This window comes from Haliotis cracherodii, unplaced genomic scaffold, assembly GCF_022045235.1.
Source record: "Haliotis cracherodii isolate W230 unplaced genomic scaffold, xgHalCrac1.p SCAF_6, whole genome shotgun sequence".
Taxonomy (NCBI): Eukaryota; Metazoa; Mollusca; class Gastropoda; order Lepetellida; family Haliotidae; genus Haliotis; species Haliotis cracherodii.
In genome coordinates this window covers 4,583,648-4,727,826 of record NW_027266319.1, presented here as the reverse complement: position 1 = coordinate 4,727,826, position 144,179 = coordinate 4,583,648, and the positions used below count along the sequence as shown (strand labels likewise).

The 144,179-nt window shown below is 41.1% G+C and overlaps 1 protein-coding gene across 3 annotated transcripts; it reads left to right on the top strand.

Annotated features, from left to right (window-relative positions):
- Positions 1 to 34,785: 34,785 nt before the first annotated feature.
- On the top strand, positions 34,786 to 138,543 carry LOC139445991 (cadherin-like and PC-esterase domain-containing protein 1). Of its 3 annotated transcripts, none has more exons than XM_071227255.1 (23): positions 34,786 to 34,844; positions 92,989 to 93,291; positions 116,208 to 116,352; positions 116,852 to 116,997; positions 118,256 to 118,328; positions 118,903 to 119,092; positions 120,079 to 120,253; positions 120,761 to 120,915; positions 121,361 to 121,433; positions 122,240 to 122,401; positions 122,869 to 122,973; positions 125,145 to 125,353; positions 125,570 to 125,625; positions 126,615 to 126,644; positions 127,330 to 127,519; positions 128,018 to 128,198; positions 131,187 to 131,313; positions 132,011 to 132,147; positions 132,833 to 133,053; positions 133,751 to 133,852; positions 134,638 to 134,725; positions 135,870 to 136,016; positions 137,760 to 138,543. In XM_071227255.1, exons 2-23 carry the CDS (start codon positions 93,004 to 93,006, stop codon positions 137,922 to 137,924), a joined length of 3,165 nt encoding a protein of 1,054 aa, XP_071083356.1. In that variant the 5' UTR covers positions 34,786 to 34,844; positions 92,989 to 93,003; the 3' UTR covers positions 137,925 to 138,543. The 3 variants fall into 3 exon arrangements, with proteins under 3 accessions (XP_071083356.1, XP_071083357.1, XP_071083354.1); XM_071227256.1 differs by lacking the exon at positions 34,786 to 34,844 and adding an exon at positions 73,498 to 73,653; XM_071227253.1 differs by lacking the exon at positions 34,786 to 34,844 and adding an exon at positions 73,498 to 73,808.
- The last annotated feature ends 5,636 nt before the right edge of the window (positions 138,544 to 144,179 follow it).

Below are 144,179 nucleotides of genomic sequence, written 5' to 3'. Positions count from 1 at the left end.
GCTGCGGCGTTGATGAATCGCCTTTTTGTCATAAAAATAACATTCAACATAGCGTTTGGACGATGTTTGGTCAGGTTTCATTAAAACTCAAAGTAGACAAACATCTTAACGTGACCAACTGGGGCGGCCACTCATGACCAGCGCTTTCGGTGGACCATACAATGGAAAGATGAGCGAAAGACGAATGGGTTGGCGACATATGTTAGACAAGGAATGATAACAAAATACAACCGGACACTATTGACATTCAAATTAATATCAAAACTGGATCTTTCACGCAATCAATAAATGATCGCCTTCATTAAAAACATTCACAGGACACACAATTATTGACTCGCACGATCATAGGAGGCATTTATCTTTTCATGACAATATTACAAGCCACAAGCGAGTTCTCACCCGTGAAGATCCGGGTTAGAATTGGTCTTCAGCAAGCCCTGCTTGTCTCAAGAGATGACAGACAGAATCGGGTGGTCAGGCTTGGTTGATGCATGGCAACTTATCCATGTTGCGTAAAACGATGTCCACGATGTCAATCACTGAATTGTTTGGTCCAGATTCGATTTTTTACAGAAAGCGCCATGAAGCTGGAAATATTGGGTGTGGCGTTAAACAACGGAAAAGCAATGCATTTCCCAGCCTTTGATCCTATTGTTTTTAACAGGTTTGTAAATAAACAGACTTTCTCAATAAATAGACTGGTCATCATTTGCACACTTATTGATAAATGATCACACAATACACCTGAACGCTCACACATATCCTATTATAAGCCTCTGTGCGTGTCTCAAAACCGTACAATACGCAGACTTCTAACATCCCCGCTTGAGGAAAGACGTGTGCAAAAGATTACCGGTTTGTTTATTGAAAGAACCTGGTGAAAACATTAGGATCTAAGGCTGGGAAATTGTCTATTTGGCTTAATATATGTAATGAATCGACCATGGTTATCCTAGCCTAATGGTATCACCGTGTGTTGATGTGGTCCCGATGCCCTCTGGGGTAAATCATGTGACTGGGTCTGACGGTGAGGATCTCACCCCTTGGGATACTCAGTACATACAAACATGTGTTCAGATGCATTGAATTACATTCATTGACACAAAACATAATTACATCACTGCAGCTATTGGAGTTTTTCGGTCATGTATCATCAGTTTTGCTAACGTTACATCTTGAATAAATAAACGTGTACGGACCACAAAAACCAGTGACTGATATTATGAGCAACGATCCAGGCCGTCCCCAAGCCTGACACCAGGTCTACTGAGTGCCCACTGACCATAAACAAAGGATTCTGTGACCTATTCTAACACGGAATTCCGCGGGGTTGAAGTTCGTTTGGTATTAAGAGGTGATTCAGGCCATGTAAGGTCAGGAGAGGTCAAATTAGGTGAGATCAGTTGAAAAGAGGTCAGGGTTTACAACTTTTTGTCTGTCGCAATTTCAAGAATTTATTACCTCAGTGGCATAGATTGGAGAATTGGAAGTCATCGCAACTATTAACTCTGCCTGCTGATAAACGGAAGTGAGTGTTTAGATAATCCAGTTGAAACGTTATAACATTTCCATCGTCACATTAGGAACTTCAGGGCTTTATTACAGAGTCACAAGATACGCCCTTGAGTTTAAAGACACGCAGCCAGAGACATCATCCTTTGCTTCATCCCACCCGCCACAGATGCGTGTTATTCCTGCCCATCAAACAGTAACCTGTCTTGTTGAGTTACGTCTGGAGACTAATTGGTAACTCTTGACTCCCATGGAGATCACTGCCCCTCGTAACTCCTATCATGTTTGTGAGGACGTCAAACCTAAGCTGCGCAATACGTATGTGTCAGTTGACATTCTTTTTAAACTTTCTGATAAGGATTAAATGTAATCGGATACCAAAAGTACTTCGATGCTTCGAGAGATGTGTTTTTCCGTCATGAGTTTTATTTCTACTTTTTGATTTTAAATTACGTTTTTAATTACGGGAAGTAAAATGAGGTAAATCAATCAAATCCATTTCTGCGTGATCAGTCAGATATTGATATTTCAACCATGTTACTGTGATTTTGAATTGACGCTACAGAAGGTTATTTAAGGCAAAAACTAGACACTTATCCAATGAGAAATTTGATCACGTGGTCATGTTATCGTGATACACGTTATATTGAAGTTTGTTTTCATGGGAACAAAACCGACATTCATTATTCATGATATATTTATCATTTCAGTATGTTATACTTTTTATAAACGCAAGATTACGTTCGTGAAACAGCTGTTGGTGTATTTGGGTTGATGAAAAACTACGGCGTGACGATCAAACGTTAATCTAATTCATTCGTGTTTATCATCGCTCTCATAAGTATGAGATATTGCAGATTTTATCTTTTCTCATTTCAGTTACGTCTAAATAGAGAAATAATAGCTTTCATTGGATACGAAAACGATAATATACACGTGTAGTGCAAAAATAAACACCGTCTGTTTTTCTGTGTCAATTCTATGTATTTTATTTCGATTCATATTTCAAGACGGGCGTACACAGACAGTCGCGAAAGGATGAAAAAACTAGTTCCTGTTTTTCCATGTTTAAATGAAACGTGTGGTTTTGTATGATAGGAAGGGTTTGATTGACACGCATTACTGAACTGTTTAGATATATTTTGTTTTGTATAAGATATGAGAGTCCCAGGTCAACTGCATTTCCTGTTTATGCAGGCGTTTGGAATTGCATGGGAAATGAAATACGTCTGATTATAGTGTGTGACTTAATGTGCCACTGCCCTGTGGCAAACAGTCCAAATAGTGTAAAACTATGGAAAATCTGTTTTAAAATATCCAGTTTGTATCTGCATTATTCATAAGTAAATTAGGTTTTATTAAAAAGACTTATTCTTTTAAAAAGGTATTTCGGTAAATACCATAGAGCAATTAAGTACGTCAGTGTTAGGCCACAACTAAAAACCATATTTTCGGAGTCCCTTCATCTTCATGTGTGAGTGAGGGAATGTTGGTCCACACCAGTATTCCATTTATATCAGGACGACCTGGCAAACACGTGGCTGTTGACATGAGCACCGACCCGTTCTTCGAGGTACGATTATACACTATCTGTACCGTTCCAGGGCCCGTTCCACAAAGTGATCTTAGCGCTAAGTCGATCGTAACTCCCATTATTTAACACTGACTTACGACAATCGTAGCGCTAAGATCGCTTTGTGGAACGGGGCCCTGAAGGCAATCTTAGATCTATGACTATGGTAAGCCTATCCTAAAGTATGGGAGTTACCATCATCTTAGCGCTAAGATCGCTTTGTGGAACGGGGCCATGGACCCACAATACATTTGTTATTGACGGATTTCGATGTGGCAGAGTAACAATGTATGTGGTATTCTCCCATGCACGCAACTTAATGGCTGAAATCCTACAGCCGTACGTTGTTCCCTTTATGAGCCATGTTTACGTCACCAATCAACAGGGAGCACGGGTGGCCAAATCGTCTAAGGCGCCGCGATTCTCTGTGCAGAATTGCTTCCCTTTGGCACGCCAGAAATGATTGTTGGTTCGAATCCAAGTTCGCTCAAATTATGTTTCTAGGTTTGTTCAGCACCATACCCGTGCTCGTTGGTTTTTAATCAAAGTTGAAAATGTCTTAGACCTGCTGCTTCACGTCGTGCTTTCCTCCCACATTTAGCTGACACGCCGTGATATAACTGAAATACTGTTAAAAGCGGCGTTAAACCCAACTCACTCACTCACATGTTCAGAGACAGCTGCAGCACAGATGGCCATGATGTTCTCAGTGGAGTTATACGCGGATCCATGGTCACTGCTAAGTGGCTGGCTGCCTTAGTGTCATATCGTACCCTGACTTCATGTATGGAACACACTGTCGACAGCTGGTTCAAGTCTGGTTACGCCTCACATTCAGTCTGAACATACCACATTCAGTTTTAATAAAACAACTAATACAAACTAATGATCAGACCATGTACTAATACATGTAGTAATACACAACTTCAATTTCATTCGGAGCTGGAATCAAATTACGCTAGAAAATAGCCGTAAGAGAGCGAAGGGCAGATCGAGCCTCCACGCACTTATTGCCTGAACATGATTCCATAGCTTCGTGCCTATATGAAGGAGAACCAGCTTCACTGTATAAGGCGCGATAGCCGATAGGGTAAAGGATCTGGCACGAGTAGATAGTGCCTGTGTTGAGAGATATACTATATATCCGTGTATATATCATGCCGTAGTGAAGCATGTTCAGCTAGAGATATACAACAGCACTTTCATCAGAGAAGTGCAGCGTCGCGATTTCTTTCGGGTCATGTTGAATCGCTAATTTCTTTTTCACGCAAATCAAGCTACTTTGTGCATATGTTCCCCGGGACATTTTCTAACCTTGAATCCCCAGGAGGGACGTCTATGTATATGACAAACGGGACATTGCCATGTACACTTGATACGCTACACCGACTATCGTTTTCGCTTGGCTGTACGTGTTGTCAGAAAATCAATCTTTATTTTGGTACGTGTCGAGATTTTGATCAGGGTAACAACATTTAAGACCACAGTAGGCTTTTAAAACGTTTTATGATAACAGTGACAAAAAGTATGTCCGATGCAATTCCCTAATTTAACTTGTACCGTATGTTTCTGTGATATTTTTTCGGTGAACTTTTGACTTGCCGTTGCATGTGTTTGTGACGAGTACCACCATTTCGCGACAACCCGGTATCATCGCTGTTTGATAGTGATTTGTGGACAAAAGCTCAGGATACATGGTCGGGATTGCACAATAGATTCTGACTTTGAAGGATATATCTTAAGGAAAGAGGTCACCGTATTCGACGTATTAAGCACCCCGCTATAATAAGCACCCACGTCAATGTGTGTGTGTGTGCAGGCGTGCGTGCGTGCGTGTGTGCGCGCGTGCGTGCGTGCGTGTGTGCATGCGTGTGTAGGTGTGTGTGTAAGTGTGCGTGCGTTTTTGCGTGCGTTTGTGCGTGTATGTGTGCGTGTGCGTGCGCGCGTGCGTGCGTGCGTGCGTGCGTGTCAAAGGAAGATGTTTCGGTCTGGGAGTTTGTATGTAGAGGAAAGTTATTTTTTAAGTTATCAGCTGTATACCAGATATTTACTATCAGCCTAAATACGTTCGTGGCTGACAATTTCTTTTGTTTTCAACAGTTGGCCACACAGTAATCTTAGGCATTAGCACTTACATTTACGTGAAGCATAAATACGATGTCACTAGATTCTAAATTAACATCTAAGCGCAGCAATGACAAAATGCTTAACCCAAACCTAACAATACAGAATAGTGACACCACGCATGAACGCAGAGCTCGATGTACGTTCATGTTCTGTGGGGAAACTATGCTGAGTAGGACTTTTACGGTGAGGGGTTTCGGTTGCCAAAACATTGTTTTTTAGTAACTGTTCATCTGCAAAGCCATGCCTCGACTACCTTTGACAAAAAAAAATCGTCGAGCGTTTTGAAGCAGTTGAATTGCAGTCGGCTGTCCCAGATCCCTAGACTTTAGTATCGGTACTAACAGCATGGGTCTGGCTGTTCCCGTGATGCAACGTTAACGGCTGCCCATCGCTGGTTCATACGGCTACGTCGTTTGAGTTAAATCTACAATAGCTACAACAGCATCAATTCCAAGACTGCGAAGGTTGTCTCACAAGACAGTGCGATACAGCATTCGTGATGCAATTGTCAGAGCCAGAAGAGAAACATCGCCAACTCCAACGACAGTGAAGTCAGGCAGCAGATCGTGGCCTAACCAGCGATGTTTGGTTCTTCGACGATTCGGGATTTAACTGATGAAAGATCCAAATTGACCAACGTCGTCATGAACGTGTCAACTACATTTGTTTTTGACATATTTCGATGTGGCAGAGTAACAATGTATGTGGTAATCTCCCACACTGTTACATCAAAACTGGTGCAAAATAATGCATGCAACTTAACGGCTGAAATCCTACAGCCGTACGTTGTTCCCTTTATGAGCCATGTTTACGTCATCAATCAACAGGGAGCACGGGTGGCCCAGTCGTCTAAGGCGCCGCGATTCGCTTTCCAGAGCTGTGTTCCTTGGGCACACCAGAAACCTATGATTGTGGGTTCGAATCCCGGTTCACCCCGATTATGTTTCTAGGTTTGTCAGCACCATACCCGTGCTCGTGGATTTCATCGAATTGGTAAACGTATAAGACCTGCATCCTCCCACATTGAGCTGACAGGTCGCGATATAACTGGAACACTGTTCAAAACGGCATTAAACCCAACTCACTCATCCATCAATCAACACGACAATGGAAGATCGCATACAACACGTGTACCAGCAGCATTCCCACAGAACCTCAATGAACAGGTCATTTCTAAGTCGCCAAATGTGAACCCGATAATTTCCTTATGAGGCGAGTTGGATCGCCGCGTACGGTAGCGACATCCTGAACCTCAAACACTGCAACAGCTTCACAATCCACAACTGGCCGAGTGGGCTAACATTCCCTAACGTGTAAACCGAACTCTCATTTCGTCCCTGGCCATGGACAAGAGATGTCAGGTAGCACTTGACGCTAATTGTTGACACACGATATATATGTTGTTATGAAGCTGACCTTTGTCATTTTTCATGTAATGTCTACATACTGGACACATGTTCATTGTTCTCCTGTTTGCAATATGTCATCGTTTATCAAGTGTTCAGACATGACGTAGGCGTGTGTTCCTTCCCACACCCCTTCCTAGTTCTGCGCTTCATTGTAGCGGAGTAACTATATATTTTGAAATAATTAACAGTTTATTTTATTGACAAATCAATGTGAAGTTGGTGTATTTGGGATATCGGTTTAATAATACCGATTGTCATGGATTTCTCTATTTTAAAATGTCGTAACGATCGATTGGTATGAATCATATTACCGGTTATATAAACGCTTGCATGCAATTACCAGTCTCATATATATATTTTTACTTCATTTCGTAAAGGGTTGTCATATAGTGTGACATTACTGATATGTGCATATTGAGACAAATTGTGTACATATTGAGACAAATTGTGTACACATTGAGACAAATTGTGTACATATTGAGACAAATTGTGTACATATTGAGATAAATTGTGTACATATTGAGATAAATTGTGTACATATTGAGATAAATTATGTACATATTGAGACAAATTGTGTACATATTGAGACAAATTGTGTACATATTGAAACAAATTGTTTACATATTGAGACAAATTGTGTACATATTGAAACAAATTGTTTACATATTGAGACAAATTGTGTACATATTGAAACAAATTGTTTACATATTGAGACAAATTGTTTACATATTGAGATAAATTATGTACATATTGAGACATATTGTGTACATATTGAGACAAATTGTGTACATATTGAGACAAATTGGGTACATATTGAGACAATTATAAATATACTGAGATTTATTATTATACTTAATCGTGAAAGACTGAGTTGTCCGAAGTTGAGAAAAGTAATATTTTCATTGCAGTGAACATAACGATTGATATTTCACTGCAGTGAACATAGCATTTTGACGGAACTATTGTTATGCAAGAGTGACCTCCCCTCAAATTGTCTCCCTTTATCGTAAGTGTCTGGCCCGTACACAAACTATGACTTCTGTTTTACGTTAGTTCCACACTGACAAGGCAAAATAATGACAGATGGTCATTAATGGAGTTATTATCGCTAAATGGCGTTTGCATGCCATCAATCCCAATTGCGTGGATCGATGCTCATGCTATTAATCACTGGATTGTCTGGTCCAGACTCGATTGTATACAGATCGCCCTCATATAGCTGGAATATTGCTGAGTGCGGCGTTAAACAACAAATTAAACCAGCCAAATCTATAACTTATGCATATACTGAAACACGAGGGCAACCATATTGTGTTTACTGTGGTTGTAAGTTATGAAGGCAAATAAACAGGAAGCAAGGCTAGTTTTTACCAGAAGCAATAAATGTTGACGACAAGTCATGTTGCCCCGCAGCTGCAGGTGTTGGTCTCAAGTTGCCACACGTTCCGGGAGCCTGAACATTGATACAGTGTAAACAGTGTATACAGTCAAACCGCGTTAGACGGACTGTTCGGTACCAGCATAACAAAGGCGCTTCAGGGTCTGAGGGGTAGCCTTGTAGATAACGTGCTCGCTCGTTACGCCAAAGACCCGAGGTTCGATTCCCCATGTGGGTACAAAGCTACAACACGAACACCCCTTTTCAATGTGTAGTTCCCCTCCATGATATTGCTCATTCGTCACCACTCGCCTCTTTCCGTAGACTGCAAGAAGACTAGTCCCCTTATCGATGAATGTTATGGTCAAAACTACGACAAACCAATCCGAATGCGCGTATGACTTAAAGTACTTCGGTCAAAGAATCCCTCAGGAATAATTTTTGAATTTACATGTGTCCTGCCTCTAAAAATGTACCCTAGATACAGTTAATTGTGTTCAATCATTCCGTATAAACAATGTAAGTCCCGATGTGTTTTGATAGCATCTTGAATATATATACATGGGGGAAATATACGCGAATCATTACGCAACGAGTTCACAATTCTTTTAACTATGCCCGTTTGCGCTAAGACGGAACCCGGTCGCAAAAATGGCCAGGAGAGGGGCACGAGTCGCTTTTCGGCTTGTCCCGGAATAACACGAGTTGGTCACGAATGGATATTGCTGGAACATTGCTAAAAGCGACGTAAAATTCACCCACTCTCTCGTATATATTCGACTGATATCCCGTCTTCTCCCATACCTCGTCAGAATGTTTTTTTGTTTTTTTATGATACCTGCCATACCATTCCATGAAGATGATGCCAGGTTACATTAATTGCGATTTCTCGACATGCAAACCATTCTATGGCATTAGCGTGCATGCTAGTTTTCATATAAATTATTTAAGCACAATTTCAGTTTATTTTCATGATCGATATTCTCAAGCGGCTTTAACACAGGACGAAATGTAATTCTTGTTTCTCGCATTGGTGAGTTCGGAAGAGAATGGTTGAAACAACGGCAAGCATATCGCTACATGTCCCTCGAGGTTTCCCGGAGCGTTATCGTGTGATTAGACATGTCAGTGAATAATCACTATACATGCTGAATCAGGTGGTAGCATTTCAGCCAACATGACCTTTACTTAACAGCCCGTTAATACGTGTTAACAGAACGCAGGCACCGCTGGCTTGGGGAATGTGATAGTCGTTGATGTCTGGTTTCAACACGGTCGAATTCAGGTACACAAGAGCTTTGATGTTAATCGATGGCATGCTCTGTGTGGATTGTTATTATGCTTACACACTAATTGACAGTTACATTGAGCCGTTAACCGAATGCAGCTTAAGAGGTAAAGGAGATGTCAACTTTTAGTGGTAAATGAAAATACAAATCTGTGTTTTGTCACTTAATATTCGGAAAGGTTTCTGAGGGACTGGCTATTTATTATAGGGTGTGGGGCTGGTGAGATTAAAGGGGAGTGGGTCATAACAAATGACATCGGAAGAAGGACGTCGCCAGAATTTACCAGCTCATCAAAGGGAGAAAGAGTCATGAAAAAATGCTATGTGTATTTGGGGGGAGCGCCTGGAAAACAGGGTGCATAAAATGGGGGCTGCAAAATATGACATAGCCCTTAGACCAATCTCTAAATGTGACAAAATCATTTTACGATTCCGACTATATAATAACTTGAGCATGTACTTATGAATCATTTTCAAATAGTACGGTAGCACCAGCCACAAATACATGTAATTAAGATAAGACACGTACTCTGAAAAAACACAAGAACATGTGGTACTCGTCAAAAAAGGAATTGCATCGGATATCATTCTTATCACTGATGGACCTGTGAAGATCCAGGTTAGAATAGTTCTTCAGCAACCCATGCTTGTCGTAAGAGGCGACTCAGGGGATCGGGTGGTCAGGCTCGATGAATTGGTTGATGCATGTCATCGTATTCAATTGCGTAGGTCGATGCTCATGATATCAATCACAGGATTGTCTGGTCAAGACTGGATTATTTACAGACCGCCGTCATATAGCTGGAATATTACTGGGTGGAGCGTTAAACAACAAACAAACAAATTTATCACTGATGCGTCAAGTCATTGTGAGAGAACTGGGAGGAGTTGCTATCATTTTGCGGAACAGGTTACCGTTTAATGCACCTTACTTACTGAGACTGAACATTGTACTTTCACCGCAGCAATAACATGGGTGTCGCGGGACGAAGGGTTTGTGGGGCGGTTTCACAAAGTGATGGTAGTATATACATATAAATATGGTCGTAGCGCCAAGGCTATGTGTAAGGCGGCCCAGTGTCACAAAGATGTTTTATAGTAACTCCGACACGAAGTGAGTATGGTGTTACGCCGCTTTTAGCAATAGTCCAATAATATCACGGTGGGTGACACCAGAAATAGGCTTCACACATTGTACCGATGTTAGGAATCGAACTTGGGTCCTCGCGTGTCGAGCGAATGCTTTAACCACAAGGATACCCCACCGCCCCCTGACACGAAGAAATTTGCTCAACGCTAAGACCGCTTTGTTAAGCCTGTGCCCTCGTTCAGTCGACATATCTCGGATATAAACAACCAATCGTGTATACCTTCAACATCCACACTACATTAATGTCTATACCAGTAGATGGCGCTGTTTTCACAAAACCACGTGTACATCTGAAAACAGTCTACTTGTCTTCTCCCTGATGCTGGAGCAAGTGGCAGCCATGTGTTACCACAGCACGTAGATATCTTCTCTCTGTTGTACAATCTGGCTGTCAGACCTATACATACTGTGTCAATTCTCTCCTCATTATAGCATAGCTAAAGGCTCTTATCCAACCAGGTACATCTACAGAGAATATTCGTTATTCCGAAAGTACCTGCCCATTACAATCAACCGGATTAACGAATTATTGGTAAACTGTAATTAACGTTTATCATTTAAAACTGGTTTCCACAAAAAATACCGTTTGGGTGATAAAGCGGTACTTCCTGCGACATATCGCTTCTATGATTTTTTTTATTTGTTGTTTTAACGCCGCACTCAGCACTATTCCAGCTATATGACGGCGGTCTGTAAATAATCGAGTCTGGACCAGGCAATCCAGTGATTGACATCATGAGCATCGATCCACGCAAATGGGATCGATGACATGCATCAACCAAGTCAGCGAGTCTGACCACACGATCCCGTGAGTCGCCTCTTACGACTAGCTACTCGCCTTTTACGGCAAGCATGGGTTGCTGAAGACCTATTCTACCCCGGATCTTCACAGGCCTCGGTTCTATGAAATGGCCCAGCAATGCTTTGCAAAGCAATGTGTCGTCATCGATTACCATGACGTCACAATCAAATGACATCACTAATCTCTCCGTCACTCAAGCTAGTCAGCTCTACCTTTTACACTCACACAATACAGTTTAGATAAATTCTTTTTCAATTTGTTCAAGACACTGGTTATTACAGTTTACTGAGAAAGTTGCAAATACAATTTTGGATGATAAATATAATCTCACCTTCGTTTTTGTTGAGCAACATTTGTCGATACGAAAAGATGAACTTTTTGTAGACTCGCGTTAATATGTTTGATATCAGTGAGTGAGTGAGTGAGTGAGTGAGTGAGTGAGTGTGGTTTTACGCCGCTTTTAGCAATATTCACGCAATATGAAGGACACGATAAATGGGCATTATACATTGTACCCATGTTTGGAATAGAAACAGGGCCTTCGGCGTGACGAGCAAACGCTTTAACCACTAGGCTACCGCCCCTGTTGTTTGATAGAAGTCACTGGGGTGTGGTTCTCTATGTATATATACTCAACCACAAAAGTTCCCGTGACACCAATATTTTAGTGTATTTTTCAAACAAGTAAAGTTTGGTATTCAATATTGTAGTACATGCATGGAATCAAGTCACAAAAACGCTAACTGCTACAGAAAAACATGCATTCCATGCAAAAGTTGACTTTTATGCAAGCCCCGTGCATGACACTACCCAAGAATGGGTATAAAAACGGGATTCCATATGCATTGTTTAGCATCGTGATGACAACAACCTCTCAGAGAAACAATAAAATTACGCAATTATTCAACATTACGAAATGCCAGGCCTGTCCGAAAATGAGCGTCAGCGAGCCATTGGTATGCTTGAAACAGGATCGAGTCAACGTGATGTTGCAAGACAATCTAACGTCCACTGAAACACAATTTGGTGTTTATGGCAACGTTGGAAACAGACGAATGCAGTCAGAGACCATCCTCGGAGTGGCAGGCCACGCATAACCAATAATCGACAAGACAACTGGATTCGAACAACATACCTACGAAATCGATTCCAGCCAGCAACAGTGACTGCAAGAAGCATCCCTGGCCTTCGACGAATATCTTCACAAACCGTACGTCGTCGCCTCAGATGTGCAGGGATCGTCGCCAGAAGACCCGCCAGACGTCCCATTTTGACAGGAAACCACCGTCAAGCACGTCTACATTGGTGCAGACAGTGTCTACGCTGGACGGTCATGCAGTAGGGACAAGTTCTATTCACTGACGAGTCTCGTTTTCACCTCAGCCACAGCGATGGACGGATTCTATGGAAGAAGATCGGTTCGGGGGCGGCAGCGTTATGGTATGGGATGGGATTACAGCAAGACAGGGGACCCGTTTGATAGTGGTAGAGTGAAATCTCAATGGACAGCGCTATATTTATATATCAGAATACCATGGACAACACATGGACCCACCTCACAAGCACTATTCTTTTTGGCAAATAACAATATTCATTCCTGTTAGGTTTTGCTTTAAATTCAGAATTGAAATTCAGAATCGTGAATAGATATATCGATCGGGCAATTAGTGAGTTGCGAGGTTTGCCTGCCTTTTTATAAAATCAAGGCCTCGTTCAAGAGCATTGAAATCCTGAAAGGTTGTAAGAGGTTGCAGCGAAGGAAGAAGTTGAACACACACTTTGCAAATTCTTTGTTATTTTATCAAGACGTTGCGGAGATATTCCATTTGCATCAAATAACAATTCACCTGATGAAGATTCGAGATGTCTGGATGAAGCTTACGTGTTGAAGAAGCAAGAAATAGCCCCGAGAGTGGTTTATAATATGAAGCATCCTTCAGTTTAAGATTGGTGTGTATGCATTTCTTAGAGAGACAAAAATATTATATTAAGTTGCTGTTAATTGGTAAAAAGCACAGTAAAAATAATTTTAAATCGTTAAAAAGTAGAGAAACCTGCCTAACGTGGAGGTATAATTGATCTTCAGCAACCTATATTTGTCGTGAGAGGCGACTAAGTGGTTCGAGCTCGCTGACTTGGCTGATGCATACTATCGTATACCAACTGCGTAGATCGATGCTAATGATGTCGTGTTTTTTGTTTGTTTGTTTGTTTGTTGTTAAACGCCACACTCATCAATATTGCAACTATATGACGGCGGTATGTAAATAATCGAGTCTGGGACAGACAATCCAGTGATCGACATCATGAGCATCGATCAACGCAATTGGGATACGATGACATGCATCAACCAAATCAGCGAGCCTGACCACGAACCCGGAAGTCGCCTCTTACGTCAAGCAAAGTCGAATTTTACGACAAGTATGGGTTGCTGAAGACCTATTCTACCCAGATCTTCACCGGTGGCTCATGATGTCAATCACTGGTTTATCGGGTCCTAATTCGGGACGAGGGGTCAGGGCGGTCAGCAAGCTTCTCTTCAATCCCGTGACACAAATGTGATGCTATTTCCCCGAAACCCAACAATAATGCATTTGTACCAAGAATGTTTCTACAGCTGCTGGTGACCTGGAAGGACGTGGTAACTTCATGTTCGGGTGTCCTCAACTTCCTACGAACCGCTTATAAACGTGAACTATTTGTAATATTTTCACAATAAGCGTGACCACGTGTAACGCCTAACGCTTGCACAATGGCCCCAGGCTGCGCCTGATTGGTCGGATCTGGCACGGCGCGACGCGGTAATGGCGACCACGTGTTCCTCTCGACTCAAGGAAATGATGTGTAAACAAGAGTGTATGTTGTTCAGGGGTTTACCAATATGCCAGGCACTGTAGTGTACAGGCTTATAGTGAAAAATAACGCCGATTTGTAAACTTGTCAAGTCTCAACTTTAAAGATGATCTTAATAAACATTCAGATCACCGAATGTCCGTACACGACTGTACTTAAATGTACTGTACTGCTTGACCTCTGTTTTCGTGCAGCATGTCGAATGATGATTCATTCAAATGTTTTTCCATAGCTGGGTTAAAATATTACCATCTGGCGTAAATGTGAAACCTATGACCCCCAACCCCAACCCCAATTATATTTTACATCAAAATATGAAATTAAAAGTTAAATACAGAATCATTTTTTTAATGTGAGTGTTTAAGAATCTATCTCGCACATTTCCGACCCATTTCATGCATTGCTGATGAGGACGGAGTCGCTGGATGTCTCGTATTCGTGCCTGGGTCCACTGATCACAGGTTCGAGTCCCAGATACGTCCCGCCCGTCAGTAAAATACCCCTGTTCGTGGATTTCCACAACGTGGCAACCGTCTACGACTTTCCTCACAGATAAAGTTGACATGTACTACTCAAAGGGGAGTGAAACCCATCTCTAGCACTCCCTTAAGGTATTTTTTAACTGAACGAAACAGTTCTAAAACGGGCAGGTGAAAGATCACTTTTTCGATTGTCATCAATGCTGAAATATTTCGATGAATGAAAGCGAAAAAACCATTTCCATAACTGTTAGAAATATTTGCTAAAAAAATAGCGTCCATTATACGATTCCGACTATATCATAAGTATGTGTTTATGAATCACTAAGAGATACCATAATACCAAGTGTTCTCGGAAAGGTGAAAGTACCCTGTCCTGCCGGTGGCACCCGTCACAAACACATGCAAAGGCAAGTCAAGCGTGTACCTAAAAAATCTCCGGAACATACGGTCCAAGTCAAAATAAAGAATTGTATCGGACATCATTTTGGTCACTGATGCGTCTGATCTGGAAATTTCAAACTCAACCTCAAACTCAATCTCTAGTGACCAGCCAACAAGACGGGTTTACCGTAGTCTCTTCTTCATATCACAGAAAAAGATTAAGACTCAGGACTAAGGATTAAAAATCCGTGAGCTGGAATGTCAAAACCTAATAGTTAACCAGTCCTGTTACAGTGCTCTTCACAATGTGGCGACAAATTAAGACAACCGTCGTTTGTAAAAAAATATAGAGTCCAGTTTCTACTCCCCTTCTCAGGTGTATTCCAGTACACTGAATTGTCCCTTGACCCCTGACCCTTGTCAGTTGACCTTCAGAGCGGGACTAATCGTTCCCACACTTTATAATCTGCCAGGTAGCCATTAACACAACCCCTCTCCACTGCCTAATTGGATGGTTTAAGTGGAAACTTGCTGTAGCGCTCGCTGCTCAAGGCCAGACTCTCAACAAAGCCATCAGCCAGAAATGAAGTATCATTAAGACATCGCATAATGATGACCACATGCTAATAAATCCTGTAAACAGAGTAAATGCTTTCCCCTCGCCAGTGCCGCCATGTTGCGTTGTTAGTTTGTATTTCAGAGCCTCGCCATATTGACTTAGTTGAGTGTCCTCCCTGCATGGCTGGATACCGCAGATGCCAGCTTGATGGCGACAGCCATTGCTTACAGATGAGAAAACAAACACGCCAGCCGTTTAGCTTGTCCGAAAGGTTAGGACAATCTGATTAGCGTCATGGGAAGAGGGTAGCCCTTTGCTCTACACCATGTTGGAAGGACTTTTGAAGAAATACCGAAACATAAGCAGCGTTTATCGTGTGTCACATACCGTACCATAGATAATTTGTAGGTTTGTAATAAAGCTGTTTCTGTCACTGGAAATTCGGTATAGTGATCTTGATGAAGCCAACTAACTAAAAGAACTAAAGCTTCAGTCTATTGATGCAAGGCTCAACATGTACAACATTAACAGTATTCCAGTTATATCACGGCGTGTCAGCTTAATGTGGGAGGAAAGCCCGAAGTGATGCGAGTTTACCACTTCGGTGAAACCCACGAGCACGGGTATGGTGCTGACAAAGCTAGAATCATAATCGAGGCGAACCGAGATTCGAACCCAGAATCATAGGTTTCTGGCATGCCCAAGGGACGCAACTCTGCACAGCGAATCGCGGCGCCTTAGACGACTGGGCCACCCGTGCCCCCCTTGATCATCGACTAAATAAAAAGATGTGAAAGTTTTTTGAACTGACACACTGTTCAACATGCATTGTCTAGTATGTCCAGTGTTCAAAACACGATACAAGAAGACATGAAAACGTTTGTGTTGATGTAACCTGAAACAAGCTTTCGTTAGTGAGTCTCGTTTTCTTGATTGTGTCAACTACATTAAGACACGCGTAAACGTTAGTGCTGACATGGCGTTCAGCATCCATCAGTAAGTAGCTCCAGTGTTCCGCACACATTCAACCAAACGTCATTCTAGTGATGTACCGTTTGACGTGCATAACTTGACCAGTTAACTATACACATAATATACATATCACCTTGCGACACAACCATCACCCTTAGACACAACCATCGCCCTCAGACACAAACATCACCCTCAAACACAACCATCAGCATAAGACACAACCATCATCCTCAGATACAACCATCCCCCTCAGACACAACCATCGCCCTCAGACACAACCATCACCCTCAGACACAACCATCACCCACAGACACAACCATCACCCACAGACACAACCATCACCCTCAGACACAACCATCACCCTCAGACACAACCATCACCCACAGACACAAACATCACCCTCAGACACAACCGTCACCCTCAGACACAACCATCACCCTCAGACAAAACCATCACCCTCAGACACAACCATCCTCCTCAGACAAAACCATCACCGTCGGACACAAACATCACCGTCGGACACAACCATCACCCTCGGACACATCCATCGCCCTCAGACACAACCATGATCCTCAGGCACAACCATCACCCTTAGACACAAACATCACCCTCAGACACAACCATCACCCTCAGACACAACCATCACCCTAAGACACAACCATCACCCTCAGACACAACCATCACCCTAAGAAAAAAAACATCACCCTTAGACACAACCATCACCCTCAGACACAACAATAACCCTCAGACACAACCACCACCCTCAGACACAACCATCATCCTACAACATAACCATCACCCTCAGACGCAACCATCACCCTGACACAAACATCACCCTCAGACACAAACATCACCCTCAGACACAAACATCACCCTCAGACACAAACATCACCCTCAGACACAAACATCACCCTCAGACACAACCATCACCCTCAGACACAACCATCCTCCTCAGACACAACCATCACCCTCAGACGCAACCATCACCCTGACACAACCATCCTCCTCAGACGCAACCATCACCCTGACACAAACATCACCCTCAGACACAAACATCACCCTCAGACACAAACATCACCCTCAGACACAAACATCACCCTCAGACACAAACATCACCCTCAGACACAACCATCACCCTCAGACACAACCATCACCCTCGGACACATCCATCGCCCTCAGACACAACCATCATCCTCAGACACAGCCATCACTCTTAGACACAACCATCACCCTCAGACACAACAATCACCCTCGGACACAACCATCACCCTCAGACACAGCCATCACCCACCCTCAGACACAACCATCACCCTCAGACACAACAATAACCCTCAGACACAACCACCACCCTCAGACACAACCATCATCCTACAACATAACCATCACCCTCAGACGCAACCATCACCCTCAGACACAAACATCACCCTCAGACACAAACATCACCCTCAGACACAAACATCACTCTCAGACACAACCATCACCCTCAGACACAACCATCACCCTCAGACACAACCATCACCCTCAGACGCAACCATCACCCTGACACAACCATCCTCCTCAGACGCAACCATCACCCTGACACAAACATCACCCTCAGACACAAACATCACCCTCAGACACAAACATCACCCTCAGACACAAACATCACCCTCAGACACAACCATCACCCTCAGACACAACCATCACCGTCGGACACAACCATCACCCTCGGACACATCCATCGCCCTCAGACACAACCATCATCCTCAGCACAGCCATCACTCTTAGACACAACCATCACCCTCAGACACAACAATCACCCTCGGACACAACCATCACCCTCAGACACAGCCATCACCCACCCTCAGACACAACCATCACCCTCAGACACAACCATCACCCACAGACACAACCATCACCCTGACACAAACATCAGCCTCAGACACAAACATCACCCTCAGACACAACCATCACCCTCAGACACAACCATCACCGTCGGACACAACCATCACCCTCAGACTCAAACATTACCCTCAAACACAACCATCACCCTCAGACACAACCATCACTCTTAGACACAACCATCATCCTCAGACACAGCCATCACCCACCCTCAGACACAACCATCACCCTCAGACACAACAATCACCCTCCGACACAACCATCACCCTCAGAGACAACCATCACCCTCAGACACACAATTGTCCGTCCTCTGCATCAGGTTTCTATCCCTATGATCTTCTCTGTAAGCTCCATGCCAGTATACGTAGTGCGGTGGCGACACCACCCTCGCACTGACTGTCGACCTGACTGGCCTTTCAAATAAACACCATTGATAAACATCAGTAAATAAACACCTGCATCAGTAAACAAACACCTGCATCAGTAAACAAACACCTGTATCAGTAAACAAACACAAAATCTGTGTGTGGCCGCAGTCAAACGTTCTTGAATAATGTATTGAAATAAATGTGTTTATTATACCTCGAAACTGTAGTAAAGGCACTGTCCACGTAACATGATAGGAATAGCTCCAGCGGCAGTTGAATGTTGATATGGTGAAGACTTTCTGTATGGCCAAGGCTTGGTTTACTCAAGAATGATCAATCTAAGACATAAAGTACCATCGATGAATGCATCAGATGTAACGTTTCGACTCTTCGAATGATACGATATAGAGTTCAAACGTTAAGAAATAATTAATGATTATTTCGTGAGATAACTTGAAGAAAGTATAAGGAAAATTTATCTTTACGTAACAAAGTCTTAATAGGCGATGAAATACTCGGGTCCCCCAACCTTCATGTTGGCTCCCGGTTTTTCACATTTATTCTCCATTAAACACACAATCACGGGACGAAAGTTGGTTATTATCTAATAATAATCGTTGACCTAACTAGAAATGCCTGTTTTGTAATATTTCATGTCCAAATACAAATATTTTCTACATTGTTGTCATGTCATTTTGGACCCGTGAAGATCCGAGATAGAATAGGTCTTCAGCAACCCATGCTTGTCGTAAAAGGCAACTAACCGGATCGGGTGGTCAGGCTCTCTGACTTGGTTGGTGCATGTCATCGATCCCAATTGCGTGCATCGATGCTCATGATATCAATCACTGGATTGTCTGGTCCAGACTCGATTGTTTTACAGACCGCCGTCATATAGCTGTAATATTGCTGAGTGCGGCGTTAAACAACAAACCAACCAACCGATCATGTAATTTTGTGACAGCTGATGCCTGGTGCATGCGTGGCCCAAGGTTACCTTACATCTCTGGTTGTACCAACAGTATCGGTATAGGCGAGATATGTTTTGTAACGTGGAGATATGTTGTCAAAGATAACGTGATATTATTCGTGAGGTATATTGTTTTGTAAACGTGAATAACTAAGAGAAACATCCTTTGAGATATGCTAGTTGCATGCAAAGAGAAACATTGCATGCAACTAGCATATCTCGAATGACTTTATTCTGAATTATCTCCCCTGATAGATTAAAACATGACGAACCCGAGGTTGGGTGGGGGGAGGCTGAGAGAGGGGGGGGGGGTTAGGCATCCCAAATCACAAGAAGAAAGTAAAGACAGTTTTTGACAAGCGGAAACTGAGAGATGGCATTCCACCTATCGTTATTGATTTAAATACTACGGTGACACAGCCGTTGAACACGAAGTTTCCGTCGAGTGCACATATTATGTAAAGGCCCTGTCACACTACGACGTATAGCAGTAACGTATGGCGACGTATGTGAATATTTGCCAAACCTCCGGCAACGCTGAAACACGCTATGGCTAAGTTAGGTGCAAGTTAAAAGGACGCTGGTATACGTTGTAGTATGCCTAGACTTAAAAAACATGTTTGTGCATGAACCAAATTTTTGGCGTATGGGAACGTATGAACGTATGAATTATACGTTATGCATACGTTAGAGGTACGCTTTACATACGTTTACATACGCGAGATATACGTTACCCATACGGCCCGTTTTAGGCACATTTCTCCTCCGCTGAGCGCGCTAGTCATACTCATACACTGGCCATACGTTGAACACGCCAGACACACTCTGGCAATACGCTTTTATACGCTGTCTTAAGTTATGTATACGTCAGTGATACGCTACTAATACGTTAGACATGCGTCACATATACGGTAAAATCTCGTTATGTATACGCTGTGGATACGCCCACATCATGATTTTTCGATGAAAGCTCGACGTATGACAGCGTACTTCCTGTCTTTTACACGGTAGCTGCAAGTTACTCTAAAACGTTGTAGTGTGACAGGGCCATAATCTCCTGACTTTCAGCTACTCGGAAAGGGTTTTAATCAACAATTCTGGTAGCATATTCAGGTTTCACATCTATCGGAAGATAGGTAGGAATGTTTTCTGATCAGCGAGCAGCTTTCTGATTGGGGACGTAGTTTTCTGATAAAGGCGCATCGCTGTTATTTGGGCATGTCCTCATGTTTGGATGTGCATCATTTTCATAGGGGGCACCGCTTTCTGATTTGTGGCGCATGTTTCTGACTAAGGGTGCGTCTCTCTGAAAGCATCTTCCCGAGGCAAGAGTTTTTATAAGTTAAGTTTCCACCCTTGCCGAACTAGGCTGGAATTCCTGGGCTCGATCGTAACGCCACCAGTAGCTATTACGAGTTATGTCCCTTCTACGCCTCTTCTATGGACCAATCAGATTCCAGCTCTCGTATCACTTGCATCTGCTTCAAAGAAAATGGCGGCACCCAGTCAAGACGATCTGATCGACAATCAAGATCTATATTGTGATAAAACGGGTCTCACATCTCGAAGTGCATCAAATCAAGTGAGCACCTTGATTAAAAACATGAAAAGATTTGGAAAATATCCGTTGACAACGAGTTGAGATGATTTGCAAATCCTGCAATCGACCGAACTCTGCATAACACTATTAACAGTTTACGAACCGGATTTCAGTTTCATTGCGCGGTCTATGCATAGACTCGTTAGTCCAGCCAAAATCTAACACCATAATACCAGCCTAGTTCTGCAAGGGTGGAAAATGGACTTTTATAGCCAGTTAACTAACTCTCTTGCCTCAGTAAGATGTCCGAGAGCCGCGATGGGGTCCTCAAGTCAAGACAGCAGGGTCATGTCTTAACTGTAGGACCCCATCGCGGCTCCCGGCTGGGGCTCAGCTCTCTGATTGGGGAAGTAAGTTTCTTATTGGCTGAAGGAGTAGTTTTTTTCGCTTGGTACGTTGGTTTCTGAGTGGGATCGCAGCTCTCTGCTTTGGGACGTAATTTTCTGATTGGGGTTGCACGAACTGTTTGGGGTCGGAACTTTCTAATTGGGGCAGTAGTTTTCTGATTAAAGACGTAACTTTCTCATAAGATGCGTAACTCATTGGGGGCGCCGCTCTCTGATTTGGGGCTCATCTGTCTGGTGTGGGGAGAAGCTGTGTGATTGGTGGCGTAATTTTCATATTGGGAGCACAACTATCTGATTAGGAAGCAGCTATCTGATTGGGATGCAGCTATATGATAGGGGATCAAACTTTCTGATTTTCGGCGCAGGTTCGTTACCCCTTTCGGTAACAACTGGCGCTGCCAGTTCCACGATATCACATGTTTAACGTAACGTAAGTCTATTCACCCTCTTTAAAGTATTCTATTACCACATGACATCCCCATGTGTGGCACACGATGCATGTGACGTCATTGACCATCCAACAAATCTCTATGCATATCTACATCACCAGTTATCTTTACTTACTACAGAGGCCATATAATAGATTATATGCTTACAGTAAAACACTTACAGGATAAAAAATCAGCAGTTTCCGCCCCTGTCCTACTGTTAAAACGGACATTTAGCTTGTCCTTACCCTCCGCCGTTAACATCATAGCTGTGTGTGTTCGTATGATACAACCTCTCTATCAATACTTCGACCACAGTTTCGCCCTCAGAGGTGAGAGGAGCACCGTACTATCCCTTTTTTAGGTCATTTTGAAACAAAATGAAAAGCAGAGGGGTTTTTATATTTTGCCGGCCAGAAATATGAAATATGTAACGTGTTCCAAACACACTATAAAACCTGCGGTAGTCCGCACGAAAATCGATGTTCAGCGCGCAGAGGACGGCATGTTGGATTGCCTTCAATTTATTTATATTGATAGACAGTGAATGAGTTGAGTTGGAAAAGTGTAAGCCAATAATCTAAAATGACGATTAAATGAAAGTATTCCGAATTAATTTGTTTTTAAATAGTAAAGGTTTACGTTTATGGTAGGTCATGGTACTTGTTGTTACCCTGCCTGGCGCTCGTCATTAATTAATGGGGTAAAACAAGGACTAGTCGGCTCGGAGTAAGTATACTGTGTCTGAGTAAGGTAGCCATGTTAAGCTGAGGCATGGTATCTATCTCAATGGGCGCGCACTATAAAACCGGCAGTAGTCCGCACGAAAATCGATGACAGCGTTTATAGCATAATGTAGTCGTACAGAAAATAAACACACCCCTCTATACATATAGACTCCATATGTATATATATTGAACAACAAAAGTTCCTGTGACATTGAATAAGATTTAATGCAAAGTTATGTTTTTTACCAAATCTGAAGCAATTTCGGTTTGCAACAGATAAAAGACTCCTGTAAGTGTTCAAATGGTTTAATTTGCCATACCGACTTCAGAAAATGCGTGATTTCATTAAAAAAAAAAATGAACATGCCAAAATGTCAATTTATAAATCAATAGCTAGATTAACTTTTAGTCTCTGAAATCTTATATTACACAATATCCTTCTTGACTCTAAAAATAAAAAAAATTCCAAATGCTGATTTCAGAATAGAGCTAGCTTGAGCTTGCTAGACCTGCTTTTGTATGCATTTCTAGATTATTATTTTTTCATAAAATAAATATATTCCACGGTCATGGTGCAGGACTAATCAATAGCGTGTGTGTCCACCTCTGGTTGCGATACAAGCAACACATCTTCGTCTTATGGAATGGACCAAGCGTCGCACAAAGTCCTGTGGGATATCTGTCCATATCTGCTGGAGCATGTTTCGAAGTTCCTGGAGTGTCTGTGGAACACGTAGTTGTGCTCGATTGGTGAGAGGGAATGACATTCACGTTGTTTTGTAGAAGAGAATCCTGAACAAGTCCAGCAATATGAGGCCGGGCGTTGTCATGTTGAAAGGTAATGCCTGGGCCATGACGACACAAAAACGGTAGAACAACAGGGCCGATGATCTCGTCGCGGCAGCGCTGTCCATTGAGATTTCCTCTTCCACTATCAAACGGGTCCTCTGTCTTGCTGTAATCCCATCCCATACCGTAACGCTGCCGTTCTCGAACCGATCTTCTTCCATGACACAATGATTGACGTAACGTTCACCTCGACGTCGGTACACTCGATGTCCGTCCATCGCTGTGGCTGAGGTGAAAACAAGACTCGTCAATGAATAGAACTTGTCCCCACTGCATGCCCATCCAGCGTAGACGTTGTCTGCAACACTGTAGACGTGCTTGACGGTGGTTTCCTGTCAAAATGGGACGTCTGGCGGGTCTTCTGGCGACGATCCCTGCACATCTGAGGCGACGACGTACGGTTTGTGAAGATATTCGTCGAAGGCCAGGGATGCTTCTTGCAGTCACTGCTGCTGGCTGGAATCGATTTCGTAGGTGTGTTGTTCGAATCCAGTTGTCTTGTCGATTATTGGTTACGCGTGTCCTTCCACTCCGAGGATGGTCTCTGACTGCATTCGTCTGTTGCCAACGTTGCCATAAACACCAAATGGTGTTTCTGAGAACGTTAAACTGTCTTGCAACATCACGTTGACTCGATCCTGCTTCAATCATACCAATGGTTCACAGACGCTCATTTTCGGACGGGCGTGGCATTTCGTAATGTTGAATAATTGAGTAATTTTGTTGTTTTCTGACTGGTTGTTGTCAGCACCATGCTAAACATTGCATATGGAATCCCGTTAACGCACATCTTTTTATACCCATTCTTGGGTAGTGACATGCATGGGGCTTGCATAAAAGTCAACTTTTGCATGGAATGCATGCTTGTCTGTAGCAGTTGGGTTTTTATGATTTGATTCCATACATGTACTACAATATTGAAAAACAAACTTTACTTGTTTGAAAAATACACTAAAATATTGGTGTCACAGGAACTTTTGTTGTTGAGTATATGTATATAGAGGGGTGTGATTCTTTTCTATGCACAAGCACACACATGCAAACAAATGCTCAGGCTGGTACGTGCACACACACATGCACGCACGTAAAAATACTTTCACAAAAAAATTGATTCAAAAATTAAAAACTGAACAAAAGAGTATTCTGAAATGTGTAAGATAGTCGAGAATATATAACAGTTCTTCCCACGGGCCACGCAAAGTCTCGTCTGTTTCAAATGTTAATAGCATTGAAGCGAGAGATAGACGATGATTCTGACGATCAGTCGTACAACCCGCAACTGTCGTTTGGAACACCCCGTGTTAACCTTTTCGAGGTTGCATGATCAGAAAACACATTCCAACTGTAACTTTCCTGATCTGGTAGGCGAAGGATGAAAGGTCGTTCTGACGTGACCCTAAATGGGATGTTCTCAGATCCTTGTTTGGCGGCATCTAGCACTAAGATCTGATTTTAATGAGCTTGGTGTTCTTTTAATGAGCTTGGTGTTGTTCTAATGCCTTTGTTGTTGCGGAGGTTCAGGTTTATGTCCATGTTGCACGAACTCCGTCCGAAGGAATCCTACGTCATGATATGACGTACGGCATCTTTCGATCATTGCTATCTCTGTGTTCAACGTCTGTATAGAATTCCCCATTATAAGCAGAATAGCTCTCCTTCCCCATTATAAGCAGAATAGCTCTCCTTCCCCATTATAAGCAGAATAGCTCTCCTTCGTCTCATGGTTTTCCTAGAACTATACCCCTGAAGATCCGGGTAGAGAATAGGTCTTCAGCAATCCATGCTTGCCGTAAAAGGCGACTTTGCTTGTCATATGAGGCGACTAACCGGATCGGGTGGTCAGGCTCGCTGACTTGGTTAATACATGTCATCGATCCCAATTGCGTGGATCGATGCTTATGATATCAATCACTGGATTGTCTGGCCTAGATTCGATTATTTACAGAGTCCAAGATTATTGCACTTATATAGCGACATGCATGCACACGTGTGTGCGTGCGTGCGTGCGTGCGTGCGTGCGTGCGTGCGTGCGTGTGTGTGCTTGTACAAGCCCGTACTGATGCCGATTTATAGTGCTAGCCCACTGAGATACCATGCCGCAGTTTAACATGAATACCCCACTCAGGCACAGTATACGGACTCCGAGCCAACCAGTCCTTGTTTTATCCCCTTAATGCCAGAAAGGGTAACAACAAGTACAAGCTTTTCACGTGTTTTGGAATGGCGCGGCCAGGGATCGAACGCCGGACCTTCCGCTCTCAAGGAGGACGCTCTGTCATTAGACCACGGAGACGGTCGTCTCATGTCAGGAATCGAACTGGGTTTTCTGCCCACTCTATTACCAACAGAACCCTAAAAGGCTGTAGTGAAGGATCTCAAAATCTTGTATACATGTTTACAATTAATACACCAGTATTATGGAAATATGTTTCATATTACAGGTCTATTTTCATACAACCGTCCTTTCGTATGAACTGTATGAAACTCTTAAACGGAATAGAGATCAAAGTAAGACTCAATCAGAGCCGTTTCTCTGAAGAACGTACGCTTAGAAACTGAATCCCCCCTCGGGATCATTAAAGACAAAATGTTTGGCAGCACTGCCATGATATGCATTGACCAAGAATACACACTGTTTGTGATGGGTCGGGGTTTTTTTGTGTTCAATCAATTTCATATTTTTTTTCTCAAATACCTAAAACCATTATCCTGACTAAGGATCTATTCATTTCACAAGAAACCATGGCTTTAAAACAAACGCGTCATACATCACAGAAGTCACATGTATTTAATGAACTTCACCAGTCACTTCAGTGGGTCTGATATAATCAGCTGTCAAATAAATACCAAGTAATAGGACCGAGTTACCGTAACTTAACGTCCCAAGTATTTCGGCGAGGTAGTTTTCGCGCGGTTGAACAAGTCGATGAAGGATAACTCACGTCCTTTGAAAGTTTTCTTTGGAGTAGATGGTCTCTAAGGAAACGAATAAACGGCAGGGTGGAATAAGTTTATCCTTACTACACAGCTGGTTCGGTTGTGAATGAGCCGTTGCCTAATCGAAGGAAATCGTATGGGGTTATAGAATGGAGTAAGGCTTGTGGGAGTCTGTTGATAGCCTTGAAGCCCGTTTGGGGAAATGAGCTCATTGGGGAAATAGTATGTCTTGTAGCAGATATGGAGGAAATTGCCTGTGAACACTGCATTCTTTGTACAATATTAATAATAACTTGCATCAATAGCACTGTATCCTTTAGATATGCCGGCGTTATGGCCGTTGTTATAATGTCATAGTATCAAGGATATGTGATGCGTGCGTATGTTTTGGGAGATCAATATCCAGTACATGTGGGCCTGAGTGAGTGTGTGAGTTGGGTTTAACGCCGCTTTTAACAGTATTACCGTTATATCACGGCGTGTAAGTTTAATGTGGGAGGAAAGCCCGATATGGTGCAGGTCTCAGACGTTTACCACTTCGGTGAAACACACGAGCACGGGTATGGTGCTGACAAACCCAGAAGCATAATCGGGGCGAACCGGGATTCGAACCCACAATCATAGGTTTCTGTCGTGCCCAAGGGACGCAACTCTGCACAGCGAATCGCAGCGCCTTAGACTACTGGGCCACCCGTGTCCCCTATGTGGCCCTGAATGGGTATTGGGACAATCTGGTTACTGATATTTGAGTGTTTGTGTATATAGTGCACCCGGGATACTTATATTGCGAAGTGCCCTGACGTCATTGAACTGTAATTTTGGGGCGACTGTTGTCAGTTCTATAAGAATATAGTAAGTATGTGTTAATATATGGTAAAATGGACAAAACTCGGGATTCAAAGGAAGGGTTTGAGAGACAATGATGAAACTGTCTAGACCAAACTGAAACTTAAAAAATATTTTAAGATGCAGAAGTATACACTTATCAATATTATTGCTATAGTGTGAACCTGTTTGACAGTCTGAAAGCATATGTGAGATAGTGAGACAATGAGTGAGATAGGATGAGTGCGTGTGAGTGCGTGTGTGTGTGTGTGTGAGAGAGAGAGAGAGAGAGAGAGAGAGAGAGAGAGAGATAAATATATACAGATAGGGGAGGGGTAGAGACAGACAGACAGAGAGAGACACAGAGAGAGAGAGAGAGAGAGAGAGATACAGATAGGGGAGGGGTAGAGACAGACAGAGAGAGAGAGAGAGAGACACACACACAGAGAGAGAGAGAGAGAGAGATAAATATATACAGATAGGGGAGGGGTAGAGACAGACAGAGAGAGACACAGAGAGAGACACAGAGAGAGAGAGATAAATATATACAGATAGGGGAGGGGTAGAGACAGACAGACAGAGAGAGACACACAGAGAGAGAGAGAGAGAGAGAGAGAGAGAGAGAGAGAGAGAGAGAGATAAATATATACAGATAGGGGAGGGGTAGAGACAGACAGACAGAGAGAGAGAGACACACACACACACACAGAGAGAGAGAGAGAGATAAATATATACAGATAGGGGAGGGGTAGAGACAGACAGACAGAGAGAGAGCGGTTGAAAGAGAGAAAGACACACACACAGAGAAACAGTAGGAGAGAGAAAGACAGAGAGACAGACAGAAATACACAGGCTGAGATAGAGGGGTAGAGACACACAGAGAGAGAGAGAGGCATGAACATAAACACAGAGAGAGGGGCATAAATATATACACAGAAAGAGGGGGGGACATAAATATATACACACAGAGAGAAGGGGGCATAACTATATACACAGGGGCATGGAGACACAGAGAGATAGAGAGGGGCATAAATGCATACACATAGATGCACACAGAGATAGATAGAGAGAGGGGGAATACATATATACACAGACACACAGAGAGGGGGTGTAGAGAGAGAGAGAGAGAGAGAGAGAGAGAGAGAGAGAGAGAGAGAGAGAGAGAGATGCTTTGTAAGGATATCCTACACAAACTACTCAGTAACAAGACATACCCCCATCCCCACAACGGATGCGGTCAGAGATGTGATAGAGAGATGGGGAGGGGAGGTGTAGGAAGAGAGAGAAAGGGGGAGGAAGGAAGAGAGAGAAAGGGGAGAAGAGGACAATGGAGTGAGAGAGAGAGAGAGAGAGAGAGAGAGAGAGAGAGAGAGAGAGAGAGGCTAAATATTTACAGAGATAGTCAGAGAGAGAGAGGGGTAGAGGCACAGAGAGAGAGAGAGAGAGAGAGATGGGGGGGGGGGGGGGGGGGGAGAGAGGTGTAAGTGTGTGACTGGTATGATTAGTGCGTGTTCTCAATAAACGAACCATTACCAAAAACAAGACCCATCAAGCAGACAACACAGTTTTTATTCTCTACTTTACGAGAGTGTTTATACATATATCAGATATCCTACACAAACATCTAGCAAGTGCATGCCCCAATATCAACACATCAAAGGGAACCTGCTACACACACCTAACCTGGCCAAGTGGACTGCTCGACCCGAGACCCGATTGCTTTACCATGTACGAGCGAACGCTGGCGAATGCAAAGGAAGTCCTCTTAATCCTATTACCATTCCCGATTTTACCTCAACCCCCCACGAGTCCGTCAGCTCGGTTGCGTGGGCCATAAAACTACAAATGAAACGAATCGAACTTCAACCAGTGTGTTTCAGGGTACCTAGCTCGTTTACGGCTAATAGCTATATCGGTAAACACTCACTGAAGTTCATTTACACAGACTTCGCTAGAACGAGGGGCGTAGTCCGAGGCGCCACTATTCCTTCAGTAGAGTTACGTCCCTTGGTTGTGGCAGGTTCACGTGGTCTTGGGTTCGACTTCCACATGTCTGCATCACTTTCGGATGTCCTCCAACATTTTGACGTGATAGGAATAGTGAAAGCGACGTTAAACTTAACTCCATCAATCCTGAAAAAAATACATACATTATTCGAAATTGGATGCTGGTTTTGAAAAATAATCCGTTCAATATCGCGAACGTTATTTTAAATATATTTTTATGAACAGAGTAAAACTTCCTCACGTTAAATTAAGTTAAATGTATACTTGATAAAGACTGCTATAAAAGATATTTTGTCTCTGTGTATAGTTGTGACTGATGGATGAAATTTAAAAATTGTTCATTGAATTTAATTTAAAATAATGTTTTCATTTGTATAGCTATTATCATAGAGCCCTGTGCTTAAACTGATGTTGTTTTTCGAATCAAAATATTAACCCAGCTTCCTCTGATGTGTTTGCGGAACAGAAGGTTTTATTGTTTGTGGAGTGTGTGTGCTAGCTGGAGTTTATCATTCAGCGTTAAACACTCCAGAAAACAACGTTTATTGCCGTGGTGTTTTGTTATTTCAAGTTTATTGTTCCCGATGGAAACCAAACATCATTGTCATTTCAGTCGTCCAAAGGTTCGCCGAGTCTTGAATGGGAGTTGTATTAAGTTTAACCTCCGCTCCAGTGGACACGGGTTTAATGCACTGCGTATTTTTTAATCATCTAATGAATTTTCTGACTTTATAGAGGAGTTAAAACATCGCAATTTAGAAAAAAGAAGTTCTCTGTATTTTATTACGTTGGGCATTCTGCTTTGATTTCGAGGGAAATAAATTCCAAGTCATGTAATTCTGGAAATGAAATCTGTTAGCTTGTAAACTTTTATGTTGTGCAATGACACAAATGTGTTGCCCAAGCCGTATTCTGCCTGTGTCCAACTCAACATAGTGGAACAATAACTGCCGGGATCCGCCGATCTTGAGTTCGAATTTATGATTCGGGTCTGATATGGCCTGATAACTGATTCTCTATCCTTTAACAACTGAAACTCGCTCATGCATTCACTAACTATCCTTTAACAACTGAAACTCGCTCACTCATTCACTCACTATCATTCAACAACTGAAACTCGCTCATTCATTCACTCACTATCCTTCAACAACTGAAACTCGCTCACTCATTCACCCACTACCCCTCAGAAACTGAAACTCCCTCACTCACTATCCTTCAACAACTGAAACTCGCTCACTCATTCACTCACTATCCTTCAGAAACTGAAACTCACTCACTCACTATCCTTCAGAAACTAAAACTCGCTCACTCATTCACTAACTATCTTTCAGAAACTGAACCTCTCTCACTCATTCACTCTATATCCTTCAGAATATGAAACTCCCTCACTCACTATCCTTCAACAACTGAAACTCGCTCACTCGTGATGCATATCATCGTATCCCAATTGCGTAGATTGATGTTCGTGATGTCAATGAGAGAACTGTCTGGTCCAGACTCGATTTCTTTTACAGACCGCCGTCATATAGCTAAAATATTGCTGAGTGCGGCGTAATACAACGAACAAAAACAAATCTAGCGCATGTCTCAAACGAATACACCACAATTCTCCACATCCCCTTTTTCGAGCTGTTTCCCCCTACTCATCTTCCCGAGGCAAGGGCGTTAACTGACTATAAAAGTCCAGTTTCCACCCTTGCGAACTGGGCTGGAATTTCCAGGTTCACTGTCCAGGGACTTTCACAGTCAGTTAAAGCCCTTGCCTCGGGAATATGCCCTACGTCCGCAAGTATCTGTTCAGCATTGCTTCCCTTAACTTTGCCGAAATACCATAATCCAGAATGTTCTTGTTCGGGCAGGACCATACCCGGGACATGTCGTTAGGTAACTGAAACACTGTTCAAAGCCACGTTAAACAAAAAAAACTCGCTCCCTCTCCGTCAAATAAACCTCGGCAATATTCAACAGAGAATGTCAAAATCGCTACCCTGAAGTAGGTATTTCAAAATAATAGATTCCGAAATACTTCAAATAGCAGACATAACATTTGGATCAGTCATAAATTATTATATGTCAAGCTATTACTTTTATTACATGTTAAAATATCCGGCAACAATTAAGCCAACAATCGCAAAGATACTTAAAATTTAGCGATTTTAATACACTAGAAAAAAAACAATGACAAAAACTAAAAATGCCTCAAATACATAAAAAAATAATAAATTGAAAACAGAGGCTGCCTCCAGTCTAGCATGGTACCAGCTGTTGCAGAATATTGAACCATACATCGTACCGTCAGTAAATCCAAACTGATTCGTTTTGTCCACAGTTAATAATCACCTTATGAACTGTTCTTACATATGGAAATCTATTTTGACAACTGTTTACCTGACAAAACAGTTTGTAGCAGATGTTGGTAACACTATTGTCCAAATAATACATATACATTTTAAAACACACGTCACACACTCCCTTTACTCTCTAACTAAAGAGAATTACTCAAGTGTACTGAATAAAAAGTCCATGGATGTGTAGTAATTCTATCCTCCTAATAGGCAAGTCTAGATAAGCGACAGTACATGGACCCCAGTCTCTTATAGGGACAACTTGTTTTTTATTGTTTACATAATTTAGAAAATATGATTGAATTTAAAACTTATTGCCTTAGAGACTTGTGCAAGTCTAGCTGGCGGTGCCTGACAGGGGTTCTCCGAGGAGGTCGTTTCTGTCCGTGCTTGTTTAGGCTGCGTTTAATACGATGAGAAACTCCCTTGATAAGACACGTGTGAAGTTGTCTAAAGGCGGAATAGCTACATTAATTGGTTTTATAAACTATTACGTGATGATGCTCTTGGTTAATTACATTGTAAATCCAGTGTAATATTGTAACATGCTATTCTAATGAAACTAAGTCTATGTTACAAGTGAATGTGTTTCACAGTGGGATGTGTTTGTACTACCTTCCATAACGTTACGGTTAGTCTGTCTTACAGACCCTGATACAAATATATCAAATACAGCCATTGCAAGTCTATAATGTTTGGCAAGTCTAGATTTCTGCAGTATCTGAAAATGAAGAGCGTCTCTGGGCTCGTTTTCATTAAATTTTTATTAAGATAATTAAACAACTATTTTCCTTCTGTACGATATGTTCATTTCACAGACTAGATGTCAGTCTACGTTACGGTCTCCGTTGAAAAAACACTATATTACTGGGATGTGATGATGTTTGTGTTTTTGTTATAGTATGAGTAAGTGAGTGAGTAGTGTTTTACGCCGCTTTTATCAATATTCCAGCAATATCACGGCGGTCTGTAAATAAACGAGTCTGGATCAGACAATCCAGTGATTGACGTCACAAGCATATCCTTATTGAATGCCTTTGATTTGTATTGATAGTGTGAATGTATATGTTTATTATCAACCTGAAAATTTAGGCAATACCCATTACCTATGCCTGCCCCGCGCCTTAGTATCTGACGATGTGACTTAGCTTAAGGGAATAAACTAGTGATTGTACCAACATCAGCTTGCCGTTAGAGGCGACTATGCTTGTCGTAAGAGGCGACTAATGGGATCGGGTGGTAAGGCTCGCTGACTTGGTTGATGCATGTCATCGATCCCAATTGCGTGGATCGATGCTCATGATGCCAATCACTGGATTGTCTGGCCCAGACTCGATTATTTACAGACCGCCATCATATAGCTGGTATATTGCTGAGTGCGGCGTTAAACAACAAACAAACAAACAAAACCAACATCGGCTACTATCGGTGGTATGATATATAGAGCCTGACCTAGTCTGCCATACAGACCCTGACACAAATATATCAAATACTGTCCATGCAAGTCTATAACGTTTGGCAAGTCTAGATTACTACATTATTAGGGGGAGAGGTGGTGGGTGCAATGAAAATTCCCGTCACACACACTTTCAATGGCATGCCAGTGATAGGTAACAGGAACCTTTACACGTGTCGTGAAATTTCAAGAAATACTAGCTCTGCAGATTTGTTTAGTCTCTGAAAATGAAGAGAGTCCCTGGGCTCCTTTTTTTATTATTTTTTTATTAAGATAACTGTTTTTTTTATCTGTAAGATAGGTTCATTTCAGAGACTAGATGTTAGTCTACGCCTGACGCCTCATCTCAAGTTTGGCAGGTAGCGTGTGTATGTTTGTTGTTTAACGCCGAACACGGCAATAGACCCTCAATTTTGGCAGGTAGCGTGTGTTTGTTTGTTTGTTGTTTAACGCCGAACACGGCAATAGACCAGCTACAGGACGGCGGCTTGTAACAATCGAGTCTGGACCAGACAATCCAGTGATTGACAGTGGGAACAACGATCTACGCCGTCGGGGTACCACGAAACACAATCAACCAAGACACTGAGCCTGACCATATGTTTATTTTGTCGCCTTTTGTTTTTTTGTTTGTTGTTTAACGCCGCACTCATCGATATTCAAGCCATATGACGGCGGTCTGTTAATATTCGAGTCTCGACCAGACAATCCAGTGATTGACACCATGAGCATCGATCCATGCATTTGGGATACGATGACATGCTTCAACCAAGTCAGCGAGCCTGACCTCCCGATCCCGTTAGTCGCCTCTTACGACAATTTTAACTTGGAATCCCCATGGGGGCTCTCATATGTAAGTAGTTCCAATATATACAGTGAAGTTCAGGATATAAAAATAACGAAGGGTGCTGAACGATTTTTCATGAGTATAAAAAGCACGTCCAGGAGAGTGTTCGGTTTTGTAGTTCCATTAGCTCAAAGAGTGAGTTAGTTGGGTTTACGCCGCTTTTAACAGTATTCCAGCCATATCGCGGCGTGTCAGCTTAATGTGGAAGGAAAGCCCGAAGTGATGCAGGTTTCAGACGTTTACCACTTCGGTGAAACCCACGAGCACGGGTATGGTGCTGACAAACCTTGAAACATAATCGGGGCGAACCGGGACTCGAACCCACAATCATAGGTTTCTGGCGTGCCAAGGGACGCAACTCTGCACAGCGAATCTACTGGCCATCCGTGCCCAAAGAAAGCTCAAAGAAAAGCGCAAACTACGTCAAAGGTCGCTTTACAGTACAAAACTACTCCAGAAAACTGAAACCGAAACTACACGAAAACAGGACGTCAGGCGGAGAAAGGTCAACGACTGTCCATCGGCGGCGTGGCTGTGACGTTAAACATGCAACAAAACTGTGAATAATTGTCGGCAGAGATCAAAGGGTTCAGGGCGTGGCTCTCAGCCAGCTGAGTGATTCCTCAGTCCGTCACGTGACTGCGGTGCCATATGGACTGTTCCTGGGATAACCACTTCACGTTGGATATCAAACTAATGCACGCGGAGTGTTGGGAATTATCCGGCGCTATCGGAACCAGTGGTTAAAGGACAGGAGTGCTGTAGGCGGGGTAAGGCGACATGTCGGATAACCCTTAGTCAGACTCGTAAATTCCAACGTCCTTCCATGGGAGGCTCCGTCGATATGTGATAAAGTTTGTTTCCTTTTTATCCCAACTGCAATTCTGACATTTCGAACTTGCGGTGTTGTTAATATCTGCAAGCAGGGAGAGTGAGTTGGGTGTTGCTGCAGAAAACAGTCTTGGTTTGTCCTGAGTAAGATTGCAGGTGTTCTGAACAGTAGGCTTGCTGTTAGAAAAGACCATAGTTCATCTCATACAGTCTTTAACAATGGGAGGTGACTGATGATATTCTGATTGCTTTTGATGTCAAATTGATATCAAGTGATGAGGATCTGTCAGTGTTTTAGATATATGTAGTTACTGTATATTTTGAATGAGCTCGGTTCACACTGTGTCAAACTGGCATGTATACAGTGTATCAGGTTAATGTAGCCCAGGTCTATATACTACTCAAGAACAACTGATTTCGTAATATAGATTATAGAATTGATATTTAATAAAATCAATTTCTAGACATTGTAAAGATTATGCAGTGCAAGTACAGCCAAGAACCAGTCTATAAGGCTTCCGTTTAGCATGTGACATTCATTACACGATTGGCAGATATTGAGATAGTGTCCTGAGGATATTTGGATATTCATGTATAGATTCAACAATGTCAGTGAAAGAGTGCAGGGTAACAAACTTAAGAAATTTTAAGCACTTCAACAATATTTCTTTATAAGAATATCTCATAAACACATTAGTAATAGATATATTTTACATAATATCAATACAATATTGTATCGGAAATTTGTATTCGATAAACTAATTATGTGAGCCCCATGCTGCGAATCCGAAACACAAACCATATTCAAACATCCCATCTGTATCCCAGGACAATATGCTAACCTGTCTCACATATTATTTCTCATGTGTTTTGGGGTAAATGTTTATGTAAGTAAAGTGAGACCTTTATGGGAGAGAGTATATCCTGCACTCAGCAGCACTGCTTCCATCAGCACCCTGCCTCCCGCCCCTGTGTGGAGTACATCATGATTGCAGTGTATACACTTTGTCATCAGCCTGCCACGCCCATCTGTGGGGTCAGCTGGTAGATGAAGATACATCACATATGTTGCAGTATATGTAGTCAGTATTGATTTGTAAGTTACTGCACAACTGAATATGATTGTATCTATGTCACACGCAAGGGAATATACATGTACTATTTCCCTTCAACTGATTTCGGTTGCTTTACCAGGTGTTTTATAGCGTCCCATGAATGTGTAGACTCCCTCTCATGTTTTTCTTTGTTGTTAGGAATATTCCAGATATGTGATGGTGGTCTGTAAATAATCAAGTCAGGACCTGACAATCCAGTGATTGACATCATGAACATCTGACCAACAGATCCTTAAGCTGCTATTACAACAACCTTGGCTTGCTGAAGACTAATTCTAACCTGGATCTTCATGGGGTCCTTCCATGTCTGACTAGGGGCACAAGTGTCTCGGCCCATGAGTGTGTAGGGTCCCTCTCATGTCCAAATAGGAGGGGCATGGGTGACCCAGGAAGATTCCGGGGTAGAATAGGTCTTCAGCAACCCATGCTTGCCGTAAAAGGTGACTATGCTTGTTTTAAAAGGCGAGTAACAGGATCGGGTGGTCAGGCTCGCTGACTTGGTTGATGCATGTCATCGTATCCCAATTGCGTGGATCAATGCTAATGATATTAATTACTGGATTGTCTGGTCCAGACTCGATTATTTACAGACCGCTGTCATATAGCTGGAATATTGCTGAGTGCGGCGTAAAACAACAAAGATTTATCAGGGGTAACAATCCTATTCCACCCTGATTATGTTTCTAGGTTTGTCAGCACCATACCCGTTCTCGTGTGTTTCACAAAAGTGGTAAACGTCTGAGACCAACCTTACATTGGGCTTTCCTCCCACATCAATCTGACACACTGTGATAAAACTTATATACCCCAACATCAAGTTGACAAAATATAGTGCTAGCTCACTGAGATACCATGCCGCAGTTTAACATGAATACCTCACTCAGACACAGCATACTGACTCCGAGCTGACCAGTCCTTGTTTTAGACCCTTATGCCGAGCGCCAGACAGGGTAACAACAAGTACCATCTTTGAACGTCTCTTGGTATGACGCGGTCGGGGATCGAACCCCGTACCTTCCGCTCTCCGGGTGGACGCTCTACCACTAGACCACAGAGGCGGTCTATCTGTATTAGGCTCAGTGCTGGTTTACCAACTTTGAAATGGACATGTAATATATTCTATGGGTTTCATATGATCTCTGAACCATGATAAGTTGTCGGAAAGTGTTAATGTCTTACTGTTGTCCAATGTTGATGTCCACACAAGACAATACAGTATGGAAGCCTTTTAGGGCCATTTGTTTTTTTAATATTTTTCTTTAAGCTCCTAACTTGAAATTTCAAGATACTGATATGAAATTTCACCTTATCATCTTGAAATTTTAACTTATAATCTTGAAATTTTAACTTATTATCTTGAAATTTTAACTTATTATCTTGAAATTTCAACTTATGTATCTTGAAATTTTAACATAGCATCTTGAAATTTCAACTTAGTATCTTGATAATATGTTGACATTTCAAGATACTATGTTGAAATTTTAAGTTATAATCTTAAATTTTCAAGATCATTATTTTCCAGAACACTTTTTTCGTATTTTTTTCTACTTCTGTGTCACAACCACACCAAGCTGAATTCACAATGGTACTAAATGAAATAAGGGTGATAAATGCAACTTTTAGATAATAACAGTATTAATCATGCCAAAAACTATATAAAACCTAAAGGGCCCAGTTTATGGGTTGGTCGGTAATGGAAAACATGAATATTTCTTCACATCTTGATGATGAAAGTTACGGAAGCCTCTTAGGGCCACTTGTTTTTCTTCTATTTTTTTTAAATTTCAAGATAGTAAGTTGCAATTTCAAGATGATATGTTGAAATTTATAGATACTAAGTTGAAATTTCAAGATACATACGTTGAAATTTTAAGTTAAAATGTTAAATGTTTTGTTTTTATCTTGAATTCAAGATCATTATCTTGAAATTCAACTTAGTATATCTTGAAATTTCAAGATAATGAGTTGAAAATTCAAGATAATGAGTTGAAATTTCAGGTTATAATCTTAAAATTTCAACTTATTGTCTTGAAATTTCAAGATCAATATCATGAAATCTCAACTTTGTTTCTTGAAATTTCAACATAGCATCTTGAAATTTCAACTTAGTATCTTAAAATTTCAAGAAGATCATGAATATAAATAATGACCCTAAGAAGCTTCCGTAGGATCCTCCTCCTCAAGCCAGTCTGTCTTCAGCAGTCAATATGTGTCCCAGATGACAGTCAAGTGTGGTGCTCTGTCTAGCAGGATTATTATGGAACAAATTAATCTTCCCGTACTGATCTATGGCTCTTCATCAGTCAGTCCAACAGTACCTATATCTGGATAATTATGGTCTTCTATAGTTTATTGTTAACATATTCTTACAAATACATTAACCTAGGTTCATCAAAACAGAACAAAATACATGTAGGTGGTTCTAGGTATGTATCTCTATTGTATTTGGCATAGAGGTAATAGAGGGGGAAGTGATGTTATATTAATTAAATGGCAGAGTGGTTACTGTTTATACAGTAACATGTAGATGTATTTCATTTTTCAGAGAAAGGTTTCTCTTCTTGATTAAATGTGGACAGGTGCTAGAGACAAAACTGTATTTTTATAGTATTTCAAAAAAGATACCTGTAACTTTTTTTAAAGACTTATGGACCTTTTCGTTTTTGCTAACCCATCACAAATATACAGGGAAATTTAAAAGAATAAATTTCAGTTATTGTTTTATATTTTCTGTTATGTTGGATGATTCTATGGAAACCTTTTAGAGCCATTTGTTTGATTTTACTTTTTTTCTTGAAATTTCAAGATACTCACTTGAAATTTCAAAATGTGATGTTGAAATTTCAAGATATTGATCTTGAAATTTTAAGATTTTAACTTGATTACAAGATCGTTTTCAAGATGCATACGATGAAATTTCAAGATAATAAGTTGAAATTTCAAGATAAAAAGTTAAGATAAATTTATATAAATATTAACTTGAAATTAGTATGTATCTTGAAACTTCAAGTTAGTATCTTGAAATTTCAACTTACTGTCTCGAAATTTCAAGAAAAGAATAAAAAACCGAATGGCCCTAAAAGGCTTGTGCATGATTCATAAACCAGAAAATTAATAACATGCTGACTTTGCTAACCTCAGGTGTAACACAATTCATCAGGCAGATCATTCCACTCTATTCTTGGTCTACATCTCATCATAAAGCCCCATCTGAAACCATCGAATATTACATCAGCATCATGTCGATATCATTCCACTCTATTCTTGGTCTACATCTCATCATAAAGCCCCATCTGAAACCATAGAATATTACATCAGCATCATGTCGATATCTGCCGTATTACCCAGCTGCAGATGTATATTTCATGTCATGCATGATATAGACAAGCTGGGCCTGTGATACATTGCAGGTGCCCCCCAGACTGGCCATGTAAACACACCGTGTATCTGATTGTACATTTCATACACGTGTGGTCAGCTGAGGCCTTCAGCTGTCTTGCTTTCCACACAGCAGGGCTTCATCAGCCCTTCTTTATCAAACTCAGGAATTTGGAAAATTCTGCGAACAAGACTTGTTTCAGTTTTGTTTTTATTTTGATTGTACATCCTCCAAGACTGCAGGTTAAGGGAATATTTTGCTTTGATTGTTGATATGAACTGGACATGTGGACCATTAGAATGTTGCTCTGTGTTTGATGTATTTGACAAAACAGATCAGTATTTAGCACAAGTCTCAAAGGGAATTATTATTAGTTTAAATCGTAATTCCTAGATTATATGAATAATAAGAACACACTGTCCCTACAAAAGACTAGCATCCTTGACATCTGCTTATCTAGATTTGCTGTTTATAAGAATGGAACTACTGTACCGGTATATATACGTACTTATCATTCAGTAAAGACTTGGAACAAGGCTAATCAATATTGTATACATATCCTCTTTGTTTTGATGTCAGATTCAAGCAATGGAATTTTGTAAACTCTGTTAAATCAGTGATTGTCTAACAAGTTAACTGATGTTTTTTGTTCAATTTTTATACATTTTATTTTTTTAACCCACAAAAATTAAATCAGCATTTAGGAACTGAATTGAACAATTTTATTTTTATGGTGTTTTTTAAATTCATTTCATCAATCCTTAAGTCAAAAACTATATGAAATGCTATATAGACTATTACAGGCTTTATTCAACTGACTTGGCAGTGTGAGTGAGTTATTTAGGGTTAAATACCGGTCAGAATATCACTTATGTCACATGCTATCAATGGAGGCAAGCCCTAATGTGATGTGCGGAGACCGTAGGGTGTTGACGAAGCAAAGATAAGATCAGAGGGATTTGAATCAACAATCATTAAGTCCAGGATCCGCTGCATTTCCCCTCTCACTCACGTTTCTTTAAGTGGGTGTATGGGCTGCCTCTGAGTCTAAGACACAGTGATATATGTGCAGAGTTGTGTCCCTTAGGTGTGCCAGAACCCTAAGATCATGAGTTTGAATCCCAAATCATGGTTCTAGTTTTGTCAGCATCATACCATCTTCCTGAGGCAAGGGAATTAACTGACTATACAACTCCCGTTTTCCACCCTGGAACTAGGCTAAAATTTTTGGGATCGATCATAGCTCCACCAGTGGCTATTTCGAGTTATGTACCTTCTAGGTCCCTCCTATTGACCAATCAGATTCCACCTCTCATATCACTTGCATTGGCTTGAAACAAAACGGCGGCACCCAGTCAAGGACATCTGATCGATAATCGAGATCTATATTGTGATAAGATGGGTCTTACTTCGCGTGTGCATCAAATCATGTGAGCACCTTGATTAAAAACACGAAAAGATTTGAAAAATATCTGTTGATGGAGACTTGGTGGTACACATGCTTTGTAAATCAACCGAAATCTGAGAGGCAGTTTACGAACCGGATGTCGATTTAGTTACGTGATTTTGATTGGATAGTGCATAGACTCGATAGTCCAGCCAAACTATAACTCCATAATTCAAGCCTAGTTTGGCAAGGATGGAAACTGGACTATAGTCAGTTAATGCCCTTGCCTCTGGAAGATGGCTAAATACCTGTGCTCGTGGGTTTCACCAAAGTGTAAATAACATGCTGTGATATGACTGAAGTACTGTTCAAAACAGTGCTAAAACTCACTCACTCACTCACAGCTTGCATATTGATCTTTGTCTCGGGGGCAAGGTGACATCAGAAGGAGGGCATCTATTTCCAATATCCTCTTTCTTACATTGTTTTGTTTCAGAGACAAAGATCAACATACAACGCTCATGTCAGTCAGCATGCCACTTTCATTTCTATGTTCTTTCTACACAGAGCTCAACCAAGAAGTTTTTCATGACATTTATGTGCCCTGGCTTCCTCTTTGGAAACGGTTATATTGTTGTTCAAATGATCTGAGGTTTCAAAAGATATATTTCAATTCCATGTATGGTTTTTATTTGTGGTGGTGTATCAGATTTAAACTGTAAGGAGAACTGCTATATTCAATGTTTTCCTGAGCTGCAATTTACAACAGAGTTATGTATTAAATATAAGAGTGAGTGAGTGAGTGAGTGAGTGAGTGAGTGAGTGAGTGAGTGAGTGAGTGTGTGAGTGAGTGAGTGAGTGAGTGAGTGAATGGGAGGGTGGGTGAATGAGTGAGTGAGTGACTGGCTGGCGGGGTTTGTTCGAGTGAGTGAGTGAGTGAATGGGTGGGCCGGCGGGCAAGCGAGAGGGTGGGTGATTGAGTGATTGAGTGATTGAGTGAGTGAGTGAGTGGGAGGGAGGGTGGGTGAATGAGTGAGTGAGTGACTGGCTGGCGGGGTTTGTTCGAGTGAGTGAGTGAGTGGGTGTTTCAGTGAGTGAGTCAGTGAGTGAACAGTATTTCAGCTGTATCACTGTTGCTTAAAGTAGACGGAAAGCCAAACGTGATGAAGGTCAAATACATTTAGTCAACCCGTTAAGCATGGGCATGGTCCTGACAACCAAGGATCATAATCACAATCAATAAATGATCATATAATCCTGGTAAGCCTAAGGGACACAACTCTGCATAGTGATGCTGAGAAGACACTGCCACTCATCGCTATTTGATGATTATAGAAACAAAATACATTTCTATTTTCAAATGACAAAATTGTAAGCTTTCAAAGACAAATGGATGTTGCTATATTTTGTCAGCACACTACATTATCACACAAGCCTATAAGACTGTCTCCATGGTCTCGTGGTAGAGCATCTGCTCGGGGGTTCGATCCCCGGCCGCGACATACCAAAAGACGTTAAAAGATAGTACTTGTTGTTACCCTGTCTGGCCCTCGGCATTAAGGAGCTAAAACAAGGACTGGTCGGCTCGGAGACAGTATACTGTGTCTAAGTGGGGCATTCATGTTAAACTGCAGGATGGTATCTCAGTGGGCTAGCACTATGAAATTGGATTTAGTCCTGTCTAGTATGTCCACAAGGCGTCTAAGGCGCCTCAATTCGCTGTGCAGAGTTGCGTCCCTTGGGCACCCCAGAAACCTATGATTGTGGGTTCGAATCCCGGTTCGCCCCAATTATGTTTCTAGGTTTGTTAGCACCATACCCGTGCTCGTGGGTTTCACCAAAGTCTGAGACAAGCATCACTTCGGGCTTTCATCACACATTTAGCTGACACGATGTGATATAACTGGAATACTGTTCAAAGTGGCATTAACCCTCACTCACTCACTCATAATCTCATAATTAGAAAGTTATGTTAAAATAGCTGCTGTTGATACAGTAAAGTACCAAATTGATATTCTCTATCATTTTTTCTATAAAAAACATGATTAGTTCATACACATAAACACAAAAAGATTCTACAAACTACAAACAAATATACTGTTTTCAAGACAACTATTTACAATAAGTATTTGCTGATACCACAAGCACAAATTGTACAACACTATGCAAAATAATATTCATGTTTTCATAGTTTTTGAGTGGTCTTCAAAATTTCAATATGGATGCCATTTGACAACATCATATGCAAAAGCAGTTAAAATGACAGCTATTTCCTCAGGTGCCTGTAAACTTCATCCCCCTGCATCCGATAAGTATCTTTACAGCCCGTCAATGTGCAAGTGTTTATTTCTACACTTTATCCCCGATTTTCCATATTTTTTTCTGAGGCATTTCCGGAGAAGTGGCATGTTTTATGCAGTGGCTGTTTGGATAAGTTGAAAGGATAATACTACATGTAGTGGCGGCGTTGCTGTATAAACAGTCTTGTGACACTATACTTTAATGTCATGTGACATGTGATGGGAATTTGATATGAGATGTTTTAATCACAAAGAAAATATTTCTCTTTTGTTTGTTGTAAAAATCTGTGGATGAAATCTTAGGACATATGTTTCATCAATCAAAATTGTTCCCATCCATGCTGAGAGCTTTTTCTGGCCTGCTCATTACGGGGTAATGAATGTGTGGTAATTTGAACAAACAGGAACTTAAAAGATTTATGTCAAGGTTAAATATTTAGCATCCTTAACAAACAAGTGGGAGTGAAACGCTGAGTTCTTCTAATATGATATTTAGATTCTGATATTTAGGTCGAAAGTGGACAGTTGATGTGATTGGCTGATGTGGGGTTGCCAGCAAGTAAGACTCTAAAATGAACTTTTTAAATAAGATTTAAAACAGAAATCAACAAAAGATTATTATCAAAAAGTATTTGACTGTTAAATTTATTGTTTAGGTATATTTGTTTTACTAAAAGCCAAGGCAAGTCTAGATCAAACCAACCAGGTCCTATGAAAACAGTAGAAGAGGAAAGGTTCTTTGGAAAAATTGTTTTTACTATTTTAAAGACATGTTTTCATTGACTAAGTGTGAGTCTAATGTACCGTAAGCACAAACAAATTTATTTGGGATTTGTTCACACTTTCAAAGTGAGGATGGATCTGTAATACCAAAACATTAATTCTTAGGTTTAAAAGCATATTAACATTTTTTTCACTTTTAGCAATGTTTAGCTATCTCATTCAAAAATGATAGAGTAAGACTAAAGTTTAGTCATCAATAGATACTTTTTACCTTCAGTAGGAAGGCTTTCTATTTAGTTTTGAAGCAGTAAAAGTTTTCAGTTCTGTTATTAAGATTATGCACAAGAAAATGAAATAGAGTTGCAGCAGTTTCTACAAATATATAACAGATCTGTTGTCACCATAGAGAGCAGAAAGCCATCCAGTGTCCACTCAGGAACCCCCAGTGATGTAACCATGTGACCCGACTACCCCAGGGGGCCTGTAATCCCCTCCCCTTTTAATCCTCATCCACCCTGAACAGCAGGGCGGCTGGGACAGAGGTTAAGAAAGTTCAGCAAGAAAGCTAAAATAATCCCCTTTCTTATGACTGAATCAACACAAGTCTTCACAATGAAGTTGGATTTCTTCAAACACATGTTTAACATATCATAATTATCCAGGATTTGAAGAGACATCTAATCTCAAATATTGGTAGTATGAAACAGATGCTAAGAGATTGATCCAACTGACAGTACATGCAAGTTTGATTTAAGCTGTTTTGAGCTTTTGATTTAATCAGTTAATGATTACCCAACTTATAAACCTGAGACCTAGACCTAGACCTAGACCTAGACCTAGATGGGCTCTAGGGCTGGGACGGGTAACTCGGGTACTCGGATCGGGTGGGTCCTGAGTTGGACGCGTGTACCACAGGACTACCCAGACCCGTGGTTAGTCACGTGATATATTGTTTAATGGGAAAAATTATCTAGAACTCTATGGTTACACTACAAGTCACTAATGTTCGCATTTCTTTCTGGCTATGCACCAATTCCTTCAGGCTTTTATGTTTGAATAAAGATAAAACTTCAGTCTACGTCAGTGTATGCATGACCAGATCATTTTATACTTGTATCTAAATACATTTGACAGGAATACGGTCAAACGTTTCCCAATCAGACATTTTGTACCTATCTCTTGAGACCTACAGAGGGTACCCGGGTAGGGTCGGGTAACAGGGAGATGGGTACCTGGGTATTAAATTTGGACTCGTCCAAGCCCTAATGGGCTCTGAACAATGGAGCATCGTTCTCTGAATCCCTGTTCAGTTTCATGTGGCAACAGACAAGGAGAAATATTTCAAACATTCTCCTGCTAATTGCAGTTTGTAACATAAGCCCAAATATGTTGTCATCCCAATGCAAGATACAAGGAGAAATTCAATATTTCAAACATTCTCCTGCTAAATGCAGTTTGTAACATAAGCCCAAATATGTTGTTATCTGAATGCATGTTCTCATTGCCATTTGTAAATCATCATGTCAAGTGAAGTTCTATCACAAATTTCACTTTTTCCAAGACCAAGATAGTTATTTCCGCAGAAGGTATATATTTTGTTTTGTAAGATGTGATGTGATGCTGAATGGATTTATGAAATTTTCATTTGGACACGACGCCATAAGTCTTCAAATAAAAACTTTCAGTACATACATACTTTTATGTCACAATATTCATTCAGCTGAAGCAATACAATGTAGTTCTTGACTCAAGGCATGAAATTTTTCACAAATCTTGTACCCAAGAAAGTGCATTATACTCAAGTGCACACTATACATAGTAGACACAATTTATGGATAACAACTTCTTTAATACCCTAAAGGCGACGTTTCGATATAGATCTATACCATAACATCGCCTTTAGAGTATTAAAGAAGTTTTTTTGCACAAATTGTGTCTACTTTGTCATGCCGTCAACTTCTGTCCACAAGAAACAATGCACACTGTCCACAAGAAAATGGGGTATCTGTAAAACTTGCCACCTGTCCTGTTTACTCAATATTTGACTTCAGTCTTTCATGGATGCCCTACAGACTGGCTGCCAGGTCCCCTCTGATCTCGGGACAAACCTGCAATCATGTTCCTGTCCCCGAGGAATAATTAACCTTCTGGACCTAGGCACGGGAAGAATAGCATGTGAGTGTGGAGTCATAGCCGTGAACGGCACCACTGTGTGGATATTGTGAGAAAAAACACAAGATTTTGCTTCTGATTTCCGGAGGAAATTTGATTCAAGTTGTTAACAGATCGGACAGTGCGTCTTCAAACCTGTGAGGCAGGTGTTACATGTGGTATGTTCTGAAGATCAGAATGATCAAATGAAATTTAGACTCTTGGTAGATACTTGTTTCTTCAAACCAGCTTATCAACAAAATTGTTTGTTTCAAATTTAATCCAATGATTAGGATTTGGGGGCAGCAAAGTTGCTGGAAAGCTGATGTTTTTCTCACTATAAGGATGCTGGAGGCGGAGTATTGGAGAGGGGGAGTGGTGGGGATGGGGGCAGAATACTGGTCCCAAGATGTTCATGATTGTCTCTCTGTAGAGATTCTGGGACAGAATATCTTCTCTGGGGCAGAATAGGTCCCTGTGGATCATGATTGTCTCTGTGTGGGGATTCTTGGGCAGAATAGGTCCCTGTGGATCATGATTGTCTCTGTGTGGGGATTCTGGGGCAGAATAGGTCCCTGTGGATCATGATTGTCTCTGTGTGTGGATTCTTGGACAGAATAGGTCCCTGTGGATCATGATTGTCTCTGTGTGTGGATTCTTGGACAGAATAGGTCCCTGTGGATCATAATTGTCTCTGTGTGGGGATTCTTGGGCAGAATAGGTCCCTGTGGATCATGATTGTCTCTGTGTGGGGATTCTGGGACAGAATAGGTCCCTGTTGATCATGATTGTCTCTGTGTGGGGATCCTTGGGCAGAATAGGTCCCTGTGGATCATGATTGTCTCTGTGTGGGGATTCTTGGACAGAATAGGTCCCTGTGGATCATGATTGTCTCTGTGTGTGGATTCTGGGGCAGAATAGGTCCCTGTGGATCATGATTGTCTCTGTGTGGGGATTCTTGAGCAGAATAGGTCCTTGTGGATCATGATTGTCTGTGTGGGGATTCTTGGGCAGAATAGGCCCATGTGGATCATGATTGTCTCTGTGTGGGGCTTCTGGGGCAGAATAGGTCCCTGTGGATCATGATTGTCTCTGTGTGGGGATTCTTGGGCAGAATAGGTCCCTGTGGATCATGATTGTCTCTGTGTGGGGATTCTTGGGCAGAATAGGTCCCTGTGGATCATGATTGTCTCTGTGTGGGGCTTCTGGGGCAGAATAGGTCCCTGTGGATCATGATTGTCTCTGTGTGGGGCTTCTGGGGCAGAATAGGTCCCTGTGGATCATTACTGTCTGTTATTGGATTCTGGGGAAGAATAGGTCCCTGTGGATCATAACTGTCTCTGTGTCGGGATTCTGGGGCAGAATAGGTCCCTGTGGATCATGATTGTCTCTGTGTGGGGATTCTGGGGCAGAATAGGCCCATGTGGATCATGATTGTCTCTGTGTGGGGATTCTGGGGCAGAATAGGTCCCTGTGGATCATGATTGTCTCTGTGTGGGGATTCATGGACAGAATAGGTCACTGTGGATCATGATTGTCTGTGTGAAGACGGACCGCCTCCGTGGTCTAGTGGTAGAGCGTCCGCCCGGAGAGCGGAAGGTCCAGGGTTCGATCCCCGACCGCGTCATACCAAAAGACGTTAAAAGATGGTACTTATTGTTACCCTATCTGGCGCTCGGCATTAAGGGGCTAAAACAAGGACTGGTCGGCTCGGGAGTCAGTATACTGTGTCTGAGTGGGGTATTCATGTTAAACTGCGGCATGGTATCTCAGTGAGCTAGCACTATAAATCGGCATCAGTCCGGACTAGTACAAGCAGCCACACAAACACACACACGTACATGCACGTCGCTATATAAGTGCAATAATCTTGGACGCGACGTTAAACTCCATTTCACCTCACCTGACCTGTGTGAAGACTCTGGGACAGAATGGTCCCTGTGGATCATGATTGTCTGTGTGGGGATTCTTGGGCAGAATAGGTCCCTGTGGATCATGATTGTCTCTGTGTGGGGATTCTTGGGCAGAATAGGTCCCTGTGGATCATGATTGTCTGTGTGGGGATTCTTGGACTGAATAGGTCCCTGTGGATCATGATTGTCTCTGTGTGGGGCTTCTGGGACTGAATAGGTCCCTGTGGATCATGATTGTCTCTGTGTGGGGATTCTGGGGCAGAATAGGTCCATGTGGATCATGATTGTCTTTGTGTGGGGATTCTGGGGCAGAATAGGTCCCTGTGGATCATGATTGTCTGTGTGAAGACTCTGGGACAGAATAGGTCCATGTGGATCATGATTGTCTCTGTGTGGGGATTCTGGGGCAGTATGGTCCATTTGGATCATGATTGTCTCTGTGTGGGGATTCTTGGGCAGAATAGGTCCCTGTGGACCATGATTGTCTCTGTGGGGGATTCTGGGACAGAATAGATCCCTGTGGATCATGATTGTCTGTGTGTGGGGATTCTGGGGCAGAATAGGTCCCTGTGGATCATGATTGTCTCTGTGTGGGGATTCTTGGGCAGTATGGTCTCTGTGGATCATGATTGTCTCTGTGTGGGGATTCTGGGGCAGTATGGTCCCTGTGGATCATGATTGTCTCTGTGTGGGGATTCTGGGGCAGAATAGGTCCCTGTTGATCATGATTGTCTCTGTGTGGGGATTCTGGGACTGAATAGGTCCCTGTGGATCATGATTGTCTGTGTGTGGGGATTCTTGGGCAGAATAGGTCTCTGTGGATCATGATTGGCTGTGTGTGGGGATTCTGGGGCAGTATGGTCCCTGTGGATCATGATTGTCTGTGTGTGGGGATTCTGGGACAGAATAGGTCCCTATGGATCATGATTGTCTGTGTGTGGGGATTCTTGGGCAGAATAGGTCCCTGTGGATCATGATTGTCTCTGTGTGGGGATTCTGGGGCAGAATAGGTCCATGTGGATCATGATTGTCTTTGTGTGGGGATTCTGGGGCAGAATAGGTCCCTGTGGATCATGATTGTCTGTGTGAAGACTCTGGGACAGAATAGGTCCATGTGGATCATGATTGTCTCTGTGTGGGGATTCTGGGGCAGTATGGTCCATTTGGATCATGATTGTCTCTGTGTGGGGATTCTTGGGCAGAATAGGTCCCTGTGGACCATGATTGTCTCTGTGGGGGATTCTGGGACAGAATAGATCCCTGTGGATCATGATTGTCTGTGTGTGGGGATTCTGGGGCAGAATAGGTCCCTGTGGATCATGATTGTCTCTGTGTGGGGATTCTTGGGCAGTATGGTCTCTGTGGATCATGATTGTCTCTGTGTGGGGATTCTGGGGCAGTATGGTCCCTGTGGATCATGATTGTCTCTGTGTGGGGATTCTGGGGCAGAATAGGTCCCTGTTGATCATGATTGTCTCTGTGTGGGGATTCTGGGACTGAATAGGTCCCTGTGGATCATGATTGTCTGTGTGTGGGGATTCTTGGGCAGAATAGGTCTCTGTGGATCATGATTGGCTGTGTGTGGGGATTCTGGGGCAGTATGGTCCCTGTGGATCATGATTGTCTGTGTGTGGGGATTCTGGGACAGAATAGGTCCCTATGGATCATGATTGTCTGTGTGTGGGGATTCTTGGGCAGAATAGGTCCCTGTGGATCATGATTGTCTGTGTGTGGGGATTCTTGGGCAAATAGCTCCCTGTGGATCATGATTATCTGTGTGTGGGGATTCTGGGACAGAATAGGTCCCTGTGGATCATGATTGTCTCTGTGTGGGGATTCTGGGACAGAATAGGTCCCAGTGGATCATGATTATCTGTGTGTGGGGATTCTTGGACAGAATAGGTCCCTGTGGATCATGATTTTCTGTGTGTGGGGATTCTGGGACAGAATAGGTCCTTGTGGATCATGAGTGTCTGTGTGCGGGGATTCTGGGACAGAATAGGTCCCTGTGGATCAAGATTGTCTGTGTGTGGGGATTCTGGGACAGAATAGGTCCTTGTGGATCATGAGTGTCTGTGTGTGGGGATTCTGGAACAGAATAGGTCCCTGTGGATCATGATTGTCTCTGTGTGGGGATTCTTGGGCAGAATAGGTCCCTGTGGATCATGATTGTCTCTGTGTGGGGATTCTTGGGCAGAATAGGTCCCTGTGGATCATGATTGTCTGTGTGGGGATTCTTGGACTGAATAGGTGCCTGTGGATCATGATTGTCTGTGTTGGGATTCTTGGGCAGAATAGGTCCTTGTGGATCATGATTATGTCACCTGATGCTTGTCTTTCCATGGATTCCAGAGCAGAATAGGTCACAGTAACCTTTTAATGAATGGTTTAAGATGCTCATGAGGTCAATCACTGCATTGTCTGGACCAGATCTGATTATTTACAGACCGCCATCATATATCTGGAATATTGCAGTGTGTGGTGCTAAACAAACAAACAAACAAACAAACATGCTGCCATGATATAATTGCAAAATATCCTTGACTGCAGCATTAAAAATTCATTCTCTCACTTTAAAACATCTAACTTTCAGAGACTGAAATAACTTTCATAAGAATCAAAAGAAAGTTGGAATTTCCACTATTTATAGATCGCCATTGCAATGCACAACCACACACCAGCCAAACAGCTTTGTATATTTCTGTCTAGCACTTACTGCAGTCACAGTTTATTTGACAGCGCAAACAAGCATGGCTGGTCCTGTCAAAAATAGCAGAGTTCTTAATTTCTTTTAAATCATGGTTCCCAAAATTAGAAAATGATCCCAAAAATATGCGGTGAGTCATCGCGACTCCCATTTTTACAAGCCTATTTAAAACCCTGAAAACAACATCAATTTGAGACATATCGATCGCTAATGCATGTTGCATGATTTATCACCTCTAACAAAATGTTTTAGCTATATTGAGGAAAAACATACACTCCTAAATGCATAAGCTGCATGACACTTTTTAATTATTTAAAAAAAATTGTGTTTATGTTTAAATTTTGTTGATGGAAACCACCATGACGCTAATTACATAGCTGTTGTCCAAGGTTTAACCACGTGATAACGATATGCCAAGAGGGATAGTCTGTTCAAGGTTTTGAGTTTTTTGTGACAATACTTTATAATCAAAGGACATTCATGTTAAATGTAACACTGCTTCCCTCCAGTCATTTAATCTGGCAGAGAATTTTTTCTTTTTTTCTCAAAGTGCAAAAATATGTGTTTATTCCTTTAAATGATTCTTGCTGAAAACATCAGTGAAGGAATAGGTCTGTGAAATGTTCTTCTCAGCCAGATTAATGTTTTTATTTCTGTTTGATATAATTATTTTTTTATGTGGATAGTAATTTGTTACAGGTAGTCAGCGATTACAGGGTCTGAGGAAAAGCCTGGTTTAGCTGTCCGTCAAACTGACTTGAAATGTTTAGGAGAAAACTCCATCTAATAGTATTGAGGATTCATGCAAGTTAAAATAATACAATCATTTGTTTATGAAGTGCTGTACCGACTTATTGTGTTGAACATTAGGCCAAACAAGTCTGTCTTATAGGGCTGGGACGGGTAACTCGGGTACTTGGGTACTCGGGTACTCGGGTCAGGTGGGTACTGAGGACCCGGGTACCCACAGGACTGGTTAGTCAGGTGATATATTGTTTAATGACAAAAATAATCTAGAAATTTATTGTTACACTACAAGTCACTAATGTTCGCATTTCTTTCTGACTATGCACCCATTCCTTTAGACTTTAATGTTTGAATAAAGATAAAACTTCAGTCAACTTCAGTGTATGCATGAACAGATTGTTTTATATGTGTATCTAAATACATTTTGTCCAGGGCTATGGTCAAACTATTCCCATTCGGACATTTTGTACCTACAGTAGATACCCGGGTAGGGTCAGGTAATTGGGAGGTGGGTAGTAAATTTGGACTCGTCCCATCCCTACTGTCCAGACATATAGTGCTATACAATATACAATATACAATATACAATATTCAATATAAAAAATATACAATATACAATATACAATATTCAGTATTCAATATAAAAATATACAATATACAATATTCAATATTCAATATACAATATTCAATATACAATATACAATATACAATATTCAATATTCAATATACAATATACAATATACAATATACAAAATCTTATTTCATTACAGATCAGCCAACCTAAAACACACAATCACTCTTGGTGTTACTTTTCAAAGCAAAACATTCTTGCTATAAAACACATAACACTGAAAAGCAGGTCAGCTATCCAGAGTGAAGTACACCCGTTGGTCCTATTATATTATTTCATGTGATTATCCTGTGATTATCCTGTTACGATTATTTCTAATTAAAAGTGTTCAGTGTATTTCTACCTTTTAGTTTCTAATCAATTTCATTGCCTGTTGTGTCCTTACTGACAAATATGAAGAATCCCTTTGTCTTCATGTTCATAATTGTATTAATCAAATGTTCATGTAGAAACTAATCTCTGATATCATTATCAAATGTCAAATTAGAAGTAGCGAATGATGACTCCCTGAATGCAATCTGACCTCAGTAATGTCGGACAACTCCATTTTATGTACTGGGGGCTTAAGTTTGGTGTTCTCAAAATTTTCACGTTGATTATCTGCAGCATTTCTACCAATACCAAATGTCATGTCTCTCCCACATTTGTGTGTGATCGTTCAGCCATTGCATTCATCTGCGCTGTCCATACCCATTTTGGGGGAACAACTCGGTAGACACTTCTCTGTAAAAAATAACGTCGTCCAATTTACGTCAAGTTGCAAGAGCATGTTCAAATCTCTTGAAATGACGTCATGACAGAACAATGTTTTACAGTGAAATAAACCATGCTTCGTTCTTCATTGTTCTTTGGGTTCGTCTCATAGCTATTTTATATAATGATATATACCATTGGCTACATTAGGTCTGTCTTGAGTCTGTGTTGAATAACAAAATGCTAAAAATAGCTGTCCAATCAAAATACTGTCATAAATGAGGGAAGTTCCAAATATAAGCTATGTTGGTCCCAGGGTATTTATCCTGACAGAATGCTGATGTGATACCCTAGATAAACGAAGATGCACTCTGACAGGTGGAGTGAGTTTCTGCTAAGTGGTCTTGTCCGTCAACTGACACCTTAATCCCCACAGTACATGACCACTGACCTGGGCGACAGGTATTGTCTGACCCCTTGATCCCATGTACCCCCCTCCTTTACCCCCACCCCCCAGCTAGCCCACTCAGGGTCAGTGATGGAGTTTCCCCTCTGGCTGGAGTTATGCCCACTGATCAAGGTGCTAACAAGACAGCAACAGGCTGGAAAAGAACAGTAAGTTATTTAAGAGGTGTATGGTTCAGATCTTGGAGGCTGTGAGATTGATGAGGCAGTGAACTGACCCAAAGCAGAATGCCAGGTGTAGCATTGAATATTAATACTAGCGGTCCATTATACGGAAGTATGGATGCCTTTTAGGGCCACTTTTTGGTGTGTTTTTTTCTTGAAATTTCAAGACAGTAAGTCGAAGTTTCAAGATACATACATTGACATTTCTGGTTAAAATCTTAAAATTTCAACTTATCTTGAAATTTCTACTTAGTATATATCTTGAAATTTCAACTCAGAATCTTGAATTTTCAAGTAAATATAAATTTCAACTGAGCATCTTGAAATTTCAAGAAAAAAAGAAAAAAACAAATGGCCCTAAAAGGCTTCCGTACCATTAGATGAAAGGCCACGTTATGATTGGCCATGCTATGTCTGTATCTATGTAAAACTGGTCTTAAAAATTTATACTATACATTACCTTCAATACGCCAGAATAGCATCCCAAACGACATGGACAGAACATTTTTTTTAATTTTAAAGAAAATATGAAGTCACTTAGTTGACATGCAGTCACTTAATCTTAATGGAGAAATTCCTCTCTTAATTGTCCCAGATAATATGTATATTGAGTCATCATGTATCGCATATATATCGTTTTGTTACATCGAAGGCTATTTATCGCAGTTTCAGGGTATCGTTAAACCCTCAATTCATATTGCAAATTAAGGCAATCAAACAATATCCTCCTATCTCACATTAATAGGTAGGGAGGAAAGAGTATATATTTATATCATATTTCTTTTACTAAATTTTACAGATCTATAAAAATAATCTTATTTTAATGTACAGTGTGACCTGTTTTGACCACGTCCCCTGTGGCTTGAAGTGAGGTGAGGTGAGGTGGGGTGGGGTGGGGTGAGGTGAGGAGAGGTGAAATGGGCTTTAACGTGGCATCCAAGATTATTGCACTTATATAGCGCCGTGCATGCACATGTGTGTGTGTGTGTGTGTGTGTGTGTGTGTGTGTGTGGCTGCTTGTACTAGTCCGGACTGATGCAAATTTATAGTGCTAGCTCACTGAGATACCATGCCGCAGTTTGACATGAATACCCCACTCAGACACAGTATACTGACTCCGAGCCAACCAGTCCTTGTTTTAACCCTTTAATGCCGAGCGCCAGACAGGGTAACAACAAGTACCATCTTTAAACCTCTTGTATGACGCGGCCGGAGATCAAACCCCAGACCTTTCACTCTCCGCGCTGATGCTCTACCACGAGACAATGGAGGCGGTCTCTCGCTCGAAGGAGGAAGAGATGGACGCCAGGTCATAGTGACCATGGCTAACTTCCACTTCCAATTTAAAAAAAGATTATTTTTTTTAAAAATCGAAATCTGTGAACAAACAAAATTTCAGTTGAAATCATCATTTCTTGACAGTATTTAGAATGTTTCCAATATAAGCTTCGGGGTAATGTTAGGCTGCACATATTTTAGTTTTCGTTTCATGGGCCCGCCACGTACCCCTACTGAAAACAGCTGAGAAAGAAATAAATTAAACATAAAAATAGTTATTTTTATTATGTCTCCTGCAAGTAATAGACCCTCTCCTACAATATGCAATGTTCTATATAAATTCCATGTCGACATCACTATCAATGATTCAAGAAGCCAGCTGCAGTTTTAACTCCACGTCAGAATGACTTTCATATGAATAAATAAATCATTGACATAGCTATATATTTTTAAAAAAAATTATTTATCGTGTGGAAAAACTGGAACAAATCTGTGAAACATGACATCAAAAAATGTTGGCTAAAGGAGCAGACGGATCATGAGGAAAAACAATTATGTTAAAAAGCCTGTAATAGGTAGTCAAGAAACTCTTGACCACATTTTTACATTGTATGGTGTTCTGATGTTTTACTAACTAAAAGTAGAGTAGGTAGAGCAGGGCATGTTGACACTTTTCACGAACACCTGGTGTCAACACTATTTTCAGTGATCCATTCATATAATTGTCACTACTATTTTGCCTTTTATACTCAATGGAATCTATTTCTGAAATAATCGAGACTGATTATTCTTGACGTTGTATATTTGCGATAATTGTTATACACTTGACAGTGATATCAGGGGCAGGTGGCACAAAGCGATCTCACTTTCAACTCACCTCAATAACAAACTCTGATTTGATGTCCGCATCGTCGCACAAACTAATATTTATCGGAATGTACTTCTGAATCATTGATTGCAGGCATGAAATGAACATATCGTACAGAAAAAAACCAGTTGTTCAGTTATCTTAATAAAAAATATAATAAAAAGGAGCATTCATTTTCAGAATCTAGACTTGCCAAACATTGTAGACTTGCATGGGCTGTATTTGATATATATTTGTATCAGGGTCTGTAAGACAGACTAGCAGGCATGTTGAAATCGTGTTATATACAATGGTAGGTTACAAAGTGTAGAACTGCAGTCCAACAATTTTCAAAGTATGTGTGGCAAACCGTTTGGTCATTAAAGATGACAGAAATCGACTGAGTGTGTATTTGAGAGACAGGTCCTGATTTATACGCTTCTCTATTTCTAAATGTGACGTCATAACGTTTGCCTAACAACAAATTGTGCGAACTCATTATGTTCTCCTCATCTCCTACCATGAAGTGGGGTGGGGATATTGGAACGAGGTTGTCCATCTGTGTTTCCGTCCATCCAATTATCGATGGGAGACAAATTTTCTCCAAAACAATTTAACATGTTCAAGTTAGAGAAATGAAATTTTACACACTCATGTAAGTGGTCATGATCTCAAATGAGTTCCAAAAGTGGTGTCTTAAGTTCACATTTTACAGAGTTAAGCCCCTTGCTCTTAGTGAATACTGCTTGAAATTAGCAGTTTCGCCCAAAAAAATGAAGTTACATGAATAAGACTTTGCAAGCTCAAAGAGGTACTTGTCATGATTGAGTGCAGTTGTATTTGTTTCCAGTTACATTGACATCCATATTATTCCCTACTATATCAACAAACCAAATTATTATATGCCCCAATGTGTCTTGTTGGCATAGAGGTTTCTCAATAATGTTTGCTTATGTTTGTTTGTTTGTTTGTTGTTTAACGCCGCACTCAGCAATATTCCAGCTATATGATGGCGGTCTGTAAATAATTGAGTCTGGACCAGACAATCCACTGATTGACATCCTGAGCATCAATCCACGCAGTTGGGATACGATGACAAGCATCAACCAAGTCAGCGAGCCTGACCACCCTATCCCATTAGTCCCCTCTTACGACAAGCATAGTCGCTTTTTACGGCAAGGATGGGTTGCTGAGGACCTATTCTACCCTGAATCTTCACGGGTCTGTTTGCTTATGAAGTGGATGTGCTCCTCAGAATGTACTCGGAACATTGGACTAATACCACTCCACTTACCCCTGGCTATACCATACCAAAAGATGGTACTTGTTGTTACCCTGCCTGGCAACAAGACAAGGACTGCTCAGCTTTGAGGTAGTTACTGTGTCGGAGAATGGTATCCATGTTAAACTGCTTGTACTGTAAAACTGGCATCCTTCTGCACTTGGGCAAACAGCAAACCACATGTTCATGAACATCCCTATAAACCCGAAATAATCTTGAATGCGACATTAAACCCCATTTCAGCTTGCTTGATACACAGAATTTGCCAAATTTTACAAACTTAATGGATTAATTTTCAAGCTCCTAGATCAAAGCTGATGTCATTTAGATACAAAAATTACCTCTAACGACTTCCTTTTGGAATTTTTTTTTTTTTATCGTAAGATTAAACTATTTGTGTCTTGAAAATTATTTGAATTTGAATTAATCTTACATCTTCAGAAGTCATGAGATTTACTGGAAAATGTCAACAGTGTAACGATATTGTCTCATTCTGATTATCTTGTGATATGTGATCTGCTGTATTTGCTGCCAAGAAGGGATCAGATATAATTTGTTTGTTATCTGAGACGTTTGCCCATTCCTTTGGCGTGAAAGCATAGTGATCATCACTTCAAAGTGCTCATTGTATAGGTTTTTCAGTTTATATTTGGCTGATAGTGGAATAAAGGAGTATGTTTACATACTCAGCAATGTCTGAGACATGGAAAGTAACTGGAAAGACTTGTAGCCAAGATAATCACATCCTTGAGTGAGTGAGTGAGTGGGTTAGGTGAGTGAGTGAGTGAATGAGTGAGTGAGTGAGTGAGTGGGTTAGGTGAGTGAGTGAGTGAGTGAGTGTGAGTGAGTGAGTGGGTTAGGTGAGTGAGTGAGCGAGTGAGTGAGTGAGTCCCCTTTGTGTTTTCAGGATTGACTGCTGAGGTTTGAATCTGATTCATTCTGTTTCTTGATCTGGAAGAACCATCCATTGCTTGTGGGTTTCACTAGATTTCTTTAGGTTTCACAAGGTTTCACTTGGTTTCACTAAACATCTACAACCCCGCCCCATCTTCCTCCCAAATGAAAGTGACATGAATGGATATTACTGACATGTGTGTTCACAAGGGCATATGCCAAACTCACTCACTCACCCATTCTCACAAGAAACACAGGGTAGACTTCATTATCAGAACAGATGTACGGAAGAATGGATGGATGAAGGGGTTGATGAATGGTTTGAAATGATGAGCAGTTGGAAATAATCAGTGTATGAGTGAGTGAGTGGATGTTATACATCCATTGATCATCCCTTCATCCAAAGACTGATTATTATCCTTGGATCATCCTTGCATCATTTTTGAGAAATCATGTCCGTACATGGAACTCATATAGCATCACCTTAAGCATGTGACTTTGTTCGTAATGTGCCATTGTTCACCAAGCAGTGAATGGGTACCCGGTAGGATGAGACGGTTGTGTGACTATGAACCTTCTAGCACTTCACATGAATCTTGGGTAGTATACTCCCCAGGGAGCTGAGAATGAATATCGAGTGCACACTGATCCACTGACTGGAGTAATAATGTTATCACTTTCAGCATGCACCTAGGGGATGTTGACTTGCACAAAGTACACACATTAATAATAATAATAATAATAATAATAATAATAGGATGGTGGTGATGGTGGTGGTTGTTGTTATTTTTAACAAATAGAAAACTTTGTTATTGTATTGTGGTCCTAAAATCTGTGTATGTTTTAACATGCAGCCATACCTTATTAATGTTTCATTATTAGTTTTAAACTGTGGTACACTTAGTTATTAAATATGAGGTCAAGTCAGATATGTCACCTAATGAATGAAAATCATTCACAAGCTGTTAGAATATTAAGTGTTAATCTATAAACACCACACTAATGTACAATATACTTCACATATGCTGCCATCATTAGTAACATCAGCCAAGATGTTATACCTGGACTAACATCGTCTAGAATCTCTGAACCCCTGAATGCGTTCGGCCTGTCCTATTATATCAGAGTTCTTTGTGCAGCTTAAGGCAATACAAAATACAGGACAGAGTTGGTGTGCTAAACAGACCTGAAATGCCTGGCTAAAAAGTGGTGGTTAGTTGAAGGTTTTGGGAGGTCACGCTGCATGAGGTCACGTAGAGACAGGTGGTCGGAGAGAGAGTAGCCGACGAAAAAGACGCGGGCCAAATACTTGGATAAGAATTAACCTGACTGTCGCCAAAGCTTATGAATAACAGTTACCCTGTGCAGGAGTATTCAGGAGTGTTTGAGGTGAGATTTTATAGCCGTGAGTGATGTACTGTCGATCATGCCATCAGTGTTTTGTGAGTTGTTTTTTTCTGTCATAATAAAACTGTTGAGCAATCCCTTATTTTATTTGGTTGCAGATATTGGATTTGATTAAAATGATTTTTTGTCTGTGTACGCTTTGTAACTCTAGGTCCTGATGATCGCCATGGCGATGGATTTATTTGAATTGACTTTGTGAGAAGAGCGTGTACACATTAGCTTTTGTTGTTAAAAAATAAATCTGATATCTATTTGAACAAATATTAATCTGGAACAGAAAAAATCAATCCGGTCAAAAATGAATAAACATTTTTAATTCTAAAAATAATTTTATTCCTCCATGAAGGATCAATAAATATGCAGCTTAGAGTTTTGAATAGGTTGACAGATGGTCGTCATTGTTGAATTTTCTTTTGTATATCATATAACACTTTCAGAATAGGAACATTATAGTCATGCTCAAATTAAATGGGTGGAGAAAGATACAAGATCCAAGAGCCTTTATTTAACAGCTGAGGTTATATTACAAAGAACATTGCTATAAAGCTATTTTATTCACAGTTTAAATCTGTACAAAACAGAAATAAAAACAAGAAATAGACAGTTTGTGAAATAGAAATAGAATTAATGACAAGATGGGAAAGGTGTCTGAGATAGAAAGAAGATAAAAATATGAAGTAAACACTAGTGGGTGAGTGAGTGAGTTGGTTTAATGCCGCTTTTAACAGTACTCTAGTTATATCATGGCGTGTCAGCTTAATGTGGGAGGAAAGCTCGAAGTGATGCAGGTCTCAAACATTTACCACTTCGGCACGGGTATGGTGCTGACAAACCTAGAAACATAAACAGGGTGAACCGAGATTCGAACCCACAATCATAGGTTTCTGGCGTGCCCAAGGGACGCAACTCTGCACTGTGAATCGCTGCGACTTAGACGACTGGGCCACCAGTGCCCCCAAGTAAACACTAGAATTGATGAGTGCACGTCCGAGTCATACAGAGCAATTAGTGCATGTATAGGACCATCAACGTTACAGACCAGTCTGCAAAACTCTCCACCTGATAAAGATGTTTTCAATAGTCTTTAATAAGTAAATGATCATAGTAGATTTAAAGAAATAATATAACAAATATGTAGCTTGCAACAATGTACCAGAAACATTAGACTAACATATAGTCTCTGAAATGAACATATCATACAGAAAATAAAAATCTAATAAAAAGGGAGCCCAGTGATTCTCTTCATTTGTACAGACCCTGATACTGCAGTAATCTAGACTTGCCAAACATTATAGACTTGCATGGGCTGTAGTTGATATAAATGTATCAGGGTCTGTAAGACAGACTACAGAAACATGACATCCTTAGTAGGGCATATAGTACTCTATGCACTTACTAAGCATTCACCTGATGAAGGAGCAAGACGTAGCTCTGAAACATTGTACAAAGAATAAAAGAGGTTGCTATCTATAAAAAAGGGTCATGTATTCATGTTCTCCCAACTTCTAAATGCCTGTGACAGACTTAGTGGGACATTTGTTAGGAAACAGCTCCATAATGAATCCAGGTCACTGTTAATGAAAGGCCACTGAGAGGTGTTGAAATCAGCCCTTATTTGCCCCTGTGTGTGTCACTGGGTGTGGACACAGAGTCTTAGACAATAAGATGGAGAAACAAGAAGCTCTGGGTAATTCCAGTGTAAGTATGACCTCTGAACAAGCCTATTACTTATCATTCCAAAGTTCTCTCTGTTTCTGAAAATATATTATGTTTGTGGTAGTTTATGCAAAAGAGACTGCCTTTGAAAAATTATAGCTACAGAACTTTCTTTGGGTAAAAAGAATATCTTTTTCCTTGGGTTACAGAAAATATGTTAATTCTGAACTGCCATGGTGTGTGTTCTTTCACATGCCTGTTGGTTGCATCAGTTGTATATAGTTGTATCTAGTTGTATATAGTTTCAGAGTATATGCTTACTCCTTCATCAGGTGAATGAAGGAGTAAGTATATACATGTACTCCGAAACGTGGTGTTCCCTCATAATAAAGAAGTTGATATCCATATTTTTTCTTCCTTATGTGTATCACTTCTAAATGCCTTTCAAAGACCTAGTTGTATCTAGTTGTATATAGTATTGTATGGTTGTGTATAGTTGTGTATAGTTGTCTGTTGAATATAGTTGTATCTAGTTGTATCTAGTATTGTATGGTTGTGTAAAGTTGTCTGTTGAATATGGTTGTTTATAGTTGTATATAGTATTGTATGGTTGTGTATAGTTGTGTATAGTTGTCTGTTGAATATAGTTGTATCTAGTTGTATCTAGTATTGTATGGTTGTATAAAGTTGTCTGTTGAATATGGTTGTATCTAGTTCTATATAGTATTGTATGGTTGTGTATAGTAGTGTATACTTGTCTGTTGAATATAGTTGTATCTAGTTGTATATAGTATTGTATGGTTGTGTATAGTAGTGTATAGTTGTCTGTTGAATATAGTTGTATCTAGTTGTATCTAGTTGTATATAGTATTGTATGGTTGTGTATAGTTGTCTGTTGAATATAGTTGTATCTAGTTGTATCTAGTTGTATATAGTATTGTATGGTTGTGTTTAGTTGTCTGTTGAATATATATTCTTGTCTGTTGTATATATGGTTGTCTGTTGTTGTTGTTGTTGTTGTCTATGTTGTATATAGCTGTATATGGTTTTGTATAGTTGCCTGTTGTTTCATATAGTCATTCACTGTTGTATCCAGTTGTGGTGTGTGAGTTGTTGTATATAGTTGTATAAGGTTGTTTAATGTTGTATGAGGTTGTGTAAGGTTGTATATGGTTGCATAGAGTTCATTATAATATGTGGTTGAATATGGTTGTATATAGTTCAATATGGTTGTATATAGTTGAATATTGTTGTATATATAGTTGAATATTGTTGTATATAGTTGAATATGCTTGTATATAGCTGCATATGATTATATATGGCTGAATATGCTTGTATTTATATGAATATGGTTGTACATAGTTGAATATGGTTGTATATAACTAAATATTATTCTATATGGTTGTACCATATATGACTGTAGTTAAACATATTAAGCCAAGGTATTATCTTGATCCTTGAAATCTGCATCAGAATGGTATGTCCTGTACATAAGTCGTACCACTACATGTTCTCGCAATTTTCACGTTTTCATTGACAAAGGTTGTTATCTCTTGTTAATTCACCTGAAGTGATACAATCAATCAATACACAGCAAATAATAGCAATTATACTTTCAAGTGCACTCAATGAAAAATAGAAATATAGTTTCATGAAAGTGTAACCTTTACATATGCCGACCCCTTTCTAAAGAGTCTATATTCTGGTTTTCATAATGTCATATACGGCATATGGTTGAATATAACTGATAGTTGTATAAATTGGTATTATCGTATTCGACATAATAAGCGCCCAGGGCACTCTCAAAATTAGAAATATGGGGGTTCTTATTAGAATATTACTTTGGTGGAAAAAACAGAGTTGAAAGATAAATTTCGTGGTATATGCTGACAGTCTGGACTTTATATACGACAGATACATTTTTCCAGAATTTAATTGCCCATAATTAAGGGTGCATACAACACAAGAGTACGTATTATACAGGAATAAATAAGTCTTGTGTACATTGATAAATTGGAAGGGGTGCTAATTAGGATTGTTCACTAGCCAATATGTTAGCATATACCGCCGTGGGGGCTTATTAGAGCGGGGCGCTTATTAGGTCGAATACGGTATTGGTTATCAAAAGCCACAACTTTTGTTGTTGTAGACGATGTTGCAGTCATGCATTCCAGGATGTTACTGTAGCTGCCACAAGTGACCTAGCCGACAGATGTATATGTAAAGCAATAAGCTAATAACGCACCTACTTGTGACGGCCGCATGGCCTAAGCCTGTATTGACACTTGAATGACAGCTATTGACGAGCGTATATGTCCTCTCTAAGCATTGGTTACACTGTATAAATACAGCTAGCCACATTGTAAATAGCCAGGCAGTAGATATATACAACCCCGTGATTGACTTGGAACAGGTTTGATGCCCACAAGGTGTTTCTTGGGATTAAACAGGAGGTACTTCAGAGATATGTATGGGGATTTATATCGGAGAAAGTAATAGTATGCCAGGCTTTCAATTTCAGCTTCCTCTATAATGGTGTGGTTTTCGAGTATGGCTTGCGTATGTAGTTGTGGGTTTTCTTGGATGGTTGAGTTGCTACAAGCTATGTAAGCTGACGTAATAATTTGTTGAGTCCGTGTTCTAGTGGATAGACCATCTGCCCAGAAAGATGAGGGTTGGTGGTTTTGATCCCAGCGGCGTCATACCAAAATACATGGTGCATATCGTCACCCATCTTCCTGAGGCAAGGGAGTTTACTGACTAAAAGTCCAGTTTCCACCCTTGCCAAACTAGGCTGGAATTATGGAGTTATGTTTTGGCTGGATTAACGAATCTATGCATAGTCCATTCAAAATCCTGTAACTATATCGACATCCAGTTTATAAACAACATGGCAACTGCTATGCCGAATTCGTTCAACTGCAGGATTTGCAGATCATGTGTACCGTCAAACCTGTTTTATTACAATAAAGGTCTTTATTATTGATAAGATTGTCTTGTAACAGCACAGCCATTTTGTTTGAAGCAAATGCAAGTGATATGAGAGATGGAATCTGATTGGTCAGTAGGAGGGACATAGAACTGACATAACTCGTAATTGCCTCTGGTGGCGCTACGATCAAGCCTGGAAATTCCAGCATAGTTTGGCAAGTGTGGAAACTGGACTTAACACCCTTCCCTTGAGAAGATGGTCGTCACCCTGCCTGGTGCTCAACATAAAGGGGATAAAACAAGGACTGGTCGGCTCGGAGTCCGTATACAGTGTCTGAGTGGGGTATCCATGTTCAACTGCAGTTTAGTATTTCAGAGGGCTAGCATACTGTAAAACCGGCGTTAGTCTTGACTAATACCCCAATACCCTTCCCACTGCCCCCACCGACACACACATACATGCACATTGCTGACTTACTATATTAGTGCAAAAATCTTAATGCAGCATTAAACCCCGTTTTACCATTTTGCCATAAAAGGCGACTATGCTTGTCGTATTAGGTGACTAACAAGGTCGGGTGGTCAGACTCGCTGACTTGATTATTGCATATCATCATATCCCAATTGCATAAATCGATGCTCATGATATTAATCACTGGAATGTCTGGTCCAGACTTGATTATTTACAGACCGCAATAATATGGCTGGAATATTGCTGCGTGCAGCATTAAACAATAAACAAACAAACATGAACCAACTTGCCCACCAGACCTTCACATCAGCCACAGCCCTATCTGCAGCCTTGCTCACCTCGTCTCACACCACGATACATAATATGCTTGTTGTCTTTGTATTTCTACGCTTCAACCAATCCTCTGTCATCCCCCATCCATTAACCCACATCTCCCCATCTCCATCACCTCCAGCCAGCCATCATGACAACAACACTTATCATGCTCTTCTAAGACAAATATCATGCTGTACATGGAATTAAACATTTATTGCACCAATTTCCAAATTCCTGAACATTCATTTGTTCATTTTATTCGATTTTGGGCCAGGAAAATATCCCGTCTTACATGCCATTTGCTCTCGGCAACTAGTTCTATTTTAGGCCAGATTGTTTTCAGATCACATGAAATCTAACTTTGTTTATGTCGCTGGAATTTCCAGAGGTAAAAGGAGAGTGTCTTTTTCTGGGTATAGCTCAATATGAAAAGCCTTGAAGGAGCCAGATCAGGAAAATTCTATGTGCATCTCAACAGCTATTAATTTTGTCTTGACACTGGCATTTGGCTAAACCTTGTTGCCTGTTTGTTTACATCTGTGTGTGGGAATTGCAGGTGAAAGATCAGTTTCACATCGAAAGTTGTTAACTCTGTTTATGTTTTATGATCTGATACAGACATATTTTGTCTACACGCCTCATATTGTTATCAAATTCAGATTCACCCGACCTTGCGTATAATAATATTTTGAATTCCCTGCTGTCCAAGAAGTCATTCAAGGTGTTACTTGATGCAATGGAGACCTTAGACTTGCACAAGTCTTTACGGCAATAATTATTAGTTTAATGAGTGAGTGAGTATGGTTTTACGCCGCTTTTAGCAATATTCCAGCAATATTACGGCGGGGGACACCAGAAATGGGCTTCACACAATTATTAGTTTAAATCATAAGTTCTAGATTATGTAAATAATAACAAGTTGTCACTATATAGAGACTGGAGTCTTTAGATGTACTGTCCACATATCTAGACTTGCCTATTAGGAGGATATTAGCCCATCCATGGACTTTTCTTTCAGTACAGCCTTATGATTCCCTATTATGATATAGTCTGATGAATATATTGAGGCTGTAAATCTTGTAATTAACGGGAGCGTAAATTAAAGGTGAAAAATGCGAGTGGTATTTGTTCATATTAATGAAACTTTGCATTTATGTCTCCAAATGACTGTGAACAATCTGCACACTTTGGATATCGGAAATTATGACCAACTTGAAACGTAAAAGGTTGCCGTAAAAGGTGACAACATCTATTGCTTTTTATGAAAGAGGGCAGTCTGGTAGTCTCGTGGTTAAGTGTTTGCTCATCATGACGAAGACTCTGCTGGAATATTGCTAAAAGCGACATAAACACTCACTCACTCACTCACACCCAACCTGCCAACTCACTCACTCACTCACCCACGTGATTATCTTGGCTACAAGTCATTCCAGCTATTTTTTCCGACATTGCTGAGTTTTTCCACTATCAGCCAAATATAAACTGAAGACCTAACTGTGCCTAAAGCAATGGGCTACACATCTCAGATAACAAACAAACTACATGTGTATCCGATATAGCAGTTCATATGTCACGAGATAATCAAAATGAGACAATATCATTACATCTCATGATGAGATTGACATTTCTTTCTCCCAAAGGGGTGTCATTGAAGGGAATCTTTTGAATTTAATGACATCAGCTTTGATCTAGGAGTTGACAATTAATCTATAAGTGTGCAAAATTTCAACAAATTCTGTGGATCAAGCAAGTTGAAATGGGGTTTAAAGTCGCATTCAGGATTATTTCAGGTTTATAGGGACTCACTCACCTAAACCAAAGTACCAGCGGTTCAGAAGCTCACCTTTATTAAGACCTATCAAACTTGAGTGGTAAAGTGCAAGGTCCTAAATCCGTATTCCGTTTCCATTGACATGATTCAAGTTTTTGTTGGGTTGTATATATTACACATTGTTGTGACCAGAGTCATGTAGAACATATTTGGGAGCGAGATATGATACGGTCAGTAGTTTTGAAAAAGCTTTTGAAGTTCAGTGCTAAATACGAGGGGCGTTCAATAAGTTTTGCAACTTCAATATAAGACCAAGTCGCAGAATAGCTTTTGCACTTTTATTTTTCAATATAATCTCCATTCACCTCAATACACTTATTCCATTTGTCCTTCAAGCTTTTAATACCACTTTTATAGAAATCCGCAGATTGGCCCTCTAACCATGCCTCTGTGGCAGCCTTTATGTCCTCGTCATCCGTTGGGCAGATTTCATTTGCCGGAACAGGAAATAGTCACTGGGGGCTAAGTCTAGGCTGGACAGTTAATGAATGGATGGACAGACGGACAAAAACAAATGACATGAGGGAACTCATATGAGAAAAAACATAATTTGTTTTTTAAAATCCTGATGACTTTGTTCTCCACACCATAGCCAGTGGAAATACAGCATAGCAGCTTAAGACCTTGATGAAACCGGCTTTCATATGAAACACAACTGACATGCCAACAGTTTCAGATAATGTTTTATTGAACAAAGAAAGTAATCTGAGCCACTTTTTTAATTCATTTGTTTACCCGACTACTGACAATTGTTTCTCTCAGTTTATTACAGTAACCTTTTAGTTTCAATCAAGAATTATGTTTCCTCTCAATTGTGTTTCACTGAGAATTCAGGTGCAGTAGAGTTGCGCATCCACTGTCTGTCCCGGTTGATGCATGTTCTATAAGTGTGTAATTTGAATAGTTCAAAAGCATGTGTACTGTAAAAACCTGATCTGTTATACAAAGGGTTCTGGAATTTTCATGCAACACTGACTGACTAACAAAAAGACCAATCAGCCCACGCACCCACTCAGTCTCAAACACATAACTAAGTAGATCAGCTTCGACATATCGACCATACAGATTTAGAGAACATACAGAACATACAGGTTATATAGAATATACAGAACATACAGATTATAGAGAACATACAGATTATAGAGAACATACAGATTATAGAGAACACAGAATATATAGAACATACAGAACATCCTGATTCTATAGAACATACACAACACATAGACCATACAGAACATACAAATTATATAGAACATACAGAAAATAGAGATTCTATAGAACATACAGAACATGTACCGGCAGGACATACAGATTTTATAGAACATACAGATTCTATAGAACATACAGAACATGCAGATTCTATAGACCATACATAACATGCAGATTCTATAGAACATACAGAATATGCAGATTATGTAGAACATACAGAACATATACCGGTAGAACATACAGAACATACAGATTCTATAGAACATACAGAACATGCAGATTATGTAGAACATACAGAACATATACCGGTAGAACATACAGAACATACAGATTCTATAGAACATACAGAACATGCAGATTATGTAGAACATATACCGGTAGAACATACAGATTCTATAGAACATACAGAACATACAGATTCTATATAACATACAGAACATGCAGATTCTATAGAACATACAGAACATGCAGATTCTTTAGAACATACAGAACATGCAGATTATGTAGAACATACAGAACATACAGATTCTATAGAACATACAGAACATATAACGGTAGAACATACAGAACATGCAGATTATGTAGAACATACAGAACATACAGATTCTATAGAACATACAGAACCTATAACGGGAGAACATACAGAACATACAGATTCTATAGAACATACAGAACCTATAACGGGAGAACATACAGAACATACAGATTCTATAGAACATACAGAACATAAAACGGCAGAACATACAGAACATACAGATTCTATAGAACATACATAACTTACCGATTATTAAGAACATACAGATTCTATTCAACATACAGAAGAGGTTGAGAAACATTTGGTAACATGTTTTCTTCACTTGGGGACCAGTTATTTATTGTAGGGTTGGGGTGGGTCAGAGGGTCTTGATGTGCTAATGTACTGAAAATAATGACCCTCCCCTCTAATGCTTGTCATAATTTTGGATGACCCTCCCACGTCCTTGCACAGTTTTTCCATGACCCTCCCAGAGAAGACAAAATGCAATGCAAAAGCACTGTACTTTTTATTTATTTCACACCTTATGTATTGTTTTGTTGTACCCTTACCCACATACTACCAGATTTAGTTTTGGTGCCTCTCCCCCATATTCCACACCCCTACCCCATCTTTTATGCCTTGTGGAGTCATCTTTTATGCCTACTGGGTTTATCTTTTATGCCTACTGGAATCATCTTTTATGCCTACTGGGTTTATCTTTTATGCCTAGTGGAATCATCTTTGATGCCTACTGGAATTATCTTTGATGCCTAGTGGAATCATCTTTGATGCCTACTGGAATCATCTTTGATGCCTACTGGAATCATCTTTGATGCCTACTGGAATCATCTTTGATGCCTAGTGGAATCATCTTTGATGCCTAGTGGAATCATCTTTTATGCCTACTGGAATTATCTTTTATGCCTACTGGAATCATCTTTGATGCCTAGTGGAATCATCTTTGATGCCTACTGGAATAATCTTTGATGCCTACTGGAATCATCTGTTATGCCTACTGGAATTATCTTTTATGCCTACTGGAATCATCTTTGATGCCTAGTGGAATCATCTTTGATGCCTAGTGGAATCATCTTTGATGCCTACTGGAATCATCTTTTATGCCTATTTGAATTATCTTTTATGCCTACTGGAATCATCTTTCATGCCTAGTGGAATCATCTTTGATGCCTAGTGGAATCATCTTTGATGCCTACTGGAATCATCTGTTATGCCTACTGGAATTATCTTTTATGCCTACTGGAATTATCTTTGATGCCTAGTGGAATCATCTTTGATGCCTACTGGAATCATCTTTTATGCCTAGTGGGATTATCTTTTATGCCTACTGGGATTATCTTTTATGCCTAGTGGGATTATCTTTTATGCCTACTGGGATTATCTTTGATGCCTAGTGGAATCATCTTTTATGCCTATTGGAATTATCTTTGATGCCTACTGAAATCATCTTTTATGCCTACTGGAATCATCTTATATGCATACTGGAATCGTCTTTTATGCCTACTGGAATCATCTTTGATGCCTACTGGAATTATCTTTGATGCCTAGTGGAATCATCTTTTATGCGTACTGGAATCATCTTTGATGCCTAGTGGAATCATCTTTTATGCCTATTGGAATTATCTTTTATGCCTACTGGAATCATCTTTGATGCCTACTGGAATCATCTTTGATGCCTAGTGGAATCATCTTTGATGCCTACTGGAATCATCTTTGATGCTTACTGGAATCATCTTTTATGTCCAGTGGAATCATCTTTTATGCATACTGGAATCATCTTTTATTCCTACTGGGATCATCTTTGATGCCTACTGGAATTATCTTTGATGCCTAGTGGAATCATCTTTTATGCCTACTGGAATTATCTTTGATGCCTAGTGAAATCATCTTTTATGCCTACTGGGATTATCTTTGATGCCTACTGGAATCATCTTTTATGCCTAGTGGAATTATCTTTATGCCTACTGGAATTATCTTTTATGCCTACTGGAATCATCTTTTATGCCTAGTGGAATCATCTTTTATGCCTACTGGGATTATCAGGGCTGGTTATTCTCTGGTGTTGACCTTTCAAAATGTTTTCAGAGAAATACCGATCCTCTTTATCAACAGCTGATGATAATTAACACAACATTACCATTTCCATCTATTTTCATTTACTTCCATAGGTCATCGTTCTTCAAGACATTTTGGGAACTTCGAAAGTTCGACAGATGATTATTAATTTAAATGACGGACATCATATGTCATCTTTGGAAGATGAAAGGAATACAACTGTGACAGATATAGCATGTCTAGATCTCTCTAATTTTGGACAAAATATTTCAAATATGTTAAAGTTGTCTCGACATATAGTAGTTGTCAGGGTGATAGTTTCTGACATTTGCTGAGATGAGATTTGGAAGGAAAGCCTTTTGTTATCAATATGTGTTGCATTATTTATCAAGATGAATCATCAATATGTGATTGAACAGATTAGTTTAACATGGAATCTTGAAGGTCATCAGGCTAGGTTCTAAGGTCGGAAGGCATTAAATCATCTGTCTCTGCCTCCTTGTCAATTGATAATCAGTAGGTATAATGTGACTGGAAACAGTTTTAAATATTTCATCCTTTTAGGGTTAAGAGATAAGCTATAGATGTTTGACTTTAGTTCTTACACATCAAGGCACTTCTGTTTCGAAAAGAAATGGGTGTATTCTATTTTTGTAATTTTTTATTTTCATGAAAATATTTATTTTGACCTACACTAAAAAAGTGTGTTGGCCCAATGGCCCAATTTAGAGTCTTGTATGTCTTTCACCTGTGGTAGGATCTGTTGTTTGTGTGTTAAAGTCTCACAGATGGCACAGTAGTGAGGTGACACAATTTGCTGTGCAGAGTTGTGTCCCTTACGTGTGCCAGAATCCTGTGATTGTTGGTTGAATCACCCTGATGATATTTCTAGGGAAGTTAACGTCATACATGTGCTTGTGGCTTTCATCACTTCTCACTTACTCACTCACTGAAATCTCAAATTCTCAGATTTCACAATCTTCCTGATTAGGACCATTGGTCTGTCGATCACCAGCAACGTGGTAACTGTCTTCAGTCTGCATGGCATTATGATATAACTGAAATATTGTTTATGGTGATGTTAAACTCAACTTCCTCAAAAAGAGAGGTGGCATGGATGCACAACTTGCTCCTCAGAAACTTGCTCTTCTTATGTAACAAATGTATTCAAAGAATATCACCATTAGTTGAGAAAGGTCTGTTCAGAACTACATCGGTAATTTAGTCACAATGACAGGGTGTCGTAATCAAGTACAAGATGTCAAAATGGCCGACACGATAAATGTGACGGGATTGATTTCGGGAGTTGCTAATGAAATTACTCCTTAACTTTTTGAGCACTAAATAATTTTTTTTGATGTTTTTACTCAAAAGGATCCTTCAGACATCACTCTTCCTAACCATGATTTTAAGGGATGACACAAAGATGCCTTATCATATAGATAGTGTTAAAACATTTGCCCGCACGCAAATGCACACATGACATCAAATGCACATTTGGCATCACACGCACATGACATCACACGCATATATGACATAACACGCAAATAAGATATCACACGCACACATGACATCACACGCTAATGACATCACACACACATATGACGTCACACACACATATGACATCACACACACATGATACAACACACACATGACATCACATGCACATATGACATCATATGCACATATGACATCACACGCACATATGACATCACATGCACATGTGACATCAAATGCACATATGACATCGAACGCACATGACATGACATGCACATGACATCACATGCACATATGACATCACACGCACATATGACATCACACGCACATGACACGACATGCACATGACATCACATGCACATATGACATCACACGCACATATGACATCACATGCACACATGACATCACACACACATAAGGCATCATATGCACATATGACTTCAAATGCACACATGACATCACATGCACACATGACATCAAATGCACATATGACATCACATGCACACATGACATCACACGCACATAAGGCATCATATGCACATATGACATCACACGCACATGTGACATCACATGCTACCGCGATGAGATCATCGGCCTTGTTGTTCTACCATTTTTGCGTCGCCATGGCCCAGGCATTACCTTTCAACATGACAACCCCTGGCATCAAATTGCTCGACTTGTTCAGGGGTCTCTTCAACAATACAACGTGAATGTCATCCCCTGGCCGGCTTGCTCCCTTGATCTCTCACCAATCGAGTACATGTGGGATGAGATGGATCGGCGCCTTCGACGTCAACCACATGTTCCACAGACACTCCAGGAACTTCGAAACATGCTCCAGTAGATATGGACAGATATCCCACAGGACTTTGTGCGATGCCTGGTCCATTCCATGAGACGAAGATGTGTTGCTTGCATCGCAACCAGAGGTGGATACACACGCTATTGATTTGTAAATTGACATTTTGACATGTTCATTATTTTTTTATGAAATCACACGTTTTCTGAAGTAATTATGGCAAATTAAACCATATGAACACTGACAGGAGTCTTTTATCTGTTGCAAACCGAAATTGTTTCAGATTTGGTAAAAAACATAACTTTGAATTAAATCTTAGTCAATGTCACAGGAACTTTTATTGTTCAGTATATATTCGTAACATTTGACTTTTCTCCTTTTATTTTAACTTAGTTATTTTTGTACCATAAGTATTGTATTTTTAACCATAAGTAAAAAAAGGATGATTAAAAGGTTTTAGTCATATAAAAATCCCTAGTTTTTTTTATTGTCAAAGTGATTTTTACATAAGGGAGTTTTAAATAAGGTTTTCAAAAGAACTGGCTGAGAGATTAAGGGTTAAAAATACTCATTATTTTCATCAACTTAAAGTCAATCACACATTTACAGCTAGCCTTTTCTATTAAATATCACCCCTTTCTGACACCCTTAATCCAAACTCCCAACATGTTCGCTGTTTATATACAAACACAAGTCAGTTTGTCCTTTGTTCACCATGTCGCTCAAACACTGCCTCAGTGAAATAACAAGCGTGATATCCTCTCATCAAACTCATACACCATTCAATACCATCTCCTCCAAACACAATCTCGGACACAAACACAATCTCAAACACAATCTCAGACACAAACACAATCTCCAACAATACAACACAGGGACTCGCTAGCCTCTTTTGTAGCCTTTCTGTTCACTTTGTTATCATCCAGAAAATAATCACCATTCAGAAAAAGTCCATTACAGATGTGCCCTATTAAACTGCCTCTATTCCAACACTCAATGCCCAGTCTATTATAACACTATAAAGTGGCCATGACCATTTCCACTTCAAGGTCTCCTAGAAGAAAGACCTTCAAATGACCATCTCCATCGCTCCTGCTTAACCAGCAGGCCCTTCCAGCCTACTGAACTAGCCTGAACGAACCAAGCATCACCATCCACACGCTCCCTCAGCATCAGTCAGCTGATCGCCACCGCAGCGAGCAGTTGGCGTTCCCTGCCCTGCCCACATCTTAGCAAACCAGTGATGTTTATATTATTGCTGGAGAATAATTCCACCAGATGACTGACAGAGCTGTAGACTAATCGGATTGGAAACTTGTGCTGGTCCTCAAGCTTGGACAACCCTGTGAGGAGCAGGATTAGAGGTATTTTAACACCAACCTGTACATGTTGATGTGAGGAGTATACACTTTCATTCACGCAGTTGCTGATAGAATTTACGATATTCTGGAAGGAGGTTATAAGCACCTGTTTGTGCTGAGGATTTACACTGATCCGATGGGGATACTTGATTAGGCAGGTGAGTTATCTGACTTTGTTGTGCTTCTTAACGCATCCCCAGCATTGTATGGATGAAGCTGTGAATGTGCTACTGTGGACAAGTATACATAGAGTGTGAATGGGTGGATCTAATAATGTAAGTCACACTCCAAACTTCAGATGAATCAGGCGTGTTCACAATAACAAGTGAGAGCCAGGCAGAAACCTGTACGCTCTAACACACCAGGAAATGGTCCAGAATGAAAAGTGTATATTTATTTTGGGATCCAGCTCATCTGGTACCTGTTAGCCTGAAGATGATTTTGATGGAAAACATTTGAAATGTGTGAACTAAAATGGTTCTGTACCGTATGAACTAACTCTTTGTCTTGTTAGGGAAAGAAAAATATTGTTTCAAATTAAACAAACATGCAGCTAGCATAGCCACTGTTTCATTTATCAGCTATACTCCTCGTCTGCTGAATCAATACGACGAAGCTAACAGAGCATAGCATCCAGGTGTATAATGGAAAAAAGCATCTTTTCATCGTCTGAAAACTATAGTGGTCTCAAAACAGAGTATTGATACATTTTGTACATATGACATCTTGTCACCATGACGAGCTGATTGTTAGATGAAGCTGCAGGTGTATAAATATGTCATGTAGAGTATACAAGGCTCTTCACTACTCAAAGCATCTCATTATTATGTCAACATTGGGTGGTTTTAGGTGTGTGAATTTCAAGACCAGGGTTGGTATGCAACTGACTTTTTTTACATGACTTTTTTTTTCTTTTTGTGCCACAATTTTACAACAGGACCAAGTGTTTTGACATGAATTTGGATACCTCATTTGCTTGTTTACTGAAACCTGTCAGTCGTTTCAGAATACCAATGCAAACTGATATACTTTTGAAAACCTGCTGGAATCCGGATGTTAACCCTCTGATATGTATAAAGTCATTCGTCAGTGTTATGGAATCCAGTGTTGGAAACATATTTAGGATGAAATTTTGTTTGCAATCTGTCAGTCTTGATGGAATAGCATTTGAAACATTAATATTTATGAAATATGCTGTTGGAAAGCTGTCAGTCGTGATGGAATATCATTTCATAGCTGTTGGAAAATGGTAACAATTTTTTCCGGAGGCCTGTTAATGTGGATTGAATAGTATTGGAAACCTGTGAATCTTTAAAGGTAATATGACTGTAATCTTGATCCTATTTTTCATCCGTTGTTGTAAATCTGTAATATTTGCTGAATATTTTTAGTGAGCAATCTGTCCAATTAGGTTTCAAATTTAAAACAATGAAGGGATTCAAGGTGACCACTTTTACCACTCTTGTACATTATCTGACCAACCGTGTGGCACTATCACCATGACAACGGTAAAATGTGTTTATGTGAAAACTGCCATGGTTAACAAGTTTGTTTGTTTGTTGTTTGTTGTTTAATGCCGCATTCAGCAATATTCCAGCTATATGACGGCGGTCTGTAAATAATTGAGTCAGGACCAGACAATCCAATGATTGACATCATGAGGATCGATCCACGCAATTGGGATATGATGACATGCTTCAACCAAGTCAGCGAGCCTGACCACCCAATCCCGTTAGTTGCCTCTTACGACAAGCATTGTCACCTTTTACAGCAAGCATGGGTTGCTGAAGACCTATTCTACCCCAGATCTTCGCGGGTTGGTTAACAAGTCCCCACCATAGACTCATCATTAGTCTGTCATACAGACCCTGAAACAAATATAGACAGCCCTTGCAAGTCTATAAAGTTTGGCAAGTCTAGATTACTGCAGTATCAGGGTCTGTACAAATCTGCTGAATTCCGAAAATGAAGAGAGTCTCTGGGCTCCTTTTTATTATATTTTTATTAAGATAATTTAACAACTTTCAGAGACTAAATGTTAGTCTAACTCATCATCAGCTAGGGTAAGACACAGATAGGGTCTGAATCCCATGTGTTGACTGTGTCCAACTGGTCTTGATTGTGTAGGAAAAGCGTCACTGTTAAGCTGCTTTGTGTCAGAACGCTGTACATCACAATGTGTGTGTGTCATTTATCCTTGCTGCAAGCCTGACGTTGAGTCCTCAGAGTGCTGGATGATGCTGGAGATGCCTCCGACAATTCAAACATTACTTGTATTTTAGACATTAACAGAAGAAGAGGATGTGACTTGATGTAAGAAGCTCTTAGTCAAGCTAAAAACAAAGTCTTGACTTTGAGGGAGTGAGTGAACGAGGGAGGTATATACATTGATATAGTTGATAAACAGCTTCGAGACTGAAGCAGTCATGTTGGAGAAAGAAGTTTTAAGATGCTGTTATTACTAAATCTCTGCAGATTGTATTGGGGATTGTGTTGCAGAGCGGAGTGTCCATTGCTTTGGCTTGACAGCACAGTGATCATGACAGTTAATAAGTTTTTCAGTTTATATCTGGCTGATAGTGGAATAAAAGGACTCGTAGCCAAGATAATCACATCCTTGAGTGAGTGAGTGGGTGACTCAGTGAGTGAGTGAGTGGGTGGGTGAGTTAGTGGGTGGGTTGGCGGGGCGAACGAGTGAGCGAGAGGGCGGGTGGGTGTTTGAGTGAGTGAGTGAGTGGGTGGGTGGGTGGGTGGGTGGGTGGGTGGGTGAGTGAGTGAGTGAGTGAGTGAGTGAGTGAGTGAGTGAGTGAGTGGGTGGTCGAGTGAGTGAGGGAATGAGTGAGTTTGGGTGGGTGGGTGGGTGGGTGGGTGAGTGAGTGAGTGAGTGAGTGGGTGGGTTGGTGGTGTTTGGGTGAGAGTGAGTGAGTGGGTGACTCAGTGAGTGAGTGAATGAGTGAGTGAGTGAGTGGGTGGTCTGAGTGAGTGAGTTTGGGTGGGTGGGTGAGTGAGTGAGTGAGTTGTTTTTGGTGGGGTTTTGGTGAGTGATAGAGTGAGTGAGTTAGTGAATGGGTAAGTGAGTGAGTGAGTGAAGATGAGTGGTAGTGAGTTTAGTAGTGGGTGAGTGAGTGAGTGAGTGGGTTAGTTAGTTAGAGAGTGAGTGAGTGCAGGCAGGTAGGCAGGCGAGTGGTCAGGTGGGTCTGTGATAGTGAGTGAATGAGTGAGTGGTGTAATGCTGCTATATTCAGACTCATCACAGCGTGTCAGTTTGATGCGGGAGGAAGCAAGGAGCCAAGCATATATGTTAGGTTTTTGTTAACCTAAAGAAATTTGGCTGTGGCCGCCAGTTGCCTACTGTTTCCTGATTGGCTGATAATAGGATGGGCGGGGCCTGTGAGCCGAAAGATGTGACTGGTATCCTTCCATCTACATTTTTGTAGATAAGAGAAGGAGAAATTTTTGTTGAGTTATTTATTTATGAGAGATGACTTGAATGTATTTGTAGGTATAAAAGTAAGAAGTGGTGTGTACACATAGTTTCGGTCATGTACACATTATGCATGTCAATATTTATATTTAAACCTCGATCCATCAACACAGAAAATATTAAAGTATTTAAGCCATATGTGGGTACCAAGTGGGATGAGGATCAAACAATGATAATGTCACATGAATTTGAAAAAAGGGGAGAAATGGGATTGGTTGGCTAATCTGAAATACAACATATAGCTTTCATACGACTTGGACTTGCAGACTTATTTTAAGTTTTAACTAAGTTGTGGAAGATTAAGAGCAGAAAATAGACAGTATTTCCATGCATCAGCTTGATGTCTGAGGAAAGCCCCAATTGATGAATATTAACTATTTTTGTGAAACTAACAAGCATGGAATACTGCTGACAGACGAAGGACCCTTATGTGGGGAAATCTGGGATTCAACACATGATCATTAAATCCTAACACAACTAAGGGATGTAACTCTACGCAGCAAAATGCAGAGATTTCAGTACAGCATTCATCCAGCATCCCTATCCCAAACAGCTTTCATGGAATAGCACTAGCTTGACTTTTTATTCATGTTCTAGAATTGTTTCGCTTTCATAAAAAGACCAACAAACCAACCAAACCAATCATAAAATACATATATTCCACAGTAATGATGCAGAAAGGGGGGCACGGGTGGCCCAGTCTCCTAAGGTGCCACGATTCGCTGTGCAGAGTTGCGTCCCTTGGGCACGCCAGAAACCTATGATTGTGGGTTCGAATCCTGGTTCGCCCCAATTATGTTTCTAGGTTTGTCAGCACCAACCCACCATGTTAGTGGGTTTCACCGAAGAGTAAACGTCTGAGACCTGCATCACTTCGGGCTTTCCTCCCACATTAGGCTGACACGCCGCGATATAACTGGAATACTGTTAAAAGCGGCGTTAAACCCAACTCACTCACTCACTCATGATGCAGAAAAAAGTCCCTGGTTGAGCGCCGTAATAGGTCATGTGTTCCACCAGACAGCTGACATTTGCTTCTGGTATGACTATGTCAGTGATTTACGGCTTTTAAGATAAAATTTAATAATTCATTGGAATTGTATCTTCATATTTTATGACACTGTGCCATTCTTTATTCTTGATTTGAATCTAAGAATACGGCTACAGATATAATTGCCATGATAATAGTTCACAGCTAGTTACATTTTCAAAGGGTAACAGAAATGTTATTGTTTTTAAAAAAATCGTTGTGAGTAGATGAGGAAAAATAAATAAAATATTTTAATAGTTTGGTGTCTTCAAGATTAATCTGAACATATCACCATGTGTGGCTTCTACCTGGAGATAGGGGCGGTCGGGTAGCCTAGTGGTTAAAGCGTTCGCTCGTCACGCCGAAGACCCGGGTTCGATTCCCGACATGGGTACAATGTGTGAAGCCCATTTCTGGTGTCCCCGCCGCGATATTGCTGGAATATTGCTAAAAGCGGTGTAAAACCATACTCACTCACTCACTCTCCCTGGAGATGGTCAGTCAGCCTTGCCATTAAGTAGACTACTGGGCAAAAAAGTATATATCATGTCAAGCTCATTTAAATCAGATCTTAGTTCTCCTCCCACTAAACATAGATCTGAGAACACCCCAAAACAGGTCACTAAAATTGAAACAAACAAGAAATTGTTATTTAATGGTGATCTATGTGATATTGATATCATTGTTGTGTTTTGGACCTTTGCATTGAGAGCTTGTCAGTTTAAGTCCTTATAATAACTGCTGACCGTGTGTCAGCGTCTCTTGCTCCTGCTGTCTCCACCCCTCTCTCTCTCTCTGTCTCTGTCTTTCTCTCTCTCTCTCTCTCTCCCTCTCTGTCTTTCTCTCTCTGACAGATCTCTCTCACTCTCACACCTATCTCACAGATCTCTCTCTCACACCTATCTCACAGATCTCTCTCTCTCTCTGTGTCTTTTTCTCTCTCTCTCTCTTTCTCTCTCTCTCTCTCTCTCTCTCTCTCTCTCTCTCTCTCTCCCACCCTCCATCACTCCATCCCCCATCCATCCACTCTCTCTATTTCTCTCTCTTTCTGTCAGGTGCCCCCCTTTCAGCAACACTTTCAACTCCCCTTTCAATTCCCCTTCCGTACCACTTCCAGCTTTCCTCACACATTAAGCTGACATACTGCGATACATTGAAATACTCTTCAGTGGCATTAGACCACTAGCTGACTCACAACTTCTGTCCAGCTTACTCAGAACTTGCAGACAACCTTATGCAACAGGGGGCACAGATGGCCTAGTCGTCTAAGGCCAGTCGTCTAAGGCGCCGAGATTCGCTGTGCAGAGTTGCGTCCCTTGGGCACGCCAGAAACTCACTCACTCCTTATGCAACTGAACTAAAATGAGTATAGATTTGTTCAACCTTATCAGGCATTGTGAGTGATATCTATCAGGGTGCCGGTGTATAAAACAACCTTACCGCTAGGATGATCGTAAGTCTACGTCAAAGTATGGAAGATACGATGACCTTAGCGCTAAGATGCCTTTGTACAACAGGACCCTGCTATACAGTGAAACATTCTCAAGTCAAATGGTCCAGGCAAGACTAACACTTTATCAATGAAAACATGTCTGTAACATTTCTGTTTTTTCTTTGAAAAATCTTTCCTCTTCTGCTGTTTTCATATCAAGAAAACTAGATTTGGTTAGTTTCATCTAGGCTTTTAGTTAAAAAAATACTTTAAAAAAATAAATTACAAAGTCATGGTGAAGTACTAGGTCCAGGCACGATATCAGTAATGTGGATGGCATTGGTACTCAAAGTCTCAAACAGAGAATGGGGTTTCACTATAGAGGTTAACCCCGTCAACAAGCTGACAAGGTAAAGATGTCATCTGGGGGATGACTCCTCGCCCTGCTACATAAGTAACATGATATATGTTGTATTAATGTGCTTACTTGAATTAATTTCATTATGTCAATTCAAACTGAACTGTTGGTATGGGTGGCCAAGTCGTCTTAGGCACCATAATTCACTGTGCAGAGTCGTGTCCCTTGGGCACACCAGGAACCTATGATTGTGAGTCAAACCTGCATCACTTTTGGGTTTCCTCCCATATGACGCTGACACGGCGTGATATAACTGGAATAGTGTTCAAAGTGGCATTAGCCCCATCTTCCTTGCTCACACAAACTGACCTAAAACAGAATGTAATTGGTTCCGCCTTGTTAGTCATCCAGGAGGTCTGAAGTGATGTAGAAAAGAGACATCATGTTTTATGACTGGAGTAAGTTTCAGTGTCAATGTAAGTATAATTGACAGGCTGGTGTCAAGAACGTCAGACATGAAATGTGAGTCTGTCAAAGGTCCGGAGACCCATTGGAGCAGATCTTCTTGATCTATGTCCATGGTACGCTAATTAGGTTATTGTTGGTACAAGCATTCATCTCCTCAACAACTGGCAAGCAGTACGAGTTGTATTGAAAAATGACCATTTTAACTCGTAATTGTTAATGACCCATGACATGGCAGCTGGGAGCCCCTTGTACTTACAGTGAAGAATGTGAGCTGGATATAGTGAGGCTGACCTCGGTGACCTTGTGTAACGAGGCGGTGATACAGTTGTCACAGCTGCTGTTGGTGTAACTAAACCATGGGGGAACTATAAGTAGACTATTACCTGTCAGAGAATGTCTGTGAGGAATGTTACCGTCAGAGATATATTTCATGGATCTGATTGATTGCTGAATTATATATAGGCAGGGATTGTTTAATTTTAAGATGTGTGTCTGTTACCTCATGCACTCACACAACTTATTGTCCCATCAACTGAGGCAGATCCTGGATTTTAAAAATGGGTACACACTAACCAATTCATCAAATGGTTGACACGTAAACCAAGTCTGAAAAAAGGGTCAGTGACCATCTTCTGTCCCACCCCAGGCTTGATACATGCATACCACACACATGCATACCACACACATGCATACCACACACATGCATACCACACGCAGGCATGCATGCACACACGCAAACGCACACCACAGACATGTCCACACCCACTCAGACACACCACACACAAACAATATCCATACACAAACACCAACCACACACACACTCATACCACACGCTCATACACACACACTCGTACACACATGCACCAAAGCATGCACCCATGCCAAAACACAACACCACACTAACACACACACCACACTAACACACACACCACCCCACAACACACCACACACCATACCGCACGCTACACCACCCAACACCACACCACACTAACACAAACACCACCCCACAACACACCACACACCATACCGCACGCCACACCACCCAACACCACACCACACCACACCACACTAACACACACACCCCACCACCCCACACCACACCACGCACCGTACTACACACCACACCACCCAACACCACACCAGACCACACTAACACACACAACACACCACAACACACCACGCACCGTACTGCCGACCATACCACCCAACACCACACTAACACACACACCACACCACACACCGTACCGCACGCCACACTACGCCATGCCACACCATACCATACTATATCATACCATATCACACCACGCCACGGGTAATACTGTTTTCTAGATGCAGATTCCTCAAAGCTGTGTTGCCAGTCCAAGTGAGTATGACAACAAATTGGATCCCTTCACACTCAAGTTGCTTCTTGACAGCATGTACGAGTGTTAATCATGTTTATGATGATTCTGTGTTAATGTGATTGCCAAGCTGGGGTTTTGCCTTCATTACGCTCCATTTCTTCAAGAGGTAATAGGTGTCATGCAATAAGCCGAAGCTCACCTGCACTGAAAATGTCGTGTCTGCATGTACCATTACAGAGGCGGATCCAGAAGTTTAAAAAAGGGGGTTCACATAATACCCAAGTCACAAAGGTGACTTGGCCGAGGGTGCAGTTAACAAGTCAGGGGCTGAATAAAAGGAGATAATGTGCATTAGGAAACTTGATATGAAGTAAACAGGTACCGTATTCGACGTAATAAGCGCCCCGCTCTAATAAGCGCCCATGGCGATATTTGCTAATATATTGGCTAGTGAACAATCCCAATTAGCACCCCTTCCGATTGATTAGTGTACACAAGACCTATTTATTCGTGTATAATACGCACTCATGTGTAATATGCACCCTCAATTAAATTCTGGAAAAATATATCTGTTGTATATAAACATTTCAGGCTGTCAGCATAAACCATGAAATTTATCTTTCAACTCTGTTTTTTTTCACCAAAATAATATTCTAATAAGAGCCCCCTATTTCTAATTTTGAGAGCGCCCTGGGCGCTTATTACGTCGAATACGGTAGTAGGTGAAAAGACATACCGTACATTTAGTGGCCGACTTTTTACCCTGCCCCAGTTTTTCACCTCCTTTGTAGCCACATACCCTTGTTTATCTAATTCTACAGTGTGTTTTACTCATCGGAAACCTATCTGTTATTGTCCCCCCCTATAAACTGGAAGGGGGATATAGGCAGGGGTCCGGAAAATTTAAAATCCCAATCGGACATTTGCATTTAGGCCATGCCCCCTTCAAATAGCGTATTTTAGTACGACTTTTCACGCACATTACAAGTTGTTACGTATTTATGATATGATGAATTATTTCAATCTAGATTGTTTAATTCACCGGACAATTAATAACAATTAATATCATTTTAGATATAGTCTACATGGAAAACATATTTTTGTTTCTGTTATAATAACGATCTGTTAACGTAGTGAACGGTCTAATTAATATTCATGAGTTATATCTGCTCAACTGAATGCGTTGTCACATTTGGATCGAGACTATTATCCTGTATTTGGTTATCACTTGACCTCACGGGTAAAAGTTTTTTTTAAACTATTATAAGATTATTAAAAAACAAGACAGATAATATAATCAACGGACAATACTTTTTAAAATGTCCGGACAGAAAAATTTAAATGTCCGGTACGAAACATTTTAAACCGGACATTTGAGATTCCCAATCGGACATGTCCGGCGCACATGACGGTTTCCGGACCCCTGGATATAGGAATGGGTGCTGTCCCTAGTCTGTCTGTCATGTTTCATTTCCGGAGCAGAACTCAGAAACCATGAAAGATATCTTAACCAATCTTGGCACATTGATAGGTCTAGTGGTGAACTGGAGCCTTTTGATGGTTTCGGTTTGTTGAAAAAAATATTTTGTGTGTTTCCATGGAAACGACTTTGACTTAGACTGAAAATGGCAGTAGTACTCATTTCCGGAGCAGATCTTGAAAACCGTACAATATTTCTTGCGTTGCACATAACCGGATATTGGCAGGGGATATTAATATTTCATGCTTGTTAAAAATTAATTTGGTGTCTCTAAAACTGCATGGCAGTCATTTTGAAAATGTCTTTTATGCCAATTAGTTGGTCATTTCTGTATTTGGATTCTCAATCAAGGATCTGACAACAGTGACAGAAGCCTCTGCAATACCACAACAATATTCGTCATGTTGGAGACCATCCATTCAGTATTTGGGGAATCACTGCTAGGTGCAACCCTGAGAAGGGGAGGCAAACAGATTTTGGTGGGACTTACAACACCTTAAAATTTCCCTGGTGGATCCAGAGGGGGGTGAACCCTCAGTCATTAAGTGCACCCTCAGTCATTAAGTGCACCCTCTGTCATTAAGTGCACCCTCTGTCATTAAGTGCACCCACAGTCATTAAGTGCACCCTCAGTCATTAAGTGCACCCTCCGTCATTAAGTGCACCCTCAGTCATTAAGTGCACCCTCAGTCATGAAGTGCACCCACAGTCATTAAGTGCACCCTCTGTCATTAAGTGCACCCTCTGTCATTAAGTGCACCCTCAGTCATTAAGTGCACCCTCAGTCATTAAGTGCACCCTCTGTCATTAAGTGCACCCTCAGCCAAGACCCTTTGCTGAAATTTTGGAAATCCGCATCTGTTTTTTAAGACATCCAATGAACCATCACTTTTTTATAACACCTCCACCATACCACCACCCCCCCACCCCCCCACCCCCCACCACCCTCTGGGGGAAATAGCGATCACTGAACTGAAGGTATCCAATGACAGTCAACCAAAAGTGTTGTGTAAGTAGCCAAATGCCATTTCTGAACTGCGCCAGACCTGGGGGATATGTCATCTCCTGATGACTTGTTTGGTAAAAAGCCAAGGCAAAATACTTCAGTATTGTTTATTATGCTATTATTTCTTCTAAACAATCCTCACCCCACTCCCCCAGACTATCAAATGGTGTTCCCATTGTGTCATGTGACAGAATTCATTACTGCATTGTGACAGGTGTAGTGGACAGTTTCAAGCAGGACCTGGTTATCGCTGACCACTGTCCCCATCCGGACACTTGCTGTGTCATTCTATCTCAGCCAACATGTTACCTTTGTGTCAACGCCAGCCAACATCTGAAACTCACATTCCCGGGATTCCTTGGATTGCTCAGACATCCCTCATGATTATTTAACTCACCTAGAATCAGTCGGTTTTATCATTGAGGTTTGTGGGGCTTCTGTTGCATTTTTGCCGCATTTAATGTTACGACTACTGGGGACTCACCCCTTGATGTTGTCATGTCTACTGGTGACACCCCCTCACTTCAATAAGGTTGTCATGTCTACTGGTGACACCCCTCACTTCAATAAGGTTGTCATGTCCACTGGTGACACCCCTCACTTCAATAAGGTTGTCATGTCTACTTGTGACATCCCCTCATTTCAATAAGGTTGTCATGTCTACTGGTGACACCCCTCACTTCAATAAGGTCGCTGTGACTACTGGTGACACCCCTCACTTCAATAAGGTTGCAATGTCTACTGGTAACACCCCTCACTTCAATAAGGTTGTCATGTCTACTGGTGACACCCCTCACTTCAATAAGGTTGCAATGTCTACTGGTGACATCCCTCACTTCAATAAGGTTGTCACATCTACTGGTGACACCCCCTCCCTTCAATAAAGTTGTCATGTTTATAACATATGAGTCCTGTGGTGACTTTATAACTGGTCACTTTGACATTAAATATATAATTGTACTTTTATCCAAATGAAATGAACTTTACTCCTAGAATATTTTGAATAATAAGCCATTTTTGTCTTTAAAATAGAAACTATCAAATATAATAGGAAATTATTTATTCAAAGATTCCTAAATGTTATTCTTTAATAAACGATGCCAATTCATGGAGATTTGTTCTGATAGTACATTCAAACTTATCTCTTCATTGGGTTTTTATAATAAATGTGATCCACCATGCGAGGAGGGACCTTATGGGTGAAAATCACGTTTTGACTTTTCATTATATTTTAAAATTATGACATCTTTGGGACACAAAAGTGCAGTTCACAAGCTTCAATTCATATTTATTACAGAGATACATGACATCACACATGGTGATCTTCACTGAAGTAAGTTGACGTCAAACGTCTTTATGACGTCATAGCACAACTGTATCCTAGCACCCATAAGGTCCCTTGTCTCCTGATTGGTCACATTGTTAAAGTAAGGGCACCAAGTACAAGTTATTTTTAAGTGACAGCAAAACTTATTTTAAAAGGCTTCAATCTTTGTCTTAATTACAAAATACTACTCTAAGATGTTATATTTCAAGGTCCCTTTCCACAAACCAATCTTAGCATGATGACTCATCACAATGTTAAAGTATTGGAGTTACAATCATCTTAGCGCTAAGATGACTTTAAGGGAACCTGCCTTGAAACTACCTGAAACTCATAAGGCCTTTTATTTTTTTATTATTTGGTTTGCAAACATTTGAAAAAAGGTTATCTTCCAGATAAGTACTGCTGCTAATGAATAAACAACAAACATGTTCTGATATGGCTTGACACCAAAAAATAATTGATAATATTTATGCATATTATATATATATTTGATAATATTTGTACATATTATTTATATATATTTGATAATATTTATACATATTATTCACCATTTCTTATGAACAGTGGTGAAAATATCTTTCTTTCTTTTTTCATCTAATTGTGAAACAAATTCATCACAATTATTTTTGTCAAAAGTCATTGTATATTCTTTTCTAATTTCAGCGTGATATTGTTAGTAGTTTTTGGTCATTCAATCATAACCCACCCACTTCAAAGATCTATAAGCCGGAAACAGCGATATTTTGCCCAACTGATTTTTTTGTAAGCTTTGTAAGTACTCCCAATTTCTTCACCTCAAATATTTCCAAATTAAATCTACAGGTAAGAGATTAACTTTCTGTGTGGTACTATTCATGGAGTAATTATGGTAGTTTGCCCCCTCAACAATATTGTTACACTGTAATCTGCATTCCCCCAAGGCTATGTTTGTATCTACTCCGAGATCAGAGAAACATCACTTGAAGGAGAGGCAGCCTCAATGAAGGTGACACTGCCGACGCTTACATGGCCACTTGGGACTCATGTTGACAGTTTTGAAGCAAGTTATTTCCCTCAAAGGCTATTTCTGTGAACACCTGACAGGTTAATTACAGGTGTGTGTACAGGAAAACAACAAGGCCTCATTGTAATGTTTTTGAACCTTATCTGATTTGGTTGTACAAAAACAAAGGTTTTAACATGAGAATGCTTTGTAGTTGGTCAGTATTTTTCAGTACGGAGGTGTTAGTACGGATTCTAGTTAGAATCAGACTCAGAATTAAAGGTAACATATATTGTTAACTTAAAGGCACATAATTATATTGACAAATTGCCCATTTTTTCAGAGGATTTTGTTGAAGTAAGTCGTTTGTTTGTTGTTTAACACCACACTCAGCAATATTACAGCTATATGATGGCGGTCTATAAACAATCGAGTCAGGACCAGAATATCCAGTGATTGAAAACATGAGCATCGATCGACACAATTGGGATACAATGACATGCATCAACCAAGTCAGCAAGCCTGACAACCCGATCCCGTTGGTCGCCTTTTACGACAAGCATAGTTGCCTCTTAAGGCAAGTATGGGTTGCTGCAGACCTATTCTACCCCAGAATCTTCAAGGGGGTCAAGCATGGGTTGCTGAAGACCTATTCTTCCCCGGAATCTTCAAGGGGGTCAAGCATGGGTTGCTGAAGACCTATTCTACCCCGGAATCTTCAAGGGGGTCAAGGATGGGTTGCTGAAGACCTATTCTACCCCGGAATCTTCAAGGGGGTCAAGCATGGGTTGCTGAAGACCTATTCTACCCCGGAATCTTCAAGGGGGTCAAGGATGGGTTGCTGAAGACCTATTCTACCCCGGAATCTTCAAGGGGGTCAAGCATGGGTTGCTGAAGACCTATGCTACCCCGGAATCTTCAAGGGGGTCAAGCATGGGTTGCTGAAGACCTATTCTTCCCCGGAATCTTCAAGGGGGTCAAGCATGGGTTGCTGCAGACCTATTCTACCCCGGAATCTTCAAGGGGGTCAAGGATGGGTTGCTGAAGACCTATTCTACCCCGGAATCTTCAAGGGGGTCAAGCATGGGTTGCTGAAGACCTATTCTACCCCGGAATCTTCAAGGGGGTCAAGGATGGGTTGCTGAAGACCTATTCTACCCCGGAATTTTCAAGGGGGTCAAGCATGGGTTGCTGAAGACCTATTCTACCCCGGAATCTTCAAGGGGGTCAAGGATGGGTTGCTGAAGACCTATTCTACCCCGGAATCTTCAAGGGGGTCAAGCATGGGTTGCTGCAGACCTATTCTACCCCGGAATCTTCAAGGGGGTCAAGCATGGGTTGCTGCAGACCTATTCTACCCCGGAATCTTCAAGGGGGTCAAGCATGGGTTGCTGAAGACCTATTCTACCCCGGAATCTTCAAGGGGGTCACGCATGGGTTGCTGCAGACCTATTCTACCCCGGAATCTTCATGAGTTGTTGAAGTAAGTCAATGGGGGGAACCAATAAGGTCTTTGATAGGCATTTAGAAGTTGGAAGAACATGAATACATGACACTTTTTATGGATAACAGCTTTTTTTATTCTTTGTAACAACATTTCAGAGCTACTTCTCGCCCCTTCATCAGGTGATTGAAAAATAGTTGTAAGTGCTGTACTTTTGTGCAGAGTTGTGTCCCTTAGTCAAGTCAGGATCTTCTGGTCTCCTTCACTTCCAAGTTTTTCTCCAATATTTATTGTTATGGAAATACCATGCATAGACCAGTACTGATTTCCCAAAAGTGGTAAATGTCTAAGCCTATCCCAGATTCCCCTTGATGAATGATCCAAGATTTCTCAGCACCTTATCCCTGCCCACAGGTTTCAGTGAAAATTGTCTATAACATCTGCATCAATGAGCGTTCTTTGCCGAAACAATTTTATAAATCTTAGCATGGTTTGTGCACTTGTCAATATCATAAATCTTAAATCTGACATGTGATGACAATACATCATTGGAAAAAAATCCTTTTCAGTCATACCAAAATCCCTTGGATCTCTACTGTCGGCGGTATGAAAAAATCATTCTTATTCTGATTTCATTATAGTTTGTTTTTATCAGTTTTTAAGGTTGGTGGATTCTTAAACAAAGCGAAGATATTGTTAGGTTGAACTTTATATCTGAGATCACCTTGAAAACAAATACCTAAATATAATGGCTATTCGTAAACTGTGTACCCGTGAATATCCGGGTTAGAGTGAGTGAGTTGGGTTTAACGCCGCTTTTAACAGTAATCCAGTTATATTGCGGCGTGTCAGCTTAATGTGGGAGGAAAGCCTGAAGGGATGCAGGTCTCAGACGTTTACCACTTCTGTGAAACCCACGAGCACAGGTATGGTGCTGACAAACCTAGAAACATAATCGGGGCGAACCGGGATTTGGATCCACAAACATAGGTTTCTGGCGTGCCCAAGGGACGCAACTCTGCACAGCAAATCTTGGTGCCTTAGACGACTGGGCCACCCGTGCCCCCTCCGGGTTAGAATTGATCTTCAGCCACCCTGGCCTGTCATAGAGAAGATTATTGATGCATTTCATCTTCTATCAATTGCGTTGATCGATGCTCATGATCCCAATCATTGAATTGTCTGGTCTAAACTTGATTATTTAGAGACAGCTGTCATACATCTTCCCGAGGCAAGAGAGTTAACTGACTTTAAAAGTCCAGTTTCCGCCCTTGCCGAACTAGGCTGGAATTACTGGGTTCGATCGTAGCATCACCAGTGGCTATTACGAGTTATGTCCTTTCTATGCCTCTCCTATTGACCAATCAGATTCAACCTCTCGTTTCACTTGCGTTTGCTTCAGACAAAACGGTGGCGCCCAGTCAAGACGATCTGATTGATAATCAAGATCTATATTGTGATAAAACGAGTCTTACATCGTGAAGTGCATCAAATCACGTGAGCACGTGATTAAAAGCATGAAAAGATTTAGAAAATATCTGTTGACAACGAGTTAGCGGTGCACATGCTTTGCAAATCCTGCAGTCGACCGAAATCTGCATGACACTTTACGAACCGGATTTCGATTTCAGTGCACGATTATGATTGGACTATGCATAGACTCGTTAGTCCAGCAAAAATGTACCTCCATAATACCAGCCTAGTTCGGCAAGGGTGGAAACTGGACTTTACAGTCAGTTAACTCACTTGCCTGGGAAGATGGCTGTCATAAAGCTCGAATATTGCTGAGAGTGGCGTTTAACAACAAACAAACAAACAAACCTACACTTTGTGAAAATACTGAATATGATAGCTATACCTAAACTGAGTACTCGTGAATATCCAAGTTAGAATTGATCTTCAGCAACCCATGCTTGCCTTAGGAGATGACTACGGTATGTTTGTCGTTAGAGGCGACAAACGGGATCAGGTGGTCAGGCTTGCTGACTTGGTTGCGTAGATTGATGCTCATGATGTCAATCACTGGATTGTCTGGACCAGGCTTGATTATTTACAGACAGCAGCTGGAATATTGCTGAGTGCAGCATTTACCAACAAACAAAACAAACCTTCACCATGTAAAAATACAGACTGTTAAACAAAAACCCACTGTTTGAGTGTCTAATATATTTTCCTGCTCATATTGGAGGATTTACAAGGAGTACTCTCAGTAAAGAGCACTTTTCGAAATGTGCTTCTGTTAGGACCTTAAGGAAACACAACTTATATAAAGGTAGGTGTGTTTAGCATTAAATAACAAATTGCTTTGTTGCTATTAAACAGGCCATAAAAATATATTTCTCAATTGAGTTTTTGAAGAAACTGACGGGACACCTAAAATAAAACTGATCTTGTACCTTTAAACATATGAAATGTTGTTAGGCAAGTACTCTTGGTAAAAATATAATGTGACATCAAACAGATCTTTCGTCTTGCTTTCAATTATAAAGCAATATTGTAATGTTGTTTCAGCAAAAACTTTAACAGTCAAATCATAGTAATTTCAAGCTATTCAATTGCCGAAGGTACTGTTGCACTTGATATAATGTACCAGACGATCTCAACGAATCAAATTACTCTGAGATACAGAGCATAATACAAAACAATCAGATGTGATGGAGGCCATTTTGTTCTCATTGTCACTGATTTCGCTTAATGTCAGCTGTAGGCTTAATGGTCAGCTGACGTGATTATTACTTATTTTCATCTGGTAACACAATTAATTCCCACGCTCTATGGATATATTATTCATTTATGCCTCCGTAAATGTCGTACCACATGGTTAACCTGACATATTAACTTCCACACCACTAGTTTTCTCTTTATCAAACTGTTCACGTCATTCTATTTAATTCCCCTAAAGCATGATAAAGAGATCATTTCTTGTTTTATTGTTTAATGGATCAGCTGGATCTAAATCTTTGAAGTAAAAATATTCTGAAAAAATAATTTGCTATGGACATTATCTTTACTTTAAAACTTGATAAGTTGTTTTGTTTAAATTTTAATTTGACGTATGTTTTTAAAGGGTAAAAATTACCTCATGCATCTTGGCATATTGATGTAAAACTTTGTAATCAAAGAAACAAATTGGGATGCTCAAAAGTAAAGAGGATTTCAACTAATCTCTGGTTTCAAGTATCAGCTTTTTAGCAGTTGTAAAACAATATTAATCACCTTGTTGTCAAAGCTGCACATTTTTTATGCTTGGTTTATGGGTTTGCAGACCTTAAAAAATGAAACTTAAGAAAACAATAAAATCAGAATAAAAAGTTTTGGTTTTTATTCCACCTTTGGTAAAGATCACTACTACAATTTAAAAAACAAAGGAATATTTATAAGACTAAAACGATAAATGTTCATAACAGATTTTAGATCTTAAATATTACTAAGTACCCAAACCAAGCCATGGTTTCTAAAACATATTTCCCCTACCTATTCAAACCAAATGTTAGTATGATTAGAACAATCAGGTACAAGTTTGATTTATTTTATACTTCCAAATAATATTCTCTATGAACAATCTGATCCTGTCATGCCAAAGGGAAGCAACTCCTGACAGTGTGGCTGCAGTGTGATGACTGATACTTGTTGACTGGTGCTTGAAGCACCATTTCGCCATTCATGTGATTCAGAGTTGCGTCCCTTGGGCACGCCAGAATATTATGATTGTGGGTTCGAATCCTGGTTCGCCCTGATTATGTTTTTAGGTTTGTCAGCCCCATACCCGTGCTCGTGGGTTTCACCAAAGTGGTAAACGTCTGAGACCTGCATCACTTCGGGCTTTCCTCTCACATTAAGCTGACATGCCTCAATATAACTGTAATACTGTTGACAGCGGCGTCAACCCCAACTCACTCACTCACTCACTCAGATGACAATGTGTTGGGGATCCACCATTTAAAAAAATAATTTGACAAATTATTATTTTTCAGTATTTTCTCACACATGCACACACAGACCAAATACCAAATGGTTTCTCCCTTAGCATGGTAACCCAACTTGTTTTTACGCCTTGATTCACAGATCAGTCAAATTTCTTTGAATGACCGGGCATGAGAAATTAGCACTATTTTTAACGCTTTAAGGAACACAGCTCTCTTGAACTTCAGTTTCAAACTGTGACAAGAAGAGAGAGATAGGAATTTAGTGTCTGAAGAAATACAATTGTGTTTGTTGCCAATATTTCTTTTCAAGTAAATAAAACATCATTGTATTTGTGAACAGCTGCTAGTGTGTTCATTTTATTAGTTTTTTAACATTACCTCACTGCAGAGCGGTTACTCCTGTGAATACGGAAAGCTTGGCTTGCTCTCTAAGTCTAAATACTCAACACACTGGATATAAACTCAGCTTGTTACTTCTCTGGATACCATCCCGTGGCCAAGTGGATAGGGCGTCTGCGCGAGAGCGGAAGGTCTGGGTTTGATCCCTGGCTGCATCATACCATTAAAAGATGTTACTTGTTTTTACCAACATTAATTGAAAAAACAAGGACTAGTCAGCTTGGTGTCAATATACATTGTCTGAGCTGGGTATCAATGTTGAACTGCAACATGGTATCTCAGTGGGCTAGCACTATAAAACTGGCATTAGTTCAGACTATAAGCAGCCGCACACACAAATGCATGCATGTTGCGAAATAAGTGCAATTATCTTGAACTTGATGTTAAACCTCATTTCACCTCACCTCACCTCACCTTAGCTCATTTCAACACCATCTCCAAACCCACTGAAGCCTATTGTAGGTCTCTGATTAAGGGGATGCTGGGGTAGCCTAGTGGTTAAAGTGTTCGCTCGTCACACCGAAGAGCCGGGTTCGATTTCCCACATGGGTACAATGTATGAAGCCCATTTCTCGTGTCCCCCGCTGTGATATTGCTGGAATATTGCTAAATGTGGTGTAAAACAATACTCACTCACCTAATGTAACGTCTCCTTTCAGTATCAGGGATGAAGTATGGGCCCCCGCCTCTGCAAGTTGAGCTTCCGCTCGCTGCGCGACCTCTTCCTCCTCCTCATCCTCATCGCGGTGCTTTCCTCCATGATGACCCTCCACATGAGCAGTTACCTCCCTTGGCTCCAGTCCCAACCTGAGCTTAAGGTCCACGTAGACGGGCACCTCAACATCTACCGAAGTCTTCAACTGAGTCAGAAGAGGGAGGATGGGTCGAGGAAGAGGCTGCTGTTCCATGGGAGGAAGAAGATGTCTGAAGAACACCGGGCTCTGGTAGCAAGGCTGTTGCAGGTAGGTGAACACAGGGTAGGAGGTGTCCACAAAAAACTTGCAGTGGACTAGCCAACAGCTGTCCACTGGCTGTCACATCCCTGGAGTATAGAGCTGAAACAACAAGTCTAGTACAAATAACATGTATTGACAATCTGACATGTTCAAAATGTGCTTAGTCAGCATAATCTGTAAAGGTTCTTTGTTTTGTTTGTTTAATGCCACACTCGGCAATATTCCAGGAATATCATGGCAATCTGTAAATAATCGATTCAGGACCAGACAATCCAGTGACATCATGACCATCAATCCTTACGGCTGGGATACGATGACATGCATCAACCAAGTCTGTGAGCCTGACCCCCTTATCCTGTTAGTCGTCGAGCATAGTCGTCTCTTACGACAAGCATGGGATGCTGAAGACCAATTCTCCCCCAGATCTTCATGGGTGATCAGTAGAAACAGGGGCGAGTCCAAATATACCATCTGGGTAGCCAACCCCCAATTACCTGACCCTACCCGGGTACCTGCTGTAGGTCTCAAGAGATATGTACAAAATGTCTGATTGAAATAGTTTGACTGTAGCCCTGGATAAAATGTATTTAGATACACATATAAAATGATCTGCTCATGCATACTGAAATTTTATCTTTATACAAACATTTTAAAGTCCGAAGGAATGGGTGCATAGTCAGAAAGAAATGCGAACATTAGTAACTTGTAGTGTAACCATAGAGTTCCAGATCATTTTTGTCATTGAACATTATATCACTGACTAACCATGGGTCTGGGTAGTCCTGTGGTAACCGAGTCCTTCTCAGTACCTAAGTTACCCATCTTAGGTCTAAAAGACTCTGTGGTGACACTTGACTGATTGTTAGTTTTGTCATTAATTGGTACACATTGGAAACATCTCTTCCTAATATATGTACTTCTCTATATGTTTCTATGTTCAGCATTCCTTTTGGCAGTAAGTGAGTGAGTATGGTTTTATGCCGCTTTTAGCAATATTCCATCAATATTAGGCAGGGGACACCAGAAATGGACTTATCACATTGTACCCATGTCGGGAATCGAACCTGGGTCCTCGGCGTGATGAGCAAACGCTTTAACCACTAGGCTACCCGACAGCCCCTCTTTTGGCAGTGAGTATATTACTGTGTCCAAAGGATCATAGCGTAACCCTCCCATTACATGACATTACATGACAATGCTGGGTAATCTAGGCCTGCATGACACCGGATTACGTCATGTTCTTTCTGCAGGGGATAAGACTCCATCCTCAGCACTACATATGTAGGTTGAGGCTGGCTAGAGCTGCTGACACAACCATCAGGTTATCTTTATATGATAGGGTTCTTCCTCAATCTTTCTAATACCATCAAGTAGTCTTCTGGGAAATGTCTGCTGTAGAATTATATCTTCTTGGATAAAGAAAATCCTCCTTGTTCACCTGGTATGTCCCACAGAGTGGCAAGGCTCTTAGCGCTAAGGTGCCACATGGTCTGTATTTTAGGGTGTACATTGCTAACTAATTACATGGATTTACCGGGTCATTTATGTAGGGGCCCAGGGGACTCTAGCTTTTAGTTGTAGCGATCAGAGATTAAAAATGGGGTTCCCAAGCTACTAAAAAGAGGGGCCAGGGTAATGGTAAAAATTGAATACAGAACTCTATCACAAGTAATTTTACTGGACTTTTAGATGTGGACTTCCCCAACTGAAACAAATCTGCAATACCATTGTGTATGGTATTGCTGACCATTGTGTACAGTATCGCTGACCATTGTATACAGTATCGCTGACCATTGTGTACACTACTGTTGACCATTGTGTAGACTCTACACTGTAGAGTATTGCTGACCATTGTGTAGAGTATTGCTGACCATAGTGTACAGTACTGCTGACCACTGTGTACAGTATTGCTGACCATTGTATACAGTACTGCTGACCATTGTGTACAGTATTGCTGACCATTGTGTACAGTATTGCTGACCATTGTGTACAGTACTGCTGACCATTGTGTACAGTACTGCTGACCATTGTGTACAGTATTGCTGACCATTGTGTACAGTATTGCTGACTATTGTGTACAGTACTGCTGACCATTGTGTAGAGTACTGCTGACCATTGTGTAGAGTACTGCTGACCATTGTGTAAGGTATTGCTGACCATTGTGTACAGTACTGCTGACCATTGTGTAGAGTATTGCTGACCATTGTGTACAGTACTGCTGACCATTGTGTACAGTACTGCTGACCATTGTGTACAGTATTGCTGACCATTGTGTACAGTATTGCTGACTATTGTGTACAGTACTGCTGACCATTGTGTACAGTACTGCTGACCATTGTGTACAGTATTGCTGACCATTGTGTACAGTATTGCTGACTATTGTGTACAGTACTGTTGACCATTGTGTACACTACTGTTGACCATTGTGTACACTACTGTTGACCATTGTGTAGACTCTACACTGTAGAGTATTGCTGACCATTGTGTACAGTATTGCTGACCATTGTGTACAGTACTGCTGACCATTGTGTACAGTACTGCTGACCATTGTGTACAGTACTGCTGACCATTGTGTACAGTACTGCTGACCATTGTGTACAGTATTGCTGACCATTGTGTACAGTACTGCTGACCATTGTGTACAGTACTGCTGACCATTGTGTACAGTACTGCTGACCATTGTGTACAGTATTGCTGACTATTGTGTACAGTACTGTTGACCATTGTGTACACTACTGTTGACCATTGTGTACAGTACTGCTGACCATTGTGTACAGTATTGCTGACCATTGTGTACAGTATTGCTGACTATTGTGTACAGTACTGTTGACCATTGTGTACACTACTGTTGACCATTGTGTACAGTACTGTTGACCATTGTGTACAGTACTGCTGACCATTGTGTACAGTATTGCTGACTATTGTGTACAGTACTGTTGACCATTGTGTACACTACTGTTGACCATTGTGTGCACCACTGTTGACCATTGTGTAGACTCTACACTGTAGAGTATTGCTGACCATTGTGTACAGTACTGCTGACCATAGTGTACAGTATTGCTGACCATTGTGTAGAGTATTGCTGACATTGGGTACAGTACTGGTGACCATAGTGTACAGTACTGCTGACCATAGTGTACAGTATTGCCAACCATTGTGTACAGTATTGCTGACCATAGTTTACAGTACTGCAGACCATTGGGTACAGTATTGCCAACCATTGTGTACAGTACTGCTGACCATTGTGTACAGTACTGCTGACCATAGTGTACAGTATTGCTGACCATAGTGTACAGTATTGCTGACCATAGTGTACAGTACTGCAGACCATTGTGTACACCACTGCTGACCATAGTGTACAGTACTGCTGACCATAGTATACAGTACTGCAGACCATTGTGTACACCACTGCTGACCATAGTGTACAGTACTCCTGACCATAGTGTACAGTATTGCTGACCATAGTGTACAGTACTGCTGACCATAGTGTACAGTACTGCTGACCATAGTGTACAGTACTGCTGACCATAGTGTACAGTACTGCAGACCATTGTGTACACCACTGCTGACCATTGTGTACAGTACTGCTGACCATTGTGTACAGTACTGCTGACCATAGTGTACAGTACTGCAGACCATTGTGTACACCACTGCTGACCATTGTATACAGTACTGCTGACCATTGTGTACAGTATTGCTGACCATTGTGTAAGGTATTGCTGACCATTGTGTACAGTACTGCTGACCATTGTGTACGGTATTGCTGACCATTGTGTACAGTACTGCTGACACTGTGTACAGTATTGCTGACCATTGTGTACATTATTGCTGATCATCAACTCAGACACCCACAAACCAGAATCAGTTTTAATGCCTACCATGTTTCACACTTTACTTTTGTCATGGAGTGGAAAAATAAAATGACAAGCATCCATCATCTTTTATCAAGTACTACCAACTTGTAGCAAGCGCCTACAGCTCCCACTTCTGCTGCTCTTTAAGCTAGGCTCCCTGTTGTTAGCAGATAAACTGTATACCATACACTAATGAGCCTTGAACACTCATGAGGATAGGTGTAAGTAATGGCCCATATGGCGTCAATGGAGGGGGGCAATGTTGGTGCTTCGGACACTCAACAAGGTGTTTCAGTCTCAAGGTCAACCTCAATCCAGTGATGTCAATGCACCACCTCAATCCAGTGATGTCAATGGCACCACCTCAATCCAGTGATATAAGTGGCGCCACCTCAATCCAGTGATGTCAATGGCACCACCTCAATCCAGTGATGTCAGTGGCAACACCTCAATCCAGTGATGTCATAGGCATCACCTCAATCTTTATCAGTATGTCATTGGCGCCACTTCAATCAAGTGATGTAAATGGTGTCATCTCAATCTGCACCAGTATAATGTCATTGGTGCCTCTCATTCTGTACCAATGATGTCGATGATGCCATCTGTCACTACCAGTATGTCATTGGTGCCTCTCATTCTGTACCAATGATGATTATGATGCCATCTCTCACTACCAGTATGTCATTGGCACAATTTCATTCTAAACCAATGATGTCAATGGCGCCATATCAGTCAGTACCAGTTCAATTTTGGTGAAATATATTCTTTAAAAACAAATAATGATATTTCCTTTGATTATCAGAAATGCAATCTGTCATTAATATGTAAGTATATGGACATTTAATGTTATACACCTATTTACGGCATGGAAGAAGTCGCCCTTGATTAACTGCATGTTCAGGCTGGGTAACACTGTGCAGGTGCTGTGCACTGTCTGCAGGAGACTTTATTCAAGTGTTCTGGGGATTGGATATCTGGGCTCTGGCCAAGGGAATATGGAACATTTATGGACCAGGTAGTCTGGACTTGGTTATAATGTGGATTTTCCCATTTTCCATATCAGTCTGCACATTTATGCCTGCCCCTGTGTCCTGTCCGTGGGTAATGACTGGGTTTTTTACGCCATCGTTTCTGTAGGCAAACACTGTTTATTACATGCACAGATCTGATGACATTTTTTTTTAAACATTGATTTTTTCTAAATTTTTATTAAGAATAAATTCTGCTGACACGACATCAAATAATGACTTTGCCTGAAGGTTGTGTATAACACTGTTTAACCTAAGGGTGGGCATAGGTGGCCCAGTCATCTCAGGAGCTGAAATTTGCTGTGCACAGCTGCGTCCATTGGGCACATGGGAAGCCTATGGTTCAGGTTCGAATCCCTGTTGCCCTGATTATGATTGGTAAATGTCTGAGACAGGCATCACTTCGGGCTTTCCTCCCACATCAAGCTGACACGCTGCGATATAACTGGAACTGTTAACAGCGGCGAGAAACCCAACTCTCACTGAGCCTTTAGGCTATGTATAACACTGTGTTAGCCTAACAGCTATGTATAAATCTGTAGCTTGTTTGTGAACTGAAGCTGCAGTTACACAGCCCCACCCCAACCCCAACCCCAACCCCAACCCCCACATCCACACCCACCCCTACACCCACCCCTAAACCCACACACACACCCACACACACACCTACACCCACACACACACACACACACACACACACACACACACACACACACACCTACAATATCTCAAGTCAAGTCAAGTTTGTTTATTTGTTTGTTGTTTATCGCAGCAAAAAACCAAGCTATATGATAGCGGTCTCTAAATAATTGAGTATGGGCCATACAATCCAGTGATTGGCGTCATGAGCATCAATCCTTGCAATTTGGATATAATAACATGCATCAACCAAATCAGTGAGCCTGACCACCCGAATCCTTTAGTTGCCTCTTACAACAATTGTGATTTGTAGCTCTGTAGTTAAGAAAGGATCAAAAGAAAACTCTGTAAGTTGGAAACAAGCCATGGTCTGTTACATTAATAGGTGAGTGAAAGACTTCACTGATTCCACAGCTTTTGAGTAGATAAGGTCTGGACTTCTGACGCTTATAATGGTGTGAATTAACTTCCGTATCTAATCTTCAGAAATAACATATCAGTTGATTGATTCACTGCTGCCATGAGAACAGTTTTTGTCCACTCACAGCAGTTAGAATTAGACTGGTGAAAAAGGTTTGAGTGAGCAAGTGGGGTTTAACAGTATTCCAGTTAATAATATATCATGGCGTGTCAGCTTAATGTGGGACGAAAGTCTGAAGTGATGCAGGTCTCAGACGTTTACCACTTCGGTGAAACCCACAAGTATGGGTATGGTGCCGACATACCTAGAAACATAATCAGGGCGAACCGGAATTCGAGCCCACAATCATAGGTTTCTGGCGTGCCTAAGAGAAGCAACTCTGCACAGCGATTCACAGCGCCTCAGATGACTGTGACACTCCTGCCCTTGAAAAATGTTTGATATTAAGGTGCAATTCAAACTTTGATGTAGGACACAAGTCTTAATTCTTCAGGATACTTTAACATACGTTAAGTCACTTGCCTAAGTCACTTGCCTAAGTCACCTGCCGACGTCACTTGCCTAAGTCACTTGCCTAAGTCATGTGCCTAAGTCACTTGCCTAAGTCACTTGCCTAAGTCACCTGCCGACGTCATTTGCCTAAGTCACTTGCCTAAGTCATGTGCCTAAGTCACCTGCCGACGTCACTCTCCTAAGTCACTTGCCTAAGTCACTTTCCTAGGTCACGTGCCTAAGTTACTTGCCTAAGTCACGTGCCTAAGTCACTTGCCTAAGTCACTCTCCTAAGTCACGTGCCTAAGTTACTTGCCTAAGTGATGTGCCTAAGTCACTTGCCTAAGTCACTCTCCTAAGTCACTTGCCTAAGTCACTTGCCTAAGTCACTCTCCTAAGTCACTTGCCAAAGTCACGTGCCTAAGTCACGTGCCTAAGTTACATGCCTAAGTCACTCTCCTAAGTCACTTGCTTAAGTCACTTGCTTAAGTCACTTGCCTTGTGTTACATTTGCTTCAGTATGGGGCATGGCCGAAGCCCTAGAAACTAGGAGTCAAAGTACTGAACACAGTCCCCACAACTCTCCCCCACCAATCTGGCGTGATGTGTGATGTCTGTACACAGACCATGTGCCACCACCACATTTCAACCCACGTTAGGAAACAAAAACTGCACAGCAGACTTGGAAAATTTGAAAGTTTGAATTTGTTTTTTAGAAATAATTACAAATAGTTTGATAACAACATATGTGCACACTCTTAAGACCTTCATGGAATTCTACACCTTTATAACTCCAGGACACTTTAATGTGTAAATAAACAAGGGGCATTTTAAGTTTATGTGCATATGAAAAAATAATCTGTGATTTGGTGGCAATTTAGTTTATGATTTATCCATTTTGGGTCACTGATCATGTTTAGGGAAAGACAACCATCTGATTACAGTTAAAATACAGGCTACATTTAACATGCCAAGCATGTGAATCTGGCAGGTTCAATTGGTCAGTGCTAGAAATTTGTTTTTGTGGCATGGTATGAGCATTCCTTGGTCAGCTGGTCAGTCCGGCGGCAGGTGTTCAGAAACAGATGGAAACAATTGTTAGTGTAACATGAAGCTCATATTCAGTTACCCAGGACCTCCAGTGTTACCCAGGACCTCCAGTGTTACCCAGGACCTTCAGTGTCATCAATCTGATAGTACTTCCTGAATGACGTTTTACGCAACTTTTAACAGTTTTCTAGTTGGGCTGGGATCAGTCCAAACTTACCTGACCCTACCCAGGTACCTGCTGCAAGTCTCAAAATTTGGGTGCAAAATGTCCAACTGAGAATTGTTTTACTGGATCCCTGGCAAAAACTATTTTGATGATGATGATGATGATGATGATGATGACGATGACGACGGTGATGACAACAGAGTCGATGATGATGATGATGATGATGATGATGGTGACGACAACGGAGTCGATGATGATGATGATGATGATGATGAAATTTGGTTTATTAAATTTTGGATTCAAATATTTTCAAAAGCCTTTTGCACAACATCTAGTGGAGGCGGTCAAGAGGATCGGCATGTATTTTCCGTCATAAATATGTATTTTCTAACATGTTAAGACTATCATCTGTGTGTATTGATGATAAAGACGATGAAAAAGTGTACTTGAATCCTTCCTCGCCAATGCTTCAAGCCTGTGTTATACAGTGAGCAAATGGAGACATCAATGTAGGCAAATATTTCTGTAGAGTTATCTACCTTGTTGACTTTAAGCGATAAAGGCTTGGGGCTAAGATCACTGTGTTGAACTATTCCCAGATGTTGGGTGATGAATGGATGTGTTGACTGGAAGACTGATGATGAATTTTTGCAGAGATAATATTCATTTCATAAAACACCTGGCATTTCTACTTCATGGAGCCCATGGGGATTCTGGGATTGAATAGAAATCCCACATTTCCCATACTTCTTTCTGGAGTGATCCAGTGATAGAATAGGTACCCTGTACCCATGCTTGTCTCCTTGTAGGGATCAGGAGATAGAATAGGTCGCCTGTACCCCATGCTTGTCTCCTTGTAGGGATCTGGGGATAGAATAGGTCCTCTGTACCCCATGCTTGTCTCCTTGTAGGGATCTGGGGATAGAATAGGTCCGCTGTACCCCATGCTTGTCTCCTTGTAGGGATCCGGGGATAGAATAGGTCCCCTGTACCCATGCTTATCTCCTTGTAGGGACCTGGTGATAGAATAGATCCCCTGTACCCATGCTTGTCTCCTTGTAGGGATCCAGTGATAGAATAGGTCCCCTGTATCCATGCTTGTCTCCTTGTAGGGATCCAGTGATAGAATAGGTCCCCTGTATCCATGCTTGTCTCCTTGTAGGGATCCAGGGATAGAATAGGTCCCCTGTACCCATGCTTGTCTCCTTGTAGGGATCCCGGGATAGAATAGGTCCTCTGTACCCATGCTTGTCTCCTTGTAGGGATCCGGGGATAGAATGGGTCCCCTGTACCCATGCATGTCTCCTTATAAGGATTCGGGGATAGAATAGGTCCCCTGTACCCCATGCTTGTCTCCTTGTAGGGATCTGGGGATAGAATAGATCCCCTGTACCCCATGCTTGTCTCCCTGTAGGGATCTGGGGATAGAATAGGTCCTCTGTACCCCATGCTTGTCTCCCTGTAGGGATCCGGGGATAGAATAGGTCCCCTGTACCCCATGCTTGTCTCCTTGTAGGGATCTGGGGATAGAATGGGTCCCCTGTACCCATGCATGTCTCCCTGTAGGGATCTGGGGATAGAATAGGTCCCCTGTACCCATGCATGTCTCCTTATAAGGATTCGGGGATAGAATAGGTCCCCTGTACCCCATGCTTGTCTCCTTGTAGGGATCTGGGGATAGAATAGGTCCCCTGTACCCATGCATGTCTCCTTATAAGGATTCGGGGATAGAATAGGTCCCCTGTACCCCATGCTTGTCTCCTTGTAGGGATCTGGGGATAGAATAGATCCCCTGTACCCCATGCTTGTCTCCCTGTAGGGATCTGGGGATAGAATAGGTCCTCTGTACCCCATGCTTGTCTCCTTGTAGGGATCTGGTGATAGAATAGGTCCTCTGTACCCATGCTTGTCTCCTTATAGGGATTCGGGGATAGAATGGGTCCCCTGTACCTCATGCTTGTCTCCTTGTAGGGATCCGGGGATAGAATAGGTCCCCTCTACCCCATGCTTGTCTCCTTGTAGGGACCTGGGGATAGAATAGATCCCCAGTACCCCATGCTTGTCTCCCTGTAGGGATCTGGGGATAGAATAGGTCCCCTGTACCCCATGCTTGTCTCCTTGTAGGGATCTGGTGATAGAATAGGTCCTCTGTACCCATGCTTGTCTCCTTATAGGGATTCGGGGATAGAATAGGTCCCCTGTAGCCCATGCTTGTCTCCTTGTAGGGATCTGGGGATAGAATAGGTCCCCTGTACCCCATGCTTGTCTCCTTGTAGGGATCTGGTGATAGAATAGGTCCTCTGTACCCCATGCTTGTCTCCTTATAGGGATTCGGGGATAGAATAGGTCCCCTGTAGCCCATGCTTGTCTCCTTGTAGGGATCTGGGGATAGAATAGGTCCCCTGTACCCATGCTTGTCTCCTTGTAGGGATTCGGGGATAGAATAGATCTCCACGAGCCCTTGTTATCTCGTGAGGCATAGGGGAATAAACACTCAGTCATTGAAATCAGTGATTCAATGTGCACTGGCTTTCCGTTCTCAGCTCCCTGAGGAGTATACAAACCATAATGCCTGTGAGGTGCTATAAGGTTAACAGTCACATTACAATCTCATCCTACCGGGTACCCATTCACTGCTGGATGAACAGAGGCACATTTCGAACAAAATCACCTACCCAAGGAGACGCCCCATGTGTTACACGTGCTTCAGTGTGGGGCAGGACCGAAGCCGTAGAGACTCTTAAGAGTTGCGCACCCGAACATGGTCACCAATCCAACTGCTCTCTGCGATCAACATAGCTTAATTTCAACTGATTTCTGATCTGTGTGCTGTATACAGGACCAGGTACAGCATGCTTATATATCTAGCCTCAGTCATTATTTAACATGTCTTGAAGCCATGATAATCTAGCACCTTGTTGACAAAGGGTTGAAATGCTGACTAAACAGTTTTGTCGTAGTTGGTTTCAGTGGACTCTCAACACATCCCTGATAAGATTAATCTCGGCTAATTGGGTTTGTGTATAGGGATTAATTGACCATATGGAGCTTGTGCGCACACTTGAAAGATTACACTTCTTATCTTTCACATCAACTATCTGTTAACAAGGATTTCATTAGTCAAAAGAAACTATGCATGTCAATTATTTTGCAAAACAAATTAATTTGCAGATATCTGATTTGAAAAGACTTCCCAAAACACTTTGCACCAAGTTACATAAAACAGATATTGATTTGGTTGAAAAAGGATATTTTCCCTGCCATGTTAAAAATGATTTGAGGAAAATGTATTGGTTTTTGAAACTAATGCTTCATCAAATTTGACAGGTTCTGGAAATTTGAATTAGTGGTGTTTTGATGAGGTGAGATAATGTTTTTGCTGACATCAAGATGAAGCTTGATGATGGCTCATACAGAGTCGTCTCCCTTGTGGAGCACCAGAGCAAGCTCCTTCCCAGCATGTGACACCTTCGTTACACTCTCGGTAACATCGCTGCCACCAGTGTGGGCGCGGCCATTACAAGAATCTTGAAATTTGCCCTCTAACCCCAAATGAAGTAACGTTCATACTTTTGTTTATGTCTTTGGGAATGCCATCATATTTCATTTTGAAAATGTTTACGACTGACCATGTTTTCCAGATGAATTTACTTTGTTGTTTGTGTAATCAGATTGGTTGGAGATTGCAGGAGAAAATCAACCAACGTCTCCCTTACATTCTTAATATATCAATTACATGATAGTTTTAATGAAATAGAAATTCAAATTGACAAGCAAAGAACAGTAATTTAGCAGCGATAAGTGTATTCGGCGTCACGACAGTCGTCACTTGTTTGTAAACATAACGGTCATTCGGGTGCGATTTCAACTCCAAGCATGGTTGGGGCCACCTATCACAGTGGGGAGTTTTGACTTGTGAGAGTGATAGCATAGAGAGCTCTGCGAACCGGCTTACACTCAGGAGCCTGGCACCAGAGTACCATAGGTGATTGGGGTTATCTGCCCCTACCTCCATCTGTTGTCTTGAGTTGATGATACATTAATATTTTCATAATTTGGGACATTTTCCAAAGAACTATAATATCAGGGATCTATGGGATTAGGAAAGTAAAATTTTTGTTTAATTACTTGCAGATATCATTGATACGTACATTTATGATCCTGCAACTATATTTTCATAGATATCTTTTCTTTGCATGTTTTTGTACGGTTAAGATTAAGTCAAACAGCTTTCTGGAAAAGGTGTATTTTGTGATGTGACAACTCATGTTCAGATCGCATCGAATAGCTGCAAAATTGCTAATGCGGCGTTAAGCACTATTCACTCACTCACTCACTCACTCGTGTTCAGAAATCAGGTAATTATTTTGAATATATTTCACCAAATGGGTTGTAATAGTATTGTATGTTTACTTCCACAAACAAGATCAACTGAATCAAAGTAAACATTTCAGAATGTATAGGGTTTAGGATGCACAAAAAGAATAGGTGCATCCCCGGCATCCCCGGCATCCCCGGCACCCCAGGTACCCCGGCACCTCAGGAACCCCGGCATCCCCGGCACCCCCGGCACCCCAGGTACCCAGGAACCCCCGGCACCCCAGCACCCCCAGCACCCCAGGTACCCCGGAACCCCCGGCATCCCTGGCACCTCAGGAACCCCCGGCACCCCCAGCACCCCAGGTACCCCGGAACCCCCGGCATCCCTGGCACCTCAGGAACCCCGGCACCCCCGGCACCCCAGGTACCCAGGAACCCCGGCATCCCCGGCACCCCCGGCACCCCAGGTACCCAGGAACCCCCGGCACCCCAGCACCCCCAGCACCCCAGGTACCCCGGAACCCCCGGCATCCCTGGCACCTCAGGAACCCCAGCACCCCCAGCACCCCAGGTACCCCGGAACCCCCGGCATCCCTGGCACCTCAGGAACCCCGGCATCCCCGGCACCCCAGGTACACAGGAACCCCCGGCACCCCCGGCACCCCCGGCACCCCAGGTACCCCGGCATCCCAGGTACCCCAGCACCTCAGGAACCCCGGCATCCCCGGCACCTCAGGAACCCCGGCATCCCCGACACCCCCGGCACCCCAGGTACCCCGGAACCCCCGGCACCCCAGGTACCCAGGAACCCCGGCATCCCCGGCACCCCCAGCACCCCAGGTACCCAGGAACCCCGGCATCCCCGGCACCCCCAGCACCCCAGGTACCCAGGAACCCCGGCATCCCCAGCACCCCAGGTACCCCGGAACCCCCGGCATCCCCGGCACCTCAGGAACCCTGGCATCCCCGGCACCCCAGGTACACAGGAACCCCCGGCATCCCCGGCACCCCCGGCATCCCAGGTACCCCAGCACCTCAGGAACCCCGGCATCCCCGGCACCTCAGGAACCCCGGCATCCCCGGCACCCCAGGTACCCCGGCATCCCCGGCACCCCAGGTACCCCGGCATCCCGGCATCCCCAGCACCCCCAGCACCCCAGGGACTCCGTAACCCCTGGCACCCCCGGCATCCCCGCCATCCCCGCCATCCCCGGCATCCCAGGTACCCCTTGCATCCCCCTCTGTATGATAAGGCAAGAAGTATTTTTACTTTAATTTTATTTGGATGATCTTGATGTCAATAACAGTGTTCAAGCTGTGTGCAAGTCAAGACTACGACGTGTTAGAGAAGTGAAGATGTGAGTTATCTCCCCTGTCGGGCATTCAAATCCGACTTATCACAACGTGACTCAAGTACCCGATATTTTGTAATATGCCACACACTCGACTCCATATCTTTTCTTCCCAGGATCCTATACATCGAGATGTGTCCAGAAACTCTACTGTTTCCCTTCCGTGTCAGAGAAGTGAAGACATGACTTTTTCCCTGTCCGAGTCCTTGAGTCCGTCAGAGCCTGACCCGTGCTCAAGTCATTAAATACCTTACATTCAGGGAACTGTTTCAACTCGGCAGGCAACCAGTACACTGCACAGCCTGATTTAATCTATCCTGAACACAACAAAATCTGGGATGTCCACAGAATGCTTTCAAAAACTCTTAGTCAGAATCTGTCCCAAATTCAAACTTCTAGGACTGGAGTCTGTCAAAGCTGTCAAACGCATGTCAAACGAAAACTCATGTGTTCTGTAGTGTGAGTTGATGTGACAAGATTGCATAAAAACATCCAGTTTTGGAGAACAGAGTGGTTGAATTGAGTATCAATCTTCTGATGACTGATGCTTGTCAGTGAATACAGCACTCACGTCTTAAAAGTGGCCTAATTGATACATCTTCTGAAAAACAATTCAGGCCAGACCAGATTAAAAACTTGTTTTATGGGAAATGTTTTTTAAATGAAAAAAGGGAATTTGTTCAAGTGCTCAATCTAGAATTCTTAAAGTATACAGTTCTGCACAGAATTGATGCCTATCACATGTTCTAGTTTTATAGACATGGTTCATCTTTTTCTTCAAATATATGAACTTTTTCAATCTGAACATTCTTGTTGTTCACTTTGTTGAAAGCACAGCGCAAACAGCTAAGTCACCTACAAAGTTATCATCAGTGACTTGACAATTATGATATTATCCTTGACAAGCTTGAAGGACCTTTTCCAATTGTTACACCTAGGTAAATTTTCCAATTGTTACACTTAGGTAAAAATGGCAAAAGGAACTTTCAAAATGTACGAAGACAAATTGATTTTCATTCTTTTGGTCGACCGTGTTTACCGACATTTCGAGTGTTTAGGCAATGGGCTCATGAAATACACAATTGGCTGCCCCAGTAGAGAATGAGTCAATGGCTATATTTCTTTCACATCAGTTATGGCTCTGAACTGAATTTTGAGTATCTTGAACTAGCCACCCTTACTTGAAATACAAAACCATCAGGCAAATTGTATTTTTTAATGCTAAATTGTTTTGTTTTTTTACGTGAGGACAAGTTCTGTAAAGCAATAGATAATTTGGTCTGACATTAATAAGATAACATTTAGAAATTAAATCTTCATATATCTTCAAACTCTAGACTAACATCTAGTTTTTGAAATAAATATATATAAAAAAAAAAGTTAATAAGAATATAATAGAAAGGAGCCCAGAGACTTTCTTCATTTTCAGATGCAGTTCTCTAGACTTGCCAAACATTATAGACTTGCATGGGCTGTATTGGATATGTTTGTTTAAGGGTCTGGATGACAGACTAGCTTGTATCACTCGATCTTACCCCCTAGCATACAGCGTTTGTACATTAGACAATGGGTACATGGTGACCCCACCGTCTTGATGAAACACCATCAATATGAGCAGGCTGTCCCTGACTGTACATTTCATGGCGTAGACCTTTGAATACCAGCACCTGGCCAATTACAACCCTTTGCCTTTCAACCACCCAGGATCATTTTCCTTAAAACCTGTTCCCCTCACAGATACAGGGGCTAGAAAGGTCAAGGTATTGTCCTTCCTCGGGGCCCTAAGGGGCTCTGGTGAACTCTGGTCTTGGTCAGTCAGTCGTGTCAGTTGTAATTAGCTTTACTTTCCAAATATTGTGTCGCCATGTTATCATCTTGGTCTTTGTAAAGGTGCAGTTAGACTTGCACAAGTCTCTAAGGCAATAATTATTAGTTTAAGTTGTAGATTATGTAAATAATAAGAACAAGTTGTCACTATAAGAGACTGGAATCTTTGTACTGTCCACATATCTAGACTTGCCTGTTAGGAGGAGGTGAGGTGAAATGGGGTTTAACGTCGCGTCCAAGATTATTGCACTTATATAGCAACGTGCATGTAACTGTGTGTGTTTGTGTGGCTGCTTGTACTAGTCCGGACTGATGCCGATTTATAGTGCTAGCTCACTGAGATACCTTGCCGCAGTTTAACATGAATACCCCACTCAGACACAGTATACTGACTTCAAGCCGACCAGTCCCTGTTTTAGCCCCTTAATGCCGAGCGCCAGACAGGGTAACAACAAGAACCATCTTTAAACGTCTTTTGGTATGACGCGGTTGGGGATCGAACCCCTGACCTTCCGCTCTCCGGGCAGACAATCTACCACTAGACCATGGGGGCGGTCCTATTAGGAGGATAGAATTACTACACATCCATGGACTTTTCTAGTGGCCCAGTGGGATAGTGTATGCCTGTCACATGAAGTTCCTTGGTTCATTTCCAATATGGGTTCAATGTGTGAATTGTGAAGCCACTTCTTAAACCCTCAACCTGTGAGTTGCCAGGAATATTGCTCAAAGCCAGGTCTCACACTCTCTGAACCATTATGATTATTTCTTCTTTCGCCCAACCATACTGTTATGATATAGTCTTAAACGAAGCAAGTCTAGATTTTTACACTGATTCCTGTTCTGAATCTCCTATCTCAATGGGATGTTTTTCAGTTTGGATATATGGGCTTGTTTCTATCAAAATTATATGTTTTCACAGACCAAGCTGTAAGGCTAGGTAAAACCCAACTCACTAACTCTTTCATAGTTGAATATAACATAGTTGATTGCTGTAAGAGCAGTGTTAACTGGTTGAGTGAGTTGGGTTTTGTGTGGCTTTTGCGAGCATTTCATTTATGTCATGGTATATCAGCTTACAGTTTGTTTGGTTGTTGTTGAATGCCGCACTCAGCAATATTCCAGCAACATGATGGTGACATGAAACAAACTGAGTCTGGATCAGACAATCCAGTGATTGACATCATGAGATACGATGACATGTATCAACCAAGTCAGCGAGCCTGACCACCCGATCCTGTTAGTCGCCTCTTATGACAAGCATAGTCGCCTCTTACGGCAAACATGGGTTGCTGAAGACCAATTCTACCATTGATCTTCATGGATGGACCATTGGTGTGGTGTTGACACACCAGCTGTGAATTGCACCCATGTTCATCAGTATTGATGAGAGTCAAACAGCTGCCATATTTGTTTGGCCTCGCAGTGATTATCCTTAATTTACATAATTATGGACGTAGATCACGTAGAGAAAAGTAAGCGTCTGATATGTTTCACTGTTATATAAATTACTGGTACACATATTTCATGTCCCAACGCATGCTCCCAGGCCATAATAAATTAATAATTATATTTCATCCCTGACCGCCTCTCTACCAAAACCCCACCTCACATTATTTATTTGGTCTCCAGTACAAACAAGAGAATTTGCTGTGTGTCTTCCCTTCCTACTTTGCTTGTTGAAGTGAGTAAGTGAGTATTTTTTTATGCCGCTTTTAGCAATATCATGGCGGGGGACACCAGAAATGGGCTTCACACATTGTACCCATGGCGGGAATCGAACCCGGGTCTTCGGCGTGATGAGCAAACTCTTTAACCACTAGGCTACCCGACCGCCCCTTGCTTGTTGAAATATTGAACACATTTAAGTTGATATGGACCATGATCTGTCAATATGAATGTACACAATGCTTTTGATAGTTTCTTTAAAAAATTATGTATGAAAAAATTGTCTCCTGACGAATATTTTTGTATATATTGATGTAAATTATATAATTAATTTATTGTGTCCTTATTGCCATTCCATTATTTTTCTCAATAAGTATATTTCCCCACCCCTCAGACATACGATACAGCTGGCCCGGGGGTATGTGACACATGGGCAATACTTGTGGTCAAGTGCTGGACACGGCCAGCTGTCAGACTGACCGGCAGACTGACCAGCAGGCATGGAGGTCCCTGCGCCTTCTGTGTTCTTTGTAAACAAAGAGGGTGAGGGTTGGTACCTGCACGCTCAGCCTCAATGAAAACAAAGAGCTAAGGATGAAAGTTGTTAGAAGACAGCCTGTGGTCTGATTAGAGATATTGTATTCAATGTATTAGAAGCATGTCAAAGCACATCAAAGCACATCGAAGCACGCGCTGCATTGAACATTTCAAAGATGGCCGCATAAGGCATGTGAAGAAACTTCAAATCACTGGTTACCTGTTGAAGCTGGGAGATGGATCAATATTATTAAAGGAGACAAATTAAAGTCTAGAAATGCAACCAGTGAAATGCATATTTTGTTTAAATGTCCCATTTTGTCAGTTGTCTGAAATCAGTTGATTCCCTCACATGACTGTACATGTAAATATCTTACAAATCTCCAGACTCGACTCGATTATCTATAGACCACTGTCATATAGATGGAATATTACTGAGTGTGGCATTAAACAACAAAGAAAACAAAACAAAACAAACAAAACTAAATGGATCAGGTGGTCAGGCTCGGTGACTTGGTTGATTGTGTGACATAATATCCAGACAGCATGGGATGTTGCTCATAATATCAATCACTGGTTGGTCTTGACTCAGATATTTACAGGCCACTGTCATATAGCTATGAGTGAGTAAGTGAGTGTGGTCTTAGCAATATTCCAGCAATATCACAGCGGGGGACACCCGAAATGTTCTTCACACATTGTACCCATGTGGGAATCGAACCCGTGTCTTCGGCATGACGAGCGAACGGTTTAACCTCAAGGCTACCCCACCGCCCCTCATGTAGCTGTGATAATGCTTAGTGTACTAATTGTATTTAGTTATGGAAATATAGCCACTTAGTGTTTAAAAAATACAAATACAATGATAATGATAATATTACCTCGACCACTTATCAAAAGCAGTTTACGGCCTCAACTGAGCATGTCTAATTTTAATGAAAGGGTGATAACTCTGTAATTTAAAGATGTCCCTGAAATGGTTATTTAGAATTACTGATAAAGGCATTTCATATAAAAGGGTAATATTTGGAAATATTATTCAAGGGAGGCTATTCTAAACTCACAGCTTCTCCTAGAGGGCGCTGTGTTTTAGCAGAACAATCCCTGGGCAATTTGATACCATTGTACTACAAGTGTGAGATTAAGATAGGATTTAGATACTAGCCTACGCAGTGTAACAGCAGAAGTCGATAATGAAAGGGAATACCCCTTTAAAACATGATCATCATCATGAGTGATTTTCAGATGTACTTATATTACTTTATGTGGCAGACTAATGGCAGATTAAGTGACGATATGGCACACAGAAAATCCAGCCAACGTTAATGGCCAATAGCTTAAGTGCAGATATTTGCTCGAGCTGTAATAGGGAAATAGCATTTCCACTGCTACATCCATCAGTGGAGTGCAAACTGATAACCATTCGGTCATTATAGCTGTATTAATATTTAATAAGACTTGAAACATGTGATAATTCTGTATGTCTTGGATGGTTAGATTCATGAATTAAAGACAAAACTCACTGACTGTGAAATGAAAGCTGTTTGAAATTATCCTTTTATCATGAAATCGGATAAGGATGGCCTATTAAGGTTGTCCTGCTTCATTATCTTAATGAGGTAATGCAAAAGTGTTTTTATTAATGGAGGTGGAGGATAATTTCTTGTTAATTATTAAGAGAGTAAATGAGTCCACTTGTTAACAGGACATATTAAAAAAAGAGTACTGGTTTAGTGCTTTGATGTATGACCTGTTTCTGTGTTGATAGTTTGGTGAGGTTGTCTGTAAAAGCGACATTGCTTTGCCAACATATTGGATACATTTCGATGGATTGTTTCTTCACCTGGGTTGTTTTCATTATATTTCGGGGTGGTCAGGTAGCCTAGTGGTTAAAGCGTTTGATCGTCGTGCTGAAGACCTGGGTTCGATTCCCGACATGGGTTCAAAATGTGAAGCCCATTTCTGGTGTCCCCTGCTGTGATATTGCTGGAATATTGCTATAAACGGCATTAAACCTCTCACTCACTCACTCACTCACTCACTCACTCACTCACTCACTCACTCACTCACTCACTCACTCACTCACTCACTCACTCACTCACCCACCCACTCACTCACTCACTCACTCACTCACTCACTCACTGAGAGTGAGTTCCCACCTTCTTGGTAGTTTATATTAATGAACAAAGGAATGTCTCCAATCCCTAGTTTTGCTTTCTTCCTATATTGAGATAATCACTGTTAAATAACAAAAATGCCGTCCACAGTGGTACTATAAAAACCACTGACTCACTTGTAGGTTTAAGGTTAATAATCCCTTCAAGTGTACTGGCTGTGCTAGACAGGTTTGTCCACCAAGGAGATTAGTCTGACCAGCTGTCCACTCTGATGGCCGTAATCCCTGCTTGTCTGGCCAGCACTCGCTCCCACCAGTGTCTAATCCTGGGATTAAAGTTCAAGCCCGAATTACACTGAGGCACGTGTTCCAACATGGCATTTTCATAATGGGCTGGATTGAAAATCTAATGATTTCTTTGGGGATTAGATTTTTATGAAATTTCTCATCAGGAACACACAAAGAAGTGCTCCAGTGTCGTTGTTCATGCTTTTTGTGATCGTTGTTGGGTTTAATTAGTGTTTTAGAGACAAAAAAAATCAGGGTTATTTGGAAACAATTTTGTAAAATTTCATTTGGGTATTAGTCAATTTGAAGGAATAAGCTTGAGAACAGAACATAACAGTATTGACATTTATTTCCATGAGAGTTCCGAGCTGGAAGATGGTTAATGGCAGTCAGTAAAAAATTCTTGAAACACTTCCGATTATCAGACAGACAGACTTTTTCCAGAAAGGACTGTAGCACAACAGATTTTCCATTTTTATTTTTGTGGGTGAGTGAGTGAGTTGGGTTTAACACCATTTTGAACAGTATTGTAGTTATATTATGGCATGCCAGCTTATGTTGAAGTGATGCAGGTCTCAGATGTTTACCATTTTTTGGTGAAACTCTCAAGTACTGGCGTGGTGCTGTCAAACCTAGAAACATGATTACCATATTAAAGACATGTGAAGATCTGGTGTAGAATTGACCTTCAGCAACCCATGCTTTTTGTAAAAGGTGACTATGCTTGTCCTAAGAAGCGACTAAAGGGATCGGGTGGTCAGGCTCACTGACTTGGTTGATGCATGTCATTGTATCCCAATTGTGTGGATCGATGCTCATGATGTTAATCACTGGATTGTCTGGTCCAGACTCGTTTATTTACAGACCGCCGTCATCACCTCGGATGAGGTGAGTCATGCATATTGATGTAATGTTACACAGCTCAGTAAGCCAATTTTAAAGTTTTCGAACATGAACAAGTTGATGCCAGACATGCATACCAACTGGATGGATAGATGGATGGATAGATTCATGGGGAATATTTATCAAGTTGCAGTTATTTATTCGGAATCGGAATACAGAATTCTGGAAAGCATGTGGATGATGGATTGAAAGAATGAATGAATGAATGAAAAGTATTACCAAGAATCAATGAAAAGCCAGGTTATTTTAGAAAAACTGTTTTTCCACAGAGCATTACAGAACATTTAATACTCTCTATCTGGCTTCCCTGAGGGGAAGAACAAGCCATATCTCCCAGGAGATGATTATGAATGTAATGAAATTGTATCACAACTTTCTGTATTATATTACCACTTAATCATTCAATCATTCAATTCAGCTCTGCAAAAAAAAATGTTTGGTTCTCTGTTTTGAAGAAAAACATTGTATGTCTTGGAGCAGTTACTAAGTAAAATATTCTGTCTCTAACAAAATTGCCTCAAGCAAAGATCCTCCGACCCCCTCCTCATAATTTCATGCTGTCAGTCCCAAAACTGCTCATTGTAAATAATGCACTTGAGAAATAAGACTGGAGCTGCTTGCTAATATTAAACCTCCAGCCATCAGGCTCCTGTGCATGACTTACCAACAACTTATGTTTTTTGCTTCACAGATAGTGTAGAAAAAATTTGGTGGGAATTAAGATGGTAAACGAAAAACATTTCAGATATTTGTTATCTTCTTCAAAACTGATATGTAAACATGTGGCCATCTGTGTTCTGTTCCTAAAGCTGATCTCGTTTTTTTGCAGTTTAATGTATTTTGTGCTAAAAAAATGTTTCTCGGCACATTTTTCCGAAAGTGATGATGGAGGAACATTATATTATTTTTTTTGGTACCAAGAATATCAACAAACACAACTGAGCATGAACTAAATTTGGCTCTTTAATACCCTGTCAGTGTTCAAGGATGATAACAGAGCTAGTATGTTTTATGTGACGATGGAGGTTTAAAAATATTTCATTGTTGGCGGAATGAATTACTGACATGCAGGATTTATAGTCTGGCACTGATGGCTGAGAAAATTGCCCATTTGTAGCCTTATAGAGTTATGAATAGTAGTAGTAGTAGTAGTAGTAGTAGTAGTAGTAGTAGTTGTGGTAGTAGTAGTAGTTGTGGTAGTAGTAGTAGTGGTTGTGGTAGTAGTAGTAGTAGTAGTAGAAGGACAATGTTTAAAGGCCCCAGATGCCTATTTGCAGCATCTGAAGCCAGTGAAAACATTATGTCTGAATAATGTACCACATTTTCAAGTTTGTAAATTGATTTGTTTCTTAGGAAGCAAGATCGACTATTCTGATAATGAAATGAGCTCATTCTTCTGAACCTATTTTTTGTCTTGTATTGACATTATTCATGAGCATCTAATCTGCCTGGCAAAAGACAGTTTACACCTGAAAATTGAATTTGACTAATAAATACAAATGTTATCAAAACGTTACTTGTAGCCAAAACACGACAAACTTAAACCAAAATACAATTTGTGATACCCATAAAATAACAACCATATATATAGCAAAAATAAAATATATATATATATATATATATATATATAGATATATAGATATAAACAGATATATATGTATATATAGATATAGATATATATCTGTTATTCAGTTATAGCTTGATGAGACTCATACGTGGTACGAGTTAAAAGCGCTAGCCAATTAAAACTGTGTTCAATCTTACTCCACTTATTTAATTATTACTATATTGTGCCTGAGAGTTAGAACTTTACTGTGCTTTTATATATATGTTCACAAATTCACCAACACAAGCAAACTTTGAACCATCAGCGGTTACCTGTAAAAGATTTCTAATCATGTGATGGTTAATCTAACCACTACATATTCTAACCACCATTTTTCATAGCACTCATAGTTATAAATGCTTCTCAAGCCAAACCAGTGATTTTCATGTAATTATGATTTTGGAATGCAAGAAACAAAAGGAACAAAAATAGAATGTTCTTTCATTTGAGGTATGGTTTGTTTCAGACCTCTTGAAAAAATTATGTTTTCCAAGAATTAATCATATCAAACATAGAAATTCTTCATTTATTTTGGTTCCCTGTTGCTAATTCAAGGACTGGCTCATTTGTAAACAAGAAAACAAATGATACGTCCGAACACCATGTTTGTGGTGTGGAATATCGATAAGTCATCCTTCATGTTTTTTGTTGGCAGCTGGAAGAGCAGTCGCTGCCCCTGAAGACCTCCCCAATTGTAATCCTAGCCGAGGGTTCTCTATCAGCTGTGAAACACGAGGTTCCGCTCCTTGAGTCAGCCTTCTCACAACTCGGAGCCAAAGTCAAGTTCAAAGTCATCGAAGGTATTCATTATTTAAGGGTTTGAATTTTCTAGAAACAAAATATTTTTTTTTTTTTCTTTCAATTTATCTTCTTTGATGTATTGTAATTCAAATTAGTTTTTTGTCAAATCTGTACCTAATGTGTTAGATTGTAAAAGAATATTTGTTCACAGTACATGTATGAGACTAACATGTAGTCCCAGAAAAAAGTTATCTTAAAAAAATCCATTATACACAGTATAAAAAAATTCCAAAAGGAGCTAAGAACACTTTCAATCTAGACTTGCCAAACCTTCTAGACTTAGTTGGGAATCCTTTTGAAGTTATCCTCTTGGGTATGGGAGATAGACTCACAATACATGTATCAAAATTATGTATTCTTTATATTGTTTAGTTCTGTTATTGTCATCAACTTTTACTTTGTGAATTTGAAACAGACCATCACTAGTAACATGTTCTGAGCATTTGAGATAGAAATCTAAAGGTACCAGTAATACGATCTAAATAAATATGATTTCAGATTCAGATAACAAAGATGACAATGTGGATGAAGACATGTATGCCACCAACAAGCCCACGTGGCGTGTACTGATGTGTCTGAACACATCCAGACCAAACACTTGCCGGGACACAGGGCAGCACTTGGACCAGAGGGACTTCCAGAGGGTGAGTGGGTGGGTGGGTGGGTGGGTGAGTGAGTGAGTGGGTGGAAGGATGGATGAGTGGGTGAGTGGATGGGTGGGTGGGTGAGTGAGTGAGTGTGTGGGTGGGTGAGTGAGTGGGTGGGTAGGTGAGTGAGTGAGTGAGTGGGTGGATGAGTGAGTGAGTGGGTGGAAGGATGGATGAATGGGTGAGTGGATGGATGGGTTGGTGTGTGGGTGGGTGAGTGAGTGAGTGAGTGGGTGGGTGTGTGGGTGGGTGAATGAGTGGGTGAGTGGGTGTGTGGGTGGGTGAATGAGTGGGTGAGTGTATGGGTAGGTGAGTGAGTGGGTGGGTGAGTGGGTGGGTCGGTGGGTGAATGAGTGGATGGGTGGGTTGGTGTGTGGGTGGGCTAGTGAGTGAGTGGGTGGGTGGGTGGGTGGGTAGGTGAGTGAGTGGGTGAGTGAGTGGGTGTGTGGGTGGGTGGATGGGTGAGTGACTGGGTGGATGGGTGAGTGAGTGAGTGGGTGAGTGAGTGGGTTGTTGAGTGGGTGGGTGAGTGAGTGAGTGAGTGAGTGGATGGGTGGGTGAGTGAGTGGGTAGGTGAGTGGGTGGGTAAGTGAGTGAGTTGGTGGGAGAGTGAGTGAGTGAGTGAGTGGGTTGGTGAGTGGGTGGGTGGGTGAGTGGTGACTGGGTGAGTGACTGGGTTGGAGAGATTGGGTGGGTGGGTGAGAGTGTGGGTGAATGAGAGTGCAGGGTGAGTGTTGAGTGAGTGAGTGAGTGAGTGAGTGAGTGAGTATATGGGTGAGTGAGTGGTTGGTTGGGTTGGTGAGAATGGGTGAGTTAGTGGGTGTTGACTAAGTGGGTCAGTAAGTGAGTGAGCTGGTGAGTGAGTGGGTGAGTTTAATGCTTGACAGTGTTTCAGTTATATCAGCTTATTTGAGAGTGAAACCCAATTTGACACAGGTGATATCAAATTGGTAAAACTCACACATATACACAACTCTATAACTGAAAAGACTTTTGATACAAAATCTGTAAAATCGGTAATATGTTGATGGTGTCAAGTGTCGGTAACACTACACATCTAACACTGCATGACACTGCATAACACTGCACATCTAACACTGCACATCTAACACTGCATAACACTGCATGACACTGCATAACACTGCATAACACTGCACATTTAACACTGCACATCTAACACTGCATAACACTGCATGACACTGGCTATATCCATGTAGGAGACAGGCAGTATATCCACATATCCCTCTGTTTCCAGATGAACGTGATCCCCGCCCTCCACGCCCTGTTGTTTGACCCTCAGGTCATGTGCCAGGGCGTGGGCAGTACAGGTAAGTAGGAATCATAGTAAGACTTGCTGTAGCTTGTGTCTTTTCATCAGAAGAATAAAGAGACTTTTGTCCATCTAAAAAGGATAATTCATTACAAACTGTAAACCACATGTCCTCAAAATTAGCATGTTGGTCTGACATCTGTAACCATTTGATTTAAAATATGCAAAAGGAATCCCTACCTTCCCAACTCCATATTACTTGGCTGCCCAAAACATAAATATATTTTAGTGATGGTCGGGTGGTGTTTATTTGTAGATCTATGTTATGCCAGATATGAACTTTGTGATAAGCATTTCTTCTATATATTTAGCTCAATTATATTTTTCAACATAACAGGCGCTTTATGATCCATCCTTCTTAATAAATATGAATAACCCCCCCAATCCCACACTGAAAATCAAATAGTATCTCCCTAAATACCCTGTAATATAGGTCATATGGCCTTTGAAAGAAAAAAACCGAATTAATTAAATACACACAAAAAATGTTATAGACAAACCAGCAGGTAACTGATGTGACTAGACTCTGCCCAGCCTCATCCATGCTTAATAAGAGTGACTTCCCCTGACAGGTCAGTGGCAAGGGGGACCACTCCCGTGTTACAAACTTCTTGAGGATGTCCGTGCCCTGCCCTCCAGCCAGCCTGGTGACAAAAGTGGAGGTGGATGTGGTGAGCGCACAATGTGGGTCCTACACGCAGGAAGACAGGGGGGGCAACCATCCATTCGGGAGTGTGAGGAGTTGAAACAACTGACAAAGGGGTAAGGATGATCTGTTACAGTCGGTCCAGTCTGTGTATTCTGCTCATGGATTTGTACCAGCCCTGTGTAGATTTCAGGTTAGAAAAGATCCTAGCAATGTGACTGCCTCCGTGGTCTAGTGGTAGAGCGTCCGCCCGGAGAGCGGAAGGTCAGGGGTTCCCCCCCCAGCCGCTTCATACCTAAAGACGTTAAAAGATGGTACTTGTTATTACCCTGTCTGGCGCTGGGTATTAAGGGGCTAAAACAAGGACTGGTCGGCTCGGAGTCAGTATACTGTGTCTGAGTGGGGTATTCATGTTAAACTGCAGCATGGTATCTCAGTGAGCTAGCACTATAAATCAGCATCAGTTTGGACTAGTACAAGCAGCCACACAAACACACACACGTACATGCACGTCGCTATATAAGTGCAATAATCTTGGACGCGACGTTAAACACCATTTCACCTCACCTCACCTCCCAGCAATGTTGCAGCCTACAAGGTGATTTGATGGGTCAAATTCCTGGTAGGTTAGGGACATAACTCTTGCGTTTATCATGACCATACAGCTCGGTTATCGTATGTCATTGTATCTCAAGCGCATAGATCGATGTTCATGATATCAATCACTCGATTGTCTGGTCCAGATGCGATTATTTACAGACCTCCATCATATATATTGAATAACAAATAAACAAACATCTATAAAATCAAAATCATAAGAAACAAAATACCTACTTTGATTGGCCTTGTGTATATGATTGGCCTTGTGAATATCATTGGTCTTATGTATATGATTGGCCATGTGTATATGATTGGCCTTGTGAATATCATTGGCCTTATGTATATGATTGGCCTTGTGTTTATTATTGGCCTTATGTATATGAGTGGCCACATGTATATGGTTGGCCATGTATATATGATTGGCCCTGTGAATATCATTGGCCTTATGTATATGATTGGCCATGTGTATATGGTTGGCCTTATGTATGATTCCTGTTGACAGCCCTGACTGGAAAGCTGGCGTGGCGGTGAAGCTCCCTCCCCGCCTGTTCCATGTCGGAGTTCAGCCACTGATGGTCCAGTTCCATGTGCTCGTGATGTCCTTCTCCCCACTCCGACTCTATCTGCACTCCGAAGCCCTCACTTGGGAGGGTATCAGCTCCTACCTCAGCAAGAAGGTAAAACAATGAAAGATGGGCGCGCAGACTGACTGAGGCCTGACTAGAGATCAACTCCTTCTGTACCAGAATCATGTACATCGGCCCACTTGCACAAAGCGATCTTAGTGCTAAGATGATCGTAACTCCCATGGTCTTTTTACTTCAAAATAGTGCATCATGCCCAAATTCAGCATCGATTGCAGGATTTGCAAAGCATGTGTACAGACAGCTTAACGTCAACAGATCTTTTGCTAATTTTATCGATCAGATTGTCTTGACTGGGTGCCTCTATTTTATTTGAAGCAAATGCAAGTGATAAGAGAGGTGGAATCTGATTGGTCAATAGGAGGGTCATAGAAGGGACAAAACTCGTAATAGCCATTGGTGGCGCTATGATCGAGCCTGGAAATTCCAGCAAGTTTAGCAAGGGTGGAAACTAGACTTTTACAGTCGGTTATCTCCCTTGCCTTGGGAAGATGTGGTTCAGTGGGCCCCAAATAGACAACCTTACCATCTACATTCCAGCCCCAGCGTAGCCTGACACTGGGGGAGCTGCAGCAGCTGATGAGGGACTCCCGGGGACACCAGGTGTCGATGGACCAGCTGGAGGAAGCTATCGTGGATGCCCTGCTGCTCCTGGAGTCGGCCGACAAGCACCTGCAGGACCAGACTCACGCCAGGTCAGTCACCCTGTGTATGAGGGTGGGGGATGCCTATGCCCAATAGGATGTCTTCGTGGTCTGTGGTAGAGCGTTCGATCCCCGCCCGCATCATACCAAAAGACCAAAACATGGTACTTGTTGTTACCCTGCCAGGTGCTCGGCATTAAGGGGCTAAAACAAGGACTGGTTGGCTCGGCGTCAGTATACTGTATCTGAGTGGGGTTTTCATGTTAAACTGCGGCATGGTATCCAGACTAGTACAAGCAGCCACACACACAGGCCACCGTCACATAGCTGGAATATTGCTGAGTATGGCGTTAAACAACAAACACAAACACTCTGATTGAACCCCAAACAAACATTCCTGTTTCACCTACTTTCTCAGACAAAGGCACAGGTAACAACAAGTAGTGATCTACAAGCCTCTGTGATGGGTAATGTTAATATATTGTGTTGCTTACAGGTGCCATTCCTGCTTCCAACTCCTCGAGGTGGCCACAGTCTTCAACACTTCCTTCCATCCATTTATACTGCAGGTAACCCACAGTTCTTTTGTAATCATGAGTGAGTGAGTGAGTGAGTGAGCTTTCAACGGTATTCCAGTTATATCAAAATGGGGGGCACGGGTGACCCAGTCGTCTAAGGCGACGTGATTGGATGTGCAGAGTTGCGTCCCTTGGGCACACCAGAAACCTATGATTGTGGGTTTGAGTCCCAGTACTCCCCAGTTATGTTTCTAGGTTTGTCAGCACCATACCCATGCTCGTGGGTTTCACCAAAGTGGTAAGCATCTGAGACCTGCATCACTTCGGGCTTTCCTCCCACATTAAGCTGACATGCCATGCTATAACTTGAATACTGTTAAAAGCGGCGTTAAATCCAACTGACTCACTCACTATATCATCATATCAGAAGATGTGAAAAGAAAGTTTATCACCAGTAATCACAATTGAAGTGTGTCATGCTCAGGAACCCGATCCTTATACGGTAAACTAACTAAAACGAACTTGAGGGGACCACTAATTTTAGTTTGTAATAACCGTAGTTCGTTAGAAGCATATATACAGCATATATACAATAAATGGTCGGGACTTAAAAATAAGTTTATTTGTTATAAAGCGTGTTTGTTATAAACGTTGTTTACTGCAATATGTGTCTGGTCATACTTACGTCATCCATGATAAAATCTGTAGTTTTCATCCTGCCTGTCTCACTTCTCCCAGAGACAATTTTGTGACCTTACAAGCCATGGCGGTCATCCAAATGACTTTTTCTTTAAACTACAAGTGTCTGTCTTGATTGTAAGATTAGAAACAGAAACACAACTCTTATTTGATTTCAGATCAAGCCATACACTCACACAGGCAAAATGGCTTCTCTAAATGAATACCTTGTGAGACAGAGGATACTGGAAGATTTGGCAGCCATGTTGGTTGCTAGGGATACCGTTGTCATGGATATTGCCAAGGGGCTTGGAGAACTTGGACTGACAAATTTATACAATGTGAGTACATAATTGTATGCATATTGATACATATAGCGATACTTGACACACAATATATGTGTCACGATATTAAATTTGTCCCATTTTTGCTTGAAATTCTCTGCTCTATGTCCACCTCCCTGGTGTAGTGGATCATGCGTCTGCCTGCAGAGCTGTAAGCCTAGGGTTCGATCCTGAATGCGTCATACTAAAAGACATTAAAAGATGGTACTTGTTGTTACCCTGCCTTGCGCTTGGCATTGAGGGGTTAAAACAAGGATCGGCATCTTTTATTTGTGTCAGTTTAAATAACTGGGTGCCGATGTACAATGCTATCTTAGCACTAAGGTGATCGTAACTCCCATACCTTAACACAGACTTACGACAGTCGTAGAGCTACTTGTTTTGTACAATGGCACCCTGGACATTAAACAGCTCTGTGATGTCCATATCATGAAGTGTCTGTCCTGTTTCTCTGTTCAATACAGGAAGGAGTGTGCAATTCTGATCAGAGCTTCTGCCTTAGTAAAGGGGACCTCATCTTCTCCCTCAACAACAGACGTGAGCAGCTTCATCACGGCAGCTTCATCAAGGTCAGGGTCATTGCCTCAACTTCATAGCTCTGTCTTTTAGGTGCCCATTTAAGTTTGTGTTTATCTCCATGCTCAGCTTCAGAGTGAGTGTGCTGCAAAAAGAAAATGATAAAACGTAAAAATCCAAAATTGTATCTTTGGTTGCATATACATCTGATGAGTTGTGTAAGATATATGCAAAATGGTTCACAATTTGAGTTAAGTACTGGTTATGAAGTTTTGAATATTTTTTAACAGTGTTTGTGCTCATACATTCATGGCATCATTTTTATTTTTTTACATGTACTGTATTTATGTTGATTGTTTAAAAGACCGGAAAAGCAGAGACCATACATATGGGCGGCCATTCGGTCAAAAAATACAAAGTTGAAAAAAGGACAAAAGTATGCAATTTAGATCAAATATTACGAATAAAGAACTAAATGTTACTACTCAAAATACAAAACAAACAGATGAACATACAAAGTTGAAATAAATGTCAAAAGTACGCAATATTAATAGTCAAATGTTACGAAAAGACGTCATAAGAAAAGAAAAAGAACAATGTGTACGAAAGAAAAGAAAAAGAACAATGTGTACGAAAGAATGTCAGTGAGCACGAAAGGACGTTTTCAATAAAGAACGTCGGTGTGCATGAAAGGACGTTGACAAAAAAAAAACGCCAGATGGCACTGCAATTTGTAAAACATTCCGAGTTTAATCGGCTTGTTCCGCCGAGTATAGTATATGATAACTGCATGCCGAGGTGCACAATGTATTACGTCATTCCTCGTGCACTCACCGTCTGACGTCACACATACATGTATTCATAATGTATAAATATGTTGAAAACACAAAGCTATATAGGCACAGGTACTTTCGTTATTCGAATATCGTCCCAATAAGATACAATGATAATTCTTTTTCTGAAAACCTTACATGAACAGCAAGGAAAATTGTTCATTTTGATAAAATAGTAACATCTTTGCAAAATATATGACAAAAAATACCATGTTCTTCTTTATTTGTTGACCAGGGCCCCTTTTCCACAAAGCAATCTTAACACGTATGTTAAAGTATGGGAGTTACAATCATCTTAGCGCTACGCTATCATAAGTCTATGTTAAAGTATGGGAGTAACAATCATCTTAGTGCTACTCTTATCGTAGGTCTATGTTAAAATATGGAAGGTACAATCATCTTAGCACTACGCTATCATAAGTCTATGTTAAAGTATGGGAGTTACAATCATCTTAGTGCTACGCCTATCGTAGGTCTATGTTAAAGTATGGGAGTTACACTCATCTTAGCACTACGCCTATCGTAAGTCTATGTTAAAGTATGGGAGTTACAATCATCTTAGTGCTATACCTATCGTAAGTCTATGTTAAAGTATGGGAGTAACAATCATCTTAGTGCTATGCCTATCATAAGACTATGTGAAAGTATGGGAGTTACAATCAACTTAGCGCTAAGATCACTTTACTGACCCTAACAACTAGCTGCGATTAGATGTTTGTTAGCTAGTTTATGTATAATCTTAACACTAATCAGTGGTAAAATCAAGGATTAAGAATTTTAGACTAAATATCTAAAATTCACACAAGTTAGATATTGCTAGTGCAGGGCAATTGGATAGCTTGGAATTTGGTCCTGAAACCCTGAAAATATAGAAACGGGCCCAGTCCGTCCGTCCATCCGTCCATCATGTTTCGTTTCCCGGAGCATAACTCTGAAACCGTTCAATATTTTTTAATGAACCTGTCAAGTACTTGTTGAACTTGTGCCTTTTGCTATTTAGAAATTTTAGAATTTTTTATTTTTTATGTTTCCATGGCAACAAGATGGACTTGGGTTCCAAACTCTTCTTTTTTTTACAATTTCCATGACAAGTTCCACCTCGGTTAAAAAAGGTTAGGGTTTGTTTAGATTTAATTATGTCATAAATTCTGCAACAGGGGCGGGGGATATAGCCACGGTAGTGGCAAACTCTTGTTTATATTTGTTCGTATTGAATATGTAAAAGACTAGGTGACAAGGATTTTTAGGTTATGATGGAAAAAAACAATATATTTTCCCATTATTTCAGAAAAATTAATCTCATATTTTGTACAAGTGACAAATAACAGAAAGTTGTCGGATTCTTGTTACAGTATAGACCCCTACTCATATCTGCAATTTTTCAATTCCAGCTTTATCCATCCACTGCAGCTGTGAAATACACACATTTGTTACAAGCTGTCAATCAAGATGGGGACGAGGTAGACGACATAGAGGGCGCCACTGACCAACATTCATCTACCGTGGAGTTACATTCCTATCTTCTCAGCCTGGAGAGTTACTTTGCACATATGGAGGAGGAGGAGACTATCGAAGCTTATGATGATATGAATGTACCAATGTAAGAAACATCGAGAGCTTTATTGTTTGCAGTTCAGTGTGGATAAAAAACATATTAATGATCGAATGTAGGTCCTTATTGAGAATGTTTCACATAGTAGGAGCCTGTTCTTTTAAAGTGCATACTGGAAGAACTTTGTGAAATTTAATATTTTGGAGCATTCATTTGAAATATATAGGATAGATATTTTAATTGTCGACAATTTGCTTTTTTCAGAGACTTTGATGGTATAACCAGTGCTAAATCATCCGCCAGGGGTCCCAATATCACAGGTAAGAGCAAATATTCATCATCAGATCCTAACGAGAGGTGCAGGGATGCGCATCCCATCTTTATGAAACATACTGAGGCAAGACATTTTTTTTAGCTTGGTTTATGTATCTGCCAACTCAAAAAAAATTAAATGTGAAAAGAAGCTGTGTTTTTTTAATTCTTCCGACCAGAAATATGTAAAATATTAAAAACACAGCTCATTACTGTCGCTATCATTATGAATACATTATATAAAGCCTGTTGAAAATCTACCTTAAAAACTCCTGTCCCTACCTTTTTTCTTCTTTGTTTCTTCCAACTTAACATTTTGCAGAAATCCCCCAAAGTAATTGAAATTATGTTTTTATTGACCTATCACCCTGAATTTTGGGGACCAAAATGTGTAAATAAATAGAACTTTGGCCTAAACATGATATCATATACAAATACTTTTTACTATATCATTTACTGATTCAGTTTTAATAAAAAGAACATTTTTTTTAACTAATTTTTGGAACTAATGGAATGACCAATCAGAAGGCAGCTTTCTCGTGCTTTATGGCACTAATTTCAAATTGGCGACTACGCCTTGAAACATATTTTGACAAATTCTCGATTACAAATTTGAAACCTGAACAAAAGAACATTCTGGAATGGCTAATAGATGGTCTAGATTGTATGGATACAGTCGTTAAACCCGTAACTATCGTTCGGAGTTAAAGTTTTCGAGGCTGCATGATCAGAAATCACATTCCGACTGTCACTTTCATAATCTGGTACGCGATGCTCTGATCGGTCGTATGAAAGGTCGTTCTGACGTGACCCGTAATGGGATGTCCTCAGATCTTTGTTTAGCGGTAGCGAGAACTGAGGTCTGATTTTAATGAGATTGGGTCTTCGACATGAAGAGCAAATGCTTTTAAATCAAGGCTACCCAACCACCCCTATCACTTTCGTACTAATGTTGTCTGTACTAACTCATCCCAAGGTAAACGTTTACTTGTTGCAGAGGTGCAGTCCAGAGTGGCCTGTGACAATGGTAAGTACCGACATCCTCCCATTGTGTAGTCAAACCACTACTACAACAGAATCTTCAATATACAGGATACCCAACATCCAGAAATCAATGAATGTGGGTTCAAATCCCAGTTCATCACGATTATGTTTCTAGGTTTGTTAGCACCATACCTTGCTCATGGGTTTCACCAAACTTGGCACATAGATAGGTCTAGTGGTAAACTGGTGCCTTTTGATAGTTTGGGATTTTTGAAAATTAATTTTCTAGTTTCCATAGCAACGACTTTGACTTAGACTGAAAATGGCGGTTACGCTCGTTTCCAGAGGGCTATTGTCTTGCACACAACCGAACATGTCATATTGGCAGGGATATGAGTATTTCATGGTTGTTTCTTCATAAATAAGGTGAGCTACAGACCTTTGGTCTCTATTTGTTTGTGTTAGTGTCCATGTGTAATTTTCACACTCTGTCACATACAAGGATCAACCACTGTTGCTAGTTTACAGCATAGAACTTGTATACAGGGGCATAAAACAATATTCACGAATAAACAAAATTTGATCCAGCTCGATGAATGTGAATACAAAAGCCTTCCAGTGCCAAAAGTTTGTTTGGGTAGTATGTTGCCCAGGGAGCGGAGAAAGCTTATTTTTATTATTTTAGTTATTCTTATTATGACAATGAACACCACCGCTTCTTTGTGCAGACCCTGCCAGCATGCCATACCTCGTCAACATCGTAACAAAGCCTTCAATAGACCTGATGCCAGAGTTCTCTCCCCTGACCACGGAGTACCGGGCAGTGGTTGGGTACGACATGCTTCTCATCACTGTGTGGGCGTTTGCCAAGAGCTGCTCATCTCAGGCCCGTCTAGAGGATAAACATGGAAACAAACGGTGAGTCAGAGTGCTGGCTGTTCCTTAGAGTCAAGTGGCAATTGCTTTGTTTTCGTCCTGCTTTCTTCCATGTTTTGAAGGACAGAATGTTGTTACATCTATTTTGTTGTGAAGAGATTGATAGTTTTATACATCCACAAATATCCCTTTGTTTACTTAGCCAAGATCCAAAACAACAAGTATCCGAGGTTAGATTGAGTTGATTGCAATTAGTAGTATGATGCGATTGGAGAAATTAAGACATCTGTATATTTCTTTTTTGAAAGTCTGTTGAGTAAAAGACTGGAATCTTTGATTTTACTTTCAAAGGAACAGCTCATGAAAAAAAAGTTAAAACTGAAATATAAACAAAATGCATTGAAAAGAAACACTTCGATTACTGGGTAATCTATGTCTCCTCGTGGACATATTTGTCCAAAGGTTTGGCTCATAGGCATGTATTTGTTTGATTTTTGTTATCAATATTGCCCAAATAAATTGATGATTTCTTCCAACAAGAGAGGCGAACTTTACGCTGGGTATTGGCGAGAACCGTATCAGTATTTATGTGGTGGACATGAGCCACGCAGACCCCTGGGTCCTCAACACCTACACCCTCATCATAGAGAGGCAGGGGCCGGACTACCAGCAGACCTCATTCCTCCCCGGGCTGCCCCACCAAGTCTGTAGTCTCACACAGGTAGGTGTTCAACCCCCACCAGGTCTGTAGTCTCACACAGGCAGGTGTTCAACCCCCACCAAGTCTGTAGTCTCACACAGGTAGGTGTTCAACCCCCATCAAGACTGTAGTCTCACACAGGTAGGTGTTCAACCCCCATCAAGTCTGTAGTCTCACACAGGCAGGTGTTCAACCCCCATCAAGTCTGTAGTCTTACACAGGCAGGTGTTCAACCCCCACCAGGTCTGTAGTCTCACACAGGCAGGTGTTCAACCCCCATTAAGTCTGTAGTCTCACACAGGCAGGTGTTCAACCCCCATTAAGTCTGTAGTCTCACACAGGCAGGTGTTCAACCCCCATCAAGTCTGTAGTCTCACACAGGTAGGTGTTCAACCCCTATCAAGTCTGTAGTCTCACACAGGCAGGTGTTCAACCCCCATCAAGTCTGTAGTCTCACACAGGCAGGTGTTCAACCCCCACCAAGTCTGTAGTCTCACACAGGCAGGTGTTCAACCCCCATCAAGTCTGTAGTCTCACACTGGTATGTGTTCAACCCCCACCAAGTCTGTAGTCTCACACAGGCAGGTGTTCAACCCTCTGTAGTCTCACACAGGTAGGTGTTCAACCCCCATCAAGTCTGTAGTCTCACACAGGTAGGTGTTCAATCCCCACCAAGTATGTAGTCTCACACTGGTAGGTGTTCAACCCTCTGTAGTCTCACACAGGCAGGTGTTCAACCCCACCAAGTCTGTAGTCTCACACAGGCGGGTGTTCAACCCCCACCAGGTCTGTAGTCTCACACAGGTAGGTGTTCAACCCCCATCAAGTCTGTAGTCTCACACAGGTAGGTGTTCAACCCCCATCAAGTCTGTAGTCTCACACAGGCAGGTGTTCAACCCCCATCAAGTCTGTAGTCTCACACAGGTAGGTGTTCAACCCCCATCAAGTCTGTAGTCTCACACAGGCAGGTGTTCAACCCCCATCAAGTCTGTAGTCTCACACTGGTAGGTGTTCAACCCTCTGTAGTCTCAGACAGGCAGGTGTTCAACCCCCACCATGTCTGTAGTCTCACACAGGTAGGTGTTCAACCCCCACCAGGTCTGTAGTCTCACACAGGTAGGTGTTCAACCCCCACCAGGTCTGTAGTCTCACACAGGCAGGTGTTCAACCCCCATCAAGTCTGTAGTCTCACACAGGTAGGTGTTCAACCCCCACCAGGTCTGTAGTCTCACACAGGCAGGTGTTCAACCCCCATCAAGTCTGTAGTCCCACACAGGCAGGTGTTCAACCCCCATCAAGTCTGTAGTCTCACACAGGTAGGTGTTCAACCCCCATCAAGTCTGTAGTCTCACACAGGCAGGTGTTCAACCCCCATCAAGTCTGTAGTCTCACACAGGTAGGTGTTCAACCCCCATCAAGTCTGTAGTCTCACACAGGCAGGTGTTCAACCCCCATCAAGTCTGTAGTCTCACACTGGTAGGTGTTCAACCCTCTGTAGTCTCAGACAGGCAGGTGTTCAACCCCCACCATGTCTGTAGTCTCACACAGGTAGGTGTTCAACCCCCACCAGGTCTGTAGTCTCACACAGGTAGGTGTTCAACCCCCACCAGGCCTGTAGTCTCACACAGGCAGGTGTTCAACCCCCATCAAGTCTGTAGTCTCACACAGGTAGGTGTTCAACCCCCACCAGGTCTGTAGTCTCACACAGGCAGGTGTTCAACCCCCATCAAGTCTGTAGTCCCACACAGGCAGGTGTTCAACCCCCATCAAGTCTGTAGTCCCACACAGGCAGGTGTTCAACCCCCACCAGGTCTGTAGTCCCACACAGGCAGGTGTTCAACCCCCGTCAAGTCTGTAGTCTCACACAGGCAGGTGTTCAACCCCCATCAAGTCTGTAGTCTCACACAGGCAGGTGTTCAACCCCCATCAAGTCTGTAGTCTCACACAGGCAGGTGTTCAACCCCCATCAAGTCTGTAGTCTCACACTGGTAGGTGTTCAACCCTCTGTAGTCCCACACAGGCAGGTGTTCAACCCCCACCAGGTCTGTAGTCTCACACAGGCAGGTGTTCAACCCCCACCAAGTCTGTAGTCTCACACAGGCAGGTGTTCAACCCCCACCATGTCTGTAGTCTCACACAGGCAGGTGTTCAACCCCCACCAGGTCTGTAGTCTCACACTGATAGGTGTTCAACCCCCACCAGGTCTGTAGTCTCACACTGGTAGGTGTTCAACCCCCACCAAGTCTGTAGTCTCACACAGGCAGGTGTTCAACCCCCATCAAGTCTGTAGTCTCACACAGGCAGGTGTTCAACCCCCGTCAAGTCTGTAGTCTGACTCAGGCAGGTGTTCAACCCCCATCAAGTCTGTAGTCTCACACTGGTAGGTGTTCAACCCCTATCAAGTCTGTAGTCTCACACAGGTAGGTGTTGTATCAAAACAAAAATTGGTATGGATTTTGGAAAACAAGATGGCAGCCCACACAAAAACACCAGAAAACGTTTTTTCTCTGGAATCTTTATTTCAAGTTTTGATGAAAATAAAAAAATATGTCTTTAGGTAAGTGACCAAGGAAGAGAGTAGTGATAAGATGATTTGTTGTTGTCATTATACGTAATGAATCAGAGATATAAATCCTGCACACTAGCAGAAGTTGATCTGAAGTCGACAGTAGTGTGAGTGAGTGAGTGAGTTGGGTTTAACGCCACTTTTAACAGTATTCCAGTTATATCGCGTGTCAGCTTAATGTGGGAGGAAAGCCCGAAGTGATGCAGGTCTCAGATGTTTACCACTTTGGTGAAACCCACGAGCACGGGTATGTTGCTGACAAACCTAGAAACATAATTGGGGCGAACTGCGATTTAAACCCACAATCATAGGTTTCTGGCGTGCGCAAGGGATGCAACTCTGCACAGAGAATTGCGGTGCCTCAGACGACAGTAGTGACATATAGAGAAAGTAACCACAGCTACTGTATTCCAGGCACCTAATTAGTTTGTTGTCTGTTTCAGGACTGCTCTCTGCGTTTCCTCAAGACCTCCTCCTGTGGGTTGAAGCCGGTGTACCAGGAGAGGAGCTGGGCCAGGTTCATGGAGAAGATGATGTCCCTGCCGCAGTGCCAGGATGGGGATGTGAAAGGTTTGTCATCTGTCAGATACTGACATTGATGTACTTCTTTGTATCCATGGACATCAGGATTAAACAAATGTATATCTGTGATTCTGTTTCTTTCTTTCTTGCTGTAAGAGGCGACTAAATGGACCAGGTGGTCAGGCTCTGTGACTTGGTTGTTGATTGCATGACATTGTATCCCATTGCACTGCGTAGATCGAAGCTCATGATGTCAATACACTGGATTGTCTGGTCTAGACCCGTTTGTTTACAGGCCACTGTCTTATACAGCTGGAATAGTGCAGCATTAACCAACAATCCATCAAATAAGCAAACACAACAGGGGTATTGGCTAAAAATAGATTCATTAGAATAGAGTGCTATTCAATTAAGGATTGACTGTGGATGTTTTTTGGTTCATGAATCGATAAACCGATGTGAAAACCGTTTGAATCTGTGTAGGGATTCTTACCACAGTTTGGGATTGGGATTCTCCGACGCGTAGTAATAAAAGTAGTTCAATTCGGTGGGCATGGCTTAATTTTTAGATTTATTGGGAAATGAAAGCAATAACATGTGACCAATTCAGCTAATCAGAATGCAGGAATTACAATGAACACAACGAAAATTTCATTATTACTTTCACAAAAAGTTTAATCATTTGCTTTTAATATTCTCAAACTGTTTTGACTCCAGGTTGATTTCTGATGTTTCTCTGTTGCAGGTCAGTGGTATGTCCCCTGCACTGACTGCAACGATAGCCCTAGTTGCTATTGGAAACAGGCGCTATGGCAACCAGATACTTGTTCCTATAAATGGTTACCAAGAGGAAAAGTGCAGCAGTGTTTTGCTGGTAAAAAGGTATGCACACATTTTGAAAACAGGTAAGTTTTAACTGAAATAATGTAAAATCATTTACAAAATAGTTGGGAGAAACAATTGTAACAAATATATTGTTCATATGTAATTTGTCATAACTATAAAATCATTTTGAACATGTAGCAGTTATTATTTATGAGATGGCCTTATTCCCTGAACTTTGACGAAGTGGTCTGTGTTTTAACATGCTGTGCAGAGTTGCTTCCCTTGCTAGGTTCGAGCAGTTGTGGTTCAAATCCTAGTGTTTCAGAAATTATGATGCTAAGTTTATCAGTATAATACCCATTCACAACTTCTAATAACTTAATTCTGTTTTGCTTTAAACCAAGATTCAATAAGGTAAAAGGCCACACTACAATTGTCCGAAAAAGAAATATTTCTATCTCAAGTATAAAAAACACAAAACTCTCATTCGTAGCTTTTATGAAAATTAAAAAAAATCTGTATCAAGTGGAAAAAATAATTGCCATAGGAAATTATTTTAATGCGGCCTTGAGGAAATGGGTACATTTAAAAATGTACGAGAATAGTCACCGTTTGTAGTACCATACAATAGCCACTGATCTAGGCATCCATTATGGAATTGTACTCATTGACAGGAATAAAGAATTTTGAAAAAAATAATTTTTTTGATTGAATAATAGAATGTGTTGTTGCTGTGATCCAGGTGTTGTTCATCGGGGACTCAACAAACCGTGGCATCATGCACTACATCTCAGAGCGAGTGAACAACACGTTGTTGGAGTGGGACAAGACGCACCACTTGAAGGTCTACAACAACCTCAACAACAACACAACAACATTCAGCTTTGCCTACTACCCTCAATTCTGGCTGCCGGCGGAACACAGACCCGTCTTTGACAAAGCTCTTTTTCAACTTATAAAAAAGTAGGTGCAGTTTCTTGTTGTTGTTGTTGTTTGTTTGTTGTTTAACGCCGAACTCAGCAATATTCCAGCATATATCAATCAAGTCAGCGAGCCTGACCACCCGATCTCATTAGTAGCCTCTTACGACAAGCAAAATCGACTCACCCTTAGTAAAAGTCAACGTCAGGTCGAAATTTGTGAATTGATCGAACCAATCTTGCAGTACATGCATCATCAATTATCCAGTGTATTATGACACAATTCTTTTATTATCAATACTCTGGACAGCTTCCGTGGCCTAGTGGTAGGGCAGAGTAGAGTCTGGCCAGAGAGTGGAAGGCTGGAGTTTCAATCCCCGGCTGCGTCATACCAAAAGACGTTAAAAGGTGGTACTTGTTGTTACCCAGCCCAGCACTCGGCATGAAGGGGCTAAAACAAGGACAGGTCGGCTCGAGTCAGAATACTGTATCTGAGTGGGGTATATATGTTAAACTGTGGCATGGTATCTCAGTGGGCTAGCACTATAAAATCGGTTCGAGACTAGTACAAGTGGCAACATACACATTTGCCTGCCCGTCGCTATATAAGTGCAATAATCTTGAACACGACGTTAAACCTTATTTTATCAATTATAAATACTCGGCACTCATTCACTGACATATTTTCTGTTTTCGGCTGCCTTGTATAATATTTGTCCAAATTCATTCATTTATTGCAGAAATAGTCCCCTTGAGAACAGCACGAAGACAGTGCTGGTAATCGGCGGCGTCCATTGGTTGGCCAAACACCACATAGACGTTGTCATCAAGGCACTCCGGAGGTAATTCAGCTGACCACACCTCCCTTTGAAAATCTAGATGTCCAACCAGAATGCATCTTCAGAATACATAGAACTCAAATAAACCCAGTTCTGTGCCAAAACTGAAGGCCTCAATCATTTCTTGGGGTTCTTTTCTTAAGTACTGTTTATTTTAAAATTTCAATCCCATTATTAGACATAATATTGTCATTTAATTTAATTTGATATTTACCTTTGGTGGAAGGTATTCAAGGGAGGTAATTTTGCAGATAATTATGGTTGAATGTACCATTCTGAATATTCAGTTTGATGTGGCTTTGCCGAAAATTTACCATTAGCGTCCCTTTTAAAATCTAGATAATGCTTTAATTTCAAATAAAGCAGGAAAGTTGAATGTTTTTACCCTTTCATTCAAAGAATATGGTTTAGAAAATAGGTACCAAAAAATATGAACTTGCCACTGTAGTGAGTGAGTGAGTTGGGTTTAACGCCGCTTTTAACAGTATTCCAATCATATCACGGCATGTCAGCTTAATGTGGGAGGAAAGCCGGAAGTGATGCAGGTCTCAGGCATTTACCACTTCGGTGAAACCCACGAGCGTTGGTATGTTGCTGACAAACCTAGAAACATAATCGGGGCGAACCAGGATTCGAACCCACAAACATAGGTTTCTGGCGTGCCCAAGGGACGCAACTCTGCAAGCAAATCGCGGCACCTTAGACGACTGGGCCACCCGTGTCCCTCTTGCCACTGTAACCATAGTAACACTCTATGTTGTATGCTGAAAGTGCACTTCTTTTTCCAGGGAGGGTCTGACCGGTGTCCAGCTGGTGGTCAAGGGACTGGGAGCCGGCTTCCACCAGCCGGTCAGTGGCGTCCACTGTCTGTCACAGGTACATCTCCACTACTGTGTTCTTTGTCTATGTATTAGTATCGCATTAGGACAGGTACAAATCGTTCTTGTTCCTTGTGACCTGTTTAAAACTGATGAGGTAGGGATGGAGGATTATTAATTTAATAATATTTTTTTAGTTAGTTACAAATCTATAAAGGTAAAGTTAAGTCTGTAAGTAATCAAATCTGGACCAGACAATCCAGTGATTGACATCATGACCATCGATCCACGCAATTGAGATAAAAGTAAAGTTAAGTCAAATATTTCCGAGGCCATTGTATTTGGTCATGGCTTGGTTTCCCTGCAAATCTGACATGCTATTAGTGACTTGTAGTGAAATATGATATGAAACAAAAACAGCGTTATAACTATCCTATGGGTCACATTAGAATTTTTTTTGTTCATATAGTAGTGAATATAAACTATAAAAAAGATTCCTATAAAGCTTTAAGAAGGTGAGGTGAGGTGAAATTGGGTTCAATGTTGCGTCCAAGATTATTGCACTTATATAGCGACATGCATGCACGTGTGTGTGGCTGCTTGTACTAGTCTGGACTGATGCCGATTTATAGTGCTAGCCCACTGAGATACCATACTGCAATTTAACATAAATACCCCACTCAGACACAGTATACTGACTCCGAGTCGACCAGTCCTTGTTTTAGCCCCTTAATGCCAAGCGCCAGACAGGGTAACAACAAGTACCACCTTTTAATGTCTTTTGGTATGACGCGGCCAGGGATTGAATCCCCGATCTTCCACTCTCTGGGCGGACGCTCTACCACTAGAACACGGAGGCAGTCGCTTAAGATGAGATAGGCACTAGGGTTGCTCTATGTCATCAGAAAAAATGATTAATATGAAATTAATACACACAAAAGGACCCTTCTCTGAAAAAAATAATTCATGGTACCAATTCTAGAACTCAGTCTCGATAAGTATCTCTTAGATAAGCTAACTTCAGTAGTTTCTGAGAAAACTTGTCCCCATTGCAGACACTGTGTAAAAAAACATGGATCAAAGGCCATTTGTGTAAGAGCTGATTCAACATAGAAAACCAATCTATGCATGTGATATTATTTTGATATAAAAATATCCACTGTTTGAACAGGAGAGTTTGTAGTTTTAAAATCCCTTTGCAGAAAGAGCAGCAGCGGTTTCTGTCTCACAACCAAGCCACCCTAAAGTACGCCAGACAGAGTGGCTTCAGCATCGTGGATACGTTCAACATGACCATGGCGAGATATAGAGACTTCTTGCAAGGAAAATGTGCTTGCCATTTCCATAGAGTAAGTAAATGGCGTAAAACAGTGATCAGTATGATTTTACGCCACTTTTAGCAATATTCCAGCAATATCATGGCAGGAGACACCATAAATGGACTTCACATATAGTATCTATGTGAGCAATCAAACCCACAGTTTTGGCTCGATGAGCAAAAAGTTCAACAGCTGCTATCCCGTCAATAAATTAAATGCCTTTGACACTAATGCTTGCAGTGAATAAGCTCTACAACAATTTTAAAATTTATTTACTCAAAATATTTGATGTGGTTTTGTCCCTAGCACTAGGGTCTCAAATGAGGTTAAGCTGAACAGCACTGGTGGCAGAGAGTAGGTGGATGGGTGACTGCTCTTAGCAACCTTGACTCCTGATTTCCATCCCCTTACTGAAACATCAGTTATACAACTTCAAGAGGGTTGGTTGGTTTGTTTGTTGTTTTACGCCGCACTCAGCAATATTCCAGCTATATGACGGCGGTCTGTAAATAATCTAGTCTGGACCAGTGATTGATATCACGAGCATCGATCCACGCAATTGAGATTGATGACATGCAACCAAGTCAACGAGCCTGACCACCCGATCCCGTTAGTCGCCTTTTACGACAAGCATAGTCGCGTTTTACGGCAAGCATGACTTCAAGAGGGACTTTGCTCCACGATCAGTTCCCATTGTCTTTGTTGATATTTTGTAATTAGTGATTTCTGTCAGTCTGAGACATTCCCCAGGGGTGATTAGGGTACTCATCAATTATTAGATTGATATACATCCTAAAATATGAATTACAGATGAACAAAATAGATATTAAATGACTGATTTCAACTTTGCTACACCTGATAAAATAACCTGATCCTGGTCTCGAATAAGCCATCGCTTAAGCCTCTTGTTGGAAATTTGCCTTTGTGCTCCCAGCAGTGAATGGGTACCCGGTAGGATCAGGTGTTCATGGTATGTTTTGTGTTCACTATGTAACTCAAATTTTGTATTGGGTGGTGAAGAGGTGAAGCCAATGTTAAAGGGGAAGTGTACACGCAAAAATCACTTTCTTTCTTTTTCTAAACAAAACGCAATTTTAGAATTAGTTAGTATCTGTGTTTGTCTATGACACTTCTATGTTAACACTTTTAATGTGGAAAAAGTACAAGAAAAAAAGGTTCATTTCCGTGTGAACTTGCCCTTTAAATCAAACCTTTATATGTCACACATTGGTGAAGTATTTCCAGTTTTGTGATAGGTCACATGTTGCTATTGTGAAAAGCGAATGAGAGTAGTGTCATGATGTTCTTCAAGCAATGAAGTAACAGTGTTACCTCACTGTATCATATCAAAGAACTGTCATCAATGGGATGTCACGTCACAATTTGCACACATTTTATCCATATGTCTCATTTTTTTCTCCATTCGGAACTTCCTGTTTACATTCTTTTTCAAGAAACAGAAATAAGATATGCTGCCCTGAATGTTTCACTCACTCATACTGAATAGACGCTGATTAGCTGATTAGGAACCAGGCCCCTGTTCCACAAAGATTTTAGTGCTAAGATGAACGTACCTCCCATACTATAACATACTCTTACTGTAGTTGTAGCGCTAAGATCGCTTTGTGGAATGGGCCTCTGATCTTGTAAAAGATGAGATATTAACGAGCTTGGGAAGCACTGAACCCAACTCATTCATGCGAAAGTAAGTTAAATATTCATCTTCTACCCTCATTGATTACCTAGAACTAATCCAATTGTGTCATTTTTCAGGTGTCCATGACAAAAACCAGTTATAACCCGTCCAATGCCGTTGGATCTAAACATAGCCTTTCATCCTCCTACTCCGAGTCCTCACAGACTGTGTATCATGTTGAAGGGGAGATAAATGCTGTATACTCCGAGATGTTGATTAGCCAGATCTGTGGACCTTCATAGCAGGAGCTTGGACAACATCAGGAACATCAGCGCTATGGTTCATCACAAGACAAACACACATTAAAAACACACTGTCTTCAAACTAAATCTGTTAACGTTTTCTTGAAAAAGCCGACATTTCAGTGTGGGATGGTATACAATTCTAAGAGAATTGGGGAATCCAGAGGTTCGTGTGTGCATATTTTTCAGACATCTTAAGTTTTGACTTTGTGACATGGGTATTACGTGCACCCTCCTTTTTCAAAATCTTGGATCCGCCTCTGAAGAGTCATATTCATCACACAGATAATGAGATTGTGCTAGGTACATAGAGGGAAACCATAAGTGGCTCACACACAGAGAAACCAGCCCAGGACTTCTGTATGGGAGGCCCAGTCATCAAAGGGGCACATTTTGTTTTGCAGAGTTGCGTCCCTTAGGATTCAAACCTAGGATTGTGGGTTCGAATCCTGGTTCAGCCTGATTATTTTCTTGGTTTGTCAGCACAATTACTGTGATTGTGGGTTTCACCAAGTCTTACCTCTCACATCAAGCTGACATGCCGTGATATAGAAAAGGGTACAGAAATACTGTTCAAAACAGGGTTAAACCAAACTCACTCACTGTTTGTGAACACATGCAATAATTATTCCTAAATTTTATGTCTGAATACAAAGCAATTATATACAACTCAAAAGAAGTTAAGGCCCAGCTGATTCTTTCATATTGCTCTAGTTAATCTGAGCCATGACAGATTAACTATAGTTATATGAAAGACTTTGGTGGTCCTTAACTTCTTTTGACCAGTATACATGTATCAGATACCATACTTTCTGTTTTTAGTGAGTTAGGAGACAAACATGGCACTCTGATATAGCATTACAATATACCATAATGTTTTCAATGTCAAATAATTAAATTTTCGTTGTGTGCATTGAAATTAGCGGAATTGGTCACGTGTTATTGCATTCATTTCCCAATGAATGTAAACAATTAAGCCACGCCCACCGAAGCGGACTACTTTGATCACTACGGAATGTCGGGGAATCCCAGGGGAATTCCCTTTCTGCTCACCAGTATCTTCTTGAACTTATCCGGCCTCGTATTCATACAGTTTGCACATCGTTTTTTCGATTCATACCTCAATGAACCGAAAAAAATAAACTGTCAATCCTTAAGTATTATTGAAATGATTCATGATTCACAGTTTAATCTACAAGTACCGGTACTTTGAATTCATTTTTGATATGGTTATCACATGTTTTTGTTCAGTTAAGTAATCCTATGGACGACCAATCACACTGACGATATTGAAATTGATCATGTTGCTGCCTGTGTGACGCAAGCTATTTTCAGGACAACTATTCCTTGTTATCATATCACCACTACTCTGGTTCAGTTTTATTATTAACAAAATATATTTTTTGTACCCCGGGAAATATGCAGTGATAAGGAAACTTGACATTTAATATGTTTTGGGGGATTTATTGTCAAAATTAATCATGTGCAAAACAAGTACATGTTAGGTTTTAAAATCAATATTTGATCTGACTGGGGATCAGAGGTATCAAATCACTGTAACATGGCTTGGATTATTACAGCTGAACTGACTGGGGATCAGAGGTATCAAATCACTGTAACATATGTTAGATTATAACAGTTGATCTGACTGGGGATCAGAGGTATCAAATCACTGTAACATGGCTTCAAATATAACAGCTGATCTGACTGGGGATCAGAGGTATCAAATCACTGTAACATGGCTTCGTTTATAACAGCTGATTTGGCTGGTTACTCTGAGGTATCAAATTACTGTAACATGGCTTGGATTATAACAGTTGATCTGACTGGTGATCAGAGGTATCAAATCACTGTAACATGGCATAGATTATAACAGCTGATCTGACTGGGTACTTAGAGGTATTAAATGACTATAAAATGTCAGCTGATTTGGCTGCCTGACTGCATAGTAATATACCGGTATACCCACAGTAAGAACATTGAGGGAACATGGACAATTCATATTTGCTAATTTGAGGCATATTTTGCCATGATCATGACAGTTTTGAATATTTATATGTAAATAGTATACATGATGTAAAGATATTTATTTCTTGTAACAAATAATATTTGTGTACATATGACAAGTGTGTGTATGGAGGACGCATGGGACCAAAACACTGAATTGCTCAATGGTATGGTATAATAGCCGTTTTCAAGAAGTTAATAGACCAGACGCCTTGTGTTAGGGATGACCTTGACCCTATAAACAATCTGTGCGCGGTTAAAACTGCGTATAATTCAACCCCTACTTATCAACTGGATTGTTTCATTTTTATTTCAAGAGCCTCTTTTCTGTCCTGGGTGTAGCATTGTTGATAATTCCCCGATTCATGCTTAGAATTATTTATATTTTTGTCTTTTTTACATTCATATTTTTAGGAATACACTGCATAATGTAGATATATGTATAATATTTTTTTGCATAATAAGTTTGCAATGATACTAAATGATTGACTTCTACATGTATCAATGTAATATGGACGCAATTCAATGCATCCTGAAGCTGCGTAACATATATCATTCATTAATACACTGAACAATGTCCATATATACTTAATATCAGACATTTTGTTTTCCATGTTCAACGTTTTCACAACAACATAATTTATTGCATGACACATTATGCATACAGTCGGACCACCTTATTGGTATGGTATGCCACCATGGGGACCGTGTCAGCCCACCTTATTGGTATGCCACCGTGGGGGCCGTGTCAAAAGTTTGCATGTCATTTCCAAGATTATTTTTCTGGTTTCAATCATGACAGCCTCCCTCGCCCTCAGTAAAGTGTCAACTGCAGTTAATACCAGAATAATGGATCTTAATGATCCAGGCAGTGTATGTAATGTGAACATAACTTTGTTTGTCGATTTTCTGAAAATAGAATGTAGCAAGCACATAACAGGAAAAGAGTTTTTTGTGTTGAAATTACGTCCCTATTACAGTTTTATTAAGATACAAATAAATGTCCTTTACAATTTATACATACCATTTTTAAGTGGCTTAAGCGCCAATACTGTCCTCATAAATGAGGTTATACATCACATTGCCAAATGGAACTGTTATTTTGGAATTTACATGTGAACTTTTCACACAACCCCGTAATTATTTTTCTGAACAGGAAACATACATTTATCTCAGGGGATTTACAAGATTTCTTGACTTTTGTTTCTTACTCAAATGTTTTTTCATCTGACAACCCTATTACATATAGACCCTGAGATATACAGACCCTTTTATATTCAGACCCAGATAAATGTAGACCCTGTTAAATACCCTATTACAAGTACCCTATTAAATATATAAACCCTTTCAAATATAGACCCTGTTAAATACAGATCCCATTAAATACTCAGACCCTGTTAAATAAAGACCCTAGTGCACAGACCCTGTTCAGTTTAAGCTGTTACACATATATAAGAACTTGAACCAAAATATTCGATTCCAATTTCAACAGGGAACAATCTATTCTATAAGATGATGTTATTTCCGTCCATGACCCTCAGGTCACATATCAGTTAGAAATAAGGGAGTGGTACTCTGTAATGGGGTGTGGAACTTTGTAATGGGGTGTGGTACTCTGTAATGGGGTGTGGTACTTTGTAATGGGTGAATGATACTTTGTAATGGGGTGTGCTACTTTGTAATGGGGTGAATGATACTCTGTAATGGGGTGTGCTACTTTGTAATGGGGTGAATGGTACTCTGTAATGGGGTGAGCTACTTTGTAATGGGGTGAATGGTACTCTGTAATGGGGTGAATGGTACTCTGTAATGGGGTGAATGGTACTCTGTAATGGGGTGAATGGTACTCTGTAATGGGGTGAATGGTACTCTGTAATTGGGTGAATGGTACTCTGTAATGGCGTGAATGGTACTCTGTAATGGGGAGTGGTACAAATAGGAAAAAAAAGATAAAAACCGCCGACCCACCCCCGTAACAAAAGAAGTGGATGTTATAGGTCAGTGTTACACATGACCGTATGTGTATTTCAGATCCAAGTGAGTTAAGTTGTCATGTTATTCATAATTTTATCTGTATTTTACTTTATTACCAGTTTATATAATTCAACCATGACGCTTTTATTTACTAATTTGATGTTTTGTTTATTCTGATGTTTGACTTTTTGATTCATGCACACATACTTTACTTCAGTGTTCTACATTTTCAGGGATGAAGCTTAGCTAAAAATAACAAACACTGAGTTACATTATGACCTTTTTTCTAAGATGGCACAGTGTATTCATCATTTGGAACTGGATCACCATTTTAGCTGTGGTGGATCTTGGGAGTGACCTCCCCTTTCTTTGGCTATAGATTTATAAAACAAATTCATTGCCCTATTTGGATATCCTAGATCCGTACTTAATAAGTTGCTTTTTGTGGAAGAGAAACTCAGATCCACTGAAAATACCCAGGTGAGCCAGATAATAAATTCACCATCGCTCGAAAAGTGAGATCTTAGGACAACAATAGCGGATATGCCTTTCTGAAAATCATTCCCTCTACTGCATGGTGTAGTGAAATAACTGACTATATTTCACCTGTGACCAATGGGTTTTAATACTGTATTTGGACACAGTAAAATGGGTTCATTTAATGCCATTTGAACAGTATTTAAGTGATGTCATGGTGTGCTAGCATTTGTCGGTGCTGACAGACCAAAGTTCATCACCAGGGCAGACTTGAACAGATGACCAGACGATCCTGATAGTCCAGCAGTTTTTTCTACCCAAATGTCATGTCATGTCCCATGGTGGAGGCTTGTAAAAATTAATTTGATTCTTCTACCCTACCCCCCCCCCCCCAAAATTCCATAGTATTTATAATGCAGATAAACAAATTTGAAGTCAAATTTCATTTTTGCGCCCAATTCTAACTTTTTGCAAGCACCATGCTGTTCATGGTGTGTAAGATTTGTAGAGGGACCTAGCTGTGGTCACCATGACAACAAGTCCATCTTTACATCCTTCAAGGTGCAGGGCTGTATTAGAATAAAGATTTTACCAAGTCAAAAATATTTAAAAATTATATCCTCCCTCCCCACCCCACCCAAACAAGACTGAAAAAATTACCGGTATGTAACAGGCCTAATCATGGTGATGCTAGCTACCCTAACCAAGGATGTTATTCCAGTGCTAACAGATTACAGGTTGCACACAAGCATCAAATGCTTCCATTGCCCCTTGGAAACAAATTATCAAGTGCTGAAATGTTATATTATTGTTTTGTTGATTTTGTAAGATATTCTGGAACACAAAGTGTACACGGTACACAATCTGCACATTCTTGTTGTAAAGATTGTACAAAATGTCAATAAATCGTTATTATAATTCCATGTTGTGTATTCACTGAATCATGTTGTGTATCGGTCAACCTGCTTCCAAATATACCTACCAGAAACTTAAGACTGACCTAAGTCAGTGTCACAATCCGTGTTTGTTTGTTGTTTAAGGTCACATTCCGCAATATTCCAGCTAAATGACGGCGGTCTGTAAATATTCGAGTCTGGACCAGACAATTCAGTGATCCGTCATGAGCATCGATCTCATGGGATAAGATGACATGCATCAACTGAGTCAGCGAGCCTGACTACCCGATCCTGTTAGTCACGCAAAGGTTGCTGAATACCAATGTAACCCAAATCTTTTCAGTGTGTATGGAGTGAGTGAGTGAGTTGGATTTAACACCGCTTTTAACATTATTTCAGCTTAATGTGGGAGGAAAGCCTGAAGTGATGCAGGTCTAAAGCAATTACCACTTCGGTGAAACCCACGATCACGGGTATGGTGCTGACAAACCTAGAAACATAATTGGGGCGAACTGGGATTCGAACCCACAATCATAGGTTTCTGGCATGCCCAAGGGACGCAACTCTGCGCAGCGAATCGCGGCGCCTTAGACATCTGGGCCACCTGTGCCCCCAGTGTGTGTATGGAAGGTGAACTTTATATTATAGTTAAACAGTTCTTTGTTTTGGTTGAAAGTGTAAAAACGTTAGGAGAAGCAGTTTAACTTACTCATGAACCATCTAAATGATAGAAATACCAGAAAAATAAAAGGAAGTCTTCGGAATACCTTACAGTGAAACAATACAGTAGTTATGGTCCAAACGCGCTGGACGACAGAAAGAGAGCGAAAGAAAATGTGCAGCATGCAGACAACTGAAGTCATGACGTAAGATTGAACACCTGTTCATAACCTGTCCAGCT

What these genes read in the sequence shown, in the direction of transcription:
- LOC139445991 (XM_071227255.1), top strand. Translation starts at nt 93,004, where the DNA reads ATGGGCCCCCGCCTCTGCAAGTTGAGCTTCCGCTCGCTGCGCGACCTC. An exon ending in CCAGGGCGTGGGCAGTACAG is followed by an intron (nt 118,329 to 118,902) that starts GTAAGTAGGAAT and finishes TTCCCCTGACAG; the next exon opens with GTCAGTGGCAAGGGGGACCA. An exon ending in CAGGACCAGACTCACGCCAG is followed by an intron (nt 120,916 to 121,360) that starts GTCAGTCACCCT and finishes TGTTGCTTACAG; the next exon opens with GTGCCATTCCTGCTTCCAAC.